This window comes from Lepidochelys olivacea, assembly GCF_965140295.1.
Source record: "Lepidochelys olivacea isolate rLepOli2 genome assembly, chromosome: 6".
Taxonomy (NCBI): domain Eukaryota; kingdom Metazoa; phylum Chordata; order Testudines; family Cheloniidae; genus Lepidochelys; species Lepidochelys olivacea.
Window position 1 is genome coordinate 15,594,307 of NC_140416.1, and position 144,179 is coordinate 15,738,485.

Genomic DNA, 144,179 nt, shown 5'->3' on the forward strand with positions numbered 1-144,179 from the left:
CCTCTATGTCACAAGCCCAGTTACTCCTCCTCTCCTAGCACCATCTTCCTTAGCATGGCACTGCAATGTCAGCGTTTGCTATCTAAGCCCCATGCCCGGGGTTTGGCTGAACCTTCATGGGCCAGAACCTCCGCCGGCGTAAATAGCTGTAGCGTCATTGACTTCAGTGGCGCTGAGCCACTTCATACCCGCTGAGAACCTGGCCCATGATTTTCAGGCCTTGAGACAAGGAGCTTGATTAGCGGCTGCCTGTAGTGGTGCGTACCTGTGCAAGGTGGGTGGGAAACGTTACCAAACCAGAACAGTAGCATTTTACACCCACGTGGCCCGGGGTAAATGGCGACCCATGGTGCCCAAGAAACAGGTGCAAGAGTGAGCTCATCCAAGCCAAACTCTACCCATACATTGTTCACGTGCTGAAACATCTTCCTAATCCCAGGGCAGCAGACTCTAGCATCGAGGACAAGTTTACTTGGCATCCATGGTCCACTGGGTCATCTGTCAACACCTTACCGGTTGGGCCAAAACCCATGTGCTGCATCCTCACCTGTGTTAACTCTGCAGGTTATAAAGAGACCCTGGATGCCAGGGTAAAACCAGAACACAGTCAGGATGCTCTTCGGTCCCATCTCTCTTCACCCATCTCTCACAGCAGCATTAATTATGATGCAATTCAGCAGCACAGGGAGAGGCAACAGCCTCTTCCATCACTGATGAGAGGAACAGAGGTCAGAGGTCCCCCTGCTCCTTGGTAAAACAGACCGTTAGCCCGTTCTGATGCCCCAAAGCATTGGCACAATCCAAGACACAGCCTCCAGCCGGTTTGCGGGAGAAGCCCGCTCAGACTGAAGTGCATCACTGAGACCAAGGAGGCCACATCTCTGCATGGGACTGTCACAGGTTAGTTCTGGCCGACAGTCGAGGAGGATGGTTGCAAAAGGATGACAGTAGAGAATATAAAGAGAGAAAAGTCTCCTTCATGGATGGGAGAGTGTGTGTGTCTCTGAAGCACAGAACAGATCCAGGTTGCATGGACTATAGTTTGGGTCAAATGATCTCCTACAGAGCAGTGTGTTCTCTGTATTGCAGGTCAGAGGCAGTGAGGGGCGAGGAAGAATGGTTCAATTTACTTAGCAGCACATTGGCAACTCCCGTTTCTCAGCCAGTCCTAGGAACAGCAACAAGCCCTGCTATCATCCTGTGAGTTTGGGTAGTAAACCAGAAGGCCCTGCAGAGAGAGACATGGATGGCTGGGGCTATCCCAAGGGAATGGGCAGCACAGGTGCTGTATGCAAGTCTTTCAGCAGGCAGAGGTAAGAGATTCGTCATCTTCACCAGCCAGCTCCCAACCGGACTCTATATGAGCAGCCGCATCCCAGGTCGGCTCACAGATGAGGCCTCAAGATGAAGAAGCGGCTGGCACAGATAACCAGAGTCATCCTTGTTCACCATATTAGCTAAAGATAAAGAGCCTGACATTATTTAGTACTCTTTCCATCTCATGATTTTGGGGGGCCTGTTGCATGGTTTTTAAACATTCGGGGCTGGCACTACTGGTCACTTCTCGTCTAGTCTGGCTCTGCAAGGCTGAATTAAAGCCATCTGGTGCCCTAGCCACAGCCAACATGGCCCTTCCCTGCCATGGCCGTGTCCCTCTTCGGTGTGCTGGCAGGTTTCATTGTTCAGATGAATGGGGTAGATCACATCTCTTGGAGCCAGTGTTCCAGGCTGGCTGTAGACTCCGGCAGGCAGCAGTTACACCTGGTTAATGGTTTCAAGCTATTCTTTGCATCCAGGAGGACTAAGAATACATTTTCAAGGAAAGAAGAGATTCTGATCTCAGCATGTGACTCCAGAAGCTAGTGCCTTAACCCCACCTTCTGGCTCTGTAGCCCATTACTAATTCCCGGAGCTATACATGCGCCCACTTCTCCTTTTCTTCATTTGTGGGTACCACTCAATCGTGCCAAGGCCACACAGGGAATGTGCAAGGGCACAAAAATCTTTACATTTTTGTTGCTAATTGCGTGTGGTTGGAAAGATGTTTGTTTGCCTCTAAACCAGTAACGGGGTGAGGTATCGGGACTCTTCTATGTGACCCACCCTTCCCCACAGCCTAATCACTTAATACCACCAGGCATAACGTATAGACAGGACAAAAAGTGATCTCTTGAATGATAGGAAGTGAATGGCTTTGCTTGGACTGCGGATGGTCAAGAAATAGAACGCAGAGGTCGAACAAGCCAGAACACACGGGCACTGGAGATGGGGGTGGGGAGTAAAGGGCCATTGACCCTCCCCCCAACTTTTTAAATAGGGGATTGTGCTCCTTCACTTCTTAAACAGAGGGGCCATGAACTCATCAGGGGCACAATGAAGGAAGCCCAGCCACCTCCCCCATTGGCTTAGGACTGGAGTTGGCTGGTATAATAGCAGAGCCCCTACCTTGCTGGCTTGACAGAGGGGTGATGAGCCCACGCTCCAGGTCGCAACCTCACTCACTCATATTTGACCCAGTCGCCCCTCTGTCATGATCGGGCCAAGCTTGGAGTTCCCTGTTTTGCAGGCCACTGACAGAACGCACAGCTCATCTATTATCCACAATTCATGCAGCACTCCCAACGGGGAAACGAGGAATCAGACCATCAGTCCCCCAGGGCAGAACAAAGCCCTAACCGTGAGGCCACTGGGCCAAAACATGCACCCTCTCTAGCCCTAGGAGGGAGAGCTGTGGAGCAGGAAATGAATGTGGGTCGCTTGCATGGCAGTACAGGGAAACTGCTCACTTAAATGACGTTAATATCTGGGACATGCAGGGCCAAGCAACAGCCAGTGATGGTACTTGGTGGGCTTCCTTTTAGCCCCCAAAAAGCTTGTTTTTCTTTATTAAATATGACCACTTACACAACCTGCAACTGAGGTCTGGGGTCAGTGGCCTCCCCTTGCTTTAACAACCGCACGTGTGTAATGCGGTGGTCCCTTTGCTTAACAATTTATCCACCACATCAAAACTTTTTGCCAGCCAAAGAAACAAAGCCCTCCAATCTAGGAAATGGGAATGCCCCATCTCTGTTCTAGCAGAGCGCCGATGAATTTACATTGAGCACATGGTCTGAAAGGCTATTCTCCATGTATACAGCATGGATTTGAGACTGTAAGCCCTTCAAGGCAGGATTTGTCTCCTGCTGTGTGTTTGTATGATGCCTAGCTCAATATGGCCCTGATCAGTTGGGCTTCTAGGTGCTGCCATAATACAAATAATAATAACAACGAATTATCATTGTATGAGTGACTCTCAGCAGTGCAATGAGGCTGAGTCGTTCTCTTTAGCGCGGCTATTGTGAGAAACCTATTGCACGCAATTGCGCTGTGCTCTGAAAGGATCATTCTAAGATGAGACGTCAACTCGCACGACAAATCAAAGAACCCTGGAGAGAGCAAGAGCGGAGTAGCATTCTCCTCCCGACATGCACCCGCAGCATGTGCCTCTCCCCTCTCTGCAAGATGGAATGGGCCAACCCAGCGGCTGCGCACATCAGATCCCAACCGGTGGAGCCACTCATTGAATTAACTCACTGGGAGGAGGCCTCTGTTCCTGCAGCCAAAGGCTTTGAGTTCTCCCCCCCACTTCTGGACGCACTGGCTTAATAGGCAGCTGGGTGGCCGCGCACCACTGCACCCTTCCTGCAGCTCGCTCTCCAGTAATTTTCTGAGGTTAGCGCAAGCCACAAACCTGAGGCAGCCTCCGGCTCCAATGAGCACCCCTTGCATACGAACGACAGCGCCAACACACACCTTGGATATTTTTTATGGGAGTCTGTATAAACGGTCCCACAGGCAGTGCAGGCGACACGTAGCAAGCCTGGCTGCTCGCTCAGCCCTGCGTAACTGTGAGAAGACATTTCCCTCCCTGGGACACAGGAACAAGCACGATTTTATTACTGTAGCACCTGCTTTCTGGATTATTATCCAGATTGAGGCCCAGCTCCACGGTTACTCCAGATTTACAGAGGCTGGCCCCAAATGATTTGAAACAGCCGAGACTAAAACAGGATCAATTCAAACCATTTGGAAAACCCATGCGCCAGCCCGAAGGCCGTCAGGAACAAACTGGTCTAGAGAGGACTAATTCGAGGGCTGTTAGGGCCCGTGCTGCTGCTCCAAATCCCAGCGCTCAGCTGCGCTGTTCCCCTCGCCTCCCAAAAGTGGGACGGCACTGAAGGGAGCAGGGTGCTGAGTGCAATCGGCACGGTCACATTTTAAACTCCGTCCTTGCCAACAAGGGCAGCAGCCTGTGACCTGAACACAGTAGAGTGGGTTGAGGATCCCATCTGCTGCCCACTCCAGAGCTGCCACGCTCCAGGTAAAACATTTCACCAAATCTCACCCCAGGCAAATAGAATTTGCATCATCCGCTATTTTTCCGAGTCTCTATATATCTGCAAAAAGAAAAGGAGGACTTGTGGCACCTTAGAGACTAACCAATTTATTTGAGCGTAAGCTTTATTTATTTATTAAAAATATTTGTTATTAAATTTATTAAAATAAATTGGTTAGTTTCTAAGGTGCCACAAGTCCTCCTTTTCTTTTTGCGGATACAGATTAACAGGGCGGCTACTCTGAAACCTGTCAGTACATATTTGCAGAGATTCATACATTTCAAGGCCCAAATAGACCATTAGCACCACGCAGTCTGGCCCACTGCCTCGCACCGGCCATAGATTTTCACCCAGCAGTTGCTGCCTTGAGCCTAGTAGTTTGTGACTGAGTTAGAGCTTATCTTTCAGGCAGATGTTTTTTGAAAGGGGAAATTCCTTTCCAAGGGTTCCTGTCCACCTGCCAGGGCTCCTTCCCTAGGCTCAGTGGAAGTGTCGGGAGCAATTCTGCTGTCCATCACATGCACCAAGTGCATGTGACACCATTGCCACATGGGAAATCATTTGTGTTTCAATGCCTTTCTCTCCGAGTAATATCCAGTTCCGGATGTTTTATTTCCCCTCTGATTCCTTGTTGTCAGCTTTTAAGCTCTATTTTGGCATCTTTCAATACAAATGTTTCTCCCGGGCGGGACGAGGAAGGGGGGCTTCAGTGCAGAAGGATCACTAGTCAGGTTGCAGAAAACTCACCTGAAAGATCTGGTGGTGCAGCAAATTTTGCTCAAAGTTTGGCTCACTGGAAAGTGGGCTCACCTGCTGGTAGGCCTGGTGCACGTTCTGGTGAACTCTAGCACTTAATAGAGCAGTGCTTTATCAACACTACCTAATTAGCAATCACAATGGCCTCGTGAGGCAGGTGGGTGTTATTGTCCCCATTTCACAGATGAGGACACTGAGGCAGAAAGGTTGATTAAAGCCACAGAGAGCGTCAATGTCAGAGCCGAGATCAGAACGCAGGAGTCCCTTGTTCTCAGCTCCATGCCTCATCCGCTAGACCACACTGCCTCTTGCACTGTTGACTTATCTTGCCTTATAGCCAGAAGCCACACTAGCAGCTGTTGATGACTGGGAGTGGCCCTAATGCCCATTACAGTAGCCAAGCCAGCACACAGCAGCAAATTGGTCATGGCAGCTGGTCTCAGGGCTTCCAAAGGCCAGTCACAAGGACACTGGCTAGAAACTTCAAAAGAAAAGTGAAATTAGCCTTGCTGTTTCCAGATGCCTGAAATGGAGCGGGCCTTCCCAGGCCCCAAAGGTGGCAATGGCTAGGCTTGTTTGGACACTTTATGGAATCTAGACACCCAGGTCATTTCTAGAGATACAGACTTGGCCCAGGTCTCCAATCCTTAGCCCACCTCCAAGTTCTCACTGAACTTCTAGCAGATTCATGAGTGCTCTCTGATGCGAGACTCTGTTCGTGCTGCCCTCCCCCGTGACTCAGAGAGAGCCACCCTTCGGCTGGGTTTGCTTCTGAATGTTGTTCCTGATAACGGGCTACGATTTCATGCTGCTTCACCCAGAGCTTATGCAGGCACATCACAGGGGCAGCAAGAAGTTCAATATTTCTGGGGGAGAAGGGATGACTCCGTATTAGGACAAAGAGGATATTAGTTTCTACTCTCTGGTTGCATCTGGGTAGTTGCTTACTATTATAATGTTTATATTATTGCACGGTTTACTAGTGTTTTGGAGAGGAATGGTCAACATGGATGGCCTCCTAATTCACCTTTGGGCCCCCTAGCCACCATTGTCAGCATTCATGAGCACTAGGAATGCTCTGAAGTGGCTGCATACAGGAGAAGTGCTGGGTCTCTCTGTACATAGATGGTATTTAAATCCCAGGCACTATGCAGAAATTGGTGCTTAAGGAAACGGTCTCCGTTAACCTGAAATATTCCTCCTCACGTTCAAAGTGACCTGTGCCCAAATTGGTTTTCTTCTTCCTCTGAAGTAGCATCATCCTGTCTGAATACATGAGGTGCACTTTCATAGAAAAATGGCTTCTCCACTGGAGTCCCATTCTCCCATGTCCCGAGTAACCTCAGCTTCTATTGCAGTGGTTCTCAAATTTTTTTTTTCGCGGACCAATTGAAAATTGCCGAGGGTCTCGGTGGACCACTTAATGATCTTTCCAAAAGTTGTTTGTACCATTAGCTAAGTATTGTAAAGCGCTTTGGATAAAAGCACTATATAAAAAAAATCTTAATAATAATTAACATTTTTTGTTTACAAATAAAAGCACACAACTCATTTTAATATCAAGAGTCTTGCCTTTCTAACGTGAGGGATGTGCCCTCTCTTCCCTGCCATGGCAGCCCCTGAGCTGGGGCTGGGAAGGGGGAGGGGGGGTCTCTCCCTCTCTCCCCCGCTGCAGCAGCCCCTGAGCTGAGGCTGGAAAGGAGGGGGGTCTCTCTCTGGCAGCCACAGCCCTGGAGCTGGGGATAGTTGCCTCTTTCTCTGGCCGCTGCAGCCCTGCATGTCCCAAGTTCCCCACACCCCCTCTGCTCACCCCACTGCCCCCTCCCACCGACCCCCATTCCCTCCAAGGCCACCACCTCACCTTACATGTGCGTCTTCTCCAGGGTCCAGGCACCTAATTCGTGGAGCCACACCTGCGCAGCTCCACAAATTAGGTGGGTGGCCCTTCATTCTCTCGTGTGCGGCTGCTCAGGTGCGCACCTTTGAGGGAACTATCCGCAGACCATCTGAATGAAGCTCCGCGGACCACAGTTTGAGAACCTCTGTTCTATTGACTCCACTGGGGATGGCAGGTGCTCACCACTTCGTTGAATAAAGCCCTGGGTGAAGATTCCCCTGCTGCCTCCCTGAAGCAAACAGGAGGCAGCTTAGGTAAGATGGTAACATTGCTTTACTTGATGGAGTATAAGCAAACCCAATAGCCTTCCTGTCCACTGGGAGAGAGCCTGGAAACCTAGGAATTGTTTTCAGGTGGGAAGACGATTTCTCATAGCCCTTAGGAACACGAAGATTTTATCAACCAAAAACCCTTCCAAAAAATTCTTCAGCCCCAAAAGACCACATTGTAGAGAGCTGGTTTGAAGGGAAGGAAGATAGGAGCCTGGTGGTGGAACAGGACCAGAGTGAAGCTTGGTTGGATGACCTTAGCTAAGCATTTCCAGTGGTGGCTGCTGTTTGCATTTTAATGCTGAACCTTACATTTTGAAAATTAAGGTTTTTCCATCTTTTTTTCAAATTCACTGTTTTTGGGGTTAACTGCAACATTCTTTTAAGGCACTTTCTGAAGAGATATGGGGTATGTCTGATCAACCCTCGCTCTGGCAGCACACACACTTTGCCTGGGGGAGGTTTGAGAGTTTGGCACCGGCCTGGCTTCATATTACACCTCCTTCTTGGCATGGCCTATGGCTTCCTGCCTCCTCTCCTTCTGGACTGTGTGTCTCAGATTTGGTGCATTCAGAAGGTGAAGAAATGTTTGTTTCTGATTCTCCTTGCTCCAAGTTTTTGGAGATTCTCCATTTCCTACAGCCTTTAAAACAAGGTGGCCACAGAACCCTATGTGTTCCCTGCTGAAGTTTAATTAAGAAACCCTGGCTTCTCAGATGTAACTGACCCCAATCTTTACTCTTTGGGGGCAAAATCCCCCCAACCCAGAAGGCCTGCACAAAGCTTTTTGCATCATTAAGCCATGTTGACAGGGCTTGAGAAGTGTTCAGGCCTTGTGCTGATTTTCTGCCCAAAGGTGAATTTCACCCTTAGTGCCCAAAGCGGTCCCTCCCCACTTCTGAAGTACAAAGAGATATGGGGAAAGAAAGTGCAGATAATTAATGAGGTTTCCTTCAAGGCAGATATTTCTCTAACCGTCATTCTGTCCTCCAAATACATCAGATATAACCCAAATCTTAAACAGGGTCAATATCTACTGCACACTAGTACAGAAGTGAGCCAAGGGGTAGGAGCGGCTGTGCTTCCTAGATACAGCCCACACCAAGCATTTTGGGGGCACCGTGTCCGCTCAGTCATAGAAGTGGTCTGTCAAGTTGCCATTGGCTCACTCAACCTCCACCTTGTGGTCAAGGTTTTAGAATATGCCTGATCATATTCCAATTCATTTAAAATGTTTAGTAGACGGGCACATGTGGCAGCTAAAATGTTTACCATTCAGAGATGGAAGACTCTTGTCCTGTCTGCCTTTTCACACTGGTTAGCACAAAAGACCCGGTTGAGTGACCTGGAAAATTTCATTTCATTCTGACTCAAAAATCTTGTTTGTTCTTCAGTACACAAGTGAGATTTCTGGGCTGGAGAAACTGAATTGGTTATACGATTTTTATTCTGTTGTTTCCTTAATGCATAGTCACCTGAGGCTAAGTTGTTCCCACCCCACTGGTTATGAGGTTCTCATATCATAACCCATGGACATTTAACTTCTTATTAGAGTACCACAATGAAATGTCACATTGACAGCTTACTGCTTACGGGGTTTTATACCATTCTTTATTGTAATTCCGTGCATCCTCTCCGTATACATTACCATGAACCAAACAAAGCAAATCACCTTCCCTCCTCCCCTACCCCACCCTTACCAGCAGTGCATTTTAGATTGGTCTTGACTGATATTTATTTTGCAGCACATCATACAGTCACAGAGCAGCTCTAAGCTTTACACACTTCCAAACGAAAAGGTCCTTTTTCTGTCTTCAGCACAGTAAGAACTCAAGTTACAAAGGCCATAGACTTAAGATCTCCATTGGCTTTTCACATCCCTGTGTGTTCAACTGGAATATCAGTCCCAAAAGGGAAACATGATGGAATTCAGACTCTACTGAAAGCAAATCCCTCATTTTTATTTGTCTTTCTTTTTGCTCTTTCTCTGGCTGGTCAATTCATTAAGTTTTTTATCCAGGCGCCTCTGGAGATGAGCTCTTTTTGCTGGGTCCAGTGACTTGTCTTTTGATCCACTCCCAGCATAGAGAATTCCTTCTCTGCTAATTCTCTGCCGAGCTTGTGCTTTGGCTTTCTCCCCACACCCATGAACCTGTAGGAGACAAAACAATAATTTTGGTGGCAGACCTGGAACTGCCCTAAGATGTTACCCAGAAGATGCCTTATGAATGAGTGGCATTGTTAGAATCTGAAGTTCCTCATACAGACTTCTAAGCTTGAGCATACTTCACAGTCCATAAAAATGTCCACTGGTTATTTATAGCTCTTTTAATTCAGAAACAAAATACACAAGTCATTTGCCCGATAGAATACACACAGTAATTAAATCATCCCTTTAGACAGCTTAAGTATTTCCTTCACAAAGTCTAAACATTTTGGGAGATCATTGCTCCATCATCTGAGTCACCGGATTTTTTCAACTTCTCTTATACCATCTGGTGAAATATTAACTCTGTTTTCTAACCTGCGGTGTTAATGTCCGCTATTTCTTTTCGCTCTCATTGAGGGAACGCATCTAAAATAGGTCTTACCAAGCAGGTATTGCACTTAAAGTCAGAAAAGTGACTTTGGGGGGAAAAAAAGGCACCTTTTATTCAAATATCTACCCCTTCTGTGTGCTTGGGCCTATTTACACTGGGGAAATTTTCTAACTGGTTTTAAAATCAGGTCAGCTAAACCAGTTTCAAAACTGGACAGAACTGTAGTGAAGACTCTGCTTAAGGTGGCCTGATTCACTCAACTCTTTTTAAGATCATTACTGGTTCTGTAAGACAGGGTCAGGCCACCTTAAATCACTTAAAACCAGGCTGAAACTAATCTAACCGGGTTAGTTCAACCTATTTTAAAACCAATTTGACATTTTCCCAGTGTAGACAGACCCTTAGAGTCATATTACCTGATTCTTTTACTGACATGACAAACATTTTTGCTATTTAGCACTACAGGGCCAGGTGGTAAACTCTTTAGGGCAAGGACTATCTTTTTATTCGGTGTTTGTAGACCGCCTGGCACAGTGGAGTCATGGTCCATGACTGAGGCACTCCTAGGAACTCCAATAATATAAATAATAAATGTTAAGGAATAAAGAACTGGATTCTGATCTGCCATATGCAACTGCCACTTAAATTACTGCCATCTAAATTCTTACTCTGGAGTCTTTGTAACCACGGCTTACATGGCCAGAGAGAGAGAACACAGCTGGGTTTTCAGATGCCAGCAACAGCTTGCAGTGCTGACAGTTACAAAAATCTTCACTTAGATGATGTATATCACCTAAAGATCACCGAGGGAGATTAAATATGGAATTGCACAAAGTCATTTTAATCGGCATTTTGGGACCTTTGGGGCCCTATCTGGTACCGTTTGAAATCAGTGGGAGTTTTGTCACTGACTTTGGCCCCAGTTCAGCCAGGTACTTAAGCATGTACCTAAACTATTGAATAATATCAAGCCTATTCAGCAAAATTCTTAAACAGCACATATTAAATCCCATTAAATGGGATTTAACAAGGGCTTTGCTGAATAGGAATGGACTTACACGTGTTTAAGATAGGCATACTCTTAAGTGCTTTGTTGAATTGGGGTCTTTATTAGGAAAAAAATTGGACCCTTTATAAACACTGTTCAGTCCCCACATGCACATCAATCCCAACAGGAGCTAAGAGGTTTGGTTTGATGTTAATGGCAAGCCTGGCCCCTTATTAGATCAGACTAAAGTCTGACCTGCTGAACCCAAATAAACAAGCAACAAAAAGGTAGTGAAGCAGATTTTATCCTTACAATTAATTCCCATTTAATTCTTCATTACAATTCATCAAAGAAAGGATCTCAATTAGATTCTGCATGAAATGAAATTCTGTCCAAACTAGATTCTGAATTAACATAAATACAAATATTCTTTGCCATAGAAATATATCTTGTTTTTTCAGTGGAATAATCTACACTGACAGTTTACAGAACCAGCTAGGTTCTTAGAAGTACAGAGGATACTCTGCTGGGTGATGTAACGGCCTGTGTTATGCAGGTCAGACTAGATGATCATAACAGTCCCTTATCCATTCTGGCCTTAAAGTCTATGAATATCTGACAGGGTGGCACAGGCAGTTCATATGTACTCGCTTTTCATCTCTGCAGAGCTGAGTGCAGATTCTGGGCGTGGCATGTATGACAAATCAATTTGGTGGTATCCTCATATTTCCTGGTGGAAACTGGATCAAACTGCCATCCAATCTGGCCCAGCAGGAAGCCTGCTCAGGAGAAGTCCAGTCTAGGAATACGGAGACTCGGGTGCATTGGAAGAGTAGCATGGAGGAAGTTTACAGAGAGACTGGCTTGGTAACTTGTTCAGCCAAACATGTGGACACAACTTTTTGAATCAGAAATCAAAATCTCCAAACAAGGAGAAGCTTCCTCAGATCTACTTACTGAAAGGGAGGAACTGATTAGGTGTATGAGAACAGGGAAGTTTAGAACCAGTGACCATGAGCTACTTGAGTTTACTCAATTCTGAACCCTAACTACCTGTGTGACTTACATGTATGGCCCTGGCCTCCAGTTCCAAAGGTTCTGGGTTCATATCCCAGCTATGCCCTGGCAGCAATGGGTAAATCTCTAGTTCCTTTAATTTCAAGACTATCCTGAGTTGTTATAATTAACAACAACAAAAATTCTGAAGGGATATTAAACCTCATGCTTCAGTGCTTAAGCATTGATATTAATATAGGTAGAGGGTTTTAAGGAGCATCTTCTACATCAAGATGCCATGGACAGCAAGAACACTGAGGGCTTGTCTACACTTACCGGGGTATCAATGCGCAGCAATCGATGCATCGGCAGTTGATTTAGCGGGTCTAGTGAAGACGCCTGTCAGCATCGTGTAGTGTGGACCCCGCGGTAAGTAGATCTAAGTATGTTGACTTCAGCTACGTTATTCACGTAGCTGAAGTTGTGTAACTTAGATTGATCTCCCCCCAGAGCGTAGACAAGGCCTGAGTGTTAATTGTGAGCTGAAGAGGAAAGGAAGGTTTTGAGGTGAGATCTGCAGAAAGGAAGTGACTCAGACTCAGTGGGAGGGAAAGGACTCCAAAGAGCTGCATTATTTCAGCGCTAACCCATTGTTACACTGCCTACCCTCAGATCTGGGTTTAAGTGCTCTCTAACGGCATAGTCTAGTAACTGAATCCAAGGACATGCACAATTGTACACCCTGTTCACTTCTTACATATAAAAATAGTAAAACCAGAGATCGGGGAAAAAGTGTTTTCCCATGCTTGGAAACAAAACACATGCTGGACCTGAACCTTGACAGCAAGTAAAACCTCTCTCAAGTATCTGCTGGAGGAAAAGGTGAAAGGAGATTTTTTTTACCATCAACAGAAAACAATTCAAACAGCTAAGGCACAAAACAAAGCCCTGGGTAAAAAACCAACAGGAGCAAATGCTCCATTTTCTCATCTCTCTGGGGGCTAACCATAACCTCGCTTCTCTTTCTCACTCACATTCCAGCAGGGTGAGCGTTGGTTGCATTAGGGTTATTACCAGTATTGCAGTAGTGGTTAGGTTCCCCAGCAGAGACCGGGGCTCCAGGGTGTTAGATACTGTCCTACCTACACCAGAGGTGGGCAAACTGCAGCCCGTGGGCCACATGTGGCCCATGGGACCGTCCTGCCTGGCCCCTAAGCTCCCCACTGGGGAGGCAAGCCCGCAGCCCCTCCCCGGCAGCCTCAGCTCGCCGCCCCGCCAGCACTCTGGGCGGTGGGGCTGCGCGCTCACGCAGGGTAGCGCGTCTGGCTCTGGCCAGGCAGCGCGGCTCCAGACATGCTACTCTGAGCGGCATGGTAAGGGGGCGGGGAGCGGGGGGGATGGATATGGGGCAGGAGGTCCCAGGGGGGCAGTCAGGGGACAGGGAGCGCTTGGATAGGGCAGAGTTTCGGGCGGGACAGGGGAGGGGGAACAGAGGGGATTGGATAGGGGGTGGGGTCCTGGAGGGCCTGTCTGGGGGAGGGGTGTGGATAGGGGTTGGGGCAGTCAGGGGGCAGGGAGCTGGGAGGGTTGGATGGGGGGGGTCCCAGGGGGCGGTTAGGGGCGGGGTTCCCGGGAGGGGGCGGTCAGGGGACAAGGAGAAGGGGGGTTGGATGGGTTGGGGGTTCTGAGGGGGGCAGACATTGGGCGGGAAATGGGAGGGGTCGGATGGGGGTGGGGGCCAGGCTGTTTGGGGAGGAACAGCTTTCCCTACCTGGCCCTCCATACAATTTTGCACCCCGATGTGGCCCTTGGGCCAAAACGTATGCCCACCCCTGACCTACACAGTCCCAAGGATGGGAGACAGAAGTGCTATTATCTCCATTTTACAGATGGGGATCTGAAGCCAAGAGAATTTAAGGGTTGATCCTACTGAGCACTCTGGTCTCAGTCCAGCAAAGCCCGTAAGCACATGCCTAAATGCTTTGCTTTATTGGGGCCAGAGTGCTCAGCAGCTCTGCAGGATCAAGCCCGAATTGACTTGGGAATGAAATCCACCTTTTCAGATCCCCAATCCAGTGCCAAGATCATCCTTTCTTTTTTTTCTATTTCTATTTTCTAGAAATGTGAATGTCAGAGATCAGTAAGAGAGAAGCAGCTACCACCAGGAGGACTTTGTAGCCTGTGTACGGCTAACAAAACCTGTACGCTCTTTGCATTCACTTTTTACAAATGCTCCTGATGTAGAGGGTTTCCTCCGGAACGAAAAGGTGCTCAGATCCAGGAGCAGAGCCCTCATTTTAAACTTCTCTGAGAAGCCAAGAGCAAGGCTAAGGAAATCAGCCTCAGAATGTTCAGTTGGGAAAGTCACTTCCACGATCCCAGCTAGTAAAAATTCATCTTGGGTCAAGCTTGGCCAAGAGACCAAGCAGACGGCCAGCTCCTGGCACGGCTCAGCCCCCTGCATTCACCCAGCCCCTCGGGGCTGTTGGAGGTGGACACACACAGCTCATACCTCCGGGACGCGATGGCGGAGGCAGTAGTGCTGGTGGCAATGCAGGCAGAGCTGTCCCAAGGTGGTAATGCTGGCCTGACACCTGGGGAAACCACATATACTGTCAGCTTTCACTGCAGCAGAAATCAGGGCATCGATATCTTCCTCAGCTGGGCTGTCCGCTCCGGTTTTAACCACAGTCTTTCCTAGAAGTCCAGGGAAAAACCCAACTGGTTACCTGAACATAAGCAAATGAACTCAACAGACAATGGGCTACGTTCCTTGCTGGTGTTATGCAGCTCTATAGATTCCAGAGAGGTTCGCCCATTTGCGCCAGCAGAGGATTTGGCCCCAAAACGCCGCCAACCAGACTTGATCAGCGAGAACAGTTGCGGAGAGCCAGATACGACAGTGAGATGTACCAAATGGCATAGGCCACTGACACACATGCATAGTAGTGGAGATCTAACAGTAGGTAGCAGACATCTCAGATTGTAACCCGTTCCGATTGTTCCCATACTCTGTTTTTCTTCACCACCCTGGTGTTTATCTGCCTTCCGCTGACTGGGCATTGTTAGGACACTCACTGGTAATGCTGAAACAGATTGTTGCGGGCTCCTTGTGCTAGAGGAGCTTGGCCATTGGTTTAAAGACTCATGTGACCTTAAGCCTCAAACACTTCTAGCTCCTTCTCGTCATCCCCGACACGCCAGCGTTTGCCCCATGTGTCTCTCGTCATCCCCGACACGCCAGCGTTTGCCCCATGTGTCAATAAGCCTATTTCTAAGCAGGTGAGTGCCGCTCCCAAACCATTCTACACAACAAACAGATCCAGGCCCCAGCCTGTGATCGTCTAGGAGCTATTTCTTTGGAGATGAGCATCAGTGACCTTTCTGAAAGTCAAGTCAGATACTCTATGGATGCATACAAAGCTCACCCCCTGAGGGGAAACGCAGGGAATTAATGAGAGCCCTGCACGCCCTCCATTTAAGGATGGTCAATAATTCTACTGAATCCCCCATCTCATGGCAACTGTCCAAGACTACGTCTCTCTGGGGATAGAATACCCCTGGCTAGCGGGTCAGCTGACTCGGGGCTCGCTGGGTTCAGGCTCCGGGGCTGAAAAATTGCCGTGTAGACATTCGATGTCTACACAGCCCAAGCCCCCTGAGCCAGCTGACCCAGGCCAACCCTGGCCGTGCCACGGTGCTTTTCTCCCCATGTAGGCCAAAGTGGGCACTATTCAGAAAGGGCCTGTTCTATCCCTGAGCAGAGGCAGAGAAACAGGCTGTAGCTGGGAGTACTTTACTAAAGCAGTGCAATGTTCAGAGGTCTGACATAGCTACAGTCTTAGGCTGGGATTTTCAAAGCAGCCTAAGGGAGTTAGGCACCCACTGAATTTCAGCGAGAGCTGGGCAGCTTAATTTTCTTCGGCTCTTCTGAGAAGAGCCCAGGGAGCAGTGACAATGGGAAGCCTCCAGTGTGATTGGCTTTTGCTATGGAAATAGTGAATCTTCCTAAAGGCGGGGAAAGCGTTAAAGCGGAAAAGCCCTGGAAATCCCCGGAAGGAGGGGCCTACCTTTGGCTTCATTTTTGTGTTTCCTTCCAGCTATTTCCTTCAAATTGGTGCTCAGCGCCTGATTCTTTCTGACCCTCTCTTCCTGTTTGGCTTTTTCCCGTTGCATTCTCTCCAGGTGCAGCGTTTTCAGATCCACTTTCCCAGAGCTTATGCTGTTTCCTCCCTTCTTGACAAGGGCTAGCGCCTCTTTTGCAGGGCTTTGAGATTCGGCAGGCAAGGTTTGCTCACTGCCACCCGCATTCACTGGAGAGGAGCTGATGGTGGTGGTTCTCTTGCTGATGCTGATGTACCTCTCTCCCCCCTCCCCGGTGCTTACATGCTGCAACCCATATTCTTCGGCCATTTGGTGCACCAGCATCCTGTCGTGCGAGTTTAAGGATGAAGGGAAATCCAACTGCATCTCGCTGCTCTCCAGAAACTCCACCATCATGGCTCTGAACTTGCCTGAATTGTCTTTCATCTCTGGTCTTTCCACCCTAGCCTCCTTCACACTCTGCAAGGGACCTGCTGCTGGCTTGCGTGTGGATGGTTTCACTGGATTTGATTTGAATTTCCGGCCTTCAGATGGAGGTTTCAGAGCAGAGGTTGTGCTGGTTTTAGGCCCTGCCCCTTGCTCGCCATGACCCTGAGAGTTCTCGTGAGAGTAATTTTCTGGCACGATGTCGTCGAGGTACTCAAAGGCTGTCCGCACTTCCCCATGCTCACTCAGATAATCCACCAGCCGTTTCAGAAAGGCCTGGCTGCTGACGGTTCGTGAGTCACAGATGACTGCCACATGGCGGCGTGCCCGAGTCACGGCCACGTTTATCCTCCGGTCTTCAGCGAGAAAACCCACCTCGCCTACAAAACACAAAACCCCTTGGGCCATCAGAAACAACAGCATGGGTGGTTGGCCACGCAAACAGCAATGTTTCCATACTAAAGGCCAGATCCCTCAGCTGGTGTAAATCAGCACAGATCATTGGAACTCCAGGGGTTTACTCCAGCTGTGGATTTGGCCCAAGATATTGTACTGGCTGCAGAGTGAGATAGTAGGGAGCACAGGATCTAGTGGCCTGACCATGGGGCTGGGAGGCAACAACTCCGGAGTTCCAGTCCTGGAAACTGAGTCCCTCTATGGCCTCGGACCTGTCATTCAACCTCTGCCTCAGTTTCACCATCTGCTAAATGGAACTAACAATCCTTATATAGCGAACAGGTGACAGAGAACAGATAAATGCATACAAGAGCTACTGTCTGAATGGATTATAATCAGGGCTCAGGAAAGCAACAGCAGGAAATGCCTGAAATAGAAGGGGAAGCTGCATATTAGGATTATGACACACGGGCAGAAATCAGCCTTCACGGCACCTGCCCACCCACCGTCTGTCTCCAGCTATCGATACTAGTCTCACTTTCTCAAGCAGAGAAATATACCAATCCCAAGCTACACCCTCTCCCCCATACCCACACACACGAAGGGTTAAAAATAACAAACACGTAGGAGATTATCCCCAGTCTATTTCTGCTCTCTGGCTATTTTCTCAAGGAGCAGTAATAATAGATAGCAAATGCCAGAATGACTCAGCTCAGCTAGTGAGAAGGCCAGTGTGGGCGGCTCCCAAGTCTCCTGCTTCGATGGATAAATCGGAGACAACTGGAAAAATAAACGTTACGCAGATCAAGGTGACAAGCTTCATTCTGAGCACCTGAGGATCACGATACAGAACGAATCAAGCCACATTGGATTTTAATAGCTAATTGCGTGTGACCACGTCTCTGTGCTCCATGACCTGGCGTTTTGGTTGCTGGTCTTCCCTGGGCAGAGGCTGCCAGCAGTGTCAAAATGTGGGGTTTCTGTGATGTACACACCTTGGGAAATAGGACTTGGGCTCCTGTCCTTAGTGAAGTGCTGTCACCCACTGTGACGCCTCTGCTCAGATGCCAACTAGATGACAAAAGGGGCAGACTGTGATGGGGAGTCTGGGGATGTAGCCACCTATACTGAATTCATTCTGGGTAAGTCACCGAGAGCCATCACATGGCAGTGAGTCCCTGATTACTAATGGCTTTCAGTCATCAGCCTGTTCTAATCCACTGACGCCCCCTCTTCTCCGTCAATCTCTTCTCAATTCACACTTCTTCCATGAATCCTTCCCAACTCCTTCTCTCACTCTTCAAACCCTGCACCCCTCCCTTTCCCTAACCACTGTTCAATGTCTTGTCTGTAACTGTCTTAGACCGTAAGCCCTTTGGGTCTCGCTCTGTGTCTGAAAGGTGTGATGCACACAGGGGTGTAAGTAATTTAAGGGAGGGGCTGGGGTCCTGAGCTGGGGGGAGCCTCATGCGGAAGGGGTGGGGCGGGGCATCAGGCAGAAGGGGCGGGGCCTTTAAATCCCCAGGCCATTTAAATCACCACTGCTACCCCAGGGCTCTGGCAGCGATTTAAAGGGCTAGGGGCTCTGGCGCTGCTGGGAGCCCAAGGCCCTTTTAAATTGCCGGCCTAGGGAAGCTGCCCCCTGCGGTACGGTCAGCTGTGTACCGGCTCCTGACGGTACACTGTACTGTACCGTACCGGCTTACTTTCACCTCTGGATGCACATTTATGGTGCTATAGAAATGATTCTGAATGATAATCCTTATGGTTCAGGTAGCGCAAGATGTGTTGCAATGGGCCCCAATTACATGGGGCAGATTGAGTCTAAGAAGAACTACAGGGTTAGAAGGAACCGCAAGGGTCGTCTAGTCTAACCCCTGCCACGCTGCAGGATTTGTTGTGTCTAAACCATCCAAGACAGATGGCTACCCAGTCTCTTTGTGAAAACCTCCAGTGAAGAAGACTTCCAGCTTCAGGTGATTAGCCTCATTTCAGCTATTATCTTCCGCTGTATTCACTGATAGGAAAGACTCCAATTTTCTGCCCTAGATTTTCTCTGAAAACAAACAGTGTTATGCATTATTTACAATAGCAGATTCGGGTTGCTCTTTCTCTAAGGGAGGAAGCCTGCAAAAAACAGGGTTCCCCAGGAACTCAGTGTTCTGTGGGGAATGCCTGGGGCTTGCATCCAAGTAGGAAGCCAGTGATGTGAGTGCAGGACTGCCAACCCAAAGGATTCAAAAATGGTGAGTCAAGCCATTCTCCTCACTTTTTGAGGATGTATGGATCATGAGATTTTAAAAATAATACATGTTGAGTTCTTATTTACTTTCTGCTGTGTGAGCCCTTGGGGTTCATAGTTTCAAGCTTTTCTCTGCAATAATGAGGGCTACAAAGTTACTTGTTTTAAAAAAAGAGAGCTGTGATTCTCAGGTAATCACATGGCTCTAAAAGCCAGGACTTCAGAAAAAAAACACCAGCTCTCAAGAGGCTTGCAATAAAAAACTCACGAGAATTGGCAACACAGAATTTTGCATTGTTAAATGATTCCCATTTCCTTATGTGATCAAGCTTCCTCTTCCCCCAAAATATTGTCCAGCACGGAACACGTACCCTTCCGATTGGATCTCACAAAGGAGAGCACGACAGCCTCCTTCTCCCGTCCCTGGAAGCCATCTACAGATTTAATTTCCAGCTCTGGATATCGGTGACAAAGATGCTCTCTTAGCATGTCCACCTGAAAAACAAGGACATGCACATATTAAGGACAAGGTAAATGCAAGATAAGAAGGATGAAAACAATATCTCCCCCGCCTGGAAGGTGCCCACCTTCCTCCATATTCATGCATGCCTGAACTTGCATATCCTAAGGGGGAGGACTATTACCCAAGGGACTGGTCATGGGACTGTTAGTGAAGAACCACCTTAGTTCCAGTCCCATCTCTGACACTGATTCCCTCTGTGGCCTTGGAATAGTCACTTAATCCTGCTGGGCCAGATCCCTAGTTGGTAAAAATTGGTTCAGCTCCCCTGAAGTGAGACCCATTTACACAAGCAGAGGGCTGGCCCTCTGTTTCAGCATCCTCATCTGCAACATGAGGATACTAGGGAGAGTTAGGTAGGATTGGTTATTGAGCTCTGAACCTTTAACATACTAAGTACTATTCTAAAATACCAACGAATCTGGATTTGTTCTGGTGTATTCATTCTACACTCAGCTTGAAAAGCTGTGTAGGGGGTACTGTGCGCTCACCTGGAGGTTGTAAGGAGCAATGACAGCAATGTCTCTTGCTTTAACACCAGCTTCCACCAAAGCCTGGACGTGCAAGCCAACAAGATGCACTTCCCCTAGAGAAAAAACAAACCCAGCAGTAAATCAAGAACAGGCGATTTCACTCCAGGGAACGTTGACAGGTAAAGCCAAAAGGTGATGGCCACTCAACTGCTCACTTCTGCTGCAGTGATTAAGAAAAGCTACATTTTCCAAACTAACTCAACTGCATCCTTAAAGGCACCCTCTGGACTTTGGACATTTTCCATAAAGTCAGATTTATATATCATGGCACCAGCGTGGACAGAAAGCTCCAGGGTTCAGTGAAAATGTCAGAGACAGGACAGGGCTTGTTAATAGTAACCCCTGCACCAGTGCTTAAAAAAGCACTGTCAGACAGAGGATCAGTGACAGTCTTAATGGATTCCATCCCACGATCTCCTTGGATGGAGCTTATTGCTATATACTGCTGGAAAGCTAGGACTCCCCAGTTTCGTGTCCATTTATTTCTAGCTCTCCCAGATCATAAGATATCTAGCCATTTAAATATATGATCACAGCATTCTGATTATCAGGCTTCTTCCCATCCTCCCATTTCAATTCAGATATGATTTCAGTTGTCAGTACTTTATCTTGTCTAGAAGCAGGGCCCTGTGTATTACACAGCAATGGAATTTGCTGCAGAATCTACCCTCTCTCACACTGTGATCTAGAATCTAAACTTTTAATTAGAAAGTTTCTATCTCCCATGGTTGTGAAGACAACCTTGAAAATGCCATCCAAGTGTAAGAGATGCAATGTTATTTTCCTGAGGCTGCAGAGAGCCTGACTCAGTAGCTCTGAGAAGAAAAAATCACCTCATTCAGCTCAATGAGTGTTAACTCTGAATCCTGAAGAAGGTGATGTAGATGTGAACATTGTTAACTATTTCCCCATTAATCATTTTAGCAATAGCCAGCTAATGTGCCTATCCCACAATACCTCCCACCCCTTCCTCAGTGCTAAAACTTACAAACCTAACAAACCGAGGGTCATGCTCAACTGCCAAAACTTCCCGCTTTCCCCCAACACACACACACACCAAACCCTTGGCAACTTCTATAGTTCAATTACTCTTTGTCAATACCAACATCAGTTGCCTATTGAAAACTATAAATATGGGGACAGCAAAAAATAAATTGAATTTAACATGAAAAGAAATACCCTGGGGGCTGCTGGACTGGCGGTTACCTATGGTTGTATTTAATATTTTTTAAAAATCAAATTTTTTGTTTAAAGGTAATGGCCATTGAATTTCCAGTCTGCCACACCAGAATGTGGCAGAGTCCAGGGATCTTATTGCAGAATTTAGGTCCAGTTTGTCACAGAGTACACAGGGTTCTGTCTAGAAGCTTGGAATCTTGGCTTTCAATGGTCCAAAGCACTGGTCTAGCTCTAGAAGTTCATGGGAGACGGTATTAATACCTGATCCTTCAAACACTTATTATGCCAATGCTTAACTTTTTGCAAGTGAGTAGCCAAGCACGTAAGTTTGCAGAATCAGAGCTTTAATTGCTAAAACTAGGTTCTTTGAGGTGATGGGTGGCCCAGTGGTTAGGGCAACAAGCCTGGGACCTAGGAGGATGAGGTTCCATTCCTTCTTCTGCCACAGACTTCCTGCATGACTTTGAGCAAGCCACTCAGTCTCTTGGTTCCCCATCTATGAAGTAGGGAGAATAGCACTGCCTACCTCACAGGGGAGTTGTGAGGAGAAATAAAGATTGTGAGGCACTCAGATACTGTGGTAACGGGGGTCATAAAAGTACCTCATCGAGAAAGATAGGTTTCAATTGAAAGAAGGTTAAAAAGGCCGAGCTGGAAAAGACTGCGATGTTCTCTTAAGGTCTGACTTGCCAGAGCAGTATTCAGACCCAGGAAACTAAAGCGTGACACTTGGAACTTTCAATGTCATGCACATTCCAAGTACAGGATTTGGGCTAGTGAGCAGAGAAAAAAAAATTAATCCCTGAAATGGGCAGCCTAGTTGTCAAGCAAGCTGCATTGCCATGTGGCAGATAGATACTTGGTGAACAAGGAAAAAAATCCAGGCTATTGTAGAGGTGACGGCGTGTGGGGCAGGGAGTCCACAGCATCGCTGGCCCAGAGAAGCCAAAAGTTTTGGGTACGCTTGGTTATTATTTGGGAACCTCAGTCAAGGATCAGGGATCTGTTGCGCCAGGCACGATATACCACTGCACAGACAACTAACAAAGAAGACAGTCCCTGCCCCAGAGAGCTTGAAATCTAGGCAAGGATGTGCTATCATACTAGCAGCCATCATATAGGGGTTGGGGGAGAGGGCTTTTACTTCTGGTCTCAGACGATTACAGTGTTCAAGCATCACCATGATACACTGTGTAAATGGCTGGTATGAGGAAGTCAGAGCTGCTCGCTTTTCTGCTCTCCTTCCTAACATTTATGTACGATGTACACTAATCAAAATAAGCCAATCTTTCAAAAACACAGGACTAAGTGAGCCCCATCAGATACAGGAAAGACATGAAATTCACTGCTTTATGTAATGCCAAGGGATAACATTTCATCATTATTGCCCAACTGATTTGTCAACATAAAACGCTGTCCCCAGTGCTCTGGTCTTTCTCCCTGTTTGGAATCTCATTATATTAATATAGTGGAACCGCTACTGTCCCATTTAACTGTAGAGGTTTATGTACCTAATGTGTTACAATAAAGATCTGACAACGTGATACTCCAAGGCAATTAAAGCAACAACCCCGTAGACTACTGTACAGCACAAACCAAATGGGAGTTCAGCGTGGAGGGTGATACTCCGTGCTGAAAACTCACAGCTCTGCCCACCATTTCCTGGCTGGTGTGACAATCTGTGTGGTATTTAAACCCCCATTATCTGATCCAAGGCGATTCAGTCTGTTTTCTTCCAGCCTTCTCCACCTCTAACGAGCAGCAGCTGGTGTGGCTATGGTCCTAGTCCATTGTGTCGTCACCCAGAAACCCCAATGCATGCAGCACATGCCAAGTGTCATGCTCTAGGCCAGCAGAGCAGGGGGCTAGGCCCATTCTTCCTGTTTCCAGACTCCTGGCCGACTGATCCATGGAGTTACAAGAGACATTGATTTGTCCCTTCTGAGAGGAGGGCAGGAGCTGCACTTACAGAAGCGGCTCCAGCAGGAGAGGAGAAGTGGTTCCAAATCATAATAAGCTCTCTGGGGCAGGGACTGGCTATTCATTGTGGGTATGTACAGTGCCTAGCAGGATGGGGCCCTCAGGACTCCTGAGTCCTGGTTGGATCTGGACTAAAGCAGAGGAGAGAAGAAATGGATTCAGAGGACTCAGCTCTCACTCTGGGTGTGCGGTTGGGTCTGGGGTAAAGAGATGAAGAGGAAGGGGAGAGATGGTCACAGATGGGAAAGGAGGTATCAGACAGCACTGGAAAGGAATTGATGCAGGCCTTAACTCCAGAGGACAAGGGCTGTACACAACCGATTCGCCTAGGAAACAGTCACTGCCATGCACTTAAGGAAATGAATCTCATAATGATGGGAAGAGTGGGTAATAAACGGTGTGACCCATTTGATTAGGCTCCACTCCCTGAATTGGTAACCAAGTAATAAAGAGGTTTGTCACTGTCTATGAAAGCTCATGCTGATATCACTGTTCCTGCTGCCCTCTCTCCATGGCAGGGTGCCACCCCCCTGGCATTTTACGTCCAAAAGGGAGAGGGAGCTGACAGGAGGCATTTATCCTTTTAAAGTAAGGCTGTTAATGGCATGAAGGTGGCTGCTGCTCTCAGTCCCAGCACACGGGGCAGCCCAAGAACGTCAAGTTCCACTGCGCTCTGCGGCCCAAAACCTGACCCCTGCACAGCAAAACTCTTGGGTGGGGAGGATGCAGGAGCTCATGGGGAGGGGCAATTATCCCTGTGCCCCACTGAGCCCAGCTCTGTAGGGGTCCGTAGGTAGCTCTTTGGGATGTGGCAGGGCTGGTTGATCAGCCACTATAAATATCCTTCAGCAGCCCCTGGCATTCCTTCCATCTGACGTACTACATCTTATTGCTTTGCTCTTTCCAGCATTTTAAAGAAACAGGACTAACCCCATCCACAGGAGACACCACCACATAGTTCCTGGCAGTCCTTGCCAGCTGACCCGTCTCTGTATCCCTGTAAAAGCCAGTATCTTGTTTTTCAATATCATCCACTCAGTAACCCTCCAACTTCCGCTGATAGAAAGTTATCCGGTGTTATCTGAACTCTCCTCCGAACTGTGCTATGACTTAGCGGGTGAATGGACAGCATGGCTGCAAGCTAAAGGGCTGGGAATCTGGGACAATCTACTCCTGTCAGCAAATCTTTCATCCTGTGAAGCAACAGTACCTTGATTCCCTTTAGACTGTTCATCTTCCACTTCAAGCTCAAATAAGCCACAGCCAGCTGTATCTATAAGCAGCAATGGAATCCTAGTCTCTTCTGTAGAAGCAACTCCCGGCAGGTCCCTAACGGGTTATGTGGAAAAGAGTGAATTAACAACACTGAAGTAACACTGCAGCATCAGACAGCCGATCAAACATTCTGCCTCCCGCCTCCGCCCCTGACACGGCGAATAAAGAGACTCTTGTCTCAAGGGTAAGACAGAGAAACCATTATATAGCACCCGCTACAGGCAAGGTTATAGACCAACAGAGGCATCCACTCTGGAGGGGAAGTTCAAACAGGTCTGTATGTCACACGGTGCACAAGAACGCTCACAGGACTGGAAGTCAGGAGCTCCTGCATTCTCATCTCAGCTCGGCTGTATGGCCTTGCACAAGTCCCTTCACCTCTCTACTTCATTTTCCCCACCTATGTTATATAATGCCTCCCTGATCCCCTTCTCCACTCCTCAACGTTCTGGGCATGCTGCACTTGTAATGACATGGCTCTAATTGCCGTGTATTGCATCACTTTAAGAGTGCGACGAATGCTGCAGCTCCGGGATCACCCTATGTAACCCATTGGGTGTGTTACATGTCCTGGACAGCGCCTGTTTCACAGAGGACATGGGTCTGCTCTAGCTTTCAGCTTGAGAGCCTGGCTCTTCAGCTAGTGCAAAGGCTCGTACCTTTAGCTCTTGTGTCCCCACGTTCAGCCCCTGGTATTGACCAAGATGATGGTCATTGCAATGCACTGCAAGACAGACTTGTGACCACGCCATATATCAATTTCCAAGATGGTGGCAGTTCAACAGTGGCAGAACTGTGTGTCTGAAAAACTGATCTGAACACTGGTCAGAGGGACTACGTCGTAACAGCCCCTTAAACGCCTCTCCCCAGCCACCCAATGGGAGGGGTGATGGGCACCACTGGGCAGTTGCTTCTTCCCAAAGCCCGGACTAGCCAGCCAGCCCTAAAAACTTTGTGATTATGTAAAAACCACACACTACTTTTTTATGAACTGCAATCATTTCTAATACAAACCAAAGTAGAGAGCATGGGAGTTAGTATTTCACTCTACTAGCATCAGACAGTAAAGCTACAGAAATAGGTTTTTTCCGCAGCAGCTTTTAGCACCGTAAGGAGGAAGAGACTTTAAAAGTGTTCTAAGACGTAGCAATTTGACTGCTGTGATGTCAGTCGAGTCAGAACGCACCAGCCAGGTAACTAGCCAGGGATTCTGGTTTCATGTCATTTCTGCATCCGAAGAAGCTACATCAACAAGTTACATTTTATCCCCCAAGAGAGTTGTTCCTTGAATTCACAGTCTGCGAATGGACCAAGAGATGGAAGGGCTGGAGTAGAAAACCAGCAGAATGCTGGACAGCTCCAAGGCAAGTACACTTGCAAGTCCAAAGGCTCTGATCCTACAGTACAATCCTATCATCACTGAGATGTCACAGGAACAAAGCCAAGGTCGCTATTATTACAGCAGCACCGAGAGGCCCCAGCCCCGTTTGGCAGTTCAGCGCGCTAAGAGGGGTACACGCACATAGCAGGAGACAGTCCCTGCCCCAAACAGCTTACAAGCCAAATAGACAAGAGACACAAAAGGTGGGAGAAAGGAAGGGTTATCTCCATTTTACAGATAGGGAACTAGGACAGAGGATGAAATCCTGGCCCCACTGCAGTCTGTGGGCCAGGATTTCACCTAGAGAAATGAAGTGGCTTTCTAAAGTAACCAGGGAAACCCATAGCAGAACCAGGAACTGATCCCAAGTTTCCTGAGTTGCAAGACAGGGCCTTAACCACAGTCCCAAACACTTGAACGATTTTCCAGCTCGGTAAGTTTGCCCATCTGCATTTGCATTCCACTGGTTTGCTTTGCTTTCAATGGGCTCTCTTTGGATATTACTCACTTCATCAACAACAAAAGAACTCTCCTCTCTGGACTGACACTCATTCATCTTCTAGCTAGAGACGTCCCCAGGGTAGCACGTGCGCATACATAAATGAACACCGATACAACAGACTCCTGTACACCCCTATGAAAATTCTAGCCAATGTTTCCACTTGCCTTGCAAGAAGCAGCACAAAGACAAACAGCAGCCTCACGGACAATCATTTAAAGCTCAGGGCTGCCCCTCACAGGACTGGTCTAGTGCCCACTTGAAGGGATCACGTAGGGTGTTTAGGGGCCCTGGGAGAGTGCCGAGCTGGATTTACCAGTCACAGCATGCTGGACCCTGCCAAGACACTCCATTGCTGCTTTTAGACCTAGAGGAAGATTTCTTCCCCCCCAGCCATGGAGGTTCCCTTCCCAATGCACAGCTGCTCGGGCTTCATGCTGCAGTCCAGCATTTGGATTTTAATAAAAATGTGACTCATCCCCCATATTTACAGTTAATTCCTGTAATTACCATCCATGTTTTCCACAGATCCAGTTCTGAGCAGCAGCAAACCAGTTTCTCACTGAAGTATTTCTTCCCCTTTGGTCTGCAGGACAGATTTATCCCCCTTTTCTTGATGCAAACCCTAAGCAGCTTCCCATCCCTTTAACATCTGTCCTGCTATTCTTCACGCTGGTAGCCTGCTTACCTACACACTGAAGGATTTGTCTAGAACCCAGACATGGTGAGTCTCCTCCATACAGACAATCCTGTTGACACGGATTCTTTGACAACTCCTAGAGGCCAAAGAATGTACTTGCAGCACGTCTCATTATAAGGAACAATCTTAATCTGGAAACTTCATTTCAGAGGAATAATTAGCTGCATACGTCTTTTGGGGGAGAGAAACAACGTGCTCCTTTGGGAGAGGAAAGCATTCAGCAGAACAGGGTGTTACCCTGGAAAAATTTCTGGTGCTTATTTAAACGCTAACCCCTTAGACACAAGGGGAAAGGTTAACCCACTGGCTATTGCAAAGCAACCTGAAATGCAGCCATGTGTTATTGTTTTAGGGAGAGAATCCTGCAGTCAGTATCACAGCCGGGATAGTCACTGCAGTCAAATGCTGGATGGAATCTCAGTTCTGGTGCAATACATATAATGCTTTACTGCCTCCTGCACTTCCTTTGAAAGAAACATTTCCCAACTTCTTGTTTGTTTACTGACTAGTTAGCTGGACACAATAACCACAGGTGTCAGGTGCCTCTCAGGCACAGCCAGTGTGGCCAACTCTTGTGATTTTGTCATGGGGGACTCACAATGTTTGGTGTTTCACTTAAAATGCCCACCCTTGGATTCTTGTAATTAGGGGAGAATTGGATCTTTCATTTAAAAAAAAAAGTTTCTAAGCCCTTGTGGTTGCAGAGAAAATCTTGAAAACATGACCAAAGGGCACCCTAAAGACTCAGAAACCAGGCAGCTAATAAAAGGAACCCAAGATGTACGTCTTGTTTAAATCTCAGGATTTTAAGCCACTCTCAGGATTTCTTAGAGACTGGCTCATGATTATTGAATGCTGAGGGTTGGCGATACTGCACTATGGCCTCACAGATTTAACAGTGAGATAGGGGGGTTTCTTATAGCCCAGTGCTCCAGCTTCATAAGTGTGCTGTCACCTGCTGGTAGTGTCTGAAAGGAAGTTTGGAAAGAAGAGTTTGGTCCTTAAGAAATACTAGGACCATGAAGGGATGTTGAAGGCAAAGTGTATCCTTTTGATATAGCACAACCCCATTTTACTGAAAACCCCCATTAACTGAAATCTGGCTAGGTGTCTCATGGGGCTTTACTGTCATTATTCATGTTCATTATTTCTATTGCAGTAGCATCTAAGAACCCCAAGCAGGGTTCAGGCCCCCAGCCGCATGATAGACACTATACAGAAAAGCAACACGAAGAGCTGCCCCAGACAGCTCACAAACTAGGATTCTGACAGTATGCAACAGGTGAATAAACAGACAAACATGGAAGGGGAGAACAAGGCGTGTTTGCGTAAGTTAGTATTCCTGCATAAGATGCCAATCAGCATCAGAATCAAAGTCAACTTTACAGGGGCTGCACTCCAACTGGCAGGGTCCCTTTAAATAATCTGGCATTGTTTTCACCGGAGCTTATGGTCCAGATCTCAGAGGCTGGACCTACCAAGCTCCCCCTTTGATAAGAGACCCTACATATCCAAAGGTTTTAGCTGCCTCCACCAAGACCTTCCCACAGAGAGGGCTGCATTGGGCACTGCTTCTCCCAGGACAGCATCCTTTCCACTTCTTCAATGACCCAAGTGGCTGAAGTGTCAATCTTGCCCAGAAGGCTACTTCCATTTACTATCCTCTGAGTAAGAACGGCTTCCCGCAATCTGCTTGGAATGTTCTTTTCTGGAGCGTTCACACATGGCTGCTGGCCCTACCATTTATGCTGTGCTTGAAGAAGTAGGTGATAGTTAATTATTGCAGCATAAATGTTGCAGGATTCCTTCTGCTTTCCTGTTTTGCTGCAATGCCTGACTCATAGCAGCAGGCTCTTCTCAGATTCATGCATGCTGGCCAAGAAACAGTCACAGCTGGAGTCTGTTAGCCTTATCTGTTATCTGCTGCCTAATGTACATATTTGATATGCTCACAAATCGCTTTATCAATGCAAAATTGGACTCGGACAGATCAGTGCCAGCATGCAAAACTGAGGAGCTTGTGGGATCTGAGAATCACCTTTGCAAGCAGTCTCCAAAATGCATGTCAAATCCCCAGCCAGAAGAACCAGGTGAAGAGTGAGGGTTGTAAAGATATCAAGCATTTAAGGGGAGGAGGAAACATTTTTAATTTTCTTGGTTTCTGACTTTTGTAAATTACCATTTTAAAAAATTCAGTCAAATTTACACTTTGAAAAAAGCATTAGATACGGAAATACAGAGTAAGGCTCCCTAACAACCTAAACTCTACCCTGAGGGCACAGCTAAGGTTATTAAGGAAATACAGACTTCTCTCTGGGCAAAGCTAAGTTTTTTATGGAACCGTAGCTCGTTATCTCCATACTTTCAAATGCTTAGCGCTTCTATGGAAGGGCACCCCCTACAGCAGTGGTTTTCAAACTGCGGGTCACGACCCACTACTGGGTCGCGGAATGTAAGGCACTGGGTCGCGGCACCTCTGGTCAGCACTGCTGACTGCGCCGTTAAAAGTCCCGTCGGCGGTGCTGCCTGGCTAGGCAGGCTAGTCTCTACCTGTTCCGACACCGCGCTGCGCCCTGGAAGCGTCCAGCAGCAGGTCCGGCTCCCAGGTGGTGGTGGGGGAGGTAGGGGGGAGGGAACGGACGGACGGACAATGGGGCTCTGTGTGCTGCCCCCGACCGGAGCACCGGCTCCACACTCCCATTGGCCAGTTCCCGGCCAATGGGAGCTAGGGTGGTGGTGCCTGCAGGTGAGAGCCACGCGGAGCTGCTTGCTCACCTCTGCCTAGGAGCCAGACTTGCTGCTGGCCACTTCCGGGACGAAGCACGGTCCGTGGTGCCAGGACAGGCAGGAAGCCTGCCTCTGCACCCTGGCTGTGCTGCTGACCAGGAGCCGCTGGAGGTAAGCCCATGCCCCAACCCTGTGCCTCAATCCCCTGCCCCAGCCCTGAGCACCCCCTCAGACCCAGAGCCCCTTCCTGCACCCCAAACCCCTCAGCCCTGGCCCCACCGCAGAGCCTGCACCGTCAGCCCTGAGTCCTGACCCCCTACCCTACCACAAACCCTTCACAATTTTCTTCAACTGGGTCACCAGAAAAAAAGTTTGAAAACCACTGCCCTACAGAACGTCAGTACAGGGCAGATTTTCAAAAGCATTCAGCCTTGGCCTAACTCCGCTCCCATTGAAGCCAAATCTCACCCTACACATCTATCACAAGTATCATTTTATCATAGGAGTTGGCATTTAAACACCAGATACCTTGGTGGTAGGGTCAGGAACCCTGACAGCCAGGAACATCTTCGATCCTGTACACTTTGGTGTTTCATATATGGCTGCAGACGTTTTAAACCCCTTTCAGCAGCTCCTTTTGAAGTCAGTGGGTGCTGCTATGGGTGTAACAGTTTTTAAAATCAGGATACTTATTTAGGTGCCTAAATACTGATTTCAGAGCCTAATTTTGGTTACCCATTTTTAAAATCTTGGCCAGTGTTTCTCGCTCAAAGGCGTTTTTGACAATATGTTGAGCAACCCCCTCCCTCCAAGTCAACTCAAGATGTTTCAAGAGGGGGACACACTTCCCCTTGAGCCTCCATATCTCGCAAACCTCTTGTCTTATTTGGTTCCAAGAGCCCAGAAATTTCTACCCTCGCACAGAATCCGATATATGAAACAGCAGGTAGGGTGGTGCGAATTTGACAAAGCTCGGTGAGTGGATAATGAGGGCAAGATCAGAGTTTTGAGGGTTAGGTTCCCCTCCAGCCGCACATATATGGGTTCCAGCATCTCACCAGGATAAACCCAACCAGTCTGTAAAAAGGGTTCCAGTATCCCTCTCACCCCAAACCTGCCAGGACTTCATTAATCTGATCCTCATTTACTAGCACCTGGGCACAGTAAAATGAAAAGGCAGCAAACCAGAGTCAGAATACATGAGAATGCTGCAGACATGATTAAAGTGTCCTACAGTGTTACTTTCAAATATCAGTAGGCAGAAACTTCCAAAAGTCACTTCCCAGGGATGCTGTCATCAGTATCAGGACTAAAATATACCTACTTGTAGACAAGTCATTTGGCATAGGCCACCAATAGCCATCAGATAATCACAGATTCATAAACAGAGCTGGATTTGAAAACCCACTTACAGAGTGCTACAGATGTTATAGCTAAGTCAATATTTAGCTCTCTGTTCTGGGGAGTTCTTCTTGGAGAGGCAGCAGATCAGGCCTTCCTGTATAACAAGTCACAGGAGGATTTTTTAAAAACCAAAACAGAGCATAGCCCTGTGGGTTTCTATTCTGTAAGCTGCACAAGGGAAAACAAAATCAATGTTTGCTAAATGAAATCAGAACAAAATGGGTAAGAAATAGCAAAAGGATATCGCAGACAGACAGAAAATTGTTAATGGCTGATAAATATTAACTGACAACGTCCATTCCTCACTGAAACCTGGTTAAGAAAAAAAAAAGAGCCAAGTCACTTACTTCAGTAAATGATGCGCCACGGAAGGGTGAGCCGAGAGTCGGCCACAGTACATTTCGGTGGAGGCCCACTGCATTATGGCCTGATGCATTCGGTATTGCACAGTCAGCATCTTCACTATGCTCTCGCCAAATTTCTGAATCAGACGCTCCATTAAGGTGAGAGAAAGACCCTTTGCTGCAGCCCTGCACCAGGAGAACAATTAACAAGACAAACTCAACAGGCAAGGAGAATAAGTCCATTAAGGAGGTTGTTTAAAGATTGTTAAAGGGGTGCCATCAACTTAGTCATCACATTTCTGTCTGACTTTCAAAAATTATTATTAGATTAGGAGCCATGATCTCCATTAGAGCCTCTGGAACCCAGAGCCCCAGTCCCGAACACCAACCATAGATCATACTATCTCTGTATATACTTGTTTTATAACCAGCCGTGGCTTCCACTATGCGGATTGTTTTTTCTAACTGTTCATTTTAAATTCTCTTACACAAAGCGTAACTCTACAGGGTTCTACAACTACTATCTATGTCTGCCTCTCTGCTGCAATGCATTCTGACCTTGCAGCACGCTGTCAGAAAAGATCTAGAGCCACCATACTTAGACTGCAAACTCTTGGATGCAGGGACTAGCTTTTTGCCCTGTGCTTGTACAGCGCCTAGCACAATGGGGTTCTGGCCCATGACAGGGTCTTCCAGATGCTACAATAACACTACTAAATAAACAAACAAACAAACAACGATAGTGGATAACTCAGTAAAGCCACTGCCCCGGCTGTTTAAACACACAAGGAGTGTGCAATTAACAAAGGGACAGAAGATCATTCAGAAAATATTTCATTAAATGAAACAATAATACATTTGTTTATTATTTTTGTATTCTTTTGTATTACTGTCTGGTCACCTCATGTTAGAAACATGGCAAGATCTACATAAAATGAGAGACTGCAGATTAATTACAACTGCAGAGGAGAAGATTCAGGAAGCACTTCCTTGATGAGGAAAGGGTCTACAGTGAAATATGACCAGACTCTCCTTCTTGCCCTGTCACATATTACAATATCAGGAGAAGCCCCTTGAAATTAGATGGGCCATATATCTAGAGCAAGACGAAGAAACTACTTCTTTACATCATCAATGGTTAACATGTGGAACTCCCTGCCATGGGAGGGCGAAGATAAATACAGTGGCTGGATTTTAAAAAGGACTCACTCATTTTATTACCATGATCAACATTTGCAGCCATAGACGGAAAGAGAAAGTTTGGCAGGGGAAGGAAGGAAGAAATGTTCTGTTATATGGATGTGACGCAGCAGGGAGGGGGGAGTGTTGACCTCGGAATGTGCCCTGGGGATGGGAGGCCTGAGAGCCTGTCACCTGAGCCAGGAGGGGGAGGGGCAGGTAACACCTCTGCCCAGGAATGTGAACAGAGGCTGCAGCAGGGAACCTGCTGGGTGAGGTTGGTTGGCAGTTTGGGGCTGGGGAGAGGAACACAGGGAACCCCAGGGCTGGGGTCTAAGCTCCCTGCTCCCCCAGAAGGACGTGATTGAGGGGTCCTGGTTGTACCCACAACCTCTGTTTTGGACTGTGTTCCTGTTGTCCAATAAACCTGTTTTACTGGCTGGCTGAGAGTCTCAGTGAATCCCAGGAAGAGGGGTGCAGGGCCTGGACTCCCCCACACTCCGTGACAACTGGTGGCAGTGGTGGGATGTACTGCACCCCGTGAACGGTGCTTCCTGCAGTAAGTGACTGGGGAACAGTAAAAAGAAGAGGGATTGACGGGGACCAGGCGTGCTGAAGATTCAGAGAGAGACAGTTTCAGGGGGTGGTTAACCCCTGGGAGTGTGTGACCACAGAGAAGGACTTTTGCAGTAACAGGGTCCCCCGGGGGATTGCAGCGAGCGGTCCCAGGGGTGGAGGAGTCTGCAGCTCGACCCTGGCAAAGAGGTGGTGACCTCAAGAAGGACTGGCACATGAGGGTTTTTTTCCTGGAAACCGTAGAAAGCTGCCCGGCCTGCAAGTGGCCAGCAGGGAGATGTACGCTAAATGCCTTAAGAGTGACCTGGTGGAGCTGTGCAGGCAGAGGGGGCTGCGCATTGCGAGGTCCACCAAGGAACAGCTGATTACCCAGTTGGAGGAGAGGGATCGCTTGGATGACCCGATCCCTGTCCCTGAGGGAAGCCGCCCGGTGGATGCAGCGTGGGCCCTGGGGCCTGACCGGGCTGGGAGGGGTCAGACTGCTGCCGAGGACATTCCGAGACCCTTCCTACCTATGCCTGGGGGAGGGGTTGGGGGAAGCCCAGCGAATACCGAAGGCACCCTGACCCCGGCAGCCAGCAGGGGATCCTCCCGGCGGAGCTCCCCATCCCTGGAGCAGATGTGGCTGGAATGGGAGAGGGAGATGAAAATGAGGGAGCTGGAGGATCATGAAAAACAACGTCAATATGAACGTCAGGAGAAGGAGAAACAAAGACAGCATGAACTGGAGCTGGCCAGGCTGAGGAGCAGTGGGGCCCCGGCTGCGGTGAGTGAGGGGGGACCCAAGACTGCAAGGAGCTTTGATAAGTGCTTCCTGGCCCAGCGTAAGGAGGGGGAGGACATAGATAGCTTCCTGACGGCCTTTGAGAATGCCTCCGAGATGCACAGGGTAGACCCTGCAGACAGGCTCCAGTTCCTCACCCCCTTACTGGACCCCAAAGCCATGGAGGTGTATAGCCGAATGACAGGGGCAGAGGCAGGGGACTATGAACTGTTCAAACAGGCCCTGCTCCGTGAGTTTGGGCTGACCCCCGAGATGTACCGGAGAAGGTTCCGGAGTCAGCGTAAAAAGCCTGAGGTCACATACCTACAACCGGTCAACCGGATGCAGGGATATGCCCGCAAGTGGACAGCTGGTGCCCAAGCTAAAGAGGACCTGCTTGACCTAATCGTACTGGAGCAACTGAATGAACAGTGCCCTTCCAACCTGAGGCTGTGGTTGGTGGACAAAAAGCTAAAGAACCCCCAGCACGCAGGACAGCTGGCCGACGAGTTTGTGAACAGTCGGTCAGGGGGCAGCAGGGAGGAGTCCCAAAAGAACAGGCCCCCCCGATGCAGAGAGAGAGAGTCACCATGGGACCTCCCAGCGGGGAAATACGGAGAACCCCCTCCAAAGGGGAACGCCTGGCGTCGGGCCCCTCCGACCCGCTCGAGGGGACCAACGTGACCTGAGCTGCTATCCCTGTGGCCAGAGAGGCCACGTACAGACCCAGTGCCCCAGGCTCAGGGACAGACTAAGCAGACCCAACCTACCTAGGGTTAACTGGGTAGGGACCGAGCGGGACGATGGGAAGACGGCCCAGGCAAGGAGGGCTGCCAGCTTACCAGCTGCTTGGGAGGGAAGAGTACCCCCAGGCCAACTCTGCCAGAGGGCTGGATGCTCTGGACTCAGGGTACTCGGTTTACAGGGTGGGTGCGGGGCTGTCCCTCCGGAGAGAGTGCCTTGTTCCCCTGGAGGTGGATGGGAGGAAGGTCAATGGATACTGGGATACGGGCGCAGAGGTGACACTGGCCCAGCCTGAGATGGTGGCCTCAGATCGGGTTGTGCCCAACACCTACCTGACCCTGAGGGGGGTGGGCGGGACCCCATTTAAGGTGCCCGTGGCAAGGGTACACCTGAAATGGGGGGCCAAGGAGGGCCCCAAGGATGTGGGGGTGCAACACCATTTGCCCACTGAGGTTTTAAAGTGGGGGGAGACCTAGAGGACTGGCCAAGCAAGCCCCAGACCGCCCTGGTTGTGACCCGTAGCCAGAGCCGGCAAGGGGCACTGCGCCCTGACCTTGGGGAGAGTACCACACCGGAGGTGCAGGACCCTACCCGGGTGGGGAGGGAGCGCCGAGGGGCACGGCTCAGAGAGGCTGTGGTCTCAGACCCGGCCAATGAGAGGGAACCGGGCCCCATCCCTTCCCCAGCCGCTGAGTCCCAGGCCGAGTTGAGAAAGATCCCTCCTTGCGGAAGCTCAGGGACTTGGCCGACCTCAGTGTGGTACGGACCATGACGAGAGGTTGCCAGGAGAGGTTCCTGTGGGAGAGGGCGTTCCTGTACCGAGAATGGGCTCCCACAAGGGAAGCAGAGTCCTGTGGGATCAGGAGGCAGTTGGTGGTCCCCCAGAAGTATCGCCGCAAGCTACTGTACCTGGCCCATGACATCCCCCTCTCAGGGCACCAGGGAATCTGGCGCACCCGGCAGAGGTTGCTACAGAACTTTTACTGGCCCGGGGTCTTTACCACGGTCCGCAGCATTGCCGATCCTGTGACTCCTGTCAGAGGGTGGGGAAGGCCCGGGACAAGGGGAAAGCACCTTTGAGACCTTTGCCCATCATAGAGGAGCCTTTCCAGAAGGTGGCCATGGACATCGTGGGGCCTCTGAGCAAGACGACCCGGTCGGGGAAGAAATACATTCTGGTGGTGGTAGATTTCACCACCTGCTACCCTGAGGCAGTGCCCTTAGCTTCCACTGAAGCAGACATCGTGGAGGATGCGCTCCTGACCATTTTCAGCCGAGTGGGGTTCCCCAAGGAAGTCTTGACAGACCAAGGGTCCAACTTCATGTCGGCCCTGCTCTGGTGCTTGTGGGAGAAATGTGGGGTCCGGCACAACTGGGCCTCAGCTTATCACCCCCAGTCCAATGGGCTGGTGGAGAGGTTCAATGGGACGCTAAAGATGATGCTGAAAACCTTTATGAACCAGCACCCGCAGGACTGGGACAAGTACTTACCTCACCTGCTGTTCGCGTACAGGAAGGTGCCCCAGGAGTCTACCGGATTTTCGCCTTTCGAACTGTTATATGGCAGGAGGGTGAGGGGCCCCCTGGACCTGATGAGAGACGAGTGGGAGGGGAAGGCCATTCCCGATGGAGAGTCAGTGGTGGAGTATGTCCTGATCTTCTGAGGGAGACTGGCTGAACTCATGGGCCTGGCCAGGGAGAATCTGGCCAAAGCCCAGAAAAAGCAGAAGGTCTGGTATGACTGCACGGCGCAGGCCCATGCCTACGCCACCGGGGATCAGGTGATGGTTCTCATCCCCGTGAGAAAGAAAAAACTACAGGCCGCCTGGGAGGGCCCTTTCAAGGTTGTCAAGCAGCTCAATGAGGTAAACTGTGTGGTGGAACTGTCTAACCGGGCGCACCAGCGCTGGGTGTACCATGTGAATATGGTGAAGCCATATTATGCCAGGGGGAATATGGTGTTGGCCGTGTGTGGACATTGGGAGGAGCAGGGAGATGACCCTTTAGTGGATCTATTCCCTGGGACCAGAGCTGGTTTCCCCCTGGAAACAATTCCCCTCTCGGATCAGCTAACCCCTGCCCAGCAAGCTGAGGTCAGGGGGGTGCTGCATCCGTACCGACAGCTGTTTTCCAACCAGCCTGGACGCACTAATCTGACTGTCCACCGGGTGCAGACAGGGTCGCACCCGCCGATAAGATGCTCCCCCTTCCGAGTCACAGGGAAAACTGCTCAGGACCTGGAAAGAGAGGTCCGGGACATACTGGCTTTGGGGGTGATCCAGCCGTCTGCCAGCCCTTGGGCCTCACCGGTGGCGCTGGTCCCCAAAAAGGACGGGTCGGTCTGGTTCTGTGTGGACTATCGGAAGCTCAATGCCATCACTGTATCTGATGCCTACCCCATGCCCAGGCCTGATGAGCTCCTAGACAAGCTGGGAGGAGCTCGGTACCTTACCACCATGGACCTTACAAAGGGCTACTGGCAAGTGTCGCTGGATGCAGATGCCCGGCTGAAATCGGCCTTTATCACCCCTCTGGGGCTCTATGAGTTCCTGACCCTGCCTTTCGGCCTCAAGGGAGCGCCGGCCACCTTCCAGCGCCTGGTGGACCAGCTACTGAGGGGGAGGGAGAGTTTTGCCGTGGCATATATTGATGACATCTGTGTCTTTAGCCAGACTTGGGAGGACCATGTGTCCCAGGTTAGACAAGTGCTGGACCGACTCCAGGGGGCTGGGCTGACTGTAAAAGCGGAGAAGTGCTAGGTGGGGATGGCTGAAGTATCTTACCTGGGCCATCGGGTGGGGAGCGGCCACCTAAAGCCGGAACCAGCCGATGTGGAGATGATCAGAGACTGGCCCGCTCCCTACACCAAAAAGCAGGTCCAAGCCTTTATTGGGATGGCAGGATACTACTGAAGATTTGTGCCCCACTTTAGCGCCATAGCCACCCCCATCACTGAGCTATGCAAGAAGGGGAAGCCAGACAAGGTGGTCTGGACCGAGCAGTGCCAGGAGGCTTTCCGGGCGCTGAAGGAGGCTCTGGTCAGTGGCCCAGTTCTGGCAAACCCAGACTTTGACAAGCCCTTTGTGGTGTTCACCGACACCTCAGACACAGGACTGGGGGTGGTGTTAATGCAAGAGGATGAAAAGGGGGAGAGACACCCCATCGTGTACCTGAGCAAGAAGTTGCTACCCCGGGAGCAACACTACGCGGCCATCGAGAAGGAGTGCCTGGTCATGGTGTGGGCCCTCAAGAAACTAGAGCCCTATCTCTTCGGGCGACACTTTACTGTGTACACCGACCACTGTCCCCTGACCTGGCTGCACCAGATGAAAGAAGCCAACGCCAAGCTCCTAGGTGGAGCCTGCTCCTGCAGGATTATGACATGGACTTGGTCCACGTGAAGGGAAGTGCCAACATGATAGCGGATGCGCTGTCCCGGAGAGGGGGCCCTGAACTTCCCCAGGTCACTGGTCACAGTGACCCCACTCAGTTCGGTCTCGAAGGGGGGAGAGATGTGACAATGTGACACAGCACAGAGCGGGGAGTGTTGACCTGGGAATCTGCCCTGGGGATGGGAGACCTGAGAGCCTGTAACCTGAGCCGGGAGGGGGAGGTAACACCTCTGCCCAGGAATGTGAACAGAGGCTGTAGGAGAGAGCCCACTGAGGGGGTTTAGTTTTCAGTTTGGTGCTGGGTGGTGGAACGCAGGGAACCCCAGGGCTGGGGTGTAAGCTCCCTGCTCCCCCAGAAGAACTTGACTGAGGGGTCCTGGTTGTACCCACAACTTCTGTTTTGGACTGTGCTCCTGTTGTCCAATAAACCTTCTGTTTTACTGGCTGGCTGAGAGTCTCAGTGAATCCCAGGAAGAGGGGTGCAGGGCCTGGACTCCCCCACACTCTGTGACAATGACACACACTGACTGCTGGCAGGACCCAGGAGAATATTCCACCTCACACTACAGTATCATACAATTGACACTTCTTTGCTACAGCTGACAGAGAGCTCAGACAAAAGGGATGATATGCATTGCCCTGCAATTCCACCACTGGGTCTTTCAGAGTTTGTAGGACCAAACCCACAACACAGCTCAGCTCCCTCCAACAGTAGAGACAACCTCCTCAGTCTCCTTCAATGGGATGGCTTCAGGGCTTGCCCACTCCTTCTGACACATGTATCACCTACAGAAGTTTTTTTCATTGCTCTGAATTCCATAAACCAGAAAGCTGTGATGGAGAGTAAATGTGGGTATGGAAAAAGAAAAGGAGTACTTGTGGCACCTTAGAGACTAACCAATTTATTTGAGCATGAGCTTTCGTGAGCTACAGCTCACTTCATCATATGGAAGTCACGCATTTCACCCATCTAAGGTAAATGGTGAGTGAACACACACCTAGACAGACCCTTCTGGCCAGGTAGTAATTTTATTACCAAACCTGTGTAAATAACCAGCAAAGAAAAAGCAAAAGTTTTGGTACTCAGGATAAGTAAAGTCAAAACTGTGGCATGAACAATGCAATCAATGGACTGGGGCTCTGTGGTCAGGTGTTGATTTAGGAACAAACGGAACGACTAAACCAGAATGATCTTCCCTTCCAGGAGCAGAAATGAATGGGGAAGTAACTCACAGCTTGATCCCTCATCTTCCTCTCTGCTCTGCTGCAGTCCTGAAAATTGTTAGCTCAGCCCTGAGGCAAGCAGGAGGAGAATCAGTGATGACTGAACAATAAACAACAAAGAAAACCTAGGGCGAGTGAGGTATGGAAAGTAGAATCAAGTTGGATAGACTCTGATCTGGGTAGACTCCACTATTGATTGTTCTGGGCCTAGCAACAGTAGGGCCAATTAACTCTTAGTGAGAAGTAAAAGGCATAATTATCACCTGGGAGAACAGAGATAATCCCCTCCGGCCACATGCAGGGGTCATTTGAATCAAGTCGTTTGTTTACAGAGTGTTGGGTTTAATTTTGATCTATGTTCGAGCTTGGCTACACTGGGACATTTACTGAAATAGCTATTGCAGGATAATTATTTCAGCATAAGCCCCCATGTGGATACTCTTATTTTGGAATGAGAGCGTCCAGAATAACTGTTCTGTAATAATTATTCCAGAACAGCTAATCTGGTCAATTTCCTACTGGAGACAATCCCTTACACACAATCATTTTAGTGCTGATGAAAGGGGCTGGTTTTAGAGCCCAGGAGTCTGAAGGGCCTGATTCTGATTGATAAGAAGGCCTTTTTGCCTTGCTCTGGCAGGATTAAGGAGTTGTAGTATCAATCAGAAAAAGGCCCTGGAGTCTGCTATTTATTCACATAACAAGTCTGGCATTAGGAAACTAAGCTTTTCTACTCTGCTGAGCCAATCTACCCCAATCTTACCATGGCAGGGCCACCTCCAGGGGTGAGAGGATGCTGTGTTCCATTCACATTCAGTCCTTGTGGTTTCTAATCACACTATCAACAAAGGCAGTCATCAGTGCTAACTGTGATGTGGATACCAGACCACTAGAAACTGGACTGAGACCAACTTGCTTCACACAGGCCGCCAGAGAGCAATCCCCTTTTGCTTACTGTACTTACTATCTTGATTCTCATTACCAACACCCTGGGCCTGCCAGCCCTCTGAATATCTGCCACTGTTAATGAAAAACAAGCCACTTATTGAGACGTGGACTCTAGTTCTATGTTAGGGAAGCAGCTGGCTGCATTAGCCACGTCAGGCAAATCAAGTCGCACTGGTTCAGGAGATTTGGCACTCGGCTCCAGACGAATAATGTAAAACTATCTCTTGGTACATCACTGACAGGTTCAACTGCATGTAACAAGTTAACAGATTAAAGTCTTTCCAAACAAAGAGGCTCTTTTACCGTCACTCAGTTGAAAAATTCTTTACAAATCTAATAAGTGAACCAAGGATCATGTTTAAAGATGACCCCATGGAGTATTTGCAATAAAACCTCTCTTTTTAATACCAGGCAAGAAATGTTCTAAGGGATTTCTTTTAATGGCATCTCATAAAACATAGGCGAAGTAACAGAACATGCCCTCTCCTCTGAAATACAACCCCTATACAGGTTTCAGAGTAACAGCCGTGTTAGTCTGTATTCGCAAAAAGAAAAGGAGTACTTGTGGCACTTAGAGACTTAGAGACTAACTTAGAGACTAACCAATTTATTTGAGCAGATATTCACAACACTGTTTCCAGGGTCCTGTGTATCCACTAGGGGGCCAGAACCGGGCTGCAGGGGCAGAACTGCAGGGTGGGCTGAAGAAATTCAAGTTTGTGAAAATGAGTCTGTAGCCCTGGGGTGTAGCTGTAGCCAATACAGCTGGTCTGTGTGCATCTGGGGTGTGTATGCTGTGTATGTCTGTGTCGAGGGAAGGGGGTGTATTAATGAGGAGGATAAATTTAGAAATCTTTCAGCTGTTAATAACGTTTGCTATTATTTCACCATCCAATTAGTCTCTCCAGTTGTTGAGTCCCACTCCAAAAAAGTCATGAAACAAGGGGTGCCAAGGCAGGTAGCCCCACAATGGCCATCAGAAGGTTACACAGAGCCCACAGCAAATGCTAGGGATGGAGTGGGGAGTCAAAAGGAGGCGACCTAGCCAAGCTCAGGGCTGACCAGGAAGGAGAGCAGAGCTCTGCTTCGGATGTGAGAGAAGCCTAGTTGCCACTCAGAGACTGAGCTAGCTTACTGGCTGGACAAGCCTCCTGCTAGACGGGACAACCCGCCTCTGGGGAATCGGCGGAAACAAGGACTGTTTGAAGACAAGCCTTGAATAGAAGGGCAGGGTCCCACCAAAGGTTCATCAGACCACCCTGTTCTGAGCTGTGGTATTTTGTCCTTGGTTTTCTTTGAACCTTAATACGCTGAAAGGGGCTGTACTGAAGTGTGATTTGGCCACGGGGCTAAAGCATCGCTACCTTGGATGCCTGCGGCTGCATGAGTCATGCCCTGATGGGCCATGCAGGGATGCTGCTGAAGTAAATCCAGGCATACATGGAGTTAAAGTTATAAGTATCAGTTACTTAAGACAAAAAGTCTTTAGGGGAAAAAGGTAGTTCTCTCAAAACACACATAGAAAGTCAAAGTTAAGGTCACACTTAAAAACTAGGAAGTCAGAAAACGCACAGCTAAAGTCACCCAACCCAACGGAACTCATCGTGTGCCCTGTCAAATTGCACTCATCATACTTTGCATATAAAGAGAGACATTACGATGCAAGACTTGCAGAATTTGCAGAATTCACTTGCAGAATTTCCCTGCCAAATCAAGGTTGGGATTAAAACACGCTGAGCACCTGTTCTATGAAAATTGGGCCCCATTAAGATGTCTCAAGCTCAGCATTGAAATACTGAGGGACACAAAACCACTTTATTATCTTGGTCTCGGTCTTTTGACTTCTCAGTGGATCATATTTAATGTGGAAGTCCCTGAGAACATGGATGTCCTATGAGGAATAGTGCCGTACACTGTCCATAACAGAGTCACTTTACTGAAAGCAATCTCATTTTAAATTGCATCTTGAATCAGATCACCACTAATTCATCAATACCCGTCTATTAGCCACATATCATGTCCCTGTGAAGGGATTTAATCAAGGAACTAAACGCAACAGGGGACAGTTCAAAATGTTTTAGACGAGATGGGTTTTAGATTGATGTGTTTGGCTAATGCAGGCTGTGTTGGGCCTCCAATGCACTTTTCTGGGAGCCTTACTTCCGATGCCTTTCAAAAGATATTTGCTGCAGCTCAGTTGGTCACTGATCCTTCTCTGGATGGCTGGTACTAGATTTAGAGGGCTACAGACTGGAGTCTTTCCAGAATGTGGCACTCTTCTTGACTGAAGATGAAATGATTTCTTACTAGGAACAGTCCCTTAGTAAAAAACTGGGATTTGCAACCATATGCTCCCCTGCTTGCAGTTTTCAAAGCACACATAACGGAGGATCAGGAGGTGAATACAGCACTTGAGAAGTGCCAGAACACAAGCACTGGAAGTACCTAAAGAATCACAAGACACCTGTTTGACTCCTAAAAAAAGTTCCAGCATGTTTCCAGCACTGCTGAGTGAGGAAGCTTCCTCCAACCCAGTTTCCCCACGGCGAAGCTGGTGTAAAACACAGCAAAGCTACAGTCTGGATAGTGACACAAATAATCCAGTCACTATCCAGAACAGATTGGTTGGAAGGTTGTTTAGAAAAGTAATGCCGTCCTGCTGTTAGAACACTATTTGGGGAGGAAAGCGATACAACATGCAAGCCAAGTGGCCTAGAGGATGACAGGCACACACTCTGTTAGGTCCAGTTTTTGAGAGGTACATAAAAACTGTGTCCGCCCCGCCCACCCCCGGGCATTTTTACTTACTTTTATTTTCCTCACTCTGTTAAATGTCTCTTTGTATCATCCCTTCATTTTTAAATTGATTTTTCAGACTATCCATGCCTTGAATTGCACTTAGAAGCCAATCAGGAGCCAGGGAAGTCTTTGGAGCACACGTGCATGGCAAGCACTGTCAGGGCAGCTTTTGATTTGCCTCCAAAGGTGCCCCACGGAGAGGGCATCACAGCAATTGAATGGGGAGGGCACAAAAGCAGGGATAACTAACAAGATCAGAGAGTAATATTGGTGATATTGCTCCGTTGCAAGGAACACTGATGAGGGGGAAAAGGAGCTTCTGCGGATCCAGTCCTTAGCTGTTGGAGGTGCCATCGTGAGGTTAAGACACAGAAGTAAGGCCCCAACTGCTTATACTATTCCTGTAACTGAAGAGCCAATTATACTGTTTGGAGGAGGAAGACTATTGAGCCAAATTTCAGCTGTGAAGCCCTGATGCTTACAGTCTGGGCCTATTCAACTGTCCCCTGCCAGTTCAGTTGTTTAAATTATCCTTCATTTCCTGACCTGACTTGGCGGGTGATTTTTCAGGCACTGCCCAATGTGTACTCTAGCCCATCCCAGAAGAGGGTGATGGGATATAACCTGTACAATCCTCAGGTGTCCTGTTCTGCTGGACGACGGCATTTTGTGAATGGCAGAGGCCAATGAGAATGGTCCATTCTCCACTCCAAAGAGGCCACTGCTGCCTGCTGCTGCTCTTTTGCAGGCAAGCCCTCGTCAGCTAGCACAAAGAAAGAAGTTCTTTAAATGAACGATTAGTATCTTTCATAGCCAAGGAGGGCTGCCGTGGCCTACCCAAGAGTGTGACTCCACCCCCAGCTGCCCAGCCATATTCTGGGCTGGCCATAAAAGGGATCGTTAGTACTTCCAGGATTTAATAAGGTTATTGAATTAAATTTATATTTTAAAAAATGACACTACTTTGGGACTCATGAAAGGATGGAGCTATGACTTCCTCTCTTCAATCTTGTACTATTATCTGTAAAACCAAGTACCATTAAAAGCTTTTAGCCAATAAATTTTCATTCTCTGGCTATTTTTGTACAGATGGTCTTGTCACTAAGACACAGCACAGGGAGTCAAGAGATCTGGGTTTGATTCCTCGTTCAGCACTTGACTCTCACTGTGCAAGCCTGAGCTTGTCACTTAACCTCTCTGGGCCTTAGCTTCCCCATCTCGTAACAGCACTTGCATACACAAAGATGGCTTAACTCACATTTGTCTGTAAAATGCTTTGGCATTCTTTGCACATCGACAGCAATATCCATGCAACAGGATTAGATCTCTCACGGTATCATCGGTTTCATGCATTTGGCATTTTGTTTTATGTTGTGCGGTATCATTAAGAGATTTCTGAAACGGCTATGAAGATAGGCATGCTATTTACTGTACTGTAATGATTCCCTCCCCCACAGTCATTTTCCTTTTAAATCACTGCAGGAATAAGCTGTACAACTGCAATAAAACATGTGGTGCAGCTTATTGTTGGGATCTGTAGTGGCTAGCCACAGAAAGTTAAGGCCCAATATTTGGTATTCAGTGATTAAATGGAAGTAAATTTGTTTGGATGCCACATGCAAATACATCATATACCTGAGCAGGAAGACTGCTGCTGCAACACTATGATGATTTCAAGGCAGCTCTGTGGCAGAAAGATGCAGATTGATTTATGACAAATGATTAGAAGAGCTAAATATGCTAAGTTTATCTGAGCAACACCAGCAGGAAGGGATATGATAATTATCTGCAAATATTTGAAGAGCATAATGAGGAGTAATGGACTGGTATGAAACGAAAAAGCAAATGTTTAGGATGAATACCAGGAAGCGTCTTGACAATGAGATGCATTATGGCACGCATCCAAAGTCCAAAAAGGTCAATGGGATGCTTTTTACATTGACTTCAGTGGGCTTTGGAGCAGGCCCGAAATTGGGAAATAGTCTCATAGGAAGTTGTAGGAATCACAGTGTTTCGGACGCATAGGACTAGATTGTTTCTCAAGGACATAACCCTTCAGGGACAGTGCACTGTTGTGTAAACCCAGAAGCAGCAGAGGGAAGGAACAGTGACTCTGAGAGTCATATTCCCCCTCCATACTCCCCCAGGATAGTAATTTGCTGGGCTATCCCTGCTGCAGCAAATTACTACCTATCTCTAAACCAACTAAGCTCTACTCTCTGGCATGTTGTGGGGGGTAGAGGAAACCCTCTACCCATTTCCCACCCACTTGCTCCTTTGCACCCAGAGCCAAGGTCCAGGTAGCCCATGCCACGGTATAAGAAAGGGGTCTCACCTCCCACACTTTTGTGCAGCCAGAGTCAAAAACCTAGCCCTTAAATTTCAACTGGAGAAAGCACTAGAATATGTACTGTATAGTCTGCCCGGGCAATTGCCCCTGTGTGCTATATAGTGTTCCAGGGAGGAAATGGTCCCTGATAAGCAATGGAGACACAGCTGGAACACAAGCTGTGTAGAAGCCCGTTTGTTTGTGTCTGCAGTTGTAGAGGGTTTCATTTAATAAAGGCTGCCTGCTTAAGTAGGGCTGATTCCATACATCATGACAACAGTCTTTGATATAATCTGATGTCCTTCTGTGGAGCTCTTAGGTATGAACACCATACAATCAACACTCCCAGTACTGAGGTTTATTTGTACTGCTAAAGGGGGCAGTGTCGCAAGGCATACCGTGGGTCATGATGCTTACATATTTTATTAAGCCTACATTTCTGCTCACATATGACAATTAAAACCTGTACTTTGTAAATCTGATCCTACTGGTAACCCCACTGTGCAAGGTTCTGTACTGCTGTAATGTTCTTCCCGTGGCTACAACTAATGGGCCACTCCGGTCAAGGCAAAGTCCACCATTCCACCATCTTGAGAATCAGCATTCCGCTCAAATCTTGGCATTGTTTGCAAAGCAGCTGAATCCACAGGCTGCTAGACACCATTTCAATTTGCTAAAATGAGATGTGGAAGTGATGCAAAGAAATCTTGTGGTAACAAAAATACTAAATTAGTGTTGTCTGTTTTTACTGGAGATATAATTGTGTAATGCTGAATATTTCTTTTAAATGCCTTCTAAATCTTTTCCATTACAGATTAAAAAAAAACCCAAAACCCTTTGTCAGCATTTGTTTGTAAAGGATAAAGACGTGAGTAGAGTCCAGTAGCTATATTGGATTAGCTGACAGAGACTGGATTGATAACCCTCCTAGTTAAATGCAACAGCTAATACATTTGGAGCACAATTATATCATTTTGAAGCCTGATGAAAAGAAGCTATTTAAAACATCTGATTTATTTTTCGAAGCACCCACTAGACAAAATAATTAGTTCTTTCCCTTTGTAAATCTGATCCTCCAAGTGGGCTGAAGTCAATGGGACTCCTTGCCTCAGTAGCTGTACTCCTGGGTGCCAGCTCAAGCTCACAGTTGGTATCCTGTCTGAAAAGCTCGGGGGTTACTGATCTACAGAGTACTGAAGATGCCTTGAACAATGGTTTTAATACAGTAAACTCCTTGGAGCATAATTTACTGGTAACTTGAGAGATGTAAATCTGTTAACAATATTGATTTAGAGACACATTCTCTCTGTTCTGTTTTATTTTAAATCTATTAAACCTAAAGAGGGACACTGGGTACCACAGCATCCAAATAGTGCTAAAGCTTCTAATTCAGAAGACTTGGATATCGGTCCACAAGAAGCTGTTATAACAACAGATTTTACTGCAGAGCTGTTTACGAGGATGCCATTAAGGTTGAAAACTAGATATTTGGCTTCCACCCATCCCTTCCCTTTCTTATTCTTGCAGAGTCCAATTATTTGTACTGTAAGAGCTTTAAAAAAATGCATGAAGATGCTACAAAACTCCCTTAAAATAAAAGTCAACAGCTTGGCACTTGGAGACTTTGCAACAACTAATTAGCAAAATAGCGCAACTGAGGGAGTGGGGGAAAATTAAACATCGTAACATGTAAACACAGGGCCAGGAAGGGGAAAATGGTGAAAATTATGAGGGATTCATTGCAAAGTTAAACAAAAACTCAAAGCAGAGGGAGAGACACATTAAAGACATCCAGGCAAGGGAGCAAATTTCCAAGAGCATTTGCAAATAGCTGGAGTCTTGATGAAGTAGAAAGACATCTCCTGTCAGATAACCAGAGCTAGAGAAGGCTCTTGGCACCGGCAGTCATGAGACAGAGGAAGTCAGTATTACTGGAGCTCAGGGATCAGAGAGGGGCAGCTGAGAGACTCAAGGTCTAAGGGACAGGTGGGAGCAAAGTGAACAGCACAGATACAAAATTTGGGGAATACGCCCAAACTAATGCACTCATCACACAAAAGGCAGTTCAGCTTTATCTTGTCACTGTCAAATAGCCTTATTACTTTTTCGTGTAACCCAGCCCTAGGGAAGGTGTGAGACAGGGAGTAGGAGGGTGGGTCTATGAGAGGATCCTCACCTTTGGTGAGCTGCAATATGAAAACTTTGGAGGACCACTCATCCATTGGGTGAGGCAGTGTTGCCGAGTGGCTAGGGCACTGGGCTGACCGCCTGGAGACTTGAGTTCTAATCTTGGTTCTGCCTGCTGTGTTGGAACTGAAATGAGTGCATGAGAAATAGTGCAGTTATATACAGCACGGTACCCGCATGCCATGGGTGCAGGGTGAAATGTGAAGCTGAAGCACCTGTAAACACCCCAAGCTGGCTAAGTATCTTGTTACAGTTGCACGCCTTGAAAGATGTCAGTAGTTTTCAAGATTTTCAGCTGGTGTAAATCAGCATAGTTCCACTGAAGTCAAAGGCGCTATAGCAACTTACACCAGCTGAGGATCTGACCAATTCATTCAGAGCGCAATGTGCTTGGTAATGTCTTCTCTGTATGTTGATAATTTGGCCCAAATTATTTAAACAAGTGACGGTGTTTGAAAATTTCCTAAAGATGCAGCTCTGTCCAGTAAAACAACCTCCACTATTCAGGATGCTTCGTAGTCTGATCTGAATTCTGATGTCCATAAAAAGTGCTTCATACAACTAAAACCAAGATATTTAAACGCGTTGAAGTTTTTTCAGACAGGTTTTAACACTAATGCATAGCACTTATGCAGCACTCAATATTTGACAGAAAACTGGAAGGCCCAGATTGCAAACCTGTCCTCTCACTCGTAAGCAGTTGCTCACACAAGCAGTACCACTGAAGTCAGTGGGACTATGAAGTCATGTAACTGCTCGTGGCTGGGAGTGAGGAGCTCATTATCTGGCCCTAAACAATTAATCCTTCTAATACTTCTCTAATGTACTTAAGCATCCTTATCCTCATTTTACATAGGGGGAAACTGAGGCACAGAGGCATGCAACTGCTTGGCCAACAAGCTCACAAAAGCAAGACAACAGCAAAAGCTGAGACTAGAATTCCAAGGTTCCAGCCAGGCTTCCCAGTTACTCACTAACTTCTTTTGCCAATAGCTGACTACAAGGCTAGTGCTGGGAGATCTGCTAGTTTGTCTGAGATTTGGATGTGCTGCATAACAGCCTCTCAAGATTTATGTTCAAATCAGAACCTATTGCTCCAAGATGATGTGTTGTTTTAACCTTATTTATAATGATCTCTTAGCAGCCTGCTTTGAGTTGTTCTATCCTCTGGACGTCTATAATAGGAGGTTTTTGCTATTCTGAAATTTAAGTCAGGTTATAGATATGTATTTTGCTTCTTTTGGCTGCCATGTTATGGAATTAGCTCCCTTACTCAGGTTGTGATGCAACAAGTGCCTAGACCTTTCATGTTTTTAAAAAGGTGCAGTGACTCAAGACACTTTTTGAAATTACAGGGACAGATCCTCAGCAGGTGTAAACTGTCATAACTCGCTTGGAGCCATGGCGATTTACACCAGCTGCGGATCTCCTCTGCAATGTAATTGTTCTTAAAGCACATGCTGTACGTATTGTCATTTTATAATTGCAGCTGTGTGCATGATAACTCGCATTGCTTCCCCTTAGTAGGCATACGATTGCATTAATATTTTAAATAAATAAGCGTGGAACCACAATGACAGAATTTAATAAGGAAAAAGAACGCATGAACTAATAAGAGAGTGCCTAAATCCATCACACAAAGCCAGATACTCTAATCAGCAGTATGGAGAGATAGGCCAAGCAAACCCTTTGACAGGGTCAATAAAAATCATGATTTATAAAAAATAAATTAAATCAAATCTTTTATATACATTATGATTATTTTCAAAAATTAAATGAATTGTTCATTTAAATCAGACTTTTTATTTATATGTTGTTCGTTCTCTATTTTCTTACCATTTTATAGGCTTAAATTTCTGAAGTGTTTTGGGGTTTTTTTGTACTTGTTTCTTTAATTTGTTTCCCAACTGTTAGCAGAATTTCAGATTTTACATAGGGATTTTTTTTTTCCTGCTAAGACGTCTCACACTGAAAATGCTCATGTAAATCCAGGTCCTCATTAACGGTGAGAATACCACAACACAAAACCGAGAAGCAAAGAGCCTGTACTATATTTGTAACCAACTCCTCTTTCCAATACACTAAAAGTTCCACAAGTCACAATAGCTGAAATGCTTCAACCAAGCTATGCCCCTTCTTCAGGGTGTGAAATCTGTGGGACTTGTACTCCTAGCTGCTTTTGAAAATCCAACCTTCAGTGCCGAAATGTGAACTGAGAAACCCAATGCTAGGTTCCTATTTTTGAAAACGTTGGCGCCTGTTTGTATCAAGACAGTCACAATAGCTTTGTTAAAATGTATCAAAAATCTAAATAACTTTCTTTGTTAACACTGTTGTTTGGAAGTGACAAAGATTTATGCCACTAATAAGATTTTAATAAAAATACAATGGTAGGCAAACATTTATGCACTTGTTTAACTTAATTTAAGCACGATTCCCTAGAAGCCTTCATTTTCGATCTTTTGCTCTTTACCTATAGTAGTTTTGTAAAATTCAAACATACCTACCAGTTAGCAGCATTGAAAGTAACCACCATGAACATTTAATTAATTATAAATTGAAACACAAATTTGCTATCGCATAAATTAATGGCAGAGGGAGTTAGGCGCCTAACCGACTTTGGTGCTTTTGTAAACCCCACTAAGCACCTGTCTCCATCCTTAGGTACTTAAATACTTTTGAAAATCTGGTACTTAACCTCTCAGTTCCCATCTGTAAAATAGGGATACTAATTCCTCTCTCCCATCCTCTAGTCTTCTTTGTCTATTTAGAGTGTAAGCTCTATGAGTCAGACACTGTCTATTACTAGGTATATGTACAGAACCTAGTACCGGGGCCCTGATTTTAGATGGGTTCTCTAGGTGCTACTCTAATATAAATAATTAACATTAAAAGTGTAGATATTTCTAGATACAAAATTAGCTCCCTCGCAAATGTTTCGGTATATGGTAGGCCATTCATCCATCTAGCTGGCAATATATAGTGAAAAGACTCATAGCTATCGCTTGCATAAAACCAAATTAAGGTTCACTTGTTAAGATCAGCAAACATAACAATGCACAATGTAGGAAGCAATATGCAGGAAATCAATATTGGGAAAGGATATTAAAAGGACAATTTATGCTAGTGATTTATGGCTCTCAGGGAAGAGATCCACAAATTAGACCTAATTTTCAATAAACCAGCAGTAATTCATAACAAATATTCAACCCAACTAAAAAAGCCAAGCAATAAATTAAATCCTTCAGAACCTAAACTTTGATTGATGGAAAGATGCAGGCAAGTATCCATTACAGACAGTGGAAAGGAAAAGTTTGATCCTCTGATGGAGCCCGATGGGGGTCTGGACAGCATCAACTCATTTCACAGTGTATTCCCATGATTTCTCTTATTAGTACCTGTCCCTAATCCAACACCCACAGAAGTCAACTGAAAGACTCCAATTGACTATATAGGGCTTTAGATCAATCCCATTCAACTGCTGATTAAGGCCCCATTCCCTCAATCACTTAAGCAGATGCTTAATTTTAAGCACAATGGGACTATTCATATGCTAACAGTGAGGCATGTGCTTGAGTGCTTTGCTGAATAGAAACAGACTTAAGTTAAAGGTGCATAACTTTAAACATGAGTGTTTTGCTTACCTGGGGACTTGATGCACATGAAATATGGGGCATGCCATCATTATAAACCCAAGAAAGCCACATCCATTTTCCGTTCCTTTCATTCTCCTAACCACACCTTCCACTAAAATGTATCTAGCTGCTGTCGGTGGTTCTCTTTCCCCTAAAAGGCCTCTAGTTCTTCCTCTATTGCTCGCTATGCCAGCTCCACATTTCAGTTAGCTAATTTGTAACGACACTCTACAGAGATCCTCCTCTTTCGTCCATGACCTCTTTCTCGTTCCTATATCAGACTGATTTGCTCTTCATTCTTTCTTTTGCTTTCAAGATCTCAAACGCTTGTATGTATTATATTAAACCCCAGGTATATGCAATGAACGGACACATTATCGTCACATAAATGTCTGGAAATTCAACGTAAAAGCTGCCAAAGCAACTATCTTCCCCTTTGCATATACCACATGCATTAAAATGGGGTCCTCTGAACATATGTTCACCCAGCTCCAAATGAAGTCTATACATATCACATGAAGTCAAATTTATCTGATTCCTAGGATTTGCATTTACTGGTAACTCAAACAATAATCCTCACATAAACTTTTCCTTACAAGCCTGGCTGTTTCTAGTTTCCTGCAGGATCTCCATGTCATGGCCCCTAGTTCTGACCAGAGATCCAGGACTACATCTTGGTGGAATTACCAAACTGCACCTGCCACAATGAATCAACAGAATGTACTCAGCAGCTTAATGCACCGTTCAAACGCCTTCCAAGAGGTTAATTCAACAGAAGAGCACTGCATCCCTAAGCAAGGTCACAGATCCTGCCGCCATCTTACAAGTCCTTTATTACTTGGCTCTATAGTATTCACACATCACCACAAGAAGCTCCATATACGTGCATCTAGGATAATACAAAAGGCGTAATGCCCTTGTATTACATTATTTGGTCACCAGCATGTAAAATTACATGGTGTTGTCTCATCATGTAATGAAAGAGCGTGCTGCAATGTATACACATTAATCTTTAACAAGGGACCATAGTTAAAGTTGCTGTAAGGGAACTATGAATGTGTATTAAATTCAGCCAGTGTAACATACACACCTAACAGCTCGTTCTAATGAAGTGCTGTCCACCATGAATCTTTGGGACGTTTATCAATGTCTGCCAGAATAATTAATGGGAGATCCTAAAGCTGTGAAATGCTGCTTACTTGTCAGATATGATTGTGGGAGGCAGCTGTTTGTGATCCCCAGCCAGGATACACTTTCTGGCCTTCAGCAGAGGTATCCAGCAGCTTGCTTCTAGTGCCTGAGCACATTCATCTATCACCACCAGATCAAAGTGATTTTCAGGAAGTAACTTCAGTGGACCATCAGAGGAAGCACCTAATCAACGGAGAAATCAAAAGAGAATTAACACATCTTGGAAGGAGAGAATAAGAGCACAAACAAACCTCTTAAAAAAATCCCTTACAAATTAATTGCTGTTAAAGGCAGGTAACAAAGATGCTGGTTCTCTGCAGAAATTCACAATTTCAAATCTGCAGGCCATGGGGGGGGGGGGGGGGGGAAAGGGACTTGCTATTTGCCAGTTTCTGGCTGCAACTACAGTTTTTGCTTTGGCATTCACACCCATGCCCTCTTGAGCATCTTAAAAACAACAATAAAACCAGATAATTAAAACCACAGAACGATATGCTCCACTATCTCACCAAAGCAGAGCAAAAGCACTCACTTTTCTTCTGCCCTCTTCATCAAACAACCAAAGCTAGAAGGGAAATAGATTTGAGAGTTGCCTTTAATGATGTACTATGGGAAAGAATTTCTGACCTTAAACTGAACAGGCTTTGTCTAACCTACCTGTCTTCTCAAGAATATATTGTAGCATAGATAGGAAAACCAATTCTATCAACAATGCTGCACAAACACACCACGAATGTTCTAAGGTGTAACAGAGCAGATAAAATTATTTGGGGCAGGGACTGTCTTTTCATTAAGTGTCTAGCACAACAGGGCTCCAACCCTTAAAATCAGGGTCTCTAGACATAACCGCAATTGAAATATTAAATTAAATTTACATTTCTATTGCGCAGAGCTCTAGATTTGAGAGGCACTGAAAATGTTGGTGAAATAATTCATGAAAGTGGGTGAAAAGGGGGTGAGGAAGAGAGATAAAATGTAGGAACCTGTTGTATGTTTATTATTCAGAGCAATTTCATCAAGGGAAAGATTGGTTTCTAAAACATCTTGTACTAGGGCTGAGGAATGCAGCTCAGGTTAGAGATGATTTAGTTCTTCTTTTATAAACCACAGTCCGTGTACAGTTTTGGATTAGATTGGACACACCTGACACAAGCTACAGTTTGTCAGCCTAAGTGCAATCTCTTTTTATTAGGCAAAACTTTTTCAGAATATACTTACCCACTATAGTTACATGGGATGTATAATTTGCACCTGGCATGTGATATATTGCCACGCTCCAAGCCCCCTCCAAAAAAGATATATGTAACGAAAGACTACAATTGTGTGGGTAGAGAGGGGCTATACCATTCTAGCTATACAGCGTGACTCTAATGTATTGATCTCCACTTAACTAAAGGTCAGGTATGTCTCACAGGGTTGCAGTAATTAAGCTCTCCTCCTGCTGAGCTTAGCAGCAGAGAGATGCAGAGAGGTCTGGCTTGTGTGAATAAATCCTGCTAACTGGATGGTTCTGAGTAAGCCAGCAGGCTTTCTATAACTGGGGAAACCAGAATTATCTGAACTTCCAGTTTTACCCATGCTGTGACTATCCCAGCTTTGTAAAATCAAGACTGCATTGGGTCGTTGGTTTTTTTTTTTTTTGATGTAATTTATTGACTTGTTTTGTAAAGGACTTTTGACAAAGCCGAGTTATTTAGACTTCAAAACTAGCTAGCAAGCCAGCAGGGGTCCATGAGTTTGCAGGGAGAACCCCAGCTGAGATGGCAGAGTGAGAGTACCACTATCATTGAAAGACAGAGGTCAAGCCCCACTTCTTTCACACAGTTACAACTAGAACTGAGGGACTACTTCCCTACAAATAATTTATTTCAAGGATTTCATAGGGCATTTTCCTATTCGTGAATTGTCCATGGCCATCCTGTGAAACTCTTCAATATATTTGTTATTTGAAATTATTCATACTTTTCTTCAAATAGTTATCGATCAAATAATTGCAGGTTGCATTTCTTGATGCCTTGGGCCCTGATCCAGCAAAGCACTTAAGTATGTGCTTAACTTTTATGTGAGTAGTCCCGTTGATGTCAATGGAACTGCTTATGTGCTTAAAAATAAGCATATACATAAGTGGTTGGCAGGATCAGTACCTATGTTACTTCCCTGAGTCACATGGTATTGTTTCTGTTCCCTAATTGGGTGACTAAACAAACGCTGCATACATTGTGTCAAGTACAAATGAATATTCCATTCCGATTTCTCACTCTGTTGGTCAGTTACATAAAACATCCCATCAGAAATCAGAAACATGTGACCTATGGACCTGACTAGGACAGTGAAAAAATTTCAAACAAGTGTCACTCATTGAAAATAGAATTCATAGTTCATACTGCGTTGGCTGTTTAACCACCATGTGAAGTGCACATTTTACAAGCAAAAGCAGTCTGAAAGTCACTTTTGGTGACTATTCAAGTTGAAAATTCACTTCTCAGGAGTATTCATATTACTGAAGTTGGAATGTTTGTGGAAAGTGAACACAAAAGGGTCACACATAGAAGTGAAAACAGATTTGTATTTAACAAAATAATTACGTGAGAATTTTCCCAGCCCTGCACCACTATTTGCTCACCTCAGCTTTCAATACTGTCTCTCTCTGTTTCTGCCTCTGACCTATCACTGTTACCGAGCTCATTCCAGTCCATGCTAAGCCTCGCAGAGCAGGGCACCTTTGTCTTTTATAGCTCTGTCAAGTGCCCTGTGCGCTTACAATGCTATATAAACAGTACATTTTACAAGCAGTTGGTCCGTAAAACGAGTTAGGCCACTTCACAAGGTTTTGGTTGTTTATAAACATTTTTTTTTAAAACGATGGAGGTATTCATGTTTGCAACTAGGTCTTGAAACATCCGCAAATGTTATTTTTCACAGAATAGTTTATTATCTTTACATGGCAGCGTTAACTGCTTTGTTATATAAAGCTGTGATCACAGTGGCCATACATTATTATTTATTCTATGTATTACTGTAGCACCGAGACCCCAAATGAGATCATGCCTCCACTGTGCTAGGCCCTGTACAAACAGGTAGTAAGGGACAGTCCCTGCCCCAAAGAGCTTATGTGCTAAATAATAAATATAGTCGAAGTGTGTGTGTGTAGGAAGGTTCAGTGCTAGTTTGTTTTATCAACATTAAATAGAACACAAAGGAAGATAACACAAAGAAATTACATCGGGATTCTCCACCTCTGGGTCACAATCCCAACAGATGTTAGGGAATTGCAACCACCCTGTCATTCTTATATTGCTCAGTGGTAAGCAGGTAATGGACAGAAGGGAGGAGGGTCTCCATAGGGGAAAAGGCTGAGAACCAATGAAATAGATTAAAATTGAAAAGGCAGAGAAAAGGAGTTCTAAGACTCCTATCCATCCCGGGTACACATGGACATTACAGACCATATAGTCCCACCACATGGAGTGATATTAAATTACATATAGTTTGGCTATTTAAGTCAGGGGTGGGCAAATTTTTTGGCCCGAGGGCCACATCAGGGAACACAAATCGTATGGCGGGCCATGAATGCTCACAAAATTGGGATTGGGGTGTGGGAGGGGATGAGGGCTTTGGTTGGGGGTGTGGGCTCTGGGGTGGGGCTGGGGATGAGAGGTTTGGGGTGCAGGATGGTGCTCCAGGCTGGGATCAAGGAGTTTGGAGAGTGGGAGGGGGATCAGGGCTAGGCAGGGGGTTGGGGCATGGAAAGAGGCTGGGGGGGTGCAGGCTCCGAGTGGCGCTTACCTCAAGCAGCTCCCGGAAGCAGTGGCATGTCCCTTCTCCGGCTCCTACATGGAGGTGCCGCCAAGCGGCTCTGTATGCTGCCCCATCTGCAGGCACCACCCCTGCAGCTCCCATTGGAGTGCCAGAGGAGGCCACTAGAGTGCGTAGGAGCCGGAGCACGGTCACGCTGTGGCTTCCGGGAGCTGCATGGTGCGGCCCCTGATCCTGCTCCCCAGCGGGAGCTTGCAGGCTGGCTTAGGGCTGTAGTTTGCCCCCCCCGATCTAAGCGTATGGTGACTCTGCAATCAAAGGTATGGTTGCACTACATGTAGACATACAAGCGAGCTTTACTCTAGCTCAGTAATACTCAGAACTCAGTGGTTCCGGAGCCAAATTAGCAATCAACCTAACTTCCCTCTAAGCTGCGCAGCCATGCAGCAGGCTAGCAAAGGCCGTGCAGGCAGGGAGAGGTGCCCCTCTCCCAGCCTGGCCCAGCCTAGCCCAGCTGGAGCTGCCGTGGCTGGGGAGAGGCTCCTCTCACCCCGGCCCCAAGCTGCTGCAGCAAGAGAGGGCTGGGAGAAGTCCTCTCTCCCGGCCGCAGCCTGTACCCCAAACCCCTCATCCATCGCCCCACCCCAGAGCCCACACCCCCAGCCAGAGCCTTCAACCCCCACACTCCAACCCTTTGCCCTAGCCCTGAGCCCCCTCCTGCACCCTGAACCCCTCATCCCCAGCCCCACCCCAGAACCTTCATCCACAGCTGTAGTCCTCACCCCCTGCACCCCAACCCTCTGCCCCAGCCCTGAGCCCATTCCCACACCCCTCATCCGCAGCCCCACCCCAGAACCCGCATCCCCAGCCAGAACCCTCACTGCCCCGCACCCCAATCCTCTGCCCCAGCCCTGAGCTCCCTTCCACACTCCCAACCCCTCGGCCCCACCCCTGCCACACATCACCTCCATATTGGTCCACAAAGGAAAATTCATTCTGCACATGGACGTAAAAAATTAGAGGGAACGCTGCAATCAACATTACCCACAAGAGCCAGAGTAGTGTGAATTCATTGTTTCATATGCTATTTTTACATACATATATATATATTATTTTCACAACAAACGACTGATCAAATATTCTACAATTGGTTAATAACATAGTAAAAGCATACTGATTGGTTAATAATTAAATCACATAGTGTTTTACTATCCTGCAGCTCTTTTTAGTGCCTGAGCCTTGTGGCTTCTGGAGCCTCAGTCTGAGTATCACTGCTCTAGCTAGTGCAAATAACAATAGCAGTGAAGTCAGAGAGGCATGGGCTTCAGCATGGGTTGGTACAAGCCCACACGAGACCTTGGATACTTCCTCGGGTGGCTAGCCCATGCTTTACTGCTATTGGTACTTGCACCAGTTGGATTAAAGCTAGTGTGGGCATGTCTACACACAATCATACCTTTAACTGCAGTATAGATATACCCTAAGTAATTTTAACAGCAAAGTAGATGACCAGACAGAAGTATTTTGCGTATTGCTTTTACTATTACAGAATCACTCTTAGCTACTTGAGCCTCTGATGAAGCTCTGAAGCTCTGTTGAAACAACCTTATTTGTAATCATAACTAATTTGACCTAACATTTCTAAAGGCAAAAGAGGAAACAGTATGTCTAACCTGTATTTGTTGCAAGAACAACATTAGCCCGGGTAAGGATTTCAGTCATAGCAGTTTCTTCTCGCTCCTTCAGCTCCTTTCTCAGTGCCTTAATCTCATTTCGGAAATGGCTTCTCTCTCTCTTGTCCTGGGTCTTTTTGGTTTTTGTCTGCACAATGGAAATCAAAACCAGATGAAAAAGACAGCCTATAGTCCAATGGACTACTAGAGGAAATTTGTAGTAGCCCATTTAACAATGAAAGCAGCAGAATCTCTGGTATAAGCGCAATTTACCGAATTTCATTCAACCGAACTTCATTAAAAAAACAAACAAGATTGCTCTATAGGCTTATGACTCCAACCCTAAAACCCTTATTCCCATGGTTATCATGTGACTAAGGTTTGCAGGATACACTCTAGAATTTTAAAACATGATCCACAGCCTAATCTTGATCTGTCCTAAATAATCTCGATTACTCATTTCTGTAGCCATTACTCCTTTCCCAGCACAAGGAGGAGGCAGGGGAGGAACTGAGAGACCATCAGAGTAACACTCTGTTCTCTGCTTTGCTCATGGGAAGCTGTAACTAGGAGTTTGCCCCTTACTCAGGACAGACTGGAAAGTTCCAATGTATCCTCCACACAGTAAGGCTAAATGAGTTGTTTGCACTCATCTAGTCTAATCAGCAGCTTTACACTTTTTAACAACTGCCTTTACACTTTTATAAATGATTTAGAATATATATATTTTTAATAGAGAGGGGTTTTTTTAGTTGCACCTATTTAAAAATTAAACCAGAGGTTTCTAAAACATCCATGGTTGATCTCTGGTGGTTGTGGTGCATTGGCAAAGCCACCTCCCATTGCAATTCATCTTGGAAGGGCACCAACCTCTCACAGCAATGATGCGCTCCCAAACGGAAAACAACTTTGGAAGGTTTTATCTCCTTGCTGGTCAAAACTTATTAGAAAGCTGGAAAGGCTACAAAAACTCCACTCACTCAAACTGCAGCAGTAAGCTGTTTGCTGTGGAAGGGAGTGGGTGAAACGCAAACTTGGCTTTGATTATAGATACTATGCTGACTGGTGCCATAGATGGCTAAGACAGACAGATACCAATTACATCTCTTGCAAAACAGCAGGAAGCAGAGGGGAAATGGGAAAATATATGGCCTCAGTAGATCGATGTTTACATTTTGCTCTGCAGAAGGATCCTATGTGACTAAAACAGTTAGTAAAAGGAATAAGTGGATTAACTGTATCCTGAAATCTGCTGCTGCCATTAGCACGTGTAGAGCAAATTGGATCTGAGCACAGAAAGCAGCCAGGGGAGCCAGCTGCAGTGTGACGGGGCCAAGGCAATGGAGTAAGTGTGGTGGAAGGGCCCGGAGGAACCCTTTGGAGTACACAGCTTACAGTAATAGAGTTCTGTTTGCTGCTCTTTGCTATTATCTTTGTCTTCATCTCCTGCACATAAAATCAGTGCAGCTATGCGTTACCATCAAAGTTATTTATTGCCGAGTGACCAATCAAGATCAGGGCCCCATTGTGCCAGGCATGGTACAAATGGAGGTACAGACAGTCCCCATCCTGACGAGCTTGCAGTCTAAAGAGACAAGGCAGACAAAGGGACAGAACACACCAACAGAGTGATGATTTGCAAATGGCATGTTAATTCCATGATTTTTTTTGGAGGGAATGGGGGTTTTATTGGAAGGGGATTAGCTAAATGGAGAGACAAAGGTTGAAGGGGACAAGACAAGGGAGAGAAAAGTTAGGGGTGAAAGTAAAAGGATAAGAAGGGCAGATGGAGTGAGGCTGAGGTGAAAAGACTGGGGGTGGGGGAGCAAGAAAGCATCTGGAATATCACCTACACAGCCTCAATATGGTATCCTGTATTTTCAACAAACATCCCTGTTGGGCCACTCTCAGTATTTTCCCTTCAGATTTCCTCCCAAGAGGCCAAGACTAGCCAGCTGTGACACATGGGGAGGGGCAAGACATCTACCTCAGCTTCCATATCAGCTCCAAAGTAGAGCAATTTGAACACTGTCCAATATCATGCTGCTCTTAACATGATGACTCAGTCTGGGGTAGGGGGGAAAGGAGAACATAAATCTGGAGCATCGTTCTTCAGAGAGAGAAACTCTGGGGAAATTAAAGTACAGATGGTTTCATTGCCATGGGATCCAATCAGTGGGCCTTAAAATATCTTCTTGCTAATTCTGCATTTTGAGAATTAAGCATACACCCAGGGCTGAGCCCCGGCACCTCTAGCAGTTCATAGCCCCAGCACTCTGGGCTTGCCACATCAGTTATGAAAGTAAAAAAACTGCTTGAGCCCTGGAACCTCTTTCATTACAAATAAAGCATCACATAAACCCCTTTAAAGTCCTCCCTTCAGCATTCATTTTGGAACACAGTTCATCAACCACATCCATGCCCACAAGAGGAAGCAGAAAGGGAAACCCTAGTAGCCATTTCCCCCCTAGTTTCCATTCTGCTATAGGGAAACAGGAGAGTCAAGGGGCTTGTCCGTCAAAATTTCCCATTTCCTCAATGTACCCCAAGGAAGCAAAGTTGAGGGGAAAAATTACCTGAAAATTGGAAAGGTGTGAAATGACTTAAAACATAATCAAAATCTACGGCTTACAGATGTGAAAACAACCTAAGACTCTGTTAAAGCAGATGCTAAGTAACTGCTGGAAACCCCATTCATTTTACAGGGCAGACCCCTGGCTGTGCATACCTATCCATCTATCCATGGAACAAAGTCCTTTCCTGCCCCAATGTCAACCTGCAGGAACCTGAATGAAAGAGCTGCCAGGAGACCTGTCTACCAAGTGAGGTTCCTTCCTAGCTCTCAGCTGCTTCTACTGCAAATATGCTCAAAAGCGGCAACAGAAATGCAAGATGATGAATAGCCTCAATTGAAAAACTTAAGTAAAGCTGCTGCCGTAGAAATAGCTGCAGATGAAGGATTATGGATCCAGAAGCCACAGTCAATCTGCACCATCTATATAGTAGAAATGTGTTGCCTTGTCTCCAGCCTTGCAAAGAAAGTCTGAAGTCTTCTGCTTTAGAGCAAAACCTTCCAGCTTTGCTGGCAAAAGTCAGCATTTTATTGGGGAGGGGGAGGAAGGAGAGCAGTGGTACAAAAAATGGCCTTGGAGGCTTTCACTGCACGGTTGTGCATTTTAGCTTCTACTGGAGATGTTAAAAGGAGTCATGATCTTAGGGAATGCAGAGAACACAGAGGAAGGGAAGGACTGATTAGTCATGTGGGAGCTAGATAACAGATTTTGGCAGATACGACACAATTTTTGTTGTGCTGGGATATGAGGATACCTCAAGTGTTTCACTGTGTGAGAAGGGAACATCTTCCAGCACAGTGTGTTGAGATTGTAAAGCCATCCTGTGCCATGTCATCATTGGGGGGAAAACAGTAATCTGCACTGAAATGTTTTATGCCAATTAAAATAGTGCCACATTCTAAATTAAGCTAAAAATAATTACATTAAAATCATAATGGGAGGATGTATCAGGGCAACCCGAACTATCATTCTGAAGCTATTTACTGATGTGACTGTCTCTGCCTTTTCAGTGTAAAAGGCAGCACTGGAGAAAGGTGCCAGACTGACTGTCTGGGAGGCTGCAGTGGCTAGCCACAGAGCAGAGGCAATACAGCACATTCTTCTCTGCCGCAATGGCTCAATCACCACCCGGATGGACCAGCTCTAGCCATAAAGGCCCACTCCAGTCAATGGAGCAGCTCCCACTGACTCTGAATCAGGCTTTAAGGCGGGTATTCAGCCTTCTCCACCTGCACTCAATCCATGGCCTTTCTGCTGAGTCTGTCAACAAGGCTGATGACTGTGCCGATGTGGACACCTGTCCAATGGGAACTGTGCTGAAACCACCTAACCCTTCCACCGAGACCACACTAACCAGCACTGCTGGCACTTCACAAAGATAAACGGAACGGCAGCCACTGGCCACCAGTTCTAGTCTTGGATTGTATTTGAACCACCAACCTAGACGTGAACAATTAAGTATTCCACTACCAACCCTCTGGACTATTCATACCGCTAATTATGTCTTCTCTCTTTTCGGAAGTATTCAAATGATAAAATGACATGGAATAACTCAGTTCTGAGAGCGGGCTGTAGCTTTTAAAAGTGCATAACGTGCAACTAAATAGACCACAGTTGTGACGTGCCAGGAGACAACCACAACCACTGACAATTGGCAGAAGGGAGGGTTTGCTAGCCATTTTATGAGGACCTTGCTTTGATGTGTTTCACTTATTAGCAGGACAAAGATCTCATCAACACAAGGACACTCAATACCCACATGGACTTGGTCCATGATCCAATACCATTACAACATGCTGCCACACGAGAATCCCATTCACTCACTCCTTGGACCAACAGGGCTTAGCAGTGGCATGCTGAGACTAGGAAAGTATGCTGCGCAGGTCCTCTGTGGTCAGTATGGTGATTTGTGTCGATGAGCCGTAGCTGGAGCCTCAACCAGCCCTACACGGCCAGGAAGAAAGAGGACATTGTGCCACTGAGTGGGAATCGGGCAAAAGTGGGGAAATCCTGAAAGGCCCCCCTGCCCACCAAAAAGTAATAAGAATATTTCTCTCTTATACAGAGCTTAGATCTCACACCTCTTTGCCCGGGATGAGGAATGGGTGTCCTTAGCCCACTTTCCAAACGTGGAAACACACTCAGGAAAGGGGAAATGACATTCCCAATGTCGCACAGCACAGTCAACGATAGAACCCAGGGCTCTCAGACCACTGCCCTGTCCCCTGGACCCCACTGTCTCCTTATTCCCACAGGAGAGAAGAAATCAGGCTCTAATTATGAATTTATTCTCGCATGAGAAATCTAAGGAACACTGTGAAAACAGCTCGTGTCAGGGTCTCAGTGTTTGAAAGACTGAAATGGATTCATTAATACTAAGTGTTCTTTTGGCATACAAAGCACAGCAGTCATGAAGAACAGCCTTATGGAAAGGGCAGCTAAAGATTTTTTCTTTTAAACCTGTAGTAAACAGATTACACAGACAGTTTTCCACAGTGCGTTACTTTTAACTCTTCACTGCTTCAGAATGATCTACAACTGCTGAGCAAAGGGAAACCTCCAGCCTCTCTGAATCCTGTACACTCCTTCACTTGAATGACCCTCATCATAGATCCAAAGTCATCACCAGGTCTCACTTTTATGGATGTAGGATACTTACATCTGAAATGCAGGATTAGAAGCAAGACAAAAACCAAGGATAGGGTGAGCCCATTACTCAGTGGGGGGGGGCGGGGGGAACAATAATGGAAAATGTGGAAATGACAGAAGTGTTAAATGACTTTTTTTGTTTTGGTCTTCACCAAAAAGGTTAGTAGCGACTGGACATCAAACATAGTGAAAGCCAGTGAAAATGAGGTAAGATCAGAGGCTAAAATAGGGAAAGAACAAGTTCAAAACTACTTAGACAAGTTAGATGTCTTCAAGTCACCAGGGCCTGATGAAATATATCCCAGAATACTCAAGGAGCTGACTGAGGAGATATCTGAGTCATTAGCAATTATCTTCAAAAAGTCATGGAAGATAGGAGAGATTCCAAAGGACTGGAAAAGGGCAAATATAGTGCCCATCTATAAAAAGGGAAATAAGGACAACCCAGGGAATTACAGACCAGTCAACCGGGAAAGATAATGGAGCAAATAATTAAGCAATCAATTTGCAAACACTAGAAGATAATAAGGTGATAAGTAACAGTCAGAATGGATTTGTCAAGAACAAATCATGTCAAAACAACCTAACAGCTTTCTTTGACAGGGTAACAAGCCTTGTAGATGAGGGGACGCAGTAGATGTGGTATACCTTGACTTTAGTAAGGCTTTTGATACTGTCTCACATGATGTGAAACTATCTAGGGAAATACAATCTAGATGGAGCTACTAAAAAGTGAGTGCATAACTGGTTGCAAAAATGTTCCCAGAGAGTAGTTATCAGTGGTTCACAGTCAAGCTGGAAAGGCATATCGAGTGGGGTCAGTTCTGGGTCCAGTTCTCATCAATATCTTCATGAATAATTTAGAAAATAGCATAGAGACTACACTTACAAATTTGCAGACGATATCAATCTGGGAGAGGTTGCAAGTGCTTTGGAGGATAGGATTAAAATTCACAATGATTTGGACAAACTGGAGAAATGGTCTGAAGTACAGAAGATGAAATTCAATAAGGACAAATGCAAAGTACTCCACTTCGGAAGCAACAATCAGCTGCACACATACAAAATGGGAAATGACTGCTAGGAAGGAGTACTACAGAAAGGGATCTGAGAATAATAGCTGATCATACGCTAAATATGAGTCAACAGAATAACACTGTTGCAAAAAAAGCAAACATCATTCTGGGATGTATTAGCAGGAGTATTGGAAGCAAGACACAAGAAGTAATTCTTCCGCTATACTCTGCACTGATTAGATCCCAATTGGAGTATTGTGTCCAGTTCTGGGTGCCACATTTCAGGAAAGATGTGGACAAATTGGAGAAAGGCCAGAGAAGAGCAACAAAAATGATTAAAGGTCTAGAAAACATGACCTATGAGGGAAGATTGAAAAAAATGGGTTTGCTTAGTCTGGAGAAGAGAAGACTGAGAGGGGACATGGTAACAGTTTTCAAGTACATAAAAGGTTGTTACAAGGGGGAGGGGGGAAAATCATTCTCCTTAACATCTAAGGATAACACAAGAAGCAATGGGCTTAAATTGCAGCAAGGGAGGTTTAGGCTGGACATTAGGAAAAACTTCTGAACTGTCAGGGTAGTTAAGCAGTGAAATAAATTGCCTAGGGAGGTTGTGGAATCTCTATCTTTGAAGATTTTTAAGAGCAGGTTAGACAAACACCTGTCAGGGATGGTCTAGATAATATTTAGTCCTTTCAGGAGTGCAGGGACTGGACTAGATGACCTCTCAAGGTCCCTTCCAGTCCTACGCTTCTATGATTATTCAAAGTAACATTTTAAGATTCCTGCACTACAATGCATTTGTAATAAATTTTGGATTTGTTTCCTACATTTAATCTCAACAAAATGAGGGGTCTGATGCTGTATTATAGGTAATAGCTGCCCGTAGTGAGTGCATTGAAAATAGGAAGAAATCATAATCGAGCTGTAAGAGTGACATTTTGGTGCGTATTAACATCAACCCAGAGCATTGTCTGCAATATAAATATTATCTAGAGAGTAAGTCTGTTGACAGTGGAATGAGACACATACGAATGCCTGGTCAATATCCTTCCTGATATCTGCCACTATCTGGGCATTATCGCCGCGTGCCAAGACCGCATCCAAGGAATGATGCTGGATGGTCTCCAGCAGACGAGCAGGGTGACCAAGACGCAGTATCTTCTCCTTATAGCCAGCCAGTCTTTCCACCAGATTATCCACTGCAATATTTGAGGGAGCGCAACACAGGACCTTGGAGGCAAAAGAAAGTGCTAATTAACTACAAACGCTGAGCTGCTGAGGATTGCAAAGCCTCTGATTAACTAACGATAGTCTCACCAGTGCAGGCAAGAGGGAAGAGGAGATTGGTGAATGTAGCTAAGAGGAAAGGCAACAGTTTAAATCTCTGTAGCTTCAAAATACAGCTGGAAATACACGTGTACACAACACAAAACAGTGCAAGATTTTAAATAATTACCTACAGTCTATGTCTCAAGACTTCACTTAGGCCTTGTGTACACCTGGGATTTGCCCCAGTTCCAGCCATCCACATAGCTGTATGTTTGCAACCGATAGCATAGTTCAGGCGAAGCTGCTACTTGCACCAGAAGAACTTATCCTGGTTTCAGCCAAGGGCTAGAATTGGGGGAAATCTCTGATGTTGACAAGGCCCTCGATTCCAAAGTAGAGACACCCTGTATGCTCAAACAATGCAAATGACAACATGTAAATGCACAATCTATAACTACAGCACTAGCATTAGAATTATGGACTGGTTGGCTCAAGCAGATAGGGCCCTTTTCTCTCAGGTGTCAAAGCCTGGGCTCTCTGAAGACAATTAATGGCTGCTCAGTATGCTTCCCCGCCTCCCCCCGCCCACAGGTGCCATGCAAGTGACTTAACATTCTCAAGAGAACCCCACAGTAGGACGAGAGCTGGCTTCCTGGCCCCTAACAGATATGTATTGTTGCAAAAAAAAAAAAAAATGAAATGACATTTCATAAGGATTCAGAACTAGCATGTTTTATAAAATTTACAGCAGTGTATATTTAGTGAGACAATATGGAAAGCCACCCCCATTTCACACAGCCCACAAATGTGACATTTCACCAGCTGGAGGGGAAGGGTGGTCCTGTGGTTGGACACTGAACTGGAAATCAAAAAAGATGTGGGATCAATTCCCACCTCTGCCACTGATTTCCTGTGTGGCGTTGGGAACGCCTCAATCTCCCTATGCCTCACGTCTCCATGTGCAGCATGAGGAAAACAACACTTCCCTACTTCCTATGGGTGGGCGAGAATAAACTATTCACGTTTGTGGGGTAGTCATACTACGCTGACTGCAGTCATTGGGGCAGAGACTTTCTTAGGCTATTTGCACATTCAGCACCTAGCACAATGGGGCCCCAGTCTTAGTTGGGAACTCTGGGTACGACTGTAAGATAAAGAATACAAATCCAGGCAATCCTGGTGCATTAGATCCAAGGTTTACAGTTTGGTTCCATGGCTCTCAGCACCCCCACTATACAAATTGTTCCAGCACTGGTGCATACGCACACACATTTTTCTTTTTACTATCAACTCCCCCGACTAATGGGGCTTGTACGTGAGTCAACACGGAAGCTGCAGTGAAATGTAGCAGGGATGGGCCGCAATAAAGAATTCCACAGCTCAACGTGCCTGATTAGTTAGCAAAATAAGCATATCCCTAGCGATTCTGGCAGCTCTCACTCACTTTCAGGCCTTGCTGCACAGCTTGAAGTATTAGCTCGACCACGGTAGTGGTTTTGCCAGTTCCGGGTGGTCCATGGATGATGGCAAGTTCTTTCTGTGCCAGTGAGAAGGAAACAGCCTCCCTCTGGGAGACATCCAGCGATTCGTTATAGAATTTTAAAGGCTCTGTGGAAACAGCAAGAGGATCATTCAGATGTCAGCTACACATTGGGCACTTGCAAAAGAGTGAATACACAAGTACAAATAAAGTATGCTCTTGGTAGCTGGCGTGAATCAGTCTGACAATGAGAATAACATTTCTAGCGAGCGAGGCAAGCTGTTTAACACCCTGGGGACTAACACTCGAAACTTGGATTTCTTTCAAAAATGACAGGTTACATGCGTTTTCCTGATCTTCCTTGCTTTGTTATCTTGGGCATGCTTCAGAGGGAGTGTGTATTATTTTTCCAGATAGCGTCTTATCAAAACACTGCTGCACTGGATAGCATTTAAAGGAGCAGTCTCCTTAAGTGAAAACCAAAGGGTTTTTTTTGTTGTTGTTGTTATTAAAGGGACCAGAAATGTTTTGGTAACGTTAAAAATTCAGTTGGAGAAAATTCAGAGATGTTTTTTAATTTAATCATTCCTCTGCTGGTTATGAATCCACACACAAGAGCATTGTATTAGCAACCAGGAGAAGCAGAAAAATTACACTGGCTGTAAACAAAAGTAAAACAGACCAGCCTAGTTTCACTGCATAACCCCAAGCAAACAGCATAATGGTGAAAAAGAAAATTAGATTTTCAAATCTCTTTCAGTTCTAATTATCTAAGATGTTGCTAGCAACACAGGAAAAGGAAAACTCATATGTGACTTTCATCTTGACTGTGCTCTTAATTTCAAAATATGGGATTCTTCTCTTATTTCTACAAGCAGTTTATTGCTCTTTATACCTCTTAGATTTCTCTGAGTTAGAGCCAAATTTATTCTCATCCCACATAATCCTGCTGTTAATCTCCCTTATTACTGCAAATTAATTACCACAGAAAAGCTAACTCATGAGACTGAAGTTTACACACACAAAAATGATGGGTGAAAACCCACATAAGGCAGGCTCCTGGCACCATCTTTTGCCTGGTGTCATTCATTAATTTCACTTAGGGCCTGATGCAAAGCCCAGTGAAATCAGTGGGAGACTTTCTATTGAAAGTGACTTTCCATCTTCAATGGACTTTCGATCAGGCCCTGGCACACTGGCAGGTTGAATGATGTTCTTCCCTTTGGTACACACTTTGCCACCTCGGGCGCCCACCTTTAAAACTCCTGGGCACAGGTTAACAACACCGGGGGCCCAAAAGGCTTCAAGGGTGAGGGGAAGAAAATGGTGTCTTGTCCTTGGGTCTTATTCTGCCTTTTTTTTTTTTTTTTTTTGAGGGTAGAGCCTGTTACAGTAACTCGCAGAACAACATCAGGTCTCTGTGGGATAGGGAAAAAGCAGCTCCCAAATGAGAGGCATGTTCCCACAAAGAGGAACAGTTGGTAAGTAGGAGTCACTTTTTTTTTTTTTTTTAGTTTGGCAAACAGGAACAGGTGTTTTCAATTGCATGTTGGCAAAAGGTGCTCTATGGAGCAGGTGCATCAGGAGGAGTGACAGTGTCAGATTCTTCCCCCCCACCAGTGTGCTTATTTAGAGGGGCCGTCGCTCACAAGGGCAAGGTGGTCCAGTCCCCAAGCCCATTCAGTCCTCAGCCTCACTCTACGACCACTAAAAAGAGGTAAACGTTGAGAATATTTTGTGTGCACCGAGACCACCAGTTGATTTCACTATGGTCACCAAACAGCCCATCAGTCACTGGCATGGGGTGGAGGAACGGCGCATTAAGCCAGGACAGAAAGGGGTTTCATGGTCTCGCCTGCAGACAGGGCTTGAGGTCTGGGCCACTCCACAACACCTGCCGGAAGTGCCAAGCCTAGAGGGGAGCATTCTCCAGCTGGACAGAAGATCCAGGAGGGCCAAGAAGAGAGACTGGAGGAGGCAGAGGGAGGAGCCCTTTTGTAGATCTGGAAGGAACTTGATCCCAAAGGCCAGAAAACTACAGGCTGCCCAGAAGACAAAAGGGAGGAACAGTGGTGGACCTACCCTGAGTGGCAGGGAGTTCGGGCTACAGATGCTCAGCCATCTGGCAAGTGGAAGAAGAGCCTGTGGAGCAGGTTTCCCCTGAGAGTCAAATTTGAAAACCTCTCCAGGTCTCTCTGAGGTTATAACCAGTCTGCGAAATGGAATGGGCAGGTGGTGGGTTTTGTCTCTGTAGAACAGACCCCAGCTCATTCCCAGCTTAGCCTGGACTTTTTGTTGATTCTTCAGACTGTTAGTTTGATTAAAGAGTTTTTCATCTCTAGCCCCACTCAGAGGGAAAATCCTCCTTTCTAGCTCCTGCCATGGCCAGCTGGCCTTCTCCTAACACAACACTTGCCTCTGCTGACCAAGTTGCTGCTTTCCGGCTGCTGCTGTGGCCTCTTTGTTGCTCTTATTCCTCTTCTCCATACAAAATTTAGGCTCAGAATATCTGCTGTGAAATGCACAGAGCTCAGCGGATCTGCTTCAATCTACGAGCAGACTGTTGTTCTTAAGAGCTACTCAGAATTATTTTTTTAATTAAGAATTTCCAGGTATAGCCTGAAATCAGGCCTGGTAGCATACTTAGGCCCTCACGTACATAGGAGAAATGAATACATGTATGTCAGGCCTCTCTTCCAATCAGTGCTCTGCTTGCAAATTTTAATCCTAACGAATAGAATGTGCAAGGGCCTGTTCACACACCCAGCACCCCTGGGCTTGGTGGCTGTGAGTCACACAGATGAGACGCTGGAATCTTATCGCTGTTGCAGCCCTGGTTTGGGACAAGCCAAAACCCTTTTCAGTGTCAGAGCGATGAGGAAGCCGTTTGTCGGGAGAGTTACACGAGGAGCCTGTGAAGTGGGATGGTATCCCTCTAGCACAGAGGTGGGCAAACTACGGCCCGCAGGCCACATCCGGCCCACGGGACTGCCCTGCCCGGCCCTTGAGCTCCCGGCTGGGGAGGCTAGCTGCCGGCCCCTCCTCTGCTGTCCCCCCTTCCCCGCAGCCTCAGCTCACCGTGCCACCAGAGCTCTGGGCGGCGGGGCTGTGAGCTCCTGCCGGCCAGTGTGGCTACAAGAGCCGCTGGCCCGCCCCGGTGCTCTAGACTGTGTGGTGGCATGGCTGGCTCCAGCCGGGCGGCACGCCTGCCAGTCCTGGTGCTCTAAGCAGCATGGTAAAGGGGTGAGGAGCAGGGGGGGGGGGTTGGATAAGGGGCACAGGGTCCCGGGGGGCAGTCAGGGGACAGGGAGTGGTTGGATAGGCGTGGGAGTCCCGGAGGGCCTGTCAGGGAGCGGGGGTGTGGATAGAGGTCAGGGCAGTCAGGGGACAGGGAGCAGGGCGGGTTGGATAGAGGGTGGGGTCCCGGGGGGCGGTTAGGAGCGGGGGGCCCCGGGGGGGGGCAGTCAGGGGACAAGGGGCAGGCGGGTTGGATGGGTCGAGGGTTTTGAGGGGGGCAGTCATGGGGCGGGAAGTGGGAGGGGGTGGATAGGAACTGGTGGCACAGCCTTCCCTACCCGGCCCTCCATACAGTTTCAGAACCCCGATGTGGCCCTCAGGCCAAAAAGTTTGCCCACCCCTCTCTAGCATGTGATTACCCAGATCTCTTCGAACTCTAAGGGCCAGGTTGCAAACTCTTTGCAGTGATGAAGTCATCCCACTTTAGTCAGTGGAAGTACTCCTGTACCTGCTCACCAGTGTAAGGAATTCAATTTTCAACGTCCAGAGGCTTCTCAAACTTGAGGGGTTCATTGACATATACTCATAGCTGTAGAGACATTAAAGAGACTCACACCCATGTACTGGTAGAAGAACAGATCCCATTCAGCTTCTCCATTATAACCTGACAGCACCTAAATGACTTTAAAAAAGGGGTCATGGGGGGCTTAACCCGGAACAAGATGCTCTCCTCTCTGTTACTAATGTGTGCTTAGACAGGGCATGTCACAACTGGACACATACCAAAGATGGGATGGGTTCTTGCATGGGGCAACAGCTTCCTACTCCAAAGTGTGCTTTGCAGTCCTCCCTGACTCCTTCACAAACACTACAGATTAGCAGTGCGGTGACTATGTAAATCCAGAGTGCATTAGAGAGGTATGGCATATTTGGGATTCGTCAGGTGAATGAGTGCAACAACAGTCCCGTGTAAATGGAGAATTACCCCACAAGAACATTAGAAAAAGTTCTGCAGTAAATCTTCAGCGGTTCTGTCATACTTCTGCCGATGGCTCAGCTTCTGCCCTTAATCACTACGGCCTTTTTAAACAAGTTCTTTAAACCATGTACTCTTAGAGCAATAAAACTGAACTGGGATTTCAGCAGCACCTTTTCTTGCTCGAGATATCCACAAGCTCTTCCCAGAGCAACGTGGGTAGCAAAACAACCGCACAGTCAAATGCAGCAGCCACTCTGTCCTCAGCATTGGCTCACAATCAGACCAGGTCAGCAAAACAGATTCTTTTGTGACACGCCTTTGATCAAGACAGCATCAGGATCCTGGGTGACCCACCTACTCTTCCCACTTTCTCCTGGACAGCAGAGAAAAGCAACAGATTCTGCTACCCTCTCTGCTGTGCAACTGCATAGTTAGGCCTATAACATGGAATGCTTCACAAAAGAAATTTACAAAAAGAAAAGGAGGACTTGTGGCACCTTAGAGACTAACACATTTATTTGAGCATAAGCTTTCCTGAGCTACAGCTCACTTCATCGGATTTGTTAGTCTCTAAGGTGCCACAAGTCCTCCTTTTCTTTTTGCAGATACAGACTAACACGGCTGTTACTATGAAAGAAGTTTAGGGATTCACATCCTTGGATCGCTCATTCGAGGTGGCTGCCCTAGCTGCATACAGCTAATAGCACAATGCTGACCCCTGGTGGATAATAGTATAATTTATCGCCTTGCACATTGAAGAACTCCAAAACCCTACTAGTTTCCGCATATACACGCAGGAATCGCTCCAAACACACTGAAACGCAGCCACCTCTGGGGTGTAATTGAGCAGCTGTTTAACAGCTGGAATTAAGTGTGGGATTTATTTAGAATGCTCTAAATGGTTTGGGCCACAGCTGCACAAGGGATGGCACACAACAGTTGTGATCAAGCTGTTCTAAAAGGGAGAGAGATCCTGGCAGGGCATTCTCCATGAGACTCTGGAGCTTGCTGCCTATTTGGTTTGACAAGACAAGGACTTCTTAAAGTTCAGAGCCTGCCATTAGGAATATCTATTCTCACCGGCTTCCCTGGGAGCAGCAGAATTAGGGATTTGCAGTAACTGTTCTGAAGAAGGGTTTTATTCTTTGCAATAGACTTATTTCATCTGGGCATATTATGTCCAAAAGCTGCTTGTTATATTACCCTAGATTACTGCATGAGCCATTACATTTGTAGCCTCTCTGAAAGATCTTGTGTTTGTGTTAAAGATATTTATTCTTGGTTGCAGTTTCAATCATTTTACAATGCTGTAGGCTTGGACAGGCACGATTATAAGTAAATAACTAAAAATTAAATAATAAATAACGCTCAGTAGTTTAGGATGGGAAGTGGATACTGCTGTATCCAGCTGTAACTGCAGTCTGTTTTAGAGATGAATGTAATTAGTCACCCTGGAATTTGCCATAGACATAGGGTCTACCATGCCTAGGCCCCAACTAAATTCACGGTCTATTTTGGTTAATATCACGGTCATGGGATTTTAAAAATTGACAATGTCATGATTTCAGCTATTTAAATGTGAAATTTCATGGTGTTGTAATTGTAGGGGTCCTGACCCAAAAAGAAGTTGGGGGTGGGTCACAAGGTTATTGTCGGGGTGGGTCACAGTACTGCTACCCTTACTTCTGTGCAGCTGCTGCCGGCTGCGCTGCCTTCAGAGCTGGGCAGCTGGAGAGCGGCGGCTGCTGGCTGGGAGCTGAGCTCTGAAGGTAGAGCTGCCGCCAGTGGCAGGCCATAAGAATGGCCTGGTATAGTATTGCCACCCTGACTTCTGTGCTGCTGCCTGCAGAGCTGGGCCCTCAGTCAGCAGCCGCTGCTCTCTGGCCGCCCAGCTCTGACGGCAGCGCAGAAGTCAGGGTGGCGATACAATACCATGCCATCCTTACTTCTGTGCTGCTGCTGGCGGGGAGCTGCCTTCAGAGCTGGGCGCCCGGCCAACAGCCGCCGTTCTCTGGCCACCCAGCTCTGAAGGCAGCGCAGAAATAAGGGTGGCAATACTGCGACCCCCCCTAAAATAACCTTGTGACTCCCTTTTGTGTCAGGCTCCCCAATTTGAGAAGCACTAGTCTCCCACATGAAATCTGTTTAGTATAGGATAAAAGCACACCAAAAAACAGATTTCACAGGGGGAGACCAGATTTCAAGGTCTGTGATGCATATTTCATGGCCGTGAATTTGGTAGGGCCCTGTGACAGGGTGCTGGGCAAGGAGTGCTTAATCAGACCCCTGCCATGCCCACTCCAGTTAAAGGGAGTAGATTGAAGCTGGCTGAATAGGCCTGTGCCTGCCTGGCAAATAGCAACAGCTGCCAGCCTAATTAGAAAGGGGCTATAAAAGGGCTGGGAAGAAGGAAGCTGGAGGGAGAGTGGGGAAGAAGGAAGCTGAGGGGAGAGGAAGGGAAGAGAGAAAGGGAGTGGCTCTGGGCTGCTGCTTGTAAAGCCTGGCTGAAGCAAATCTATATATAAATAGCAAGGCAGTGATGGGAAAGAGCTATAAATAAAGTGCACTGGTGATTGCTTCCACCTGATAGACCCTGACTGATTTGTGCGGGCAGAAGCAAGAGGGGCCCAGCTGCGCCTCACTAAGGCCCTAACCATGGCTATGCTTCAGAAAAGTGCCATGGGATCTTAAAACAACCTCAAATCATCAGAATTTCAGCTTTCCATCTCATGGGAGAGGCAGCACCTCCTACAGCCCAGTGTTCCTTAATACCATGCTGGTGCGTGCAAAGAAGCACCTTCTAAATCACCAGCATCACTTCTTTCAGCATAGAATTGCTCCTCAGAGCTTTCCCCTCCCAGTATTGGGCCCTCCTCAGCTTGCGAGCTCTCAGTAGGTCACAGCCAGAGGTGGTAGAAATGCCAGCCCAGCATCAAACAACAACAGCAGTAAGACAGCAGAGGTAGAAATGCAAGTTATAAGACCACTGATGCAAGCCTCGTGTGTCCAAAGTTCAAGGGAGAGGCCCAAAGAAACTCAAAAATGAAAGGAAGTTAGCACAAGGTCTCAGTAGCTGGAATTCTGGTGGGAGACATCCCTGCGCCTTGTTGCTACTGAACTGGAGCTCATTCAACTACTGGTGTCTGGGATTTTCTAGCGACACTGGGACTGAGAGAAGGGACGCACGCAGACTACTGTCAACAACTCTGTAAATCACTGAGAGTCCGGGTGGAATTGCTTAAAATTGTTGCTATGACCACTATGTGCCGAGTGATTGTTTCTTTATGCGGTGCAACATCACAAACTGTAGTTGGGTGCTGACTGTTTTTAATTACTTTAAGGCCATGTCTACACTAGCTTCTTCTTCTTCGGCTATCCCTTGATGCGAGGATGACATCTGCCAAAAGGGTTTATTGGTGAGTTTTTAAGTGGCTGAGGAGCCCAATTCTTGCCATGCTGATTTTCCTACAGATGTGACACGTATAATATTCGAGAAGGGGACAAATCGTTGTGCGGGAACTACAGAGGTACTGCCCTCCTCTCTATCGCAGGGAAAATTCTTGCCTGGATCCTACCAAACCGCCTCCTCCCCTTACCGAGGAACTCCTCCACGAATCACAGTGTGGCTTCAGGCTATCCCGAGGCACAACCGACATGATCTTCGTGGCAGGACAGATTCAGGAGAAGTGCAGAGAGCAACACCAGGAACCGTTCATGGCATTCATCAACCTAACCAAGGCCTTTGACTCTATCAATTGTGATGCCCTATGGAAGGTGCTGTGTAGGTTTGGCGGTCCACAGAAATTCATTTCCATCATCAGACTACTCCATGATGGGATGACTGCCACCATTTTGTGCAATGGCTCAGAGACCAAACCATTCACCATTTGCACCAGCGTCGAGCAGGGCTGTGTCACTGCTCCAACACTCTTCTCCATTTACCTTGCCATGATCCTGATTCTCATTCACGACCGCCTTCCTGACGGAATCGGGATTGAGTACCGTATGGATGGCCAACTCCTCAATCTTCGATGTCTCCAAACAAAATCTAAGATCACGAGAATTGGCATCACTGACCTTCAGTATGCAGATGACTGTGTCATTCTTGCACACACAGAGGCCAACCTGCAAAGCACCCTAAATCTTTTTGCAGATGTCTATCACTGCCTGGGTCTTTCTTTCAACATCAGGAAAAGCAAGGTACTCTACCAGCCCTCACCTGCACAAACTACTCTTCGTATTCCACAAACCACCATCAGTGGAGAACCCCTGGAAAATGTGGACCATTTTCCATACCACATTGACACAGAAATTGAATACAGGATCCAGCACATCTTTTGGAAGACTACTCAAACAAGTCTTTAATGAGAGGGATCTACAAACAGGTACGAAGATCTTGGTTTACAAGGCAGTTGTCATCCCCACCCTTCTCTATAGGTGTGAGACCTGGGTAACCTAGAGACGACAGCTTAAGCAGCTGGAGTGGTTCCGGCAGCGCTGCCTCAGGAGGATTCTCTGGATCAGCTGGGAAGACCGACGCACCAACATCAGCGTTCTCGCTGCAGCCAACATCAGCAGCGTAGAAGCGCAGGTCATGAAATACCAACTCTGCTGGGCTGGCCACTGTGTACGTATGCCTGACACTCGCCTCCCAAAGCAAGTACTCTTCTCTCAGTTAAGTCAGCTAAGAAGGGGTCATGGAGGGCAGCAGAAGTGTTTCAAAGACGTACTGAAAGTACATCTTAAAAAGGGAGGCATCAACCCAACAAACTGGGAGGACTTGGTGCGGAACAGAACACTTTGACCCCACACCATACACCAAGCCACAGCTCACTTTGAGGAGAACAGACGTGCTCATGGGACGGAGAAGTGACAAAGGAGGAAAGAAAGGGCACAACACTCCAGCCAACCACTATGTCTCCTCCAACACTGTCTACACTAGCACTTATGTTAACAAAATTTTTGTTGCCCAGGGGTGTGAAAAACACACACCCGAGCGACATAACTTTTGCCAGCATAAGCGCTTGTGCACCACTTATATAGATCCTTCGGCCACAGTATTTGGCAGTTTACACATTGGTTCTCAAAATAACAAAAGCTGTTAAGACCACATTGTAAATCATAGTACATTTCATTAGAAAATAACTGAAACCCATTGACCAGTTTGAGCAGCACAAAAGAGTGTCTCAAGCTATTACAATTCTATTTCTTTGTGCTCTGGTAGAACTTCAAAAGAAAACCAGCCTCACTAATCCTTTCCAAAATGGAAGAGATTTCTTCTCCAGGCCAAGAGGCTATATGCCAGGAATCAGTCCCGTAAAGAAATCTACAAGGAAAGCACACAGTGGCTTGAGGACTCTGCCTAGCTGCTGACATACGTCCAGCAACAAGAAATTACTATCCCCCTTCTGACTCTGTCTCTTAATATTGCTTGTGAACATCATTTCACATTCACATTGAGATGCTGCAGCATGTGTATTTTTAGGGTATTATATAGCTTCTTAGGCTTTATACCTCCCATCCCCACTTACAGCTCTGTCATGAATGAAACCCTGCTCTATGTGTTTGTTATTTATCATCTTGGTCCTTAGGACCTCCTGTTCTCTGACCTCCTTGCAGCTCAATTCTTCCCCGTTCTGTCTATTCAAAGTTCTGTGGTCAAAAATCATGTTCCTCTCCTGCCATTCTGACCCCATCTCCTCTCTTCTTGAATCCCTTCCTTGGATTCCATTCTTCGTCCCCACCATTAAGTGCAAGTTATTCTTCCTATTTGCACAACTCTCCTCTACCTACATTTTTTTCTACACCTCTCTCGCTCCCTACACACTTCTGTCATGCACTTGACATCTACTCCCGAGTTAGACCAAATTTTCAGCCTCAGCATTATTACATGAAGCATCTTTGATGCATCTATCCCTGTAGATAATTGCATCTTGTGATTCACAAAAGATGTACTCTTGGTCCTTGAAGGAGATGTTCTGCTATGTCAGTAAAGGGCCATGAAATGATTTAACATTTTTCCACTTGTGTCAGAAAGCACAATTGTGAGACACAGAATTCTCTCTATATACATTTCCTTGCTGTTTGTAGAATCTTATCCCTGTCTAAACTAAAAAGCATCACTCGGAAACTGCATGGGGCCTTGTTGATCTAGTGATCAGAGATGACAGGACAGGAGTTTCGTCAGCGTTTATATTTAAGTCTACAAAGTTCTGAACCGTCTTTCCCCATGAAAAAGAGAGAGAATTCTAAGGCTATAGGAGCAAGTCTTGTATACCTTCCAGCTTCACTTTCTCTTTGGGCCTGATTCAAAGCCTACTAAAACTGATGAGAGTCTTTCTGGTGATTGCAATGAGCTTTGGATCAGACCATTTATTTGTTCATTTCCGCGTCACTGCCTCCTGACATGCTCATTTCCTCCTCCACACGGATTTAAGTCTAGATGGCATGTTATCAAGCTCAGCCTCAATTGTGAGTGTCATTTGCATAATCAGCCTTGCTCTGCGCTGCTCCTCCTCCTCTGTAAAGATGATGTCTAGTCTCCTTCCACAGACACTGACAAACAAGATTTGTGTTTTTCCTGCTTAGGCCAAAACAAATGTTTTAAGACGTATATTTGGCATCGATCGCAGAGCTCCACAGATCTAGCCAGTGAGGGTAACCCACAATATAAAGACAGTGACTGTGCAGCTACATTGGGAGTCACTGCACTGGCTGCGGGCTCTCAATATAAAGAAGTAGGATCCGGGATTCAGTAGGTGGCGCTCTTCACCAAGTTGCTCCTGAACCAATGCATGAAACCAGTGTTAGAAGACACTGCTGCTGAAGTCCCCTTCTTTCAGGTCATGATAGAGCAGGGGTAGGCAGACTTTTTGGCCCTAGGGCCACATCTGGGTGGGGAAATTATATGCAGGGCCATGAATGTAGGGCTGGGGCAGGAGGTTGGGGTGCAGGGTGTGGCAGGGAGCTCAGGGCAGGGGATTGGGGGCTCAGGGCAGGGGGTAGAGGTGCAGGAGAGGTGTGGCAGGGGGTTAAGGTGCTCAGGGCACGGGGTTGGAGTGCGGGGTACAGGCTCCAGCTTGGCAACGCTTACCTCGAGCGGCTCCAGGGTCGCAGCGGCCTGCAGCGGGGCTAAGGCAGGCTAACTGCCTACCTTGGCCCTGTACTGCTCCTGGAAGTGGCCAACATGTCCGGCAGTGGCTCCTAGGGGTGGGGCAGGCAGCTCCGCCACACGCTGCCCTCGCCTGTGGGTACCACCCCCAAAGCTGCCATTGGCCGCGGTTCCCCATTCCCGGTCAATGGGAGTTGCAGGGGTCGGTGCCTGCAGGCAAGGGCAGCGTATGGAGCTCTCTGTCCCCCTTCCCCCAGGGGCCGCAGGGACATGGTGCCGTCCGCTTCCAGGAGCGGCGCAGGGCCAGGGCAGGCAGGCAGCCTGCCTTAGCCCCACTGCACCACAGGGCTGGCAATCCCGCAGGCCAGATTGAAAGCCCTGACAGGCCAGATCCGGCCCGCAGGCCATAGTTTGCTTTCCCCTGGGCTAGACGGCCTAATGATTATGGGGCTGACCCAGCTAGGTACTGGGCACCTTCATTCTTTGAGTCAATGGGAGCAGAGAATGCACAGCACCTTCCAGGCATTATATAAAGTAAGACCATTATTATTCAAAGCCAGGTCAGTGCAGCATCTTCCTCTTTAAGTAGAAAGTGTGTATACTGGAGATATAAATGGAAGACATGCTTTGCGTGTGACTGTGGTATGGTGTTTTAGGGTGATATGCCACAGCTGTCATATTACAACTCTGCTGATTAATGCAGCTAAATTTGCATATTAATCAATATACTCAATGACTGGGAGTAAAAAAAAAATCTGCAGAGTCTTTACTACACATCTGGGCAATTCATATATATATATATATATATATATATATATATATATATATATTTTTTAATCAAATGAGGCCGTTCTGCCAACATGCAGGAAATGCAAAGTTAATGACTAGGGCCCTACCAAATTCACAGCCACGAAAAACACGACACGGACTGTGAAATCTGGTCTCCCCCCATGAAATCTGGTCTTTTGTGTGCTTTTACCCCATGCTATACAGATTTCACGGGGAAGACCAGTGTTTCTCAAATTGGGGGGGCCTGACCCAAAAGGGAGTTGCGGGGGTGGGGGGGTCACAAGGTTATTTTAGGGGGGGTCGTGATATTGCCACCTTTACTTCTACGCTGCCTTCAGAGGTGGGCAGCCAGAGAGCGGCGGCTGTTGGCCAGGTGCCCAGCTCTGAAGGCAGTGCACCGTCAACAGCAGCACAGAAGAAAGTTTGGCAATACCGTATCATGCCACCCTTACTTCTGCGCTGCTGTCTTCAGTGCTGGGCGACCGGAGAGTGATAGCTGCTGACTGAGGGCCCAGCTCTGCAGACAGCAACACAGAAGGAAGGGTGGCAATACTATACCAGGCCATCCTTACTTCTGTGCTGCTCCTGGCAGTGGCTCTGCCTTCAGAGCTGGGCTCCCAGCCAGCAGCCACCGCTCTCCAGCTGCCCAGCTCTGAAGGCAGCGCGGCCACCAACAGCAGTGCAGAAGTAAGGGTAGCAGTACCGTAACTCCCCCTAAAATAACCTTGAGACACCCCCTACCCGACAACTCCTTTTTTGGGTCAGGACCCCTACAATTACAACACTGTGAAATTTCAGATATAAATAGCTAAAATCATGAAATTTACAATTTTTAAAATCCTTTTACCATGAAATTGACCAAAATAGACGTGAATTTGGTAGGGCCCTATTAATGACGCATCCAAACAAGGATGAAATGAATGCACTTATTTAATATAAAAATCTGACATACATCAGAGTCCCTGAATATCCAAAAGGCAAAGAGGAAGGCATAAGGGGATGGTTCAGTTTAAGCACAGTATTTGGAATACATAGCTGCATGACTCACATTAATGTTATTCTTCATTCCCAGTATATTATGCCAGAAATCTAGTCCAAGGCAAAGTTAAAAAGTACGAATGAGAGTCGGTGTGAAAGGGGGAAATGTGAGCTCCCATGTAATGCTCATGTACAAAGAAGCTAAGTAATCAAGATGAAAGAAAACATAGCTGCAGGCACAGAGCACAAGGAAGTTGTGGCATAAAGGACAACAAACAGGACCTCCGCCAGTGTGTAGAAGGAGGGGCAACAGGGACAGCATAATTCTCAATCAATGAGCTAGGGCAGGGATTCACTGGGCAGTGTATAACAGGTCATGAACGATGAGTTTTTGTGAACAGGATCCTGGACTGGGACTAAGGAGAAATTGATTCTCCTGGCTCAGCCCCAGACTTCCCGTGTGACCTTGGGCAAATTTCTTAATCTGATCTGCGGGGCAGAGGACTTCAATCTCCAGAACTATCACCTTCCACCAGCATTACATCCACTTTCAGAAAGAGAAATAAGAGTTCTTACTTGTTTCACCGGGAGCACTTGGATCAGAGGAAAAGAAGAGGACATCGATAAGATTGCATGCTGGACCCGAGTGATACTGTGTTAGTGTGTTTAAAGCTCTGTCAAAGAAGAGAATATAAAGGTTGAAAATTTGAAGGGGACTCCTTCAGAAGCTCCTGATCATCCAGAAACCCTGGTAAGCAACACTAACATTCCCTCCCTCACAGGGCCCTCTTAGTGTCTAACCATCTAGACATGGACCCAAGCCACAAAGTTCAAATCTGAAGTGGGACTTTCCCAAGGGTGTTCAGGCCTGAGGGCTTAGTCTGGGCCCCTCTCCACTAACAATTGGCTCCTCAATTTGGTTTTCAAGCGAGAAGCTGTCCTTCTGGGCCTTCGCGCCTCCCACTAGCCACACAGAGACCCGGCATGTGAATAAACTTCCCATTCTAAAAAGGGCAACTGTCATGAATTGTAGTGCAGGCAGGTGTCAGAGCACCTAGGCCTGCATTAAGATTAACAGGGTACAGCTTCAGTGGCTGGAGTATTACACATACAAGTCCCATGAACAATGGGGACCGTGCAACTAATACCTCAGTGGTGCTCGCTGAAGCAGTACCTCACGAGGTATAGCCCAGTATTATTTTGCACGGTGTCTCTCACAGAAGCTGCATCTGAAAATGCTTTATAGAGATAAATAAGCTAACCACAGAGTCACACAACGACAGACAGAGAAAAATGATAAGGTACAGTGAGACGGAAAGGACGGGTTTTCAGAGGAGATCTAAAAACAAGATGGAGAGATAATGAGGTGGAAGGAGGCGGGGGGGGAGGGGGGAGTTCCTGGCGGCAGAAGCTGTAGCAGAGAAGCTCTCCCTTGAGGAGAAGCGAGACTGTACAGAAGGACAGAGAGGGAACGTGGTAGTGGGAGGAGAGAGAGGAATCAGATCAGTGAGGTAAACTAAGGCAAGTCCCGGGGAGGGGGAGGGGGGGTTCCTAAAAAGGCAAAGCAGTTTTGAACTGGATCCTGAACTGAATGAGCCGCCAGGGGAGTTGTCTGAGGGTGTGAGTGATATGGAAGGTGGGTAGCAACTTACTTTTTCAGCCTCTTGTAGGTGACATCATTGGCTAGCTTCAGCAGGCGATAGGAATTCTCTTGGCCCAAGCTCAACAGGCCATCTCGAGACTCCTCAAAGGCAATGGTAACCGATTTGGGGGTTATGCGGGTCACAATTCCTGTGGAAAGTGGATCACCCTGACCAGCAGATTCATAAAGACCCACAATGTCACCTGCAAAAACAAGCCATGGCAGAGAACAAAACTCAGTGCACAACAGGCCTAATGCTGTTCACAAGCCAACACAGATGAGGCCTCAAGAGGAGCCCCCGTGAGGAGATAGTGAGCCAGTCCTCCAGCTGGTGTAAATCAGCATAGCCTGTTGAAATCAGAGGACTCCTGCCAATCTACACCCACGAGGATCTAGCACTTTTGTTCACCACCAGGTTTAAACTTGTATCAAACTCTAAGGAAAGGACTTCTCCTTCTCTTAGATGACAGAGGGCCACTCCTTAAAGCACGGGTGGGCAAACTTTTTGGCCCGAGGGCCACATCTGGATGGGGAAATTGTATGCAGGGCCATGAATGTAGGGCTGGGGCAGGGGGTTGTGGTGCGGGGGTGTGGGAGGGGGTGCGGTGTGCAGGAAGGGGCTCAGGGCAGGGGGTTGGGGTGCAGGAAGGGGGAGCGGAGTGCAGGAGGGGGCTCAGGGCAGGGGGTTGGGGTGCAGGAGGGGAGTGGCAGGGGGCTCAAGGCAGGGGGTTAGGGGGCAAGGTGCAGGAGGGGTTCAGGGTGCAGGCTCTGGCCCAGCACCGCTTACCTCGAGCGGCTCCAGGGTGGCAGTAGCATGCAGTGGACCTAAGGCATGTTCCCTGCCTGCCCTGGCCACGCGCTGCTCTCGGAAGTGCTGTTCCCACGCGCTGCTCCTGGGGGTGGGCAGGCGGCTCTGCCGCACGCCGCCCTCGCCTGCAGGTACCACTCCTGAAGCTGCCATTGGCCGCGGTTCCCCATTCCCGGCCAATGGGAGTTGCGCGGGGTGGTGCTTGCAGGTGAGGGCAGAGCATGGAGCGCTCTGCCCACATCCCCCAGGGGTTGCAGGGACGTGGTGCCAGCTGCTTCCAGGAGCGGTGTGGGGCCAGAGCAGGCAGGGAGCCTGCCTTAGCCCCACTGCACCATGGGGCTGGCAATCCCATGGGCCAGACTGAAAGCTCTGACAGGCCGCATCCAGCCTGCAAGCCATAGTTTGCCCACCCCGCCTTAAAGCAACAACCCAGCCACATACCCCTTCCCTTTCACCTCCTCTTTCATTCCCCCTCCTAAAATATTGATTCATTATGGGATACATTCTGCCCTGCACAATGAGAAGTGTTCAGACACTAGTAATCCCCAAACCAACTGCGCTGGACTTCATCTCCTGCGCTGGACTTCATCTTCTGTGCCATAGACCAGCAGCAAAGTGCTAGCCAGGACTCAGGGAAATGATGTGCATTTACAAGGCTCCGGGGGGTGGGGGGGAGGGCTTTTCTGAAAGCTCTTGTTTCTCTGAACTTCAGACAGTTTATTGCAGACAGCCTTTTTCTTTACAATGCCTGAGAGGACATGACATTGTGCTCCTTCCAAATTACTGCTCTGCTGTATGTCAGCTGTTAGGGCTAAAAAACGAATGAGCGAGACCTGACATTTAGATGGAATCGTAGTTCATTTTAGCTTAGAGATGGGCCTCTGCTGATCAAGCTACTTGGTTTAATTATGAAATGGTGGTTTAGCGAGATGGATGTCTGCCAAGAAAGCAACTTAGCTGCAACTACTAGGTCGAGTCCATCTAAAATTATATTTTTGAATCATGAGCTACAAGAAGTTCTAGTTAATAAGACCTATTAAATCTTACTTTAAAATGATTCCATACTTATAATTTACCACTGCAACTGTGTCATTCCTCTTTGAATAGTATTGATATATGCCATTTTTTGCCCCTGTGGCAAGACACAGATTTATGCCAAGTCGTTTTAATTTCAAAGGTTCCTCTGTGGGTTGGAGTCAGGCTGAAATAAAAATTTTTAATTAAACTCTAAAGTCCGTCTTTGAAATAATACTAAAAAAGCAGGGTTGTAATCAGAAGAAGGTCTGTAATCCCATGTTTAGTCAACAGATCTGCTTCCTCTGGAGTAGACCATGCCATGGAGGTACAGCCCTGCTCCCCTCATGTGCTGGTCCTGCACTGTGGGTCAGTACAGTGGAATTGAAAGGCCAGTACACACTGTCCCTCCATCCTCAGAGGAGAAGGAGGAATCAGTCCTTGTGCTCAGGGACAGCAATTCTGCAAGAGGAGGGGAGAAGGTGCCTTGAGCGCTACATCTTCCCCAGGTGCACATGGGGCACCCAGTCACAATCTGGTTATTCAGATTCATAGATTGCACAGCCAGAAGAGACAGCTGGGATTATCTAATCTGACCTCTTTTATAACACAGGCCATAGGACTTCCCCAAAATAATTCCTAGAAGATCTCTTTTAGAACATCATCCAATCTTGATTTAAAAATTGCCAGTGATAGAGAATCCACCACAATCCTTGGTAAATTGTTCCAGTGGTTGATAACTCTCACTGTTAAAAATTTACACCGTATTTCTAGTCTGAAATTTGTCTAGCTTCAACTTCCAGCCATCTGGGTGTTCAAGTCGCATCTAATTATTTCACAAACAAATCCAAGTTTTTACAGATGTTAGCACATAAAGCCGATTATGGGAGAACAAACTGGATTCTAGCCTTCCTCGTGCAGCACCAACAAAATCACCAGCTAAACTCTGACTGCCCTTGTAGTTTCTTTTGTACTGACAGTGACGTACAGTGAGAGATGAATAGAAAGAAAGAACAGAGTCTGATTTGCTGATCCCAGGCTGAGCTGGGAAGGTAAAATTCATCTTTTGAATTGCAAGATGAACAAATTTGATCTAGAAGGCAATGGGCTAAAGATCTCATACTTCTAAAGCACCTTTTATTCCGAAGGAGATCAAAGTGTTCCACAAACTTAAATTAACAACAAATGATACACTTCTCCCACCTCTGAAAAGCAGCCACCACAGGGGAGAAACAAAGCAACCTTATACAATAATTCAGGACAAGAAGAGAGCAATCCATGTTCCAGTTAGAACAAAGGGACAGTTTTAGTAAGCAGAATGTAATTACCTGAACTGGGCGTTTGGCCAGAACAACAGTGGCAACTGCTTTTTTGAAGGAAGCTGTGAGATTTTTAACAAAAGAGATCAGGGCCTCTTTTTCATATTTTATCTAATCCTCCCAACCCTATATGGGGGCACTGATTCAGGAGATGGGTCTCTTCCTTCTGATTCACCAGCACCACTTCCTGCTGCACCCTAAGTGTTCCTACAAGGTCTCCCATCTGAGCACTGAACTGGCTCAACCCCGCTTAGGGATCTGATCAGCAGAAGGTGGCATGGCTGCAGGCGGAGAATAATATCCACCTTTTGTAACTGGAGACATAACTCTGAGTTACAGATAGGGTTGCCAAACCTCCCGGATTGTCCTGGAGTCTCCGGGAATTAAAAGAGTAATCTTTAATCAAAGATTATGTCATGTGATGAAACCTCCAGGAATATGTCCAACCAAACTTGCCAACCCTAGTTACAGACAGCACTGGACATTTATTTTACACCACTGAGTAATGCAGCACAGGCAAACCTCTACCAGATGGTGATTACATACCAAAGGTGGCCTTTTATAGACAGAATAATTCCATATTACAACTGAGGCCCATAATATTATACCCATCCATATGGCACTGCCCATATGAGCGACACTTAAAATCTCCCAGTGACCATATGACCTTCTTGGCTTAGACATAAAGGGACAGATTTGCAAAGGCATTTAGGCACTTAAGATATAGATAGATTCTTAGTGAGATTTTACATGAGTGCCTAAATGGGTTAGGTGTCTAACTCACTTAGGCACTTCTCACTGGGAACCTATCTGCATCTTTAGGTGCCTAAATGCCTTTACAAATTTGACTCAAAGAGGATGAGTTCAAGAGAGTTTTTGCAATGGGACAAATTTTAAGATGAGAGCATCTCCCAGCCCAGCACTGTCTATGTTCCCTATGCTCTTACGGACAAGATGTACGTTTTTATAAATGTGGTTTCTCCTGCTGTTTTATCCTGCGATGATGTCATAACCCCCGGATTATGACAAGACAGAACCTTTGCACCAGAAAACACTCTGTGTCAACAATTCAGCAAAATGACACAAGAGATAGGGAAGCGTAATTACCATTGTACAAGACACTGGTGAGACCTCATCTGGAATACTGTGTGCAGTTCTGGTCTCCCATGTCACTTGCTGGTTTGAACTAGAGTAAGTGGTGAATTCTCTGTAACTTGAAGTCTCTAAATCAAGATTTGAAGGTTTCAGTAACTCTGCCAAAGGTTATGGGAATATTGCAGGAGTGAGTGGGAGAGGTTCTGTGTGGCCTGCAACATGCAAGAGGTCAGCCTAGATGATCATGATGGTCCTTTCTGGCCTTGAAGTCTAGGAGTCTATAATGGATTGGGAAGAAGCAAGGCCCTTTTTCTATAGATTCAACATATAGTGATTAGGTGTTTCTCCTCTTTTAGCCTCAATTGTTCAGCCTTTTCAAAAATATTAATAATACAAAGGATATTACAAAAATACATTATTAACCTTTCATCTTACATCCTTATCAGCAATAGAAATGTTGCATACCAGGCCCAAAGCTGTTACAGGGCAGCTCCGCCTCTGGATCATATTTTCTAGGCTGAAACGTTACAAGTAGCCGTCCGTACAGCCCAGTTCTTTGACTTGCTACCTGCAGTTTGAGCAAGCAGACCCCTCTGCGCTGGAGTTCTTTCAGGAAGATGCTTTCCCGCCATGCTCTGGAAAACACACACACAGGCACTGCGATGCTTTGCAAGGAGATAGTACCAATTCAAACTTTCAAATACTAAAAGAGTAGACCAGGAGAGAGATGGGTGGAGAAAGAGACCTCAGCAAAAAAAATACAGTAAAGGGCTGGTGTAGACACAGTTTTTGTACCAATTTAACTATATTGGTTTAATATAGCTTACTTCTGGAAATATGCCTACCAGCACATGCACCTTTATACCAGTATTACAGCCTCAACACTCGGGGGTTGCAACAATTTGACTATGTCAGTACAAATCAGTACAGAAACCTGCGTGTAGCACAACCTTTGGAATCAGCTGTGTGGGATTGAGGGGGAGGACTGGCAAGCAAGCTTTAGAAGACTCACAAAACTGAAGTTAAGGTTGTACAGAATAAAGGCTAAATTGTGTCTTTAAGCATAGGAGTGTCGTATAAACTGCATTGCCTCAGGAGTTACCCTAGAGGGCAATGAGCCTCAGGCCTTGTCAACATTAGAAAGAATTAACTGGTATAGCTATACACATGAAGCGCATCTGTGCCGCTGTAGGGCTTACGTGTAGACACCCCCTCTGCTGACAGGAGGGGTTCTCCTGTCAGCACAGGAAATCCATATCCCCTAGAGGCTACAGCTAGGCCAACAGAAGAATTTTTTCATCGACCTAGTGCTGGATTTCTCACACCCCTGTGAGACGTAGTTAAGCCTACCTGATTTTCTAGTTTAGACCAGGCTTAAGGGTATGTCTCCCATTAAAATGCTACAGTGGCACAGCTGTGGATTTTTCACACCTAGTGTAGACCAGCCCTAGGACTTTTGCCAGCATAGCTATGTCAGTTAAGGGGTAATTTCCGCCCCCACACTCCTACAGACACAGTTATACCAGAAAAACCTTTAAGTGTAGACAGGCCTCAGTCATCCTCAGAGGCACATTCCCCTCCAGCTCCCCTCTTGTCCTGTGAGAGGAGTGCAGTGGGTTAGTATGTGTTTGTATATACACACAAACTGTACCACTTTAACTATACCACTACAGTTAAAGCAGTATAGTCCTCCTAGTCCAGATGGTTAGAGCAGTATAAAGATGCCTTGTACCAGCACAGTTTATTCCCATAAGAGAAGGAGAATCAGCTACACTGCTATAAGGCATCTTTATACTGGTCTAACTGCACCCATAATCACTGTTGTGATTTAACTATTTCAGGAGATAAAAATCCACACTTCTAACCAAAATAATTAAATTGGTACAAAAACTATGTGTAGACCAGGCCTAAGGGTATGTCTACACTACAGCCTACATCAGCATAACTTATATCGCTCAGGGATGTGAATAAACCACCCCCCACCGACATAAGTTACATCGACGTAAGTGCTTGTCTGCACCGTGCTATGTTGGCAGGAGAGCTTCTCCCCCAACATAGCTCTTCTGCCATTCGCTAAGGTGGTTTTATTCGTCTTCACCAGACTGCTTGCCTATACGCACAACATATGATTATACCCCCTGTGCCAACTCAGGTGTGCAGCACCCATTTATTTCGTCACACCTGGTCTCAACATCTGGTAGCCCACAGACAAATGGAAGAGGGGTTCTTTACTCCTCCTTACTTCCCTATGTGAACCTATAATCCAAGTCACAATCTACCCTTTAGCAATTACAAAACCTCAGAGCATTTTATTTAAAAACAAAAAGCCGAGATATTTTAAATTAAAGGGAAAAAATAACTGGAAAGTATTTAAATACAAAGCTAAGTATGCTAAACCACCTTAAGTACACCCCTGTATACCACCAGCCTGTTCCTAATATAATGAGAGCTTCCAGATATTCTAAAAACCAAAAGATGCTTTCTTTTTTTTTTTTTTTTTTTTTGGTGGAAAACACATCCTGACTGGTTATTTTGTACAATTCAAATCATCTTGTGGTATTTGGGCATCTTAGTTTTATACCTGTGGACATCTTAAACTCCACGTAAGCACACAAATCAGATTAGCATTTATAGTACAGGGTATGTTACCAAACTATTTTGAGACTCTGTTGGTGTTCATGGACATATCAGCCCCAATCCTGCAAACGCACCCTAAATTTTATTTGCATGAGCAGCCGTATGGAAATGAATGGGACTACTCACAGTAGTAAACTTAACGAAGAGCCCTTGTGGCACCTTAGAGACTAACAAATTTATTTGGGCATAAGCTTTCGCGGGCTAAAACCCACTTCATCAGATGCAACATACAGACTAACATAGCTACCCCTCTGAAAGTAGTAAACTTGAGTACGTGCATAAACTTTTGCAGAACTGGGGGCATAATCCATGAGACACACAGTTCCAGTCTTTCTAATGTTTACTTACTTTTTTTAAAGTTCAATGAAAGTTCTTTGGAGTTTTTTTCCCCTCTTAAAAAACAGCTATGTCTTTACATCCTCAACTCCACTTTGGGGATGGGAACCAAGTTATTATGTACCCTTGTCTTATATTTAGATTGTAATGCCTTTGGGGCGGGGACTATCTTTTTGTCCTGTGTTTGTACCTCACCTAGCACAATGGGGCCCTGGTCCATGACTGGGGCTCCTAAGCAGTATCGCAATACAAATAAATAGTAATGACTACTACCAAATCAAGGCTAAGGCCTGCAACTGCAAATGCTTATACATGAGTCATCGCACTGAGGTCAGTGGGATGACACACACAGCTAGACAGTCGCAGGATCATAGCCCAAACCAACAGTTTCTACATTACGTTTGTAACTCACACAAACAGGTCCTGTGGGCATGCACTGGCCCTTTCTGTGTAAAAAGTTTTTAAAAACAAAAAGTAAGGTATAAACATTGATTTCAACTAGATGACACACACCTACATGTTTACAGGATCACGGCCTAAAAAAATAATTTGTATATTTTGAAATTTGTATACATGCAGACTTGCATCCTTTTGTCCTGATTATTATTTGTATTACCATAGTGCCTAGGAGCCTTCCACATGGACCATTGTGCTAGGTTCTGTACAAACACAGAACAAAAAGATTGCCCCAAGGCAATAACAATCTAAGTATAAGATAAAAGATGGATACAAACAGAGACAGATGGGGAGAGGGGTAGCAGGAAACAGCGACACTGCACTAGTCTCTGCAGACCATCAGCCTAACCACTGTCAAGATTTTAGCAGGCCTCCTTACAAAAGACAGTCCTGAGGAGGGATGTGAAGGTGGATAATGAAGTAGCTTTGAGGATGGGAGAAAGCATGAAGGTGCTTGTTTGAAAACTTAAGAAGTGGGTAAAGGAGGCTTGCATCATGGACCGACTGGAGGTGAAAGTCAACAGTGCAATAGCAAACAAGAGATGATAAGCAGGGTGGGGACTGACCATGAAGGGCCTTGAAATTTAAGGCAAGCAGTTTATGATTGAGGTGATAATGACTGTTACGTTAATGTAAAGGTCTTGCTCATTGCACTGTTTGTTTTCATTACATCAATTAAAAGACATTGCTAAAATAAAGAAATTAAAGTTCACTCCTTCCTCTGAGTCTTTCAGCATGTTTTGTTTTTCCTCTGACTGCATGGGAGGTAATTTCTACATTAGAGAAATTTAAGGAGAAATTCGCATCAGGCTAAGTTTCCTTAAATTCCCAGATGTAGACAAGCCCCCAGATTGCTGTCCTTGGAGATCTTTATTGGTGTGTCTACAAAGCAACAAGCCCCTAGTATTTAACATAATTATTTAATTACATACAAACAACCCACAAGCAAACAAAACTCTGCTAAAAGAAAACTAATTAAGTTGCAAAGTCAAGCATTCAAAAGTTTACAACATTCTTTTAATTTTCTTTTCTTTTTTAAAAAAATTATTAAATCATATTTTATAATGGGAAGTGTTGGGCAACCTTAATATAGGGGCTAATACCAGCCACTCATGTCTACACCCCTCTGAGTGGCAAGCACAGAATTCCATTATAATAGGGTCAGTGCTGGGATCCACAAGAGTCTGGGGGTGCTGCAGGCAGAGTTGCAGGACCAGGAGGTCATGAGACTGGGGGTTGGGGGGAGCATCTACTGTCCCAAGTAGCTAATAAGGTGGGTGGGGGAGGGTAATGTCGGATTGTGGGGCTATAAGGTTACAAGGGAGGGGTCCCCAGAGAGGATGGTGGAGTTTCCTGGATCTCACAGGGATTGGGAGGCCCCAAAAGGAGGAGGTGGGGTTCTTTATACGGGATGATGGTGGTGGGGGGGTCTCCATAGGGGACCGTGGGGGCCCCTAGATTTCATTGGGGTGGGGGTCACTCACACTAGGGGATATCAGAGGTTCCTGGGGCTCCATAAGGGTCGGGTGGGGAGTCCTGGATCTCATCGGGGATGGTGAGGGTTGCTGGCTCCCCGCAAGGGTCGTTACAGGGGACGCTGGGGGTCTCCATAAGGGACGGGGGTTCCGGGGTCCCCGTGAGGCTGGGGGACGCCGTGTCTCCGGCGGGGCGGGACGGGACCCCAGCCCCGGTACCTGGTCTCCTGGATCTCGGCCTCTCTCTCCTCCTGCAGCAGCTCCAGCTGCCGGGACACGAAGTCCGGCACCGCCGCCATGGGGGGCGCGGGCCCGGGGCCTCCTGCAGCCGCCGCTGCGTTCCCGGCCGGCCCGGTGCGCCCTCACTCCGGCTCCCCCGGCTTCCGGCTCCGGCGGGCGGGATGATGGCGGCGGCGGCGGCGGCCTGCGGGCGGCTCCTGGGCCCGGGGCGGCAGCGGGCGGGCCCCGCGGCAGGTGAGACCCGGCGGCGGCGGCGGGGGGGCGCCGCTGGGGTTTTGCTCCCCGCCCCGCGCTGCGGTTAACGCGGGGTCGGCTGCACCCCAGCGCCGGGCCCCTGCCCTGGTGTCGGATTGTGCCGGGCCCCGGTGTGCTGGGCGCGCTGCAAGGCCAGGAGGGAAAGTCAGTCGCTGGCAGGGCTGTATCGGGAAGTTTTCTTCTCTGGGCACCTGTGACAGCCCCGCCGCCCGCCGCCGGCCGGCCGCTCTGTCCCGCTCGCTGTCCGGTCACCCCAGTCCCTGCCCCGCGGAGCTCGCAGCCTGAGTGCGGGTGTCCGCCGTGCAGGGACGGGCACTCGCCCGGGCCGGCTCAGGGGCGAGCGGGTTGCCCTGTGTGGGGCGGGGATGGACGTCCCCGCTCTCCTCCCCACACACACACACACGGGCGCGTATTTTGGGGGAGTTCTGGGGCCTGTGTCACCCGGGACCGAGATCAGACTAGATGGTCCCAATGGTCCCTTCTGGCTTTGGCGTCAGTGAAGGGTCAGATTGGCAGTGGCTGCTGCCGTTGGGTTGTGTTACCCGCACCCCCCCCCCCCCACGGTTTCTTTCCAGTGTGTGGGTGCGGTTAACTTGCCGGGATTATCTGGGTGTATCTCACTTAATCATTTCCCTGCCATTGTGGGGGCCTCAGGCACTGGTGCACCCCCTTCTCTCTTGTTCTCTGCCTGTGGCACATAATAGTTTAGCCTCCTGTAGGCTGTAATACTTTGGTCTAATTGAATCAGTTGGGTTTGGTGTGTGGGTATTGGGTGGTATTGGTGGCCTGTGATGTACAGACTGTCTGGTGGTCCCTTTTGGCCTTTAACTGTGTCACAGCTGGCCGGGCTTCAAACAAGTTAGGACTGGTCTACATTGGAAAGTTGTAACATGTTAACCATTCCGGTATAGTTAAGACTCTCTTAGCATGAATGCAGTTGTATCCCTATGCTGGTGCTTTATAGCAGCATAGCTATTCCCATACAGGAAGGGGAATAAGCTATATCAATGTAAGATCCCTTTATGCTAGTTTAATTGTGTCCACACTGGGGAGTGTACTTGTATAACTTTAATTTTAAAAAAATCCCTAACTGAAATAATTGCGCCAGTACAAAAACTTGATAGCTACAAGTTTGAAAAAGGAAATGGTGTTGATGTAATAGACTTCTATAAAGTATTTGACTTTGTACCACATGGCATTAAGAAACAAGAATGGTACAAAATCAACATAGTACATGTTAAATGGATTAAAAACTGGCTAATTTACAGGTACTTGTAAACAGGGAATCATCAGGCGTGGGTGTGTTTCTTGTGAGGTCCTGGAGGGATGGGTTCTTATCCCTACACTATTTAACATTTTTACCAGTGACCTGAAAAAAAAAAAAACACCATAAAATCATCACTGATATAATTTGCAGATGACACAGAGATTGGGGAAGTGGTTAATAATGAAGATGAGGGTCACTAATTCAGAGCAATCTGAATCACTTGGTAAGCTGGGCTCAAACAAACAGTGTGCATTTTAATACAGCCATATGTAAAGTCATCCATCTAGGAACAAAGATTGAAAGCCATACTTATACGATGGGGAACTCTGTCCTGGGAAGCTGTGACTCTGAAAAGAATGGATAATCAGCTGAACAGATGCATATATTAGTTGTCACACCCTGGTGAAATCTGCAGACTAGCTCGATATTGGCACCATTTCCTGATTCTTAAACCTGCTGCCTAAGGCAGTCACATATTGCCCATATACGTTACTCGTAGGTGGACCACATAGCACTTGGGTCCTGCCATAGGCAATTGTGTATGACAGACACAGCACCTCTGCCAGAATCACTAGTACTCAGGGCTTGAAAAAGTGAGTGGCAAGCTTGGGTGGGTGAAAGAGGAGATCTATACCATCAATTTCTAAAAAACTTATGATTTCATCAAAAATAAAGGATGTCCAGCCCTAATTACCTTCCAATTATAGACCAATGCCAGTTGTCGACAGCTTGAGTGCCCCTTGATGCTTAGCCTTGGCTAACAGCACCAGAGTAAAATTAACAAAGATTCTCGTTGGGTTTTTTTATTTGCTATTCAGAACCCTGTAGGCCTGAGTGATATATTCAAGAATTATGTCAGTTTCATGCTGCTGGTGCTCCAAAAAACTATGTAGTGCAGCAGAGGCAAGCACCAGAGATTTTTGCAGGGGAACAAGACATAAAGAGAGTCTGGTGAGGAGTAAAGTAGCAGTGACCATCCTCACAGCAGCCAACAGGAAATGGCACTTCACATTTCTGAGACATCTACTAGCTAGAGTTTGTCATAAAATATGGAGCCCTTAAGCAAAATTCAGGGACAGCAGTCTGGTAGCAGTCCCATCAAATGGGAGAGGTTGAGCTGAATGTGTAGATGTGGCCAGTAGCAGGATGCTTGTGAAAGTACTTTGAGATCTACTAATGCAAAACACTATACGAAGAGCTAAGTGTGATTATCTGAATAAGCTGCCTGCCTCATGAGCTTTAAATCCAGACCTACATTTGATTTGTGCTACCAGTTGGTTATAATAATAATCAAAAGCAGAGCGCATAGTCTAGAATCATTATGTTTATTTGGTTGTAACGGGCCCTTTCCAGACATATGTATTTATTGCACTGTGGAGGGTGAAGGAAGGAGGCAACGCAACTTCCAACATTCCTCAAAAGCAGCTGCTTAAAGGAGCTGTGCAAACACTTTCTTTTAACTAAGCAAACAACTTCAGAGACAGCTTCTTTTTCGTTCAATTGCTGTCTTTCTTATTTACTAGCCCAGTTTTCCAGGGTTAGGCCCTCCCTGTTAATTAGCAATTGTGCAGGTCTAGTTCCTTTCCAAAGAAAATATCTCCAATGTTGTGACTGCAAAAAGGAAATTAAAATAATTGCCCATCAGAAAGCAACCCTTCTGTTAGGGGATTTTCATTAATCTCTCTGGATATTTGGTCACATTAATGATAATCCTCCATTCCACTCTTCCTTTGCCATTTCAGTTGCTCATTGTCAAGAGCAGGGGTGGGCAAACATTTTGGCCTGAGGGCCACATCTGGGAATAGAAATTGTATGGCAGGCCATGAATACTCACAAAATTGGGGTTGCAATGCAGGAGGGGTTGAGGGCTCTGGTTGGGGGTGTGGGATCTGGGATAGGACCAGAAATGAGAAGTTCAGGGTGGGGGTGGTGAGGGCTCTGGCTGGGGGTGTAGGCTCTGGGGTGGGCCTGGGGATGAGGAGTTTGGGGTGTAGGAGGGCTCTCTGGAATGGGACCAAGGGGTTCAGAGGGCAGGCTGGGGCAGGGGTTGGGGTGCAGGCATCAGCTGGGGGTCCAGGCTCTGGGGTAGGGCTGGGGATGAGGGGTTTGGGGTGCAGGAGGGTGCTCCAGGCTGGGATCAAGAGGCTCAGAGGGCAGGAGGGGGATCAGGGGTTTGGGGCATGGTGGGTGGTGAGGGGGTGCAGGCTCCGGGCAGCACTTACCTCAAGCGGCTCCCGGAAGCAGCGGCATGTCCCTTCTCTGGCTCCTACCTGGAGGCATGGCCAGGCGGTTCTGCACACTGCCCCGTCCACAGGCACCGCCCCCGCAGCTCCCATTGGTTATGGTTCCTGGCCAATGAGAGATGCGGGAGTAGTGTGTAGAGCAAAGCCCCCTGGTTGCTCCTACATGTAGGAGCCGGAATGGGGCCATGCTGCTGCTTCTGGGAGCCACGTGGAGCGGCACCTGACCCTGCTCCCCGGCTGGAGTGCTGGAGCGGGGCAAGCCCCAGACTCTGCTCTCCAGTGGAAGCTCAAGGGCTGGATTAAAATGGCTGGCGGGCCGGAACCAGCCCACAGGCCGTAGTTTACCCACCCCGGTCTAGAGAGTTAGATGTAAATAGAGAGCCCTGATTTAGCCATTTAAAACAATCTTTGTGTTCAAGTTTTCTGTGTTTTTTAATCTCTCCAATTGATGCTGTTTTACAGCTCGCTTGTCTGTGAGAAGAGAGGTGGTACTTGGAGTCAGGGAAAGCCAAGGCATATGCATGTACAAACCAAGGTCCCCCACTCTAGAAAGGTTTCTTTAAGCCCTCTGCACTCACACTAGTTCCCTATGTTTCACTTGTCACTGAAGTGACTGTTTGGAGAATGAATGGCCAGGGAGTTACTGGAGTTATCTGCAGTTCTCTCTCTCCCTTCCTTTGCATGCATGGAAATGAGGGTGTGGGGAAGCTTGGTGAGGCTTAATGAAGGTTGCAAAGAGTCACCTTGTTTTGTCCTACACATTTTCTATAACTTGTCACAGCCTTAAAAGGGTGAGAGGCTTCTAGGCAGGGAAGGATATACTTAACTGTATCCATTAAAGAAATAGTTCAGCACTGGAAGGATGCAACACAGCTATGTATAGACTCCTGGAACATTCCCCTGTCTTGGTGACAAAAGAGATGTTATGCACAAATACAACAATATTACGTTGTTGCAATCCACATTTGGAATCTTCTAGCTGACACTCTCACTGACTGTACGTATTCCGTGTATGCTGTAGAAGAGTGATCCTGTCTCTGTTCTGCTCCCTTGGGATATGGTGCATTAGGGAGGAGTTCTTGATTTATTACGTACTGTGTCTTGTTTCTGTCTCCTGCATTGTGGTGCTTTTCCCAGCAGTGCTGAAATTGGCATGGCTCATACTTACTCATTAAATTACCCGGGACTGATGAATGTTACTGCTTATTTTTAATTCTCTCTCTCTCCTCTCTTCTTATTAGCGTCTCTGTTGTGGTCTACAGTTCGAAGCGAGCGATGTCAAAGCACTTCACTACAGCAAGGGTAATGTCAACATGTTGCTCTGCTTCCGTCTGAAATACTGACCCTGCCTTCCCCTGCTCCCCATTATTGTCTCCCTCTCCCTTTCAGTGACCCGGTATAGATAGAGGTACCTGCAACTGCCTGAGCAAGTCAGGGTACAGCTTCAGTCAGTGCCGCTCCTTGCTTTAGCCAGAAGGGGTCACTAAAGAAATAGAAAATTACTCTGTGCTGGGTCCTGAAATATATGACCTAGTAATTATTCTCTGTCTCTGATTTCTGCAGTCTAAAGAGCAAGATGAGGCACTCCCTTCCCTTTGTCTTGAGTGCTTGAGGGAGAGGGTTTTTACTCTGTCCCTGCATCACAGAATATGGCACAGCCATTAAGCCATGGAGCTAGCCCAAAAAGGCATGGTTCTTTAGAAGTTTTTGATAACATTTGGTTTGTGTTTCTGTTAAATGTAGGCGCTTTAAAGAGCACTAATGGACATTGCCAAGTAGATTGAACATAACTCCCATGCTATTCATTTTAGCCTGATTTACTAGTGTCTAGCGTTTCCCTTGAATTTGAAAATGCTTGTTGTAATTTTCACATCACTTGATAACTATGGAAACTATTGCAGGGCAGTATTGACCAGAGCTCTCAGGAAATTCTTTGCTCCTTTTTTATATCAGAGACCATTTTATGGTAGTCGGACAGTTCCTGGCTATTTTAAGTTTCAGAAGCCAATGCCTTTCTGGCCAGCCCATCTGAGACACATTACCTGCTCAAAAGAGAAGATAATACTGAATCAAAGACTATTTTCCGCAAATGTCTTTGCAGTGTCATTGGTTCTTACTTATTAAAATATTTATTCCTTATTAGGTATGGGGCATTTTAACTGTTGGTCTCTTTGAATTAAAACATCCTGCAACTGTTAGGATCCCCTTAGACACTGGAATATGCAGAATTGTTCTTGATGGCAACTATTACTTAGAGTTAGAGTATTTGCAGGGGAAGGTATTTCTGCTCCATGGTGGGGCTTGCGTAGCAAAACACACAGTTGCTGTGTGGAGTGAGAGTGGAATTTAGGTTCTGTTCCCACTGCCACAGTGTGATTTTGTGTAGTTCACATAATCTCTCTATGCCAGTTTCCCCTTCTGCAAAGAGGGTACGCTTCAGTGCTTACCTTCTTTGGTAAAGTGCTTTGAGAGCTCTGGATAAAAAGCATTGTATGTGTGCAAAGTATTGTCCTTTAGAATAATCGTGCTTTTCCCTCCATCGTTCTATGGAACAAATGAAAACCTTTCATAGAAAGTCATGAAGCAGAGGTGTTAGCTGTTGCCACAACCCTTCCAAAATGGCACAACTTGTATGAGAGATCATAAGAGGTTCCTGACTCCAGCAAAGGTTACTCAGATAATTTTTCCACCTAAAATCACACTTCTTAGATTTTAAAGCCAGAAGGGATCATTGTGATCATTTAGTCTGACTTCCATTTTATAGCATATAGGCATTTTCTATGTACCTTTTCATCTTCTAATTAAAACTGTTGAAATATTTGAGCAGGGTTTTAATTGGTGCTCATCTCTGAAGTTTATAGCAAATAGGTATTTTCACTAGTGATGTCCTAGTTCCTTGTCTGTCATCCCTTCTTTGGACAAGCAAACCGGCCAATGTAGTTGACATACAATTAGTTGAACAGGGCTTTTCAGGTAACAAGGGATTCTTTTCAGTGTTGGGGCAAAGAATCCCACACAGTGACAGTCTTGATTGAAGCAGAGGGAATCCACTCAGATTGCTGACAGGAAAACACTGATGGATGCTGGCTTAAATATCCCTGCTAGCTTCCATTCATCAGTGTTGTGGCAGCAGCAGAGGATTTGCTGCCACTCATTGCATCCCCAGGACACTCTGAAACCTGTCACTTAATTAGAGCTGTCATTGTGTTAGCAATTTTGACATTTCCAGTAGTTAAGGTAGCAACACCTAAGAGTAGAAACTAAATCAGCCTCTTGGGAAGGCCTGTTCAGCACAGAAATTAGCAGCCACGTGCTTGGGCAGTTTGAGCTCTGATGACAGTTCTTTTGAATTGTGGATGTCAGTGCTGAGTGCCCTTAGGGAAAGTCAATCTATGGTACCCAGTGTCATCCAAGTATAATGCTCTGTTCTTCTTGTTAGCCGGATTCTCAAGGAGATTCCTCAGGAAAGAATGTCTAGCACAGGGGAGGGAAAACTACAGCCCATGGGCTGGATCTGACCCATCAGGGCTTTCATTCCAGCTCGTGGGATTACCAGCCCTGTGACTCAGCAGGGCTAAGGCAGGCTCCCTACCTGCCCTGGCCCCGCTCTGCTCTGAGAAGCGTCCAGCACCACTTCCCTGCGGCCTCTGGGGGAGGGGGGCAGGCAGAGGGCTCCATGCGCTGCCCTCACCTGCAGGCACCGCCCCCCTCAGCTTCCATTGACCAGGAATGGGGAACCGAGGCCAATGGGAGCTTTGGGGGTGGTACCCACAGGCGAGGGCAGCGCACAGCGGAGCCGCCTGCCCCACCCCACCCCCAGGAGCCACTGCCAGACATGCTGGCCACTTCCAGGAGCAGTGCAGGGCCAGGGCAGGCAGGGAGCCTGCCTTAGCCCCGCTGTGCGCCGCTGCCACCCCGGAGCTGCTCAAGGTAAGCGGCAGTGGGCTGAAGCGAGCACCCCAAACCTCTCCTGCACCCCAACCTCCTGCCCTGAGCCCCCTGCCACACTCAGAACCCCCCCAACCCCCTGCCACACCCTGCACTCATCCTGCACCCCAACTGCCTGCCCTGGGCCCCCTCCTGCACCCCAACCCCTTGTCCTGGGCCTCTTCCTGCACACCGCACTCCCTCCTGCACCCCATCCCCCTGCCCCAGCCCTACATTCATGGCCCTGCATACAATTTCCCCACCCAGATGTGGCCCTCGAGCAAAAAAGTTTGCCCACCCCTGGTCTAGCATGTAGAAACCCTTCTCTTGGTGCAGTCAGGAGGTACATCAGGAAGTAAAGGAATTTGGATCACAGCTATAAGAGGCACAGAAAAAATGTTGAGGATATACGTTGGAACGTTTAACAAAATTTGCTGGATTTCATTCCGTAGACCAAGTCTGTATAAAGTACAAAACTAATAACAAACCACAGCTTCTTGGCTGCGTATATGAAGCACTGCTGTGCCAGCTGTCACTAAGAACTCCTGACCCCTTTGTATTCCCCCCAAAATGGTAACCATGGTCTGTGAGCTGGATCTGTTAGCCAGTTGGATCCGGTCATTCAGAGAACACGCGTTATGTCTGCACAGCAAAAAGAACCCCTCATTTGGCCGTGCCAACCACCTCAGGCTTGCAGGGCTCAGGCTGCCGGGCTGTTTCATTGCTGTGTAGACTTCCAGGCTCGGGCTGGAGTCTAAACTCTGGGACCCTCGCACCCCACAGAGTCCAAGGTCTACACAACAATGAAACTTCCCCACAGTCTGAGCCCTAGTCAAGTAGAATCATAGAATCATAGAATATCAGGGTTGGAAGGGACCTCAGGAGGTCATCTAGTCGAGCAGGACCGATCCCCGACTAAATCATCCCAGCCAGGGCTTTGTCAAGCCTGACCTTAAAAACTTCTAGGGAAGGAGATTCCACCACCTCCCTAGGTAACACATTCCAGTGTTTCACCACTCTCGTAGTGAAAAAGTTTTTCCTAATATCCAACCTAAATTTCCCCCACTGCAACTTGAGACCATTACTCCTTGTTCTGTCATCTGCTACCACTGAGAACAGTCTAGAGCCATACTCTTTGGAACCCCCTTTCAGGTAGTTGAAAGCAGCCATCAAATCCCCCCTCATTCTTCTCTTCTGAAGACTAAACATCCCCAGTTCCCTCAGCCTCTCCACATAAGTCATGTGTTCCAGTCCCCTAATCATTTTTGTTGCCCTCCGCTGGACGTTTTCCAATTTTTCCACATCCTTCTTGTAGTGTGGGGCCCAAAACTGGACACAGTACTCCAGATGAGGCCTCACCAATGTCGAATAGAGGGGAACGATCACGTCCCTCGATCTGCTGGCAATGCCCCTACTTATACATCCCAAAATGCCATTGGCCTTCTTGGTAACAAGGGCACACTGTTGACTCATATCCAACTTCTCGTCCACTGTAACCCCTAGGTCCTTTTCTGCAGAACTGCTGCCAAGCCATTTAGTCCCTAGTCTATAGCGGTGCATTGGATTCTTCCATCCTAAGTGCAGAACTCTGCTCTTGTCCTTGTTGAACCTCATCAGATTTCTTTTGGCCCAATCCTCCAATTTGTCTAGGTCCTTCTGTATCCTATCCCTACCCTCCAGCGTATCTACCACTCCTCCCAGTTTAGTGTCATCTGCAAACTTGCTGAGGGTGCAATCCACACCATCCTCCAGATCATTTATGAAGATATTGAACAAAACCGGCCACAGGACCGACCCCTGGGGCACTCCACTTGATACTAGCTGCCAACTAGACATGGAGCCATTGATCACTACCCGTTGAGCCCGACAGTCTAGCCAGCTTTCTATCCACCTTATAGTCCATTCATCCAGTCCATACTTCTTTAACGCTGTGGGAGACCATGTCAAAAGCTTAGCTAAAGTCAAGGAACAACACGTCCACTGCTTTTCCTTCATCCACAGTAAAGGATATAGTAAAGGAGTAGTAAAGGCGAGTCACGGGTGTCTAGTTGCTGTGTAGACAGACCCACAAGTCAGTTTACCCCAAAACCCAAAGCAAATTGGAAAGTAACAAACAAGCTCAGTGGTACTTACTCAAGATAGTTAGTCCAAAGCAGACTGCGAAGAGTTACAAAAGGATCTCACAAAACTGAGTGACTGGGGAACAACATGGCAGATGCACATTGGAAAACATAATCCCAAACATACATACAAACTGATGGGGTCTAAATTAGCTGTTACCACTGAAGAAAGATTTTGGAATCGTGAATAGTTCTCTGAAAACATCCACTTAATGTGCACCAGCAATCAAAAAAGCTAACAATGTTAGGAACCATTAGGAAAGGGATAGATAAGACAGAAAATATCAAAATGCCACTATATAAATCCATGGTACACCCACACCTTGAATACTGTGTGCAGTTCTGGTCACCGTATCTCAAAAAAGATACATTGTAATTGGAAAAGGTACAGAGAAAATCAGCAAAAATGATTAAAATGATATGGAACAGCTTCCACATGAGGAGAGATTAAACAGGCTAGGACTTTTCAGCTTGGATATGCAAGGGGTCTATAAAATCATGAATAGTGTGGAGAAAGTAAATAAGGAAGTGTTATTTACTCCTTCATATAGCACAAGAACCAGAGGTTACCCAATGAAATTATTAGGCAGCAGGTTTAAAACAAACAAAAAGAAGTATTTCTTCACACAACGCATAGTCAGCCTGTGGAACTCGTTGTCAGGAGATGTTGTGAAGTCCAGAACTATAACGGGGTTCAAAAAAGAATTAGATCAGTTCATGGAGAATAGGTCCATCCTATTAGCCAAGATGGTCAGAGATGCATCCCAATACTCTGGGTGTCCCTAGCTTCTGATTGCCAGAAGCTGGAAATGGAGAACAGGGGATGGATCACTCAGTGATGGCCTGCTCTGTTGGTTCTCTCTGAAGCACGTGTCATTGGCCTTTGTCAGAAGACAGAATACCGGGCTAGATGGACCACTGGTATGACCCAGTAAGGCTATTCTTATGTTCACAAAGGGGCTTTTGGACTAAATAAAGTCTTTCAGCTCAAACGCTGTATTAAAGCAGAAATTTCCAAGAGGGATGTTAGCAGCTATCAGTGTCGTCATTCAAGATGTGCAGCTGGAAGCTTAAAAAAAGCAACTTTGTAATCTTGTATAGAGAGCCCAGCTGTGGTTCTCAAGGCCCTCACTAAACTACCAATTTAGCAGAGAAGAGCTTTTAAAAATAGTCTCCCTAAAGAGGGACAAGTAACATGCACGAGTGATTAATCTCCAGTCCCCTGAGGCTGATTTAGGGACATTATCTTAGACCTTCTTTTCCTTCTAAGGCTGCGTCTGTGCTGGGTTGTTTTCTGAAATACTCCCCACCTTTGTTAACACCAGTGCAGCAAACGGGGAGAGTAGACAACGTAGTGTAGACAATGTTTCAGGAAGCCACCAGCATTTAAAGCAGTCTAGGCCTGCTCCCACTGAAGTCAGTGGCAGTGGGGTGGGATCATGCCTCATGTCATCTACACAACATGGTGGTAAAAGCCACTGGTAGCCCCTGGCGCTTTATGTGCACCAGCATTCCCAGCTGTAGCTGCAATGGTGTCAACAATGGTGCAAAGTGAAAGCCTGGTGTAGCAAAGGCCGAAGGAGATTTTAAGCGAATCTCCAGCTCAACTTCAAACTGCTTATTCTTAAAGGTCATTTTTGCATATTTTGGCTTGTTGCATTATAATATTGAAGAAAAAACTTGTCCTCAATTTGTACTGTTTATACGGAGGTGGGGTGGGAGGAGGGGACGACAAATGAGCCATTCATCTCCTTTCTAGCAAAGCTCTCAGGGGTTCTCTGAACTTTGTTGTGTAGCTGAACGGCATTGAGTATGGGGGGTAGCAGCTGTTTCTCTTTGAGTACAGTGCCTTTTTATAATTTGCAAGACTAGCTCTGAAGCAAGACAAAGCGTTTTCAGCATGTGGTTAAACAATCTCTTCAAATGGGTTGCAATTTCAACACCTTTGAAAAGTGCCTGCTGGTGCCCTAATTGTCAGAATGCATCAATGTGTTTCATTACTGGGCCTGCTTTTAATATGGTCTTTCTTGAGGCAGCTGCTCAGTTGCTGTGATGGGAGTTTAACAAAGGGTTTGGGGAGATAGGAATGGGAATTTTACTCCATCAAAATCCCTCTTGCTATAGCAAGTTTTATCCTGACTCTTATGGAAAGAGGATATTTTTCTTGCTTCATCTAGTTAGACATCCCCTGATCATCACACAGAACACTGGAGTGGGGAGAATCAGTAACCAAAACTTCTTTAACTCGCTCAGGGGCTGATCCAAAGCCCATTGACTGGAAAGTTCCCCACTGACTTCAGTGGGCTTTGGATCAGGCCCTGAGTGCTGATGAGTGAGCTGTGTCAGGAAGAGAACTGTAACTCCTGAGGTTTTGCCTCCCTCTGCAGATGGCAGAGCAGCCCTGCTTTTCACTCTCCCGCCATGTAGGAATTTTATGTGCATATGCTATTGATTCTCGTCTTTGTTAATGGTTTGGGTCTCATGGTAATAAATATTTATAATAGCTGATTCGCACCTTATTTTTGACAGAATTATTGCCAAAACATCATTGTCCTCACCCCCATGGCCCGAAGTCAAACTACCAGATCCAACAGAAGAGGCAAAGTTCCATGCAGGTAAAGTTCTCCAGCTGCAGAGCCCGGCAGCACTGCTTCCATACTGTTGTTGGCCGTCTGAAAGACTGTAAGGCAGCACATCCTTGGTCTTCTGAGTGGGTTTTGGTTCTTCTCAGTCTTCTTCATGTTTTTCTCTCGTTCCACCCAGCATATTTTAGAGAAGGGAGCTGTTGCACTGTCTACTGGGGCCCTGGGATGCTGCATTTAATGTATGTAGCTCACTCAACAACGGAGGGACAAAATATCAATAAATAACTACATGGGTCATCAGCAACTTGAAAAAGAGCCTTCAGCTCCAGACCTCCTTTTCTGGATTGTTTTCATTCTGCTCTGTGCACAGCACACGCTGCTCCACTCGCTATTGCTCAGGTGACAAATTAATGTAATGAAGAAAAGTGTTTGTCCTGCAAGTACTGTTTGTTGACACAGTGAACCATAAATTTTTAATATCAATCCTGGGGGAAATAAGTATTGAACTGTTTGGTAAAATGTATCAAATCTGCCGTTGAGTCTGATTTGCACAGGGCTCTCTGCCTTTGAGCCATTGTAATTTCCAGGCTTCATAACTTCATAGATATTCATGGTTTTGTGTCATTCCATACGATGTGTCCAGGAGGCCTCTTTCCAAAGCTACTGGCTTGCCCCTCCAGAGCAAGCTCCGAATATTAGAGCTCTGACCTCAACTCACATCTATAAGAGTATTTGAGTTCTACCTGCCAATCTTTCCCTCACTCACTCTGTTGTGCCTGGAAATGGCCAGAGATATTTTATGTAAGATCACTCCCTGTACTGCAAAAATGCAGATGACTCTTAATGATAAAATGGCAGCATTTCGTTGATGTGAATTTCCTTTTTTAAGGATCTGATCATCAAACTGCAGTCGTTTCAGCTCGGATAAAATTATAGGCCAAAATTTTCAAATATAAAGGTCTGAAGTTAGGGTTCTGAATATAAGTAGTTTGAATTTCAAATTTACGGAGCACCTACAAATGTCATTGACTTCAATGGGAGATGCAAGTACTGTGTGTGACAGGGTGCCACCTGGAACTGGGGTATCATTGAGCCCTCTGACTAACTAGCTTGGGCTCCATCTCACACCTTGCTGTTGTGACAAGCTTTAGACCGCTCTGAGTCCAACACTCCCACCAGCATTCTCACAGGCAGGGACATACCCAGCTACAGTTGCATGCAAGCTTTGGCCAGCCACTGCATGAACCAACGATAGGGAGGCTGCCCCAAATAACCCCCACTTCCCCAGCCTAAGACCCCAGAGCAGTACCGTCCTGCCCTGGTCAAAACCCCAGCCAGTATGAACTTATTACTCAGTTCGTCTCTTCCTCAATGTGGAGAGGAATATGCATGCTTGTGGTAACCATGCTGGGATTTTCCCCAGACACTTCAGTCAAAGGCACACTGGTTTAGATTAAAACATAGAACAAGTTTATTAACTACAAAAAGATAGATTTTAAGTGATTATAAGTGATAGCAAACAGAAAGATTGGATATGAATCAGCAATTTCTCACCCTGACTGATGATACAAGCAGGCTTGCAGCTTCTCAAGGCACAAGCTGCACTTGCTTTGTAGCTTGGGCTCCCCACCCCCGTTCCAAGTCCTTTTCTTTCAGAGCTTCTCTTGGGTGTTGAGTTGTGGGGGAGTGAAGAACAATAGATGGTGTCACTCCCTGCCTTGTATAGCCTTCCATATGGCAGGAACCCTTTGTTTCAAACTTGGTTCCCAGACCAGTTTGTGGAAAAATACAGGTATCCAAAATGGAGTCCAGAGTCATGTGGTCTAGTCACATGCCCTTGCAGCCATTACTTACAGGCTGTCTGGAGCCTTCTCAGGAAAGCTCACCAGGTGGGGGATAAGCTTCTCCTAAGGCCTGTTGTTTTTCCTAATGGCCCATTACCCTGAATAAGCCCTTCACAACCAGCTATCTAGGCTGGAAGCATTTTGCCTAGTGGGTGTCACCCAGGTTTAACCACATTTGAAATACAGATACATAGTCAGTATTTATAACTTCAGATACAAAAATGATACATGCACACAAATAGAATAATCATATTCAGCAAATCAAAACTTTTCCAGTGACGCCTTACATGACCCATCTTGTACAAAATGCAGCATAATTATGCCTTAATCATATCATAATAATATTACTATGACAAAGATGGGGTATAGTGTCACACTTTGCATTACTGTAAATCAGCCGACTTTTATTTAGGAGCCTAACTTAAAGCACATAGGTTTGAACATTTTGCCCACAAGGATATTGACCACAATGGAATAAGCTATTCACGATCTTGAGGCAGGAAAAACTTTTTCCCAACAATATCATGAAGTGCAGTTGAGGTCATAATGGAAAGGAGATGGGGATCACACTTCTGTCTCTGAAGCATCCAGTAGTAATAACTGTGAGTCAAAGGATACTAGACCACATGGACATTTGGTTTGTTCCTATGTGCAGTACTTTCTGACCATAACATAAGCTCTTTGCTTAATTGTAGTGGGAATGGCGCTGACTTCTGTCATTAAGGTTGCGTAATAGTTTCCATCTAGCTCCCTGTTTTCAGTTGCTCATAACTTTGGGTTTTTTGTGTGCCTTTTGGGGTAAAATATTCCATGCTTCATCTCTTTCTGAAATGGGATTTTTGTTTAAATTCTGAGTAAAATTGGGTCAGTTATTTTTGAGCACAAGGAAGGGGGGAATATACTTTTCCTTATTATAAAAAATACTCATTTTCTGAACATCTTGAGAGCTGAAAGGCTTGAGGGTAGAAAGTTGAAATTTGACAGGGAAATAGCCCTCATTAGGAAGTGCCTTTGAGTGTTCCGATAAAGGCAGAGTTTGATTTGACTGAGTTATGACTTTTAAAAATGGTGGGCTTTGCTTGTGTGGAACATTTTGCATAGCTAAGGAATGCTGCAAGGCACATGCATGTATGGATAACTTCTCTGGGAAATGTACAGTAAGGGGCTGAGGAAGGGACCCTGCTTGCTTTGTGAAATACACAAGATCTCAAGCTTGGGCTTTTCAAGTACAGTGGAGCCACAATTTGCAGAGCCTGTGTACCTTACAAAGTACGCTGGAGCCCTTCTTCAGCCCCTGTGAATTTTGTAAGGTTTTCAGGAGTTACGGGGTGACTCCTGTACACTGCGGGATGCATCGAAGGCAGAGTGGAGCACTCTCTTATGGAACACCTTGGATCTGCAGGATAGGGCATTCCAGTGGTGTCTAAACAAACGTTTCAGACTTCAGCAATTCAATATAAGCTGCAGCAGTGTAAACTGTGTCTACATTAGGGGGTTGTATGGGTTCAGCCAGTCCAGCAGCTAACATCCAAGTGTAGACGAGACCTCAGTCTTTCAAGAAGGGAGATAAAGTCCATGCTTATGAAACGTCATCACTGTTCAGCCAATCCCGGACACTCTAAGTAGGACTGCTACTCAGGTAATGGTTTCTGTGGGAGGGTGGCAGGGACAAAATGTGTTGGTGTTGAACAGCTAGCCTTTTCTGCTGGTTTTTCTCACTGTGGCCTATCCCTGACGTACTCATTAACTCACCATTTGTTAACAGAGGTCGTGCAAAAAGTGAATGAGATGATTGCCACTGGGCGGTATGGAAGGCTCTTTGCTGTGGTTCACTTTGCCAGTAAGCAGTGGAAGGTAACCAGTGAAGATTTGATTTTAATGGAAAACGTGCTGCCGGCTGAATGTGGAGACCGAATCCGACTGGAGAAGGTAAAACCCTCCCGATGTTCAGGATTATGTACGTTAACTCGAGAACTCCTAGCCCGCCTTATGTCAGCGATTGTTTGTGACAGACATGAGACTAGTCCCCACCCATGCAGCCCACTGTGACTTTGGTTCTTTCTCCAGGCTGCCTCAGCTAATGCAATTTGGGGGAAGGTATATCTATTTCATCCTTGGGAAAAGCTGTTGACCTCTATTCATTTATTGAAACAAGGGGTCACTGACCAAATGATCCAAGCCACCTACTTACTGTTCACGATGCCTGCTTCATTGTTTCATAAAACCCTAGGGGTCCCCCTACCTGACCAACAAGTCAAGAAAACTCCATTCACCCATATGGAAGGCAATAAAACTGACTCAGCAGGGTTAGTGGATGTTGTGGTATTTAAGATTGTGATGAGGGCTGGAAGAGGGAGCTGGCTGTTTATAAAAATAAATAAACAACAGATTATGGGAAACTGGTGTCCCATGCTCTCCCCTGCCACAGTAGCCCTCTGTAATGTTTAATATCATGGATGTGTTTCCACAGAAAATGTTTATACTGCTCAGCCCCACCAGTTCTGTGCTAACCACAAGGATGTGTTGTTATTCTTCGGGCTCATTAGCAGAAATGCCATGGATAGAGGCCAGCTTTCCCAACGTGGCATCATAAATGGGAAGAAGTTCCCTGAGAACTCAGAAATCAATTTCAGAGAAGTCCTGAATATTCCCCTTGGATCTGCAGAAGCTCCAGTTCTAACTGTAGCTACTTGCAAGGCCTTCACTGTTGCTGTGATTTTAATTACCCTCTTATTGACAATGTTAGCATGATTTACATCAGAGAGAGATGGACTGAATTGCTCTGCAGATTTCAGGCTCCTTCCCTCTGTGTGGGAAGACAGACAGTTTGCTTTACCCATTCGGTCCAAAGTTGTAAACATCTCTCTGTTAGACGTTTGCATTCCCAGACATGCTGCACAAGAAAAGTTTGTTGTTTTGGGATTGACAACACTAATCAGTTGACGCAGCAATCTGCCCAAAAGAGACTGTACATCCAAAAGTGATGGAAGAGTTGATTTCTCTCCTGAGCTTCCATGATGTTCATTGTATCTGTGGATGAGGAGGGCATGGAGGGGATAATTGTGGGCTCCTGATCAGATATTTCCAACATAATCCACTTCTAACACTTAAATGACCCCACAGAGACTCATTAATCCAAAGCTTGGTTGAAATACCATGAAGTGAGGCTACACTGGATTAATCTTTATTCATCATAGCCAAGCATTTATTTGCAGTGTAATAGGGTATGGAAGAGGCCACTTTTCTACAAGTTTGTTGCTTTAAAGCCCAGTATTGAGGCACTTTTTCTGGCAGCTGCCGGTTGAATCCTGGGGTGAGACAAGCGATTGCAAGAAGCAGCCTGCTGAGAGTGCACAGATCTGGGTCAGGGTGAAGAAAGTCAGGCATTTATGTTTACTCTTCTGGTAAATCCAGACCATAATCCTGTCAGATTTTTGCTAACAAATGTCTATCTGAACCAAAAATCAAAGCCCTAGTTATATGTGCAACCCTTTTAACTGCTGCAGTACAGTTAGTGGGGAAAAGAAATAGGCTGTAGAAACTCTGTGTTTTAAATACTTCCTAGTCTGCCCAAGTCTTGACTGTTCTCTTACTTAAGCAGGCAATTTAAATTCCCTGAACCAAAGGACTAGTACATGGCATGACTCTACCCTGGATATCTATTTGTTTGTTACCCATCTGAGTGTGCAGAGAGAAGAAGAATGAAAATGTTGCTATTTCCCTAAGGAGCGCATAGCAACTGCTATAAAACTCCAGTGATCATAGCAGCTATGTTCACAGGCCTTGGCATGAAGATCTTAGAAATTCAGGGTCTTTATTTTTTCTCTGCCTTTTCTTCCACTGTCTTACAAATGCAGATAGAATCAAAGGATTTAGGGGCTCTGATTAGTGTGCAGAGTGTTCGTAAAACATGCTCTGGTAGAAAAAAACCTAGCCCTTGCCTGGGAGAGTGTTTATTGAATGGGTCTGTTTCTTGGCTTGTTGCTCTCTTTCAGCAGCAGATTGAGGCTTGAAGCTCATAAAAATGCAAATTTTCCAACACCCAAGCCTCTAGGATACTTGTAAAGTTTTGATAATATTGTTTCTAATTACATTGCGACCACTGGCAAGTGACCCAAGTGCATAATTTAATCTCTCCAGGTTTTGCTGGTTGGTGCCGATGACTTCACACTAATTGGAAAGCCACTTCTGGGGTAAGAAAGACAGACTTTATAATAACGTATCTTCAAGTCAGCTGACTGCCGAGTGAAATGTTTTCAAGATTCAGCCCTGCCAGGGCTGCGGGCATACAAGAAGTCTATGCAGCATATTGCAAGCAGTGCTGAGGGGGTTGTGCGTGTGTCACTTCTCTTAGCATTTGTGGGGAGTTAGGTGCACACATCAAAGGGATTAGGCCCCTAAGTCTGTGACTCTCATTTGATCCTAGAACTAAATCTGCTCTTCTAGTAACGTAGAGCAAAATAGTTAAGGGTTGAACACAGCTGTAACGTATTAATGGGATGAGGAAGTGAATCCAACTGCTGATGGGGACAGTGTGGAGGCATCTTACTCTTACATACACTTAAAGACTGTAAATCCTCTCATTGAGAGGAAGGGTGGTCTTGTGACGAGTACCCCCTATTCCTGGCTCTGTCTATCTCCCAGGTCAGTCACAAGACAAAATTCATCAACGTTTCTAACGTGCTTTGAGATCTTCAGATGGTAGAACTGTAAAGTATTATTATTGTTACTCATTGTACTAAAAATAGGAAACAGACTGATGATTACAGCAATTTTTTCACTTCAAATGTTTTAATGTAAAATCTGCTTGTGGGGCTTCTTAGGACAGAATGTGTTAAGCAGGGGAGGCAAATTCATTCTGTAGATCGGGCCAAATCACATTTTTAATTATGGTCCATGGGCTGGGAGATCAGACTATGTACATTCCTCAGCCCACAGCAGAACTCTCCCTGATGTCACAGGCTGATATGCACAAAGATCGAGGGTTGAAAGATGGGGAACTGTATATGGTAACCTCACTTTTTGTCATTATTTAAGTGCCTTATTGTCATATTCAGCATCACGTATTGGGTAAATGCACTTCCCTTTAGAGTTGAACTTCCTTCCTTCCTTCCTCATCCTCCTCCCTCTCCTGTCCTTGGCCAGATCTAGGCGAGAGTGTTTTGCTGGTATAGCTTTTCAGGAATATTATACCAGCAAAGCACTCCTAGTGTGGATGCAGCTTATACCAGCAAAACTGCGCTTGTGCTGGGATAGCTTATTCCAGTCCCCCCGGTGAAATAAAATATACCAGCAAAAGCATGGTTTTGCCAGTCTAAGCTGTATCCGTACTTGGGGTTTTTGCTGGCACAGCTATGCAGGGTCGCAAATCACACCACTGACCAACTCAGCTGTGCTGGCAAAAGCATGTAGCATAGACCTGGTCTTTGTGTGTCTCCTCTTTTCTGCTCTGTCTGTTTCCCTTCCTGCAGCTTCTCTCAGTTTCCATGCCTCCCCGCCAGCTTCGTTCCCACTCTCTGCCACGTCTCATCTGCTACAGTGTTCAGCAGCAAAATAGTTAGTGTTGATGTGTTGCATGACAATGTTAGGCTTTAGCATTAACACCGCCAGTGAAATGAACTGAGAGGAGAGGGAGCTCACACCTCTCAGAGCCTTTATTTCAGGCTGTGTTTATGCATAATCAGGAAGACAACGCTGCATTGATTCACATTCTGTTCTTGGCCGGCCAGTTTTCTTTGCAACCATATCCTCGTCTACCTTAGGGATTACTTGTAAAACATTTGCACAGTCACTATTGTCAGTTCAGCTGCAGAAGTGCTAGCAGCATTGGGAGCCCTACAGTAGACAGGGCTTCCGTGGCTGCCAGCATTTTAGACCTGAAACGCTGGGGCTCACGGGAGCCTTGTGTACTCTGGGCTCCCGACACTGCTACCAGCAGAGGAAGTGAGCCAGCGTTGACATTTGTGGGGAATTTTTGCAAAAATACCAATAGGGCTAGAAACTTAATATCTTGCAATGAAAGCTCAGATTTTGCAGACTCTGAGTAAGTTGTGAGTCACCTCAAAAAGGCCATGTTTTTGGCACCACTTAAAGGAACGTTCCTCCAACAATGCAGATCTTTCTGCGCAGTGCCCTAAACTCTGCTAATTAATTGCCAGCATGACAGTACCCTGGCAAAGCTATATTTGTGCACTAGCCTTTGGGCACACACTGAAACACAGGGCTTCCCTGGAGATTTTGGGGAAGAGAAAAAGCCATCATTTGGTCTCTGTATGTGCCGCAAAAGTGGGGAGGCTTTGGCAGTGTGACTGACTGCAGACCAAACAGTTGCGTTTCAGTGTTAGGTTACACTGAGTTAAAAGTAGTGGAGGAGAGGAAATGTGTGTGAAATAGAAGTGTGGTGTGGTGTCCCATTAGGGTGACCAGATGTCCTGATTTTATAGGGACAGTCCTGATATTTGGGGCTTTGTCTGATATAGGCACCTATGACCCCCCCAAGCCCTGTCTTGATTTTTCACACTTGCTGTCTGGTCACCCTACATCCCATCCTCTCTTTTGGGGCTTTGGGGAAACTCTGACATATCTACAAGCTGCCCATTACTATGGTATGAGACAAAGGAAAACAGAACACCACCTATTAGAGATGGTAGTATTTGTACATAGTTCCCTACTCTCCCTAAGCCACAAGTGTTTTGGAGGATAGATAACAGCTTGGATTAATACAAAGACTTTTTGTTTTCCATTGGCTTAAAAATCAACACATAAGAGGACATCTGAGCCAGTGTCGGTGCAGTGCAGTCCATTTCAGCTGCATTCCTTGATCAGACTTGGAGGCGGGTAGGAACTTGTTCTGTTTTAGACAGATGGTCATTTTAATTTTCCTTAGAAATCAGATACCTCCCAACATGATACTCCTTTAACATCTTCAAACAAAACAAAAGGTGTCTCTCCTCCCACTCCCAGTAGCTCATACCAAGTGCTAAGTCTGTGGTCTGCCTTGTTCTTTGCAACCACTTATTGTCCAGTGTTTCTATGCAAAAGCAATATTAAGTTGTATGCAATTGTCATTTCCTTAGCTTTATAACTTGTACAGTATTGTACACCCCAAAGCTACAACAGGAAACCATTGTGACCCAGAAATCATAGCAGCGTTTTCACTGCTTTCCACTAAGGTGTTTATGCTCTGAACCATTGCAAAACACCCTAAGGCAATTTAGCCCTAAGTAAAGGGGACATGGCGTCCTTGGTGGTTCATGTGTTAGGCAAAGAGATCAGCTTACTCTAACCCTAGATGCTGTTGATCAGATTTCTTTCCATTAACGTAGCCAGCTATTTTACACAAGGCTTCCTCTTGTCTGCTTGCCCAGGTTGGCCAAGACTACAGACTCCTGGTTGCCAGATGGCACGGTGCCACACTGCCTCTTTCCCCCAAAAAAGCCATGTTGAGGTTCACCTGCCTCCTGTCAGGAGAGAGACTCCTGGGTGTGATATAAAGATTGTCATCAGTAAGCATCTTGATACTTATGGGATGTCCCCTGCATGGATTATATTCATTATTTAGTAACAATCACTTTCCCTCCAACTTGGATATAGGAAGTTATCGTATGAATTCCTCTTCCTTATTAGAAAAACCTAATCTGGAAATTCTGGCACCACTGAAGTCAGGGGGAGTTTACCATTCAATTCAGGGGGGCCAGGAGTTCACCTCTGTGATTGCATAAGGCTAACAGCTGAGAAGTTTAATAAACCGTTACTATTTATTAGTTATATTGCTCTAGCGCCAAGAGGCCTTGATTCAAGATTAGGACCTCATTTTGCGCTGCGCTGGACAGATGCCTATTGAGAGCGAGAGTCCCTTCCCTGAAGAGTTCAGTCTCTCAGACATTCAGCCCTAATGACTGATTCAACAGAGGGCAAAATTCACACTGTAGTCAGACACACAGCTTGGGTCAGATAGCTTTGAAACTTGACTTGCAGACAGAAGTTGCTTCTTGGCACCTGGGCATGCTTAAGAATAGCATTTTGGAAGGTCTGCTTGTATGTGTGTTGCTGTTGCTCAGTACACATGCCTGTAGGACAGTGTGTATCCAGCACCTAGAGAAGGGAGTTCTCTACATGGGTTTGAATAGCTATTTCCCTAGTGTAACACCTCTGGCTGAACACAAGTAAGGCCCATGAGAGCTAGGACACCTGGCCCGCCAGTAACCAAAGGCTCGTTTCTGGACCAGCTTTCCCTGCACCACCACTCTATTTTTCATACTTCTGGTAGCTTGTAGCCCATTACTGCACTACTTAAAATCTTGACGACTATTTGCTTAAAATAGCCCACAGATTTTAGTGTTTGAATCACTCTGTCCCCACTGATCTTGCCTTCTGAGTGTCGATTATGTCCATGTGATTCCACAGCACAGCTGCTAGTGTTAGTGACTGGACTTGCGTACATGCACGGAGTCTAATCCTGCAGTCGTGAGGCAAGCGGGAGTCTAGCTTTCCCATTGGCTTCAGGCACAGGGTCAGGCAGAATAGCTCCCTAACAGGAAGACCTTTTTCACAAAATACCCCTGTACCCTGCTTTTCTTTGCCTTTGCTGGTTTCTTTTCTAGCATTGCTGGTCCGTGCACCTAGAGACCCTAACTGTGATTGGGGTGTCATTGTGCTAGCTGTGGAGTACATCCTTTCTCTGGGTCACGCTCTGCTCTGTAGCTCATTTAGATGTGGCCAGTAGCCATGTATATTAAACTGTATTTGTTCCCTGTGTCTGGCTGCAGAATATGCAGATAGGCTGATTTTTTGTGTGTGTTCCGCTAAGAATTCAATCTCTTATAGATATTGTATTCCCAAAGGGTATATGTTCATACTGATGGTGAATGTTTCAAAGCCTTTGGCCCTTTCATGATCTTATTGGGGGGTTGTTGTTTTTCCTTACATGCAGACTGAGTCATTTGTCAGGAAAGTGTTCTGTACGTGTCCTCCAGGGGAGAAGGGAGCACAATAATGAGCTTTTAATGTTGTTTGGGGTGTTGTGAAAAGGTGCATCCTCCACCCCTACCGTTCATTACAACCAGAACTTCCCAAAGCACAGGACTGGATTTCCTGTCCTAAAATGAGGCTGATTTGTTATGAGCGAGGGGCACAGTTGCTCAGGCAGGTAGCTCATTCTTCGGCGTGGACCTTAAATTGCCCTCCTTTCTGTCCGCCTCTCTAGATGGCAGTTAAAGATTCCAGGGCGCTCTTCCACAAGGGGATACCTCAGTGGTCTTGGCCAAGAGTTCTCCTCTCTTTAGCTTCCAGCATCCAAGGATGCGTGTGTGAGCTGTCGCTGAGTGCCGAATTCCATATGTGTTTGCACGCTGAGTCACTGCCCTTTTGAGAGAGAATGCCTTGCATGCCAGCTCATGTGAGATGGGAGCTTTTGGAACCATGCTGCTCTGAGTATCTTTCACAGGGAAAGGAGGATGGGATAGATTTTATCACTGAGTGATGCTGACTGTGGCAATAGGTTACAGAATCAAGACATTTAAGGCCATATTCTTCCCTTAATAATCTCTTGGCAAGCCTCCCACAAGTGTCTGTGAGAGATCCATTCTGGATCTAGGAGAGCATGAAGTCCTGAATTTATATCTGGACTTCTCCTCCAAATAAGATTGAAATCTCAGGAGTAAATAGACAAAGTGGACAAAGGGTGGGAGGAGAAAGAGAGGTGAAAGGACTCATGCAAGGTCACACAACCAGACAGCAGTGGTCTGTTAGCCGCATTATTGGACACAGGATCAAGTCCTGCTCCTCTTATCAGGTGAACAGTCCATTGTCTTCTCTAGGAATAGAATCATATAAGACTAGGGTTGGAAGAGACCTCAGGAGGTCATCTAGTCCAACCCCCTGCTCAAAGCAGGACCAACTCAATACTCAGGTGAGTCACACTAGAAGAATGTAACCTTCAGTCTATAAATCAAAATGCCAGTGCTTGCTGTCTCTGCTGCTTTGTAGAAAGGGGAACAGCTTTGGTCTTGACGAAGGAAGAGCTCTGTAGAAGAGCTGCCAACCAGTCTGAGCCCAGTATTGAAGGTTTGCTGTACTTTAAGCCAAGTGAGAAATACAGGATTTTTTTAAAAGCACGATGTGCATCAGGTTTCATTGCAGGCATTCACAGCACTGGGAATTTGGGATTGCCAGCTCTGAGTGTCGTTGCAGATTTCCACTGTTACTCTACCAGCATCAGACATTTCTAACTCCCTCCCAGTGAAGCAGAGAAGTACTGCCCTGCAGACTAGTGTGGCACTTACCTGATAAGACCTGTGTAGTCAATCCTGTGTTTCTTCAGTGCAAAGCCTGCAAGTGGGCACTGCTGAGATGGATTTACCCACTCAGCAGCTGGGGACCTTGCCGTTCCCACAGGACAGGGTTTTGTCAGAAAGGTGCATTACTTTGTGATAGTCTTCCAGGGAGTCTGCCCATTGATTAGAGAAGGCCGTCATTAGTTACGCTGTGTTTCTTTTTTTTTTCTTTCTTCATTTTTTTCATTTTTAAGGAAAGATCTTGTCCGTGTGGAAGCCACAGTTATCGAAAAAACAGAATCTTGGCCGAGAATTAATATGAGATTTTGGAAAAGGCACAATTATCAAAGGAAGAAAAGTAAGATGAAAAGAATATAGCACCGTCACTTCCCACTGCCTTCATGGCCCAGGGCCACAGGATCGGTACAGAATGCCCTCGCAGCTCAGAGCCCAGTGACATAGGCATAGCACACAATGTCCTTGCAGTTCAGAGTATGGACAAGGGCATGGTATGCAGTGCCCACAGGAGTGCCCAGATGGCACAGGGATGTGGGCTCAGTACCCAATACCCTCCCAGCTCAGTGCACAGGGACATGGTCCCACTACACAGTGCCCTTGGAGCTCAGAGCACGGACATGGGCATGGTACAGCGCGCACAGGAATACTCTGTTGACACACAGCACAGGGCTGTGGGCTCCATACACAATGCCCTCGTGTCTCACAGCACAGGGACACAGTTCCCAGAGGAGTGCCCTGATGGTTCACAACACAGCATCATGGGCAGGGGACACAAGTCCTGACCGTTCTGAGCAAAGTGACCTCATTTCCTTCCTCTGCTATCTGACACACATTGCCAAAAAGACCGTTTAAAATACTGCTTTCAACACATGGAAGTGTTGCTGTTCTCCTTCCCCAGCCTCTAATCTTGCATATTTATCCACAGATGTTAACAAGTCTAAACAGCATCTTGAACCAGGCCTTGATTACCATGTAAATGAGGCAGCTGTAAAGTTTCTTCCTGAATTATCAACAGGAAAAAACAGAGAGGTAGAAATATTGGGCAGAAGTGAAGCCTGTCACACTCTCACAGGAGCTCACCATTCGTGCTCGTACCTTCGCTCAGGCTCTGCCTATGCGAGACGGCTTTGCCAGTATACTTATACCTATGTAACGATACCAGCAAAACTGCACTTTTGCTGCTGTAGTCCACTCCAGCTCTCAAGTGACACAAGCTGTGCTGGTAAAAGCACAATTGTTTCGGTATAACTGTGTCTACATGTGGGACTTTTGCCGGCACCACCGTGTGGGTCATGGATCGCACCTTATCCCACCCTGCATCAACATAACACTGTCAGCAAAAGCCGGCTAGTGTAGACATGGCCTTTGGTCCAGATTTTTAAAGGTATTTAGGCATTGCACTGCTCAGCATCACAAAGCCTAACTGATTTAGGTGCCTAATTCTCATTTTTTTTATTGCTGATGGGATTTAGCTATCTAAATGCCTAAATCTCTTTTTGAAAATGATATTTAGGCTCCTAAATCAGTTCAGCATTGCAGCACTGTGAACAGCAGTATCTAAATACCTTTACAAAGCTGGACCTTAGTGTATAAGATACTTTAATGCATGATCTTATTTTTCTTCTTTCATTCTTTTTCAGTTATCGTGCAGCCACAGACGGTCCTCCGGATAAACACCATAGAAATTGCTCCCTGCTTGTCATGACGGATTGTTGGTCTAGTAGGGCTAGGTTTATTTTTACTGCTTTAGGAAGTATGGAAATAAAGAACTCTTGTCACTGGAAAGTCTTGGGCTTTTTATTATTGGCGATAATGGAAACCTATTTTTACTTTTTTAACAAACATTGTTTGTTGAAATACTATTTCAACTTTAATGATGTTTGTTTGTAACCAATTCCCTCTGAAATTCAGAATCCAAGGATCATTGACAAGATGTTTAATTCCACTCCAGTCTGTCTTTGCCTGAGCTCCAGCACTCTCACAAGCAGAAGACAGGCATCATGGAAAATATGAAAGCAAGTGGTCAGCTCAGCTTTTAAAATGGACGGAGATCTAGTGGTGTAAAAGAGAAAAGCCACGTAACTTCACAGCCTTGCAGCTTAGACCCTGATCCAGCAAAACATTTAAGTGTGTTAATAGCCCCATTAATTTCAATGGGACTGTTCCTGTGCATAGTTAGTCACATGCTTCAGTGCTTTGCTGGATGAGGTTTAGTGCACAAACATAAATGAACCCTACAATCAGGTCAATAGACATTGTGTGTAGCATGTGATTCCTCCCTCTCATGACACAATCACTACTGTTCCATTCTTTGGGAGCTCAAAACCAGAGTAGTATGATATGATCCTTGCAGTTCTACAGCTCCAGAGAATAATGTGGTGTGGTATGGTACATAACAAACATGGGGTCGACGGGAGAGATGAACCTGGTGACTACAGGACTTGGAATGCGCTTCAGGATGGGGCCAATTGGTGCAAATCTGTGTTAATGATTAGCGAGAGGGGATGCAGCTGAGGAGTTAATCCTCTTAAAGGTGAACCTGATTATTTCTAAAAAGCTGTTCAGAGTCCTAACCCATTAGCAGAAGTCATATAAATAGCCTTAGAAATGACAGATCTCTGCCGTATTTGAAAATGTTCTTTTGGCTGAGTTCAGGGTCCTTTAACAGCTGGTGGCACTAACATTTAAAGCAGAGAAGAGGGGCCTATAAGCTCTTTGGGACAGGGCCTCTCCTTTTGCTCTGTATATGTACAGTACAGTGGGGCCCCAGTCCCTAGGTTCATGATTGGGGCTCCTAGGCACTACTTCAGTACAAACAGTAATGTAAGGAAGTGTTGGCAGATGGCCTTTTGGCTAAGGCACTGAACGGACTCCAGAGATCTGGATTCAATTCCCAATTCTGCCACAGACGTACTGTGTGACATTGGGCAAGGTGTTTAATCTTTCTGTGCCTCAGTCCCCCTCAGTGTGGGGATTGTATTTCCTTTTCCCCACCTGTTGTCTGTGTAGATTGTAAGACCTTTGGAGCAGGGACTGACTTTGACTGTACTGTGTGTGTACAGCGCCCGGCACAGACGGAACCTAATCTCAGCTGGGATCTCTGGGCAGTTCTGGAATATAAACAGTAACAACAGGATAGAACTTTTTTTACCCCTCCTCATGTGAGATGTTTTTGGATTGTAAATTGAGGGTTTTTTCATGTCACTTTGTGGCTCTCGTGGTTCCCATCGCTCTTTGGGAATCCACAGATTGTGTTATTTACATAAACGCAAGCTGAAATAGCTTGCTTAGAAATCACAGGCTGTCCCCACTGTTTGTGCACTTCCTTTTAGCCTCTGTGCCACGTTTTCCTGCTGGTTGTAGGACTCCTCTCTGGATCAGACATTCACCCTCCAGCAATTGGAACTCAGCTGCAAACAGTTTGCCTGAACAATTCTAAGGCACTCAGACATAAGGAGCAGCATTCAGTGTGATGAGAGAGAGAGAGAACTGCTTTTCTTAGAAAGAAGAAAAGGAGTACTTGTGGCACCTTAGAGACTTACCAATTTATTTGAGCATAAGCTTTCGTGAGCTACAGCTCACTTCATCAGATGGATGAAGTGAGCTGTAGCTCACGAAAGCTTATGCTCAAATAAATTGGTTAGTCTCTAAGGTGCCACAAGTACTCCTTTTCTTTTTGCGAATACAGACTAACACAGCTGCTACTCTGAAACCTGCTTTTCTTAGATCTTTCAGCACATTGTCAGATTCCCTGCAGCTACTACGTAAAGTAAAAAATGGCCCTTGCTCAGCACTTCCTAGGGGGGGTAATAACCCTTTCAAAGTGGCAGAGACTAAGCCCAAAGAAAGGGTGTTGAAGAGGGCCCAACATCTCATTTACAAATCCATCCGATTCTCTACCACCCTGTGCCATAATAACATTCATTATAAATATGCTTGGGTACTTGTGCTGTGAGCCTGTGAGAGCTAAGCAGGGTTGGGTCAAGGGAGAACTTGAATAGGAGCCTCCAAAGGATCACTAGGTGGTGCAGGAAACAGAATTAGGGTATCCACACTACAAAGACTGTACCAGTGTAGCTATGCCAGCATAGTCTCATCGTGTGGATGCAGCCAACACCAATAGAAGGGGTTTTTCTGGTGGTGTTGGAACTCCACTTCCCTAAACAATGGTAGCTGCATTTGTCCATTGATATAGCTGTGTCTACACTGCGGGTTAGATTGGCATAGCTACATCAGTCCCAGCAGTTTTTGGTGTCTTTCGTAAACCCCCAGCTGCCAGAACCAAGAGACTGGATGAGAATCTCTTTTAATTTTTTTTTAAATTAAACTTCTAACTCTCTTGGTTGTAGAAAAAAGCTTGATAATGTGACGTGAGTGCAACCTAAAGGCTGAGAAACCAGAAAGCAAATAAAAAGAACCCACCTTTTATCATTTTTTTAAAAAAAACCCTCATACTTTTTAAGCCACTCTAGAGCTGGTCAGAAAACCACCAATGGAAAAGTTTTCTATTGGAAAACACATTTCTGTCAAAAGCAAAACACTTTGCAAAATTGTCAATTTTTCCAAAATTTCATTTTAGAGGGGAAAAAAGTTCCAACAATGTCAAAATGTCTCGCTTTGACATTTTCAGAATGAAACCTTTCAATTTTTCGTTTCAACATGACTTTTTATTTCTAATTTGTTTTATTTTGTATTATAAGATTTAAAAAAATCAAGGTGAAACATTTAGCTTTTATTTAGCCATTTGTTTTTTCATTTAGCCAAAATGAATTTCTTTTTACAGCAACTTTCACAATTTTCAGGTTTGGGTCCAAATAGGAACAGAAAACAAGTTTCAAAAAATCTCAAAATCCTCCACGAAACGGGATTTCCATTCTCCACCCAGCTCTATCAATATTATGATTTGGAGTGGGGCAGGGGAGGCTCACTCATGATTTGTGAATGCTTGAAGTTGGCAATACTGCAGGCGGCTTGCCGAAAGCTTGTCTATTAAATGTACAGGGAGACAAATGCTCCTTCTCCATCTTTGCTAGTACGATGGGAGAGACCCATGCTGTCTCTGAACTTGTTAGCGATTGTATGCAAAGGGCTGGATTAATGGCTGTGCAGGCCTTCATTTCCTGACTCAAATTGAAGTGTTGAACAAATCTCCTACCCTACCTTTTCGGTCACCGTTCTGGAGAACTAAAGGGAAACCACTTAGCCAGGCAGTAATGAAGTGTTCGCTGTGCTGGGGAGCAGCTTGCAGCGTTGTGCAAGAGATCAATGAATTCTTGGCCCGATTAAACATCAGCGTTATGATGAATTCGTCAATCACCCTCAAGAGCATGAACTATGGCACTTTAATTTGTTTGTGTGGGTTTTTCAGCCAGATACGAATGTTTTGGGGATTTTTAATGTTTTATTAAGTAGAAGGGCTAATATTGTTCCCTTTGTTCTCCAAATGTCACCCACTGGTAATGTTTGCTTGTCTGTTAAGTGTGCCATTTGGTGATGCTTATCCCCAAAACAACAGATTCATCAAAATGAAGGATGGAAAAAGGCTTATCAAATTTGTCCCCCAAGGTGCCCAGTGCAGAATTGCTCCCTGCAGCATAATCTACGGTGCTCTGTCCTGTTACATTTTTATCTGTTCCCTTGGCAAATTAATCCGCACTCTAGAATAAGCCTTACTGCTAAGAAATTGCTCTTGATGCTCAGCCTACATGTTGAGGACTCATTAGTGTGGTATAGTGTAATGAAGCACTATATACTTGCTAAGTGTTATCATCCTATCCTGCCCTACTTTTTTAGAGACTGGCGTAGGATTGTACGAAACCCAGGGCTTGGCTACGCTTGCAAGTTGGAGTGCATTAGAGGAGCCCCAGGCGCCCTAGTTCGCTACCCGTCCGCACTGGCAAGGCAGGTAGAGTGCTGTCACTCCGCGGCTACAGTACTGCTGGTACTCCGCCTCGGCGAGTGGAATAACGCTTGGTGCACCCCTGCTGGAGCGCCGCAGCGCCAGTGTGGAGGCTCTGGTCTGTTCGTGAGCTCCGATCGGCATCCGGAAGTGTCCCACGATGCCTGTTCTCGCTATTCTGCTCATCACTTTGAACTCTACTGCCCTGCCCTCAGATGACCAACCGTCAGACCTGCCCTTTAAATTCTCTGGGAATTTTGAAAATCCCCTTCCTGTTTGCTCGGCCAGGCGTGGAGTGCTCTCAGCGAATCTTTCCAGGGGTCCGTGCCTCCACGCGCCAGGCAACCCCCAGAATGGAGCAATGGTGAGGTGCTGGACCCATCAGTGTTTGTGGGGAGGAAGCTGTCCAGTCCCAGCTGCGCTGCAGCTGTAGAAATTACAATACCTTTGGGCAGATATCAAGAGACATGATGGAAAGGGGCCATGACCGGGACACACTGCAGTGCAGGGTTAAAGTGAAGGAGCTGCGGAATGCCTACCAAAAAGCCCGTGAGGCAAACCACTGCTCCGGTGCTGCCCCCGCGACCTGCAGTTTCTACAAAGAGCTGGACGCAATACTTGGGGGCGACCCCACCTACACCCTGAGTACCACTATGGACACTTCAGAGCCCAGTTCAACAAGGCAGGAGGAGGAGCAAAGCAGGAGTGAGGGTGCTGAGGCGGAGGAAGACACCCCAGAATCCCTAGATGCATGCAGCCAGGAGCTGTTCTCAAGGAAGGAAGCCAGTCGCGGGGGCCGGTGCTTGGGGAAGGACAAACACCAGAGGAGGTTCCCAGTAAGCGGCTTTTATTTTGGGAAGGAAGTTATTTGGTGCGGGCTCTTGGGGAGAGGAGGGTTAGGGCTGAATGAATGCCTAGATGCGGAATAGGGCATTGATGTGCTCTCTCACATTGCGGTAATCGGCCTCAGTGATCTCTTCAAAGGTCTCATGCAGAACTTGGGCAATGTGCTTGTGCAGGTTTCTCAGGAGAGCTACTGTGCTCCTTGTCCCAGTAAGGCTAACATGTCCGCGCCACTGTGCTGTGAGGGGCGGGGGGACCATTGCTGCATACGGGCAAGCTGCATATGGGCTAGGGCGGAAGCCGCATTGCAGTAGAAGGCCCTCCCTTGCTTCCCAGGTCATCCTTGGCAGCAAAATATCTTCCAGGACGAACTCCTGTGGAAAATGTGGGGATAGTGTTCAGTACAGGGGCCCCCTGCCGCTGTTGGCTCTCCCCAAGGCACAGAAACCCAGAGGACAGTACAGCCATGAAACAATCAGTTACACTTGACCTTTGCTTACTCACCATTTTGGGGCTCCTGTGGATTGTGTGTGCTCACTTTGGGACGGGCAAATTATGCTATTGTGTAGACTGTGCTTGCCCTTAAGTGCGGGAGAATCATTGCTCTGTCTGGTGTGAACAATGCTGCCTCTGTTAAGTGTTGCATTTTGCCTTTACAGATGCAACCTTAGAGACTAACCAATTTATTTGAGCATAAGCTTTCATGAGTTACAGCTAACTTCATCGGATGCATACCGTGGAAAATACAGAAGATGTTTTTATACACACAGACCATGAAAAAATGGGTGTTTATCACTACAAAAGGTTTTCTCTCCCCCCACCCCACTCTCCTGCTGGTAATAGCTTATCTAAAGTGATCACTCTCCTTACAATGTGTATGATAATCAAGATGGGCCATTTCCAGCACAAATCCAGGTTTTCTCCCTGCCCCTCCCCCCAAAAAACCCCCCCACTCTCCTGTTTGTAATAGCTTAGATAAGATAAGTAAGATAAGATTAGATAGGTAAGCATAGATAAGCTATTACCAACAGAAGAGTGGGGTTGGGGGGGGGGAGGGAAGAGAAAACCTGGCTCTGTGCTGGAAATGGACCACCTTGATTATCATACACATTGTAAGGAGAGTGATCACTTTAGATAAGCAATTACCAGCAGGAGAGTGGGGTGGGGGGAGAGAAAACCTTTTGTAGTGATAAACACCCATTTTTTCATGGTCTGTGTGTATAAAAACATCTTCTGTATTTTCCGCAGTATGCATCCGATGAAGTGAGCTGTAACTCACGAAAGCTTATGCTCAAATAAATTGGTTAGTCTCTAAGGTGCCACAAGTACTCCTTTTCTTTTTGCGAATACAAACTAACACGGCTGTTACTCTGAAAGATGCAACCTTGAGATCTCAGCCGTCCATGTTATTACCAGCCGAAAGACTCCAAAGAATCAGAAAGCGGTCCCGTAGAAGCAAGGAAGACATGTTGCATGAAGTAATTCAGCATTCAAGTAATGAAAATCAACAAGTGCAGGAGTGGTGGGACAGTGAAAGGAGGATCCGCCACCAGAATGAGGAGTGGCGGCACAAAAGTGTGCTGCTCTGGCAGAAAAGCACAGATTGGCTGATAACCATAATGGAGTGCCAAGCGGACTCTATCCAAATGCTCGTAGCCATGCAGGTGGACCACTACTGCACCTGCCCCCCACCCACAGCCCTTGTCCCGAAACTCTTTCCCTTGTTCCCCCATGTCACCTCCAACCCACTTTCCCCAACATCCAGGTTCTTACCGCCACCAGCTGCCTCCAACACTTGTAGCTTCACCACCCAGCCCTGAAAACGACGACCCTTACCCACTGCACTCAACCCCCATCAACATGCAGTATAGCCATCCTGAAATGTAGCACTCATTGCACAGCATTCCAGACAGGAAGGCTGAGTATGATAACAGGACATATGCAAATCTGTGATTGTACCATTCCGCACCCCTTTGCCCTTTCTGTTTCCCACGCAGTTGTGTTTCTTTTCAATAAATGGATTTTTTGGCTTTGAAAACATTCTTTATTATTGCATAACGTAAAAGATACCTTAGCCCAGGAAAGAAGCAGGCACTTCAAATCAGCGTAGCAAACACAGATTCCTACTAACATTGGAACCATTGCACTTCACTTCCATGCAGGGCACCAGACATTACTGGTGGCTTTCAGCCTCAAATTTGCTCCCTCAAGGCATCCCTAATCCTTGCAGCCCCGCACTGGGCCCCTCTAATAACTCTGCTCTCTGACTGTTTAAATTCAGCCTCCAGGTGTTGAACCTCTGTGGTCCATACCTGAGTAAAGCTTTCACCCTTCCCTTCACAAATGTTATGCAGGGTACTGCACGCGGATATAACCGTGGGGATGCTGTCATCGGCCAGGTCCAGCTTCCCATACAGAGAGCACCAGCGGCCCTTTAAACGGCCAAAAGCACACTCCACAGTCATTCTGCACCTGCTCAGCCTGTTGTTGAACCGCTCCTTGCTGCTGTCAAGGCTCCCTGTGTAGGGTTTCATGAGCCACGGCATTAAAGGTTAAGTGGGTCTCCAAGGATCACAATGGGCATTTTGACTTCCCCTATGGTGATCATCTGGTCTGGGAAAAAAGTCCCGGCTTGCAGCTTCCTGAACAGGCCAGTGTTCCAAAAGATGTGTGCGTTTTGCATCTTTCCGGGCCAGCCTGCATTAATGTCAATGAAATGCCCATGGTGATCCACAAGTGCCTGGAGAACCATAGAGAAATACCCCTTCCGATTAACGTACTCGGAGGTTAGGTGGGCTGGTGCCAGAATTGGAATGTGTGTGCTATTTATCTCCCCTCTGCAGTTAGGGAAACCCATTTCTGCAAGCCAGCAAGAATGTCATGCACATTACCCAGAGTCACAGTTCTTCTGAGGAGGATGCGATTAATGGCCCTGCAAACTTGCATCAACATGATTCCAACGATCAACTTTCCCACTCCAAACTGATTAGCGACCAATCGGTAGCTGTCTGGAGTTGCCGATTGTGTCATAATAGGTTGATAGTATTTGTAAGGTCACTAATGAGATGGTAACATTTTCAAAAGCAATAGCCGCCCCCTTCTCCACAGGGCAGGGCAGCTCTCAATCTTGTGACCTTGCGCCACAGGGTGGGGGCGAGCTCCTCACACAGTCCCATGAAAGTGGCTTTTCTCATCCGAAAGTTCTGCAGCCCCTGCTCATCATCCCAGACTAGCATGACGATGTGATCCCACCACTTAGTGCTTGTTTCCTGAGCCCAAAAGCGGCATTCCATGGTGTTGAGCATGTCCGTGAATGCCACAAGCAAACTCGTGTCATATCGAGAGTTGATGTCGGAGCCCTCACTGTCACTTTGGATCATAAGGAATAACTCGACTGCCAAACGTTATGTGCTGGCAAGATTCGTCAGCATACTCCTCAGCTGTTCGGGCTCCATTCCACCAGACCGAAAGGGAAGACAGAGCATGCAGCACAAAAAATGTTGAAAGATGCCGCCAAATGTGGACGGAAGCACAGGGATTGCTGGGATGCGAACTGATGCAACACTGGGCATTGGGACAGGACCCAGAATGCCCCGCCCCCTTCCCACAAGCCACAGCACCAGAATGGGAAGAGGTGCTCTGTGGGATAGCTGCCCGTAATGCACCGCTCCCAATACCGCTGCAAGTGCCGCAAATGCGGCCACGCCAGCGTGCTTACAGCTGTCAGTGTGGACAGACTGCAGCGCTTTCCCTACGGCGCTCTCCAAAGGTGGGTCTAACTCAAAGCGCTCTACATCGAGTGTAGCCATGCCCCAAGTTGTGTGAAACTATCTATTCAGACCCACTGGCAACAGCTAGGGGCAGCATCTAGTTAAATCATTGGAATTACTTAATACTTGAACTCCCTGACACGTCCCATACTGCAGCATGTTTCCAGCTAAATGAAAATGCAGTTTGAAAGGTTCATAGAGCTTTGAGGCTGGAGGGGTGCTAAGGAAATGCTCTTGTTATTCCCCTTTGGTTTTGTTTTTTTTTTTCTTTCTTATTCTGTCAGCTTTGTAAGGCATCTTCGAACTCTTTCGAGACCCAGATTTATTTTCTCAGCGTGATACAGACACATCCTGGCTGCAAATACAAAATTCGTTGTAGTGGTTAGAATTCAGAACCAGGAAGGCTGTTATATCAGGGTATTGTGTTGGCTAGATTTCTCTGTATAATGGAGCTTTTCTTTGTGACCAAGAAAATAAGCTTTTTAATAAACGGGGGGGGGGGAATATTTTGTCAGTAGGTGTATGCAGTTATAACTGTTTTGCAGAAGTCTTGCAGCAATGAGCAATCTAGGACATGATCAGACGTTGAGGCCAGTAATCTTTCACATATGTTAGCTCCTATTTATAGAATATGGAAAAGTGACTGTGACCTGTGTCCCTATCCTACCAGCAACTGCTCAAATTTTAAGTTCCTTAAGTTTTATTTTAAGTTAATTTCAGTAGGAGCAGAAGTGGGTCCACAGACCTGCTAAGAAAAACGGCAGGTCCAGTTCCTCCTGAAGTTAATGGGAGCGCTTGTTAATTTCTACAGCAACAAAATAAAAAACAAAAACCCATGCTAGGCGTTTATTGGCAAGATGGCATTGCTGTCTCTACAGGAAGAATGTGGAGTCCCCCAGAGTGAATTTTCTGAATGTATTACTAGATTAACTATAGAGATGTATGGTGATAGCAATGTTTGTGACAGTGTGTCATAGTAGGATGATAGTATTTGTAAGATCACTAATGAGACGGTAACATTTTCAAAAGCACCCGAGTTAGGCTCCTAAATCCAATTTTCAAAAGTGACTTGAGCACTTAGGAGCCTGAGTTCCATTAAAAGCCAATGAGACTTAGGCTCCAAAACACCTAAACTGCTTTTGAAAATGGGATTTAGGCTCCAAAGTCACTTGGGCCCTTTAGAAAATTTCCCCCAAGATTTTTGATTACATCCCCTCGCTTTCAGTTCATTGAATTGTGAGGGAAGGGCCTGACTCATAAAAGAAATAGCCAGTTATTTTTTCTCTCAGTCCCAGCAAAGTTCAAATCCATTTTGGTCTCGAAATAGCCAGTGACCCATGCTGAGATATAGCTCGGATCATGTGGTGGTTATCCCATGCTCCAAGACAGTAGCCCAGGGTGGTTTCTTGCTTCATCTGCTTTAAGACAACTTTCAGAGTAGCAGCCATGTTAGTCGGTATTCACAAAAAGACTGTATTCGCAAAATTTATTTGAGCATAAGCTTTCATGAGCATCCAATGAAGTAAGCTGTTGCTCACGAAAGCTTATGCTCAAATAAATTTGTTAGTCTCTAAGGTGCCACAAGTACTCCTTTTCTTTTTAAGACAACTATTACTTTTTATCTGCCTGCTGAGAGGGTTTTATTTGTAATGATGCAATTCACTTTGAATCTGGCCTATTTCCAAATGCAAACTCTGCAGAGATCTTCACTCTGCTTCAAAGGTAGCAAGGCACAATATGGAATATCCTGCGCATAGATATTTCGCTATAACACAAAATGCATTCAGAAAGTGCAGACCTTCAACTGGCTCCATTGAGCATAGCTAGTGCTCTGGTTAACCTGGATGCTGGTTTACATAACTGCCAATCATTATGCCTAATTTCCTATCTATATTACAATGGAGCCTAAAGGTCCCAACCAAAATTGAGACCCCATAGTTCTATGTACGGTACCCACGTAGAGTAAGATGCAGTCCCTGCTTTAAAGTGCTGCCACCATGCCTCCATGGGTCACAGCTGAGGATGCCAGATTCAGGACAAGTGAGAAATAGGGCAGACTCACCCCAAACTGATGGTTATTCCATTATTAGCTATACCAAGCCAGAAACAAAAGTAAACTTATGTCTCACCACACTAGTTAACAAGAAGTCCATAATGCACTCTCTTTAGGCATCCCAGCCCTGGTTTCACCACCAAGATACTAGACTTTATGACGAGAGGTTATTGAAAACCAATTCATCAATCAAAGGGTTCTTCTGATCTCAAAAGATCTGCCACGTACCCAGGTCAATATATAACCCGGATCTTACCCAATAATCATGCTGTTGCCAATCCTTTAGTATCTAATATCTAAATGTTTATTTATGAGAGAAAAGAAAGAGTTAAAATGGTTAAATCAGATATATACAATCATTGCAAAGTTATTGCATCAGGTTTGTAGCAGTGAGGGAATAAAGTGCTAGTTTGCAAAAAGTCTCTCTGGAAATTACCCAAACAGCTTCAGGGTCATCAGTCCTTGTTTAGAGCTTCCTTCTTAGAAATCCAGTCCAGAGAAATAAAGCAGGAAATGAAGACAAAATGGAGATTTTCCAGCCAGGGTCTTTTATATCCTCTCCCATGTGGATGGAATTTTACTGTCCCAAACAAAGTTCTCAGTCTTTGTTTGTGGAAAATTACAGGCACAAGATGGAGTCCAGGGTCACATGAACAAGTCACATGCCCATACATGCTTTGATGAATCACAAGTACAGCCATTACCCATATTCTGGCTGGGGGGTCCACATGAAGGCTTGCTGGGCTGGATGGATTTCTTCTATGGGCCAGTGTGAGAGTTTATTGCTTTTGATGGGCCATCAACACAAAGCTGTCTTGCTTCAGTGTAGATTTTACCTGGGGGTGTTGCTCAGGAATACAGCACATATGTAGGATGCCAGTACATAGTCTGTTCATAACTTCAGATCCAAAAATGATACATGCGTGTAAACAGGATAATCATACTCAGCAAATCATAACTTTTCCACTGACACCTTACATGATATACTTTGTACACATTCTATTGCAGTTGTCCAACAGTGGCAATATTAATGATATACATGATCATATCTCAATCATACAGCATCACAAGAGCTTAAAATCTAAATACACAAGACAGACAAAGGGTAGGAGGGTTAACAGAAGCATAGAGAGGGAAAGCAACTTGCCCAAGGTCATACAGTAGGTCAGTGGCAGAGCCATGACTAGTAGAAACTCATGTCTCCTGAGACCAGTGCCCTTTCCACAGGCCCATATTGCCTTTAGGGTGAAATTCACGCTAGTGCAAAATGCATCAATTAAGCCTTATTTTAAGGGCATTAGTTGTGTTTATACCCTTGTATGGGTCCTCTACACCAGAGTGAATTTCACCCTCAGTTAGTATTAACTGACAACACTTATATCGTCTGTTACTCCCTTTACACTCTGTGTTACATACAGCAGGTGGCTACCTAGGCAGGTAGGTGTGTAGCATGCAACAGGTGTGCTGCCTCTGGATATAGCATATGCAGCCACCTCTGGGCATCACGTGCAGCAGGTGGCCTGGAGCAGGGCTGAGAAAGGAGAGCCATGCATGGTGGTTTGTCAGTGTTATTTCTGAATGGGTTGTCAAGGATATAAACCCTTCTACTTCAGGGCATACGCCAACCTCTGCATGGGGGGCGCATGGTCAGAAGGAAACTTCTTCTGTGTGCATCTTATTCCATAGTTGGCCACATCTGGATTTCTTGCACCTTGCGCTGAAGCAGCGGTGCTGGCCACCCTCGCAGACAGGATACTGGACTGGGTGGCCCAGTGCGCTGCTCTGCCCTGGCAATTCCAGTGCAGCCTTCTCCTGTTGGGCGCATTTTAGGCTGTGTCTGAGCAGAAGGCTCTGGAGTAGCAAATATTAATCCCGCGACTCCCAGGGCCAGCACTTAATTGGGTTGAAGCTGAGTATAAGGGAACACGATAGGCTCTCCCAGGCCTATTGACTTTCCTCAAGGAGGAAGAAAACAAACCTGTACAAGTCTGAGTCAGGCTTTTATTGAAGAAGGTGAAATAAGGCAGGAATGTAAAGGGGCGCGGGCGGGGGGAGCCTGCAGGAGGGACAGCAACTGCCATTGAGCTCAGCTTCCCCTCTCTCCTCTTTTCTGACAAAGCTGACTCTCCCCACCTGGGTTAGAGACACTACAGTTCTGTGCCTTGCAGTGAAAAGCAATTAGCACTCATAATTAGCTCTTCTGGGGGCTGATCCAAAGCCCACTGCAATCAATGGGAGCCTTAGAGTGGGTCCACATAACACTTTTATTACACAGCAGGTATATTACACAAATTCAGTACAACAGGATCTTCGTTCTCCCTCCCAGCAGAAAGGTAGCCTCTCACTTTTTCAATTGGAGCAGGGGCAAGAGAATTGGGGTTTCTAATTGTTTTATATGCTCTGAGAGCTTCACAAAGTGGTGGGTTAGATATGGACAACACAGCGACTGTGTGTGCATTGCCCATAGGTTCCGCCCTTAGCTTCTTCGCAGTAATTCTCCTGCATCCTTGACCTGTGTTTTAGTGAGAGGGGCAGGTTGACCAGGCTCTCCTGATTGGCCACAGACTGATTGTCCCATGAAATTCTGCCAATGTATAAATGCCAGAGGTGCAGAAAAGTTCCCACATCACACCAACATTGTTTTTCCTTCCGCCCAGTTCTTCACACAAATGCCTTGAGACATCACAAAGAAGCAAGGCCACCCTGTCCCCAGCACCTTATGGAGATGGGGACAATATATGTGGATGAGCAGCTGAGGGGATGCTTAGCAGCTCTGAGGACATAATACATTTTCTGCTACAGCCTCTTGGACTGTCCCTCTGAGTTTCAGCCGAAGGTCGATGCACCATTTATGCCCTCAGCCTATGAGATCTAAGAGCACCTTGGTCTTCTGCAGCAGCCACCTCGCCCATAGAACAGGTGACATGCAATCTGGGAGAAAAGTTCCATTAAATCCCCTCACCACACAGAGGCCTCACTGGCAAATTTGCACTCACCCCAGCAGGCTGCTCTGATGGCTGACTAAACCAACAGATGAGCACCTAGAATGGACCTCTCTTTATTTTCCTGATGTTTGCAAAACTCCTTCCCTAGCCTACTGTCATGTGCTCATGTTCTCCTTCCCCTAGCACATTGCCTAACCAAACCCAGACTCCTCATGGAGAAATGAGGAAGGAGCTGCTCTGTCTACGCACACTGTGATTATGCCCAGAAGGCCTGAAGCCAGTCACTACAAGCAAAAACTGTGTCACTGCAGAAGCAAAGGGGCACAGTAGAGAGTGGACAGTGCCAAGTTAAATTGGTTCAAAATCCCTCCATCCCTCTCAAACCAAAGTAACATACTTTTAAATTAGTTCCTCTTTAGATAACAGGTATGTTATAAAGTGGCCTGCAGCCATGACTACTCAAGTTAGGATCTTATCATCTCTTAGGCAAAGAAGGGCTAGACTGATTAGATTTTCCTGGCGGGGTGGGGGTGGAGGGAGGGTCTCTGTGACACTATTACCAGCAGGACAGTGGGGTGGGAATAGGTATTGTTTCATATTCTCTGTGTATATATAAAGCCTGCTGCAGTTTCCACGATATGCATCTGAGGAAGTGAGCTGTAGCTCACGAAAGCTTATGCTCTAATAAATTGGTTAGTCTCTAAGGTGCCACAAGTCCTCCTTTTCTTTTTGCGAATACAGACTAACACGGCTGCTACTCTGAAAACTGTACCCTTAAGTTCACCATTTTTACAAAACTAGGATACATTTTGTACAAAGTATGCCTTGTGAGATATCATATGAAAACTTATAATTCACTGGTCATTATTGTCCTGGTAAAATATGTGTGGCAACATTGCATGTAAAGTTATAAGATCCTACTGCATGATATTACTAAGGCATATTGCAAATCTGGGGAAGCAGCCCAAACCAGTTCCTCAGAGGCAAACTGATGCCTCAGCCAGGTATCAACAAAATCAGATGGACTATGGCCTCGTTAAGTGGCCATTCTTTAACAGCAAGAAGGGTGTGAGTGAGAAATTTACATTTTAGTTGGATCCCACGTAAACAGACTGGCTGTCACTTGAACCCCAGCTGGAGATGATTTTCAAAGGGAAGGAAAAGATATAAAAATGAGGAACAGAGCACACAAATCAGCTCTCTTCCCTCATCTCTGTTCAGGGCATCAACAACATTTGAAAGACAAAAGAAGCATCATTGAACTGGGGGACTGGTCTTGACTGAAAAATCCAGCCAGACTTCTGTGAGCATGTGGTGAGAAAAACCTTTTTGCTTCAAGTTCACTTAGCTTGTTAAGGTAGGTGTTAGTTTGCATTTTACCTTTTATTTCTTTGTAACCAATCCTGACTTGTATGCCTCATTACTGTAATCACTTAAAATCTATCTTTCTGTAGTTAATAAACTTGTTTTATTGTTTTATCTAAACCAGTGTGTGTTTGTTTGTAAACCTCCATTTGAGATAACAGGCTTTGTGCATATCATTTTCTATTAATACAATGACAGATTTTCTATGAGCTGGTACTCAAAGAAGGGAAGAGGTGGGCTCTGCACTATCAAAGAGATGCCAAGACTTACCCGAGAGGTGGTTGTTTTTCAGCAGTGGGGAAAACTGATTTCAATATCTGTAAAGTTTGTTGCACCACTTTTAGGATGCAAATTGCTACTTTTCAATGTAAGGCACAGTTGTTTATTAAGAAAATGACTAATGATAGACTGTTAATCCACTGAAGAAATGCACACATCTGACATAATACATGGGACTTCTTAGCACATATATAACACCAGGTTTCAGAGTAACAGCTGTGTTATTCTGTATTCACAAAAACAAAAGGAGTACTTGTGGCACCTTAGAGACTAACCAATTTATTTGAGCATAAGCTTTCGTGAGCTACAGCTCACTTCATCGGATGCATACTGTGGAAAGTGTAGAAGATCTTTTTATATACACACAAAGCATGAAAAAATACCTCCTCCCACCCCACTCTCCTGCTGGTAATACCTTATCTAAAGTGATCACTCTCCTTACAATGTGTATGATAATCAAGTGCTGTGTTTATGGGACTTGCCCAAAGTCACATTAATTCAGGAGTCCTGACTTCCAGTCATCCACTTTAACCTCTAGGCCACACTGCCTCCCACAAAGGAAACAGACTTTTAATGTCACAAATGAAAACATCTCTCCAAATGCTAATCCAGCGCTGAACATTGTTTTGTCAATGTGTGTGTGCACAGCACATTCCCTGCTGTCCCGGTAGAAGATGTATTTCACTAAACATTGGCTTTCTGTTCCTTACTCCAGTCTGCAGGGATAAGCAACATGTGTACAGTTATTAAATACTTTCTGGCATATTTGCAAAGGAGGAAGAAAGGGCAGAATTGAGAGAGAATTTACAGCCAATGTACCAAGTTTGATAAGGGAAAATAAAGCAGCCCGTCCTCTGTAAACATAATCCATGAAGCTGTGCTTCATAACCTTACATGGCAAAACAAAGATCATATTAGAAAAAAATCATGATGTAAAATTATGAAATTGTGTCAGCTTCATTTGTAAACATCATGCTGTCATGGTCTCTCTGCCTGGTATGCTCATGCTCTCCCTGTTCCTCTGTCTACATTATTTGTATTGGAGTTGCACCTAGAGGTCCCAACTGAGATCAGGGTTGTTTTGTGCTAGGCATGGTACACACCAGAAGTGAGAGACAGGCCCTGCCTTGAAGATCTTACCGTCTAAATAGATGAGTCAAAGGAAGTAGAATTACCTCAGTTTTACAGAGGGAAAACTGAAGCAGAGAGAGATTAAGTGACTTGCCCAAAGTCACAAAAGAATTCTGTGGCACCGCCAGGAACAGAATACAGATTGCCTGACTCTCAACCCAGTGCTTTAACCATAATGCCATTCTTCCTCTCAGATCAGTCTTCCTGTACACAGAGATCCATCCATCCACTTACTTCTGAAGAGTCAGTAGATTTACAGATATTGGGGGCTTGACTGTGTCCCAGGCTAGGAGGGGTGTCTTTTGTGGGAATGGGGGAGGGCGCTAGGTAGCTACCCCAGAGACAAGGAAAAGGCAGCGAGCCTGCAATGAGGAGAGGGGAGATCACGCACCGTGGCGTTTGGGGAGCGGCTGGGGAGCTAGGGAGATCCCGGCCCCCTGGGGATTGGGGAGCAGCTAGGGAGATCCCGGCCCCTTGGGGATTCAGGAGGGGCTGGGGAGAGGGGAGATCACGCACCGTGGCGTTTGGGGAGCGGCTGGGGAGCGGGGAGATCCCGGCCCCCTGGGGATTGGGGAGCAGCTAGGGAGATCCCGGCCCCTTGGGGATTCAGGAGGGGCTGGGGAGAGGGGAGATCACGCACCGTGGCGTTTGGGGAGCGGCTGGGGAGCGGGGAGATCCCGGCCCCCTGGGGATTGGGGAGCAGCTAGGGAGATCCCGGCCCCTTAGGGATTCAGGAGGGGCTGGGGAGAGGGGAGATCACGCACCGTGGCGTTTGGGGAGCGGCTGGGGAGCGGGGAGATCCCGGCCCCCTGGGGATTGGGGAGCAGCTAGGGAGATCCCGGCCCCTTGGGGATTCAGGAGGGGCTGGGGAGAGGGGAGATCACGGACCGTGGCGGCTGGGGAGCGGGGAGATCCCGGCCCCCTGAGGATTGGGGAGCAGCTAGGGAGATCCCGGCCCCTTGGGGATTCAGGAGGGGCTGGGGAGAGGGGAGATCACGGACCGTGGCGGCTGGGGAGCGGGGAGATCCCGGCCCCCTGGGGATTGGGGAGCAGCACTACCTCTGCCCCGGAGCTGACGGGCTGGGAGCCCGGGAGGAGTCGGGGGCGCTGGCGGCCGGCCCGTCCCTCCTGGGCGGAGCTCTCTTCTCCCCCGCCGCAGACTGTGCGCGCCCGGGAGCCAGAGCGCAGCCCGCCGGAGCCCGAGCGCGGCGGCCGCGGAGCATGGTGCGGGCAGCGCCCTGAGCCCCTTCCCCGGCGGCAGCATGAGCTTCTCGCGGCCCCTGCGGCGCTCGGTCAGCCTGAGCCAGGCGCGGACGCTGCGGCTGGTGGTGTTGGGACAGGGCGCCGTGGGCAAAACAGGTAGGGACCCTGCCCGCCGTGCGCCCGGGGGGCCTCGGACCCCCCGCCCTGCAGGGCAGCGCCAGCCGCCTGGCCAGGCAACTTCCCCGCTTCCTCCCGGCTTTGCCGGACGGCGGAAGCGGGAAGCCAGGCGGGGGAAAAGGCTCAGGCCGCCCGTGGGCGCCCCGGGCTGACTGTGCCCTGCCTGCGAGGCTGCCTGGACCGAGGTCCCGGCCACGGGCCTTAGATCAGCGCCCGCGGGGGCCCTGGGCAGTCAGGCTCCCCCTGGCGCCCCAGCAGGGATTTCCCCACCCCTGGTGCCGTCAGGTTTGGCAAGTGGGTGCGCTTTGTCACCCCACCCGTCGTGTTTTGCAGAGCACCTTCCCGCCAAAGCCCTCAGCCCAGCCGGTGTGTTATGGGCTTCCCTTGCAGACACGTGCACTGGGGGCGTGAATAGATCACTTGCCCCACGCCTGAAATGTTGCCGATCAGATGCTTTCCACGGCCGCTCGAAACAGGGCAAAAACCGGGCTCTGTAAGGGGGTGGTCGGGCAGGCAGGCAGGCAGTCCTGGCTTCTAAAATCAGCCTTTGCAAAGGACAGTGGACTGGAGATTGCTGGACTGGAGGCAGTAAACACAAAAGTTCTCGTTAGTGGGGGTGCTGAACTTCCCCTGACTCCATTCGGAGTTAGCGAAGACTCATTGATTCTGGGAATCATACCCAAATGCTCCTTGTAGATCAGCTTGGCTTAGACTTGTGGGTCACTGTCCTATATCTTCTAGCCATATGAAAGATATCTTTTGGGGGAAAACAATGTAAATGCCAGGTTTAAACTCCCATCAGTTACTCTGAAATTCCTGCCTGTATTTAGTAAATTAAAGCAAGCAAGCCATTAACATCCTTTAGTTATAAGTTTGGGGGTGGGGGAAGTGGGGTTAAAAGTTGAATGACTTTCACTGCACTTTCAAGTGACTTTTTTTTTTAAGCTGAAGTTTGGGTGGATTAGTGGACTGAAAGGCAGTGTGGTCTAGTAGATAGAGCACTGGACTGGGAGTCAGGGACCTGGTATGCTTCTAGTCCTTGTTTTATCACTGAACTGCTGTGACTTTAAACAAGTCACTCGCTTTCACCCACCCCCATCTGTCTGTCTAGATTGTAAACTACGGGGGGGGGGGGGAGACCATCTTCTACTATATGTTTGTACAGCATCTAGCACAATGGTCTGAAAGCCTGTAGGGCAGGGGTGGGCAAACTTTTTGGCCCGAGGGCCACATTGGGGAATAGAAATTGTCTAGCGGGCCATGAATGCTCACAAAATTGGGGTTGGGGTACATGCTCTGGGGATGAGGAGTTTCGGATGTAGGAGGGTGCTCTGGGCTGGGACCAAGGGGTACAGAGGGCAGGAGGGGGATCGGGGCTGGGGTGTGGGAAGAGGTGCAGGTTCTGGCGGAGGGGGTGCAGGCTCTGGGGTGGGGCTGGGGATGAGAGGTTTGGGGTGAAGGAAGGTGCTCCGGGCTGGGATTGAGGGGTTTGGAGAGCAGGAGGGAGACCAGGTCTGGGCACGGGGTTGGGGCATGGGGAGATGCTCAGGGATGCAGGCTCCAAGTGGCGTTTACCTCAAGCGGCTCCTGGAAGCAGTCACATGTCCCTTCTCTGGCTCCTATGCGGAGGTGCGGCCAGGTGGCTCTGCACACTGCCCCATCCACAGGCACTGCCCATGCAGCTCCCATTGGAGCGCCAGAGGGGGCCATTGGAGCGCATAGGAGCTGGAGTGGAGTAGGAGCCGTGTGGTCCGGCCCCTAGCCGGAGCGCCGGAGTAGGGCTGAGTTGTGTGCTGCGGCTCACGGGCCAGCTTAAAACAGCTCGCGGGCCGTAGTTTGACCATCCCTGCTGTAGGAACTTCTGTAGGGGCTTCACACAGCAGACAGTCAACCTGTGGAACTCCTTGCCTGACGAGGTTGTGAAGGCTAGGACTATAACAGGGTTTAAAAGAGAGCTGGATAAATTCATGGAGGTTAAGTCCATTAATAGCTATTAGCCAGGATGGGTAAGGAATGGTGTCCCTAGCCTCTGTTTGTCAGAGGGTGGTGATGGATGGCAGGAGAGAGATCACTTGATAATTACCTGTTAGATTCATTCCCTCTGGGGTACCTGGAATTGGCCACTGGCAGTAGACAGGATACTGGACTGGATGGACCTTCGGTCTGACCCAGGATGGCCATTCTTATGTTCTTATTGGGAGATACAAGTTTACTCTTGTACAGTCATACTTTTTCTCTGTTACTAGGGGTCAGTGGTGTTGGCAGTTGAAATGCAAATTTCCACAATAAACTCCAGGAAAGTATAGTGGTCATTTTTGCGGGGGGAGAGAGATGGCAAGTTTTAAAGAACACTTCCCCACCATTTATTTGCCCACTCCAGAAATACCCTACAGATATGGTATCCCTGTCTGGTTCACAACACAGACTTTGCTTTGGCTGCAGATGCTCTGTTAGTTGTGCATTTCCACCGAATTTATTTCTTTGTAACTGGTGAATTTCTTCCTTTCAGTAAATGAAAAATCACAATTTTTCATTGTTTAAAAGGAAGTGAAATAAACTCTTGGAGTTAACATTTTAACTTAAGTTTATGATTTTTTTGAATTGGGCATATAAACATGAAAAGATCACTAAGCCCAGGCTCTAGGGGCTATGGAAAGAGAATTAAAAGTGCAATCCAACTAAGGCATGAAACAAAAACCCAACAGCGGTTGAAAAGCAACAGCCTTTCTCCACACAGAAAAGAAGGCGAATCACAACACCTCCATTTCAGCTCCTGTAAAATCCTAACCTCTCCCATCAAATAAATACTCACACCCATACACCTTCCTAGATAGACAGGTTTTCCAGCTGGTTTCAAAAGTCAACACCGTAGGCTATTTTCGACCAGGAAAAGGAGTGAATACCAAATTGGAGGGAACCCCTCCTAGGAAAGTATCCTGCCAGCAGCTCCTAGTATGGGGTACAATTGCAACAAAGACAGCAACTGAATGTGGCTCTGACATGGGTGTGTTAACTGTCAAAAGCCCTGAACTCACAAGTTTCATGTGGGCAGAGCCTGCTGGAATTCTGCGTAGGTGCAGGGATCCTCCCGCGCCCAGCTGCTTGTAGAATCGGGACCCACGTGTGGTATTCAGGCCAGGACTGAGTAATTGGAAGTGGGAAGAGCAGATGGAGCAGTAAATGAAAAGTCACATGAACTGTGTTTCATGCAGAAGAATGCTGGTAAGAAAACCCCGCAAACCAACAACTAGTCAATTTCATAACCTTGAAGCTGAACATATATGGTTCCCTCATGCACTTTAATAACTCATCAGCCGTAACATACAAGAAAAGAATTGCAGAGAGAACACGATTTGATTAACCAGATGCCGGGGAATTTCAGGCCACCCCTCATTATAATTAAGTGGTGGTTCCCGTTTTCCATTTAAATTTATCCTAGAAAGAATTATTTCCATCTCTAAAATGACTGGGGGGGGGGGTTATTTTTTGTTTGTTTATTTTAAAAGATCAAAGTGGACTAATGCACTTGAAAGGTTAATGGCTTTTGGCCATGCCTGCACTGAGGATTTGCCCTGATTGCAGCCATCACTGGCCAGCCACCTGCCTAGCAGCAGCAGTGAAAACCAAGATTATGTCTAGACTGCAGCTGGGAGTGAGCCTCTCAGCCTGGGTACACAGGCTTGAGGCTTGCACAGATGTGGTAAAAATAGCTGCGTGGAGGTTGTGGCCCTGGCGGAGGCTTGGGCTAGCTATCCAAGCTTGAACCCACCCTGACCCTGGGTCCAAGCCCAGATGGCTAGCCCAGGCCTCTGCTGGTGTAATGGTCTCAAGTTGCAGTGGGGGAGATTTAGGTTGGATATTAGGAAAAACTTTTTCACTAAGAGGGTGGTGAAACACTGGAATGCGTTACCTAGGGAGGTGGTGGAATCTCCTTCCTTAGAAGTTTTTAAGGTCAGGCTTGACAAAGCCCTGGCTGGGATGATTTAATTGGGGATCGGTCCTGCTTTGAGCAGGGGGTTGGACTAGATGACCTCCTGAGGTCCCTTCCAACCCTGATATTCTATGATTCTATGGTGCTGCAGTGTCCACACTGCCTTTTCTAGCATGTTTGTGCGAGGCTCATTAATACAAGTCTGTCTGCCCAGGCTAGGAGACTTGCTCACCGTTGCAGTATAGACATACCTTTCCAGTGCAGGCAGCCAAAGCTGCGCCTATAAACCACAATTTGAAGTGATGCAGTTTAGCTCAGTTTCAAGTAGGGAGTGAACTGCATCAGTGCAAATTATGGCTTCTAGTGGCTTTGCATGTCTGCATTAAGGCTGTGCATCAGTTCAGCTACACCGGTGGTTGAAATCCCCTCTGAAGTTTAGACTTCACTCCTAATGCTGTTGTCTGTACAATGTGCTAGTGTGATAGCCTGTTAAAATAAGTCAGTCTCCACAATGACACTAACATCTGGCTTACTTTTTAGTTTAAAAATACAGGTCAAAAGAGTGAGTAATTAGCTGGGTAGCCTCCCTAGAAACTGTAGGCATGGAGGTGAGGTGGGGGAAGTGATATCTCCCAATTGCTTGCCTTTGAATAGTTATTTTGCAACATTGCTTGGACAAAGCCAAATCTTAGAGTCTGACAGACTTTCATACTTACTGTAAGGTGAATTCTGGAGCTTGATGCATACTTCGGACTATGCCATTGTCCCACTCTCAGCTTTCACAATCCTAGTGTATTAGCAGAGCTCCACAGTTGTATTTCTGTCCCAGTGTTCACCGACAAGTAAGATCACCTACTGCCCTGTGCGGGGGGGGTGGGGGGGGTTAAGACATAGAAATGATTGATGACAGTTCACGTAGACTATTTATTATTTTTGTATTACAGAAGCATTTTGCCGGCCCAGCTGAGATCTAGGCCTCATTGTACTAGGCGCTGGACTGAGAGACAGTCCGTTCCCTGAATATTTTATAATCTAAAAATGGGCAAGACAGACAAAAGAAATATGATCCCCATTTTGCAGATAAGGAACTGAGGCACAGACTCAGTAACTTGCCCTACGTCACAGGGGAAAGTATATAGCAGTGGTGGGATTTGAACCCAGGGCTCTTGAGTCCCATGCTTTCCTCTCTTGTTTCAGTTTCAGCATTCCCCTGGATTGTTTTTTAACTCACACATGGGCGCGTTGTTTTAGTGTATGAAAACCAGAGAGTGAGTAGTTTCCATTATCCAAGCGGAAAACGATGTAAAAGCTAAACAGGCAACGCGAATGAGGAAAAATGAATTTGAGAGGCAAGGTGGGGGAGGTAATATCTTTTATTGCACTCACTTCTGTTGGTGAATGAGATGACTTTTCAAGCTGCACAGAGATCTTCAACGGCCCTATATAGCTCAAAAGCTTGTCTTGTTCACCAACAGAAGCTGGTCCAGTAAAAGATATGACCTCACCCACCTTGTCTCTCTCATATCCTGGGACCAACACGGCTACAACACTGCAAATAAAAAATGAATTCGATTTTTTTTGAAATCCCCTTGGTTTCAATCCTCTGAAGTGTGGCTACGAACAGCCCTGCTCCACGTCTTCCCTCCCCCAGTCTGATTGTAACTTGACAGCAGTGTCCCGTAATGATCCTTTTGGAATCAGACAGTTCAGTTAGAGGTCAGGTTTAGTGAGCTATCAGGGACACTATCTGTGAACCCCTTCCACATGCAGGAGCAATTAAAATCTTGAGAGATGGCGAAAGATACGTTTACAGGAGGAAAGTAACCCACTCCTTGAAAATAATTTCCTGCCAATCCTTTGATGTGGTTGACTGGAAATCCTCAACAGGTGTCCGTGCTAGCAGCAAAACACTGTGACCAGGACAAAACCATGTTCAAAGCCATTGCAGGAAGGGTGGCTGGGACCAGCTGCATCTGGATTTGAATATCATCAAAGTTGAGCAGCTTTGTTTCAGGCTTATCTGTAGTTTAGAGGTTTGGATATTGAACTAGGTAAGTCACCTGTAAAAGCTTATAAATCCCGAATATCCCAATCCTTTAATGTGTGTTTGCTTCCCCCTCTCCCCTGGCCGCATATCTTCTGCTGTCTAATTTTGACACTAGCCAGTGTAATCACAGTCATATTTCACATGAAGGTTCTGTTTATAAAGGATTAATAAGTGATTAAGAGATGTCAGAAGCCTGTTGCAGCAGACATGAGTCGCATGTGATATAGAGATCTATATGCACATTGGTAGGTGGCATTATAGATGGTTGTAAAGCATCATTCCAAGCAACCTATTGGTCTCTCTAGCAATCAGTTAACGATTTATTAAAACATCTGTTAATTTATTAACCATTTATAAATGGAATCTTCATATAAAGTGTAACCATGTCCGCTTTTTAAATCCCTCTCTCTGAAAGGTATAAAAACATCTGAAGTGATGAACAAAAAAGATCTTCACATTGTCACGCCTCTCTGCCCTCATCCACTTCCTTGTATTGGCAACTTCTGTTGTTTTCTTGTACCCAAGCCAATTTTTAATCAATTTAATTGGTTCTCCATCTTAATAAAGTACCGTGTGATGCAGCTTTGGGAGATTGCCTAGAGCGTACTACAGTGTCAGGTGCTTCCTAGGAATCAGGTTTGATTTGTTCCGCTGTCTCCCCCTTTCTCTGACAACTCAATAGTGTCCTTAAAGATGAAAATAAATACCCGCAGCAGGATCCAACTCTTAACGAGCCCTGTTGCGCTGTTTTATTAAGCTACAGTGTATTTCTGCATATTGTCTCTTGTCAATAATTACAACACAGGGAAAATGAAACTAGAGACCTGTAAGACTCGTTGGATTTTTCCCTTTATTATTTAATAAATAATAGAGAGTCAATTTGGCAGATAACTTTTCTGGGGACTCCATCAACTTGTGTTATTAAAAATGTGTATCAAAACACTTACTGAATAGTAAAGATAAACCAGGGGCTAACAGGCTGGTTTACAGTTCACACTGGTGTAAGGTGACATTGCATTGTATCCACCATCTGGTTTGGAGTCGCTACTGATTTTGTGGTGTGATAGACTCTCAGTATGGAAACAGGCATTGCATGGATAGGCGGTGAGATCTGAGTTGTAGACATGGCAGATTGTATCTGTCTTCTAAATAAAATAATTGAAGATATGCAGCAAATAGGGTTGCCACCTGTCCAGGCTTTCCCAGAATCGTTCCTCTTTTGAGGTAGTTGTCCCGGGAAATCTCTAAGTAGTGTTGTCACCTGTCCCAGGTTTTCCAGGATTGTCCCTCATTTGAGGTAACTGTCCCAGATGAAATGGTTCAGGTGTCCCGTTTTTTGGGTGGAAGGTGGAAACCCAAGTAGCAAAAGACAGATGATCTTGCAAATTCCGCCAAGAAAATGGGTCTTCTCAATACATCGAAGACCGAAGTTATGAAAATTAACTTGCCTACCAATTATTTTGACTGCTTGGAAACCTGTTAAGAAATTGACTTATCTGGGTATCCTCATACACAATACTGGTGATTGTGTTTGATATGAAGTTCAGAGCAGGTACTATATTTCAAAACCTCCCTGTAGTGTGGAAGTCCAGTGTGATTTGCAAAAATACTTAACTAAGATCTTTAGAAGCAACTTCCGAAGTGTCCCTGATATATTATGGGAAAATAATAGGTCCATCCAATGCAAACTGAACTGCTTTTAATGCAGGTGTCGGCATAGAATATTCAAAGTAAAACGGGACATAGAATAAAGGCTTGTCTAAATGTGCGCTCAATTCATGGTAACCTGGGGTGCAAATCTATGTTGCGCTAACCGGCTGCACACTGTGTCCATGTGGACCGTGCTGCTGCACACTAAAAGGTCCCTAGTGCAGTGGTCTCAAAAAAGGTTGCAAACCACGGCTCTAGTGTACTTTATTGTTTCAAAGCAGGAGTCCGTTTCCCATCCCTGGGCAAAGTGAAACCCTTTTTCCTCCTAAGAGCTCCAGCACAGCTCCTTCCTTATCAGCTGGAATGTTGCTGGTGTTCTGAGCGTGTATCCAATTTTAGGGCTCGCTCCTGTTCCATTGAAACCAATGGGAGTGTTGCCATTGAACAGTGTGGGAGCAGGAGCAGATCCTTATTTCTCTCTGAGTCCAGACAAGGTAGAATCGGGGCCTTTTAAAAATCCTTTTTGTGTTTGCTCAGTCACTTCCCAGCCACATTGGTCTTTCTGGTTCAGTGACCCATAATTCCTGATTCCTGTGGCTCTTTCACCGTGGGAAATCTAACAGTATTCCCTAATGGCTGGAGCACACACAGTTTCTGCTCCATCCGTGCTTTAACCAGGGCCTTCTTTCACCAACAAGACCCCAGCCACCTCCTCTGCATGGCTGCCTATGTCCACCACACCACCTACGTTCTTGACCTTAGTGCCCTGGTAATTATCCTTTCCCAGATGGAGAGAGTCTCTAGTATCCCACTTAACTTTCTATACCTTCTGCATCTGGCTGGCTGTGTTTCTGTGCTGGGTGTCTGTATTTGTACGGCGAGTAGTAAGTCAATACTTCTTGAACCACCCCTTTGTGCTTCCTCCGTCATTACCCCTAAAGCATACAATCACGATCATTTCTTCCACACGGGTATGTGCTTTGCTAAGTTCTTGTGTGTAATATGGCATGTAGATTCCTCCTCTCCTGCCCCCTCAATGGTTTCCAGCTCCTGGCAGAAGGGAAGCCCTCCACCCTGCATCACATAGTCTCTCCACCCTGATGTTCAGGTTTCTATTCTATCTGCTCCTGTGTTCCCTGCTAAACAATGAACCAGTAAACATCACCTTTCTGTTCTTAGTCTCCCCTGTGGAGTATTCAACTATTTTCTTTAACCTTACCCACCACCAGCAGCGTTCCCCCATCAGTGTGAACCCTGACCTCATCTTGTTGCATCCTTAGTAAGGCATTTCTGGGACTCCACTAATTACCAACTGG

General features: G+C 46.5%; 3 protein-coding genes across 4 annotated transcripts in view; 2 read left to right on the forward strand and 1 right to left on the reverse strand.

Annotated features, from left to right (window-relative positions):
• Window positions 1-8,895: 8,895 nt before the first annotated feature.
• Window positions 8,896-91,149, reverse strand: IGHMBP2 (immunoglobulin mu DNA binding protein 2). The gene is made up of 15 exons (XM_084631137.1): window positions 91,017-91,149; window positions 86,359-86,528; window positions 81,668-81,860; window positions 80,592-80,689; window positions 66,886-67,049; window positions 65,202-65,402; window positions 57,932-58,079; window positions 52,511-52,685; window positions 31,539-31,721; window positions 24,416-24,534; window positions 20,005-20,099; window positions 19,365-19,488; window positions 15,896-16,735; window positions 14,338-14,522; window positions 8,896-9,453 (listed from the first exon to the last, which is right to left on the reverse strand). The coding sequence occupies exons 1-15, from the start codon at window positions 91,094-91,096 to the stop codon at window positions 9,262-9,264; spliced, it is 2,967 nt and encodes a 988-aa protein (XP_084487263.1). The 5' UTR covers window positions 91,097-91,149; the 3' UTR covers window positions 8,896-9,261.
• On the forward strand, window positions 91,138-117,355 carry MRPL21 (mitochondrial ribosomal protein L21). Its single transcript, XM_084631138.1, has 7 exons — window positions 91,138-91,271; window positions 96,044-96,104; window positions 103,379-103,464; window positions 107,044-107,207; window positions 109,419-109,471; window positions 115,807-115,910; window positions 117,211-117,355. The coding sequence occupies exons 1-7, from the start codon at window positions 91,199-91,201 to the stop codon at window positions 117,273-117,275; spliced, it is 606 nt and encodes a 201-aa protein (XP_084487264.1). The 5' UTR covers window positions 91,138-91,198; the 3' UTR covers window positions 117,276-117,355.
• A 17,676-nt stretch (window positions 117,356-135,031) lies between these two features.
• Window positions 135,032-144,179, forward strand: part of LOC311521891 (ras-related and estrogen-regulated growth inhibitor-like) — a 23,339-nt gene continuing 14,191 nt past the window's right edge. For both annotated transcript variants that reach the window (XM_084630583.1, XM_084630584.1), the window contains exon 1: window positions 135,032-135,214. In XM_084630583.1, coding sequence (XP_084486709.1) covers window positions 135,118-135,214 — 97 coding nt within the window. In that variant the 5' untranslated portion in view covers window positions 135,032-135,117. The remainder of the gene's footprint in view (window positions 135,215-144,179) is intronic.

Excerpts from the sequence above, each read along its gene's own strand:
- IGHMBP2 (XM_084631137.1), bottom strand. The coding sequence starts at position 91,096 with ATGGCGGCGGTGCCGGACTTCGTGTCCCGGCAGCTGGAGCTGCTGCAG. Across the intron at positions 86,529-91,016 it reads GCCGAGATCCAGGAGACCAG|AGCATGGCGGGAAAGCATCT; the intron begins GTACCGGGGCTG and ends TGTGTTTTCCAG. Across the intron at positions 31,722-52,510 it reads CCCACAATCATATCTGACAA|GGCTGCAGCAAAGGGTCTTT; the intron begins GTAAGCAGCATT and ends CTCCTGGTGCAG.
- MRPL21 (XM_084631138.1), top strand. The coding sequence starts at position 91,199 with ATGATGGCGGCGGCGGCGGCGGCCTGCGGGCGGCTCCTGGGCCCGGGG. Across the intron at positions 91,272-96,043 it reads GCGGGCGGGCCCCGCGGCAG|CGTCTCTGTTGTGGTCTACA; the intron begins GTGAGACCCGGC and ends TCTTCTTATTAG. Across the intron at positions 103,465-107,043 it reads AGAGGCAAAGTTCCATGCAG|AGGTCGTGCAAAAAGTGAAT; the intron begins GTAAAGTTCTCC and ends ATTTGTTAACAG.